This window comes from Parambassis ranga, chromosome 10, assembly GCF_900634625.1.
Source record: "Parambassis ranga chromosome 10, fParRan2.1, whole genome shotgun sequence".
Lineage (NCBI taxonomy): Eukaryota > Metazoa > Chordata > Actinopteri > Ambassidae > Parambassis > Parambassis ranga.
The window spans coordinates 13,156,776-13,300,954 of record NC_041031.1 but is presented as its reverse complement, the minus strand read 5'-3'; the positions used below and the strand labels follow the sequence as shown (position 1 = coordinate 13,300,954).

The window sequence follows — 144,179 nt, the reverse complement described above, 5'->3', positions numbered from 1 at the left end:
AAAATGTGAAACAAGAAATGCAAAGTGTAGTTAAATAATGGAAGGGGAGGGGGGAAAAAATCAATAAGAACGAGCTGCCACTCTGAATGTCTCCTTGAATGTCTTTTTCACTGGCTGTGGGCTTCATTATGAAAAGCAGAGATAATATGTTGTGAAAGCAAACGTGCAAATAATAAATGAACATAGAATCTTTTCTGGCAACTATTTCTGGCACACAGTCTTTTACTTTACTGGCTTGGCAGGTGAGCTGAAAAGTTAATTTTGGAACTTTGACTTGGCACGTTCATCCAGTTCTGTAATCAGTATTCTCACACACATCATTCCAGCTGGTACTGTGTGAGCTTTTAGCTGCATATTATTTGTAGAGATGAGGTAGTGAAGCCTTATGATTGCATCTCAGTCACATGTTTCAGGGTGTTATAAAGGCCTTTTCACAGTACCCAATGAAGTCTAATATAATATTCAATTATGGTAAATGATTACTCATATTACACTCAGGGGAGCATATAACTGTTGCATTCATTGTATCTCTCTCTCTCTCTGTCTTTACTTCCTCAACCTATAGAGTAGGTTTGCACTGCAATTACTGCTTCACAAAAAGATTGGCTGCAGGAGGGTCCATGTAGATAATTGTTAAAGCAGTTACAAACTCTAGATATTGTTTTATACAATATCCTATTTGACTTTATTATTATGTAGTGTCAATAGCAAGCAAAACTTGTCTAAATAAACCTTCCCAATGAAAGACCCTAGGACCAAGCCTTACTGTGATGGTGCAAAGAAAACCTCCCTGACAACAGGAAGTGTGTGTGTGTGTGTTCAAACTAACCATCCACATATCGCCCACATAGGTCTAAAATAAATAACATGAATGGTCTCACAACACAATGTGTAACAGCTATGTTGCTTCACAGTCCACATGTGTGTTATCATAATGATTTCAGCTTATTTGGTAGATGTACTGTTGTAATTATTTGCCTATCAGTTTGTATATTTCCATTTGCTCACAACAGATGCAAAGGCACTTTGAACATCATGGGTTTTTTTTTATACTATGTCTGCAGCATTAACCACCAGCTCCAAATCCTGACCCCTTAAAATAGCCCCGAAAAAAACTGCTAGTAGCTCAATTTTCTGAGCCTTTATTGTGAAAGTGTGCTTCTGTTGATGAGTGTAACCATAACACAGTCTTCTGAGCTCAAATGCGGTTGTACAGCAGATAAGGAAACATATGGGTCAGTGTGTTGTGTTTAAGTGAGGTGCTTTGTGAAGAAATATTTGAGCTTCTAAGTAAAACTTCTGAGTAAAACTGAGTGAACTTTTTAGGCCCTGTCAGTTATGTCAGAATTCAACAATATATGCACACAGTACACATACGACCCCCCTACTTTTTACACAAACAAAGGAGCAGGGAATAAACTCTACAAGTCCAGACACCTTGCTTAAAACTTCTCTATGAATTATGACCTGGATGACTGAGAATCTTGATCAACAGGGATAAGGTTAAATTTCATTCCCTTGTTATGAGAAGAAAAACGTCACGTGTGCATGTGAGCCGCCATAGTAAAATAAATGAGCAATAAATAGATCATGCTCCAGTAATACTTGAGCTCTGTCTGGCTCCTCTGTAGTACAAGACAACACATAATTACCACCAGTCACAGAAACCAAGGCACCCTAAGAGTTGTTATTATTGTTCATGTGAGGCCATGTGTGCATCCAGCCAGATAATGTATCACCAGGACAGAAATGAAAGTGGTGAAACGACTGGAGGTTCACAGTGACGTAATTTCTAATTATGTTGACCCAAAGGAGAACAATAACATAAACACTGACAGTAATTGTAGTCAAGTAAAATATCATTAGAGTAAAGTAAGGCTTGTTTCAGATGAACATATCATTTGAATGAGTTACCAGGCTGAACCAGGCCCAGATCAGAGCCGTCAATCAGTCGAAGGGTGCATGAACTACAGCCATTATTTGATGCCCTCAGGAAGATGTCTGCTTTTATAAAGCACTCACTTTTTTCATTTCAATAGATTCTGACATTGTGTTTTATTATTTCATAACCCTTTTAAAATGTAACTTTATTCAGCTCAAGTTTTAAAATCTTGTGTTTCTTCACTAGTGCATATTAATACAGTATATTACCCTGGTTTTATCCATATCCAGATTAATTAATTAATTAATATACACCTGCACATGTATCACCTGTATCTCCATAATATTTTTTTTTCTTTCCCCCAGTGTGGCTCACATTAATAAAAAGACAGCATGGACCTTCCAATTATGACTTAATCATGAATTTTTCCACAGCCGCATGAGTAAATGAATGTGGCAAGCAATGTGAGACTCAGCCCCCTGCAGAATGTCCTTGTACGGTCTGTCTATACTCGGTGACTTTTTTTTTAACACAAGGAGTACATGGGATGTCAGTAACGCAGTTTTAAAAGAAGGTCAAGAGCAATTACGAAACATTTCTTTCTCCTCTTTGGCGCCCCTCCATTCGGTGATGTCCTTGGTGACCACTTAGGTCACTTATAAGCCAAAAAAGAAGTGCATGTTTGTGGCGGTAAAATACTTGAGAAGACAAATGTACTATATACAGCTTTCCAGATTTTTTTTGTTTAACATATACGCAGAGACCAGGTTACTTTCTGTTTCTAACTAGGACGCCACTGACAAAAACATCAACAATTTGTTCTGTTTTTGTTGTATATGCAGGTTGGTTTATACTTTTTATTTATTATGTGTTTGCGAAGTATGTTTTTTCACTATCTTCCATTCTTTTTTAAGACATTTTCAACTTTTTTTGCAGCATATAAAAAGCAGGAAAACCATGAGCAGATATGGATTCCTCAGCATCAGTGATGCTGAGATCATCTTTCATTGCACTCGTCTTGCCCTGGTTTCCTAACAAAAGCAGATGGTATCAGAATGTGTAAGATACCAGGTGTAAAAAAAGTGGTAGATTCAAGAACATGAAATACAAGAGAGATATATATATAAAAAAAAAGAAAAAAAGAAAAAGGCCTCTGGGCAAATGTCTGTTTTACACAGGCTGAGCCTCTGGGTCGCTGCTGGCAAGATACTCGACAAATGACAGCACTTGGTTGGTTGTTTCGAGGCTTCGAGGCCATTTGCCTTCATGTGACAGGTTGTGTATCTTTCGCCACACTCTCAAGAATTAACTGGCTACAAGCTTGTTTGACAACGATCAGCGGAGGATGGGAGGACACTTCGGCAGATCATATGTATTTTGACATATATTTCCTTAACCTTTGAAATGATAAAAAACTACAAGGCAAACAATAGGTAGATTAATTAATGGAAGTGCTACAGTAGGCTAGCTTATCATTCAAGTACAGGACAGTAAATTTTGCACTGTGAATAAAACACATCAAAAAAGCACATACGGCACCATTTAGTATCACAAATATTACACACGGCTGCCTGCACAAGTAACCAAAGGCTTGAAAGACTCCATAGGACCCTAACAGCAGCCCTTAAATGGAGCAATCTAGTGAGCAACAGTGACTATCAACCATCGAAGAATGGAATCAACAAGCCATTGTTCCTCAGAGAAACTCATTCTACTCCGGTGTTTCTGTATTTCTTGGGTCAGACACTGGGTTTTATGAACTGGCAAATATTCCACAAATGTCTTCCCTCCAGTGGCTCACTCACACCCATGCTATCGGCAGTAAACAGGATAAAAACATCCAGCTGTTGCACTGTAATATTTGCAGCAATGTGCTTCATGGTAGATTTATAAAGAATGTCCATATGTATATAGTAACACTGACTTTGTAGCTTTTTATTAGTCTACCTGTTGTGTAACAACTGTGTGCTGAAGAAAACTGGTCAGGTAGTGACCATCGGTTGGACAACAGCTATGTTATGGTGTAGGTCATAAAAACCACTGTATCAAGCAACATTGTGTCTTGATTGGACATTAGGTTAAGCATATTTTGCAAATTGTAGCTCTGTTTTGTTCCAACTTGATTGTGTAAACACCGTTGCCGACTGGACATTCTCGGTTTCATACAATAGAGGTAGACATCAACTCTACAGACTTGTGGAAATATGCTGACTCCAGCTGATGATCGGTTTGTTTTAAAAGTGAAACATTGAGGTAGTGTCTGAAAGGTCCGAAAATGTGTTTGACATTGTTTCCCAAAGCAGTGTAATGTGTGGGGCTGCTCATTTTTACCCTGACAAGCCAATCAGAGCATGCAAACACCATTTGTATTCTATGCCTGTGCAAGTACAGTATATGTACATAAGTACATGGAAGTGTAATTATTGTTCAGATTCATTACAGGCAGGGGACAGTATGTCAGTGGGTGCACATTTTATACCAAAACGTCGTGGCTCTAAATCGAAAACTAGAGAGTAACTGCAAATTCAAAAAATGAAAAATTGGTTAAAATGACCTACACCATAACATAGATGTTGTATGTGAATATACAGTAAGACTGAATCATCAGTATTAGTGGCAGTATTAGATGTGTGCCTGAAGAGTGATAGATTAGTCAGCTCATTCATTTCTACACTAATGTAGCCGTATATAGCCTGTAGCCAGACAGAACACCACCTATCAGCAGCCAGCTGCTACTCACAGCGTTTGGCACTTCACTCCTCTTCGTTTCTCTCACTCAGATTCAGATTTCTGTCCTCCTACGTGTATATTATATTCATAAAGCTGGGGCACATGCATGAGAGCTCCAGACTGGCTTTTGCACATCTGTATGTAAACGAGCAGGGTAGGGCCGGGATGTGAGGATCAGACAGATGCACTGTAGCCGCTGTCACAGCTGTAGGCTGAGTCCCTGAGGGAGCGCTCCACCAGCCACCCTGTAAAAAAAGTGCCGCTGCACATCTGGGTCCCAGCAGGTGCACTGTAGTCCCATGATAGATTGTCATTTGCTGCTAGCCCTTTGGACTGGTGTCCTTGTACACTACTGTGGAGTTGATATACACTTCCAGCAGTACTGTAACGGGACGGGAGACAGAAGACAAGTGCATGTGCACAAGTAAAGTAATAGCCAGTAAGAGGAGCAGGGTGATATATTATGAAAGAAGGAAGGAAAAACATCTTTGATGATGATGAGACGAGATGTCACAGATGTCACTATATGCTTGCAAGTCAAATAGGACCTCTGCATTTTTTGTATGCTTTGTATTTTTTTTTTTACTCTCAAATGTGGCATTGTGCCTCCTACCAGCGATCAGCGTATGTTCCAATACTGTTGTGTCAGGAGTTTTTAGCCTTTAAGGACAAACTGTAAACATTGTTTATATTTTTATTGAAGTGGGGAAAGGACGAAACAAGGATAGCCAAATGTCATCCCGTGTCTCATCGTGATTCCGTGCTGCCATGTGCCAGTATCATCAGAGATAAGCAACTGCAGAGTAATTACAAAGATAACTTTCATTTCAGCAAGCGCTTATACTTGTGCTTCCTAATTGCAGATGTTCTCTTCAAAAAGTAACCGACCTTCCTGTCCCTTACTTTTTTTCATTTTTTTTTATTTAATCAGGAAAAAACATCAAAATAATCTCGACAATATCTGTGAGGAGCAGTGATAAATAATTGATTTTGGTGTCACCAGGTCTAATTACTTTCCATACATATTGGAACAGGAGCATGTTTTAGGGTTCAAACTAAGAAGCTTTGCTGAAGTGAACAATACACCTCTTCCTAAATGTGTTAATTAGTCCCAGTCTTAAGTTTTATTTTTTAATTATTTTTTGCTTAGTGATAATAACACCTTGAAACTTCAATTAGAATTAATTATATAAGTGTCTTTGATCAGGGTAATTCCACAATAACCGATGATGCTTTTTCACATTTTTAAAACAGCGCCTAATGAGAAGTGCCAACAGGAACTAAATGCTTTTAACATATATAAATATCACTAAACTACACAGAGTGTTTAAGAAATAAAGACAATGAAAAACATAAAGTTATCAGATAGCATAGCAGGATTTGATACCATTTTAAGCACCACACTGAGTGCATTATGGAAATGTAATGTAATGTGCAGCATTACTTTGTGCTGTATTTATTTAGGGGAAAATGCTAAATAGAAATGCTCAAGAAACACAGCAAAATTATTGGAAATAAAATCCATTGAGGTGAATGTGATTCTTCTACCAGTTTTTACATGCACCTACCATCAAATATACACTTTAGATATGATTGCCTCAAATGCACTATGCTAATTAAAGTAAAAAAAAAAAAACATCAAGGAAAGATGCATTCCTGGCAGATGAGTTTTTAAATCATGAAAGAGAAAAGAAGTCAACAACAATACAGCTGTTTAATTTCAATAATTCATGAGTTGTTGGGAAAATCCCACATGAAGAGCAACGGGGCTTAACACTGGCAACAGTGGAATAAAGGTTGGACAAAACAACATGTACTACAATGACAGCATAGATATAAATATGTTTCTCTTAGATGGCACTAGATGCCAAAGGGGCTTTTCAAATGTATGCCTGGAAGTTTGTATTTTTTAATTGCTTTACAAAGTACAAAAGTGTTTTGTTAATCCTGCAAGAGGACATCACTTCAGAAAAACAACACAAGCCCAGATCCTTATCTTAAACATCATTAAATTACAATATGAATGTTCCACTTTCAAAACAAACCGATCATCAGCTGGAGTCAGCATATTTCCAGAGGTCTGTAGAGTTGTTGTCTACCTCTATTGTATGAAACTGAGAACGTCCAGTTGGCAACTGTGTTCACACAATCAAGTTGAAACAAAACAGAGCTACAATTTGGAAAATGTGCTTAAACTGAAGTCTAATCAACACACAATGTTGCTTGATACAGTAGTTTTTTGGAGGAACATAGTGATAGGATTCAAGCTACGCTCAGCCATTTATTTATGCTATTTGGAATGTTTACTATATATAATTGTTACTATGCATGGTTTGCCTAATCGCCTCCCGCTGATCTATATATCAACAAATAGCTAATTAGCATAACAATTAGGAACCTTCTGTCTATAAGCTGTCATTAAGACAATGTGAATATCAGCACTGTCGCAAAAGGTGCTCACTCAACAGAGGTTGTGTCCATTGCAGAAAAAATAACCAGTGCCATTGCTGCATTTACGATTTACTGTATTGCACAAATACAGGTAATTATCACACCACCGTATTCTGTTCAAACCAAAAGAATGATTCTTGTACATTAAAATGTCAAGGGTATCTAAAAAGCCTAAGGCTTGATGGGCATAAACTACTGAGGCTGTGACACTTTTTGCTTTTGTCTTAGGGGGGCCATTTCTGTGTATATGCTGCCTTTAGTTTACACATCACACATTTACATAAAGTGAGTCATTTATTTCAACACAGGGTGAAAAACAGTGAAAGCAAACCCAGGTTTGAAAATAGCTAAGTGGAATTTGATTTGTGCTGTGCTCTCCCCACCTCCAGGTCTGAGAAAAAACACAGTGGATGTTTGTGCATCTGAATCCTCTTCCCTTCAACTTGTCTGGGCTTTGATTTCTTGACATATTCCCTTGCTGCTTTTTTGCTTCAATGCTCCATGCACTGTGTTGTCTCCCATCTTCTTGTATCTGTCTCCTATCTCATCCCACATGTGCTTCCAGGCAACGCAAGGCTCACAGTCCGCTTTCCATAAAGATAACATTGCTGAGTTAAACAGATGGGGTATAAATGTTCTCTCAGTGATAAGCATTGGCTTAGATACACCATCAGATGGAAAATAAAAAAAAGATTATTCATAGTATCTAGAATTTTCAACAAAAATGTGATATCTTGAGTACAGTTAGACATATGCAGAGTGTGTGTAACATGTTCCCTCTGATGAATGCAAGCAGGAAAGATGCAAGCAGTTTTTTTCATCGCAAATGTGCCCTTTTGTAAACCTAATAGCCGTAACAACATAGCTGTCTGCCTGCGATGCTCTAAAAATGCATCTGTAGCTGTGCATCAGACATTAGGAGAAGTGAAATCCACTCTCCATCACACAAACTACTCAAGTAAAAATAACATCTGACGAAGCTGGTTTTAACATATGCACATATGCAGAATGTTAAATAAATGTCTGTTACTGAAAAGAGGACAGAAATATTTAATGTTAGAGTGCGAAACATTTGCCTCCCCCTTCTGGTAGTGAGAGAAATTACACAGTAATTACCGATACTGTCAAAATCAGCTGACTGTCAGTGGTCTGCCGCATTCTTAGGGCTGTCGTTAGAGTTTTGTTTTTGTAATGTGAAAGACTAATTTAGTATTCCTAAAAACAAATAGTGATTGGTAATTTAGATTAATATTGGTGGTGAACTGCCTTTTAGGAGAAAGCAGAAAGAGGTGAGGTGACCAAGTGCAGATTAGCATGTAAAGTATTTCTAAATACAACCCTTGATATCAGTATTATTTTAGCTTTTCACACTGCATTCCCCCACATGATTGCTGAATTTTATTTATTTATTTACTTATTTTGGTATAAGGGAGAGCCAGAAACCTTGTCTGGACATTTAAAATTTGACATTAATACTGTTTCTGGTTGACATACTTTGTTACTGATGATGCAGTGTGGGCATACCGAGGAAAACACTAATTGGCTTAAACAGTGTGAACTAACATAGCAAAATTCTTGAACATAATGAATGCTACTTGCAACGACCCTGACTAAAGCTTAAAAACACAACAGGTATTGATGTAGGTCTCCAGTCCTTCACATATTCACAAGATCTGTGACACTTTGGTTCAGAGTTTGTGTTGAAAACATACAGTATTTAGGCTACTGGTGGGATAAGAGGCCGAGTGACCCAGATGTCCCTTCCTAAATCTGTGCTACAGAGGCATTTTTATTCCGTACTTGTGGTTGCAACTTAATTCTAAATGTTACTGAACTCCCTGTCAAACATTTTGTGTTGATAAATCTCCTAGTTATTCTTCAATCAATACAAGGGCAAGGTGGTGGGTGAAAAACCTTTATAATCCTTGCCCTCAGCAATCCTTTGCACACAGACCAATTTCAGCTTGGTTTTATCATTTGAGCCTGACAGTTTGCCGTATGTTGAGTGGACCCAATCCATATTGTTTGATACTACTCTTGGCTCACACCCATAAAGTATTCCAATCAAAGTTGCAGTGCTGTGATTTCAGTGTCAGAGGAAAACCTTGTTTGTTTATGCACTTACAGGATTTCCACATAGGATATCAATGTGGAAGGTAACAGAGCAATCCATTTCTACTACCATAAAAAAGTCTTGCAGCGCCCTACTTAACCAGAAATATGATTAATTCTTGAAAATGCTACAGTCAAATTAATTATAAGGCATTAAGTAGTCATATAGAAACGTGAATAATTAGAGGAATTATCTACTCGTGATTCAGGAACCTACATCAACATTTCCTTCAGCCAGTTTGAGCCAGTTTAGACCTTTCTTTTAACATTTTAGTATCTGTAGATGTTAATCAACATGTGATCGAATCGCCAAACATCATTCAATCATGGGACCAATACAGTAGGTACATGTAAAGTGGCAGACGTTAACTCAGGAGTCCCCTGACCCTGCAAGCTGTTTTCTTTTCACCCTGTGTAAAGTTTTGCTTTTACCTGTGGTATGTTTTATTTTTAATCATAGCTGGATTTGGCATAAAAAAAAATAGTGGTTAAGTCTACTCATTAAAAACAGGGTTAAGGGTTAAGATTACCTTAAAACACACAAAATTAGAACATTATGAACAACCACCCCCGATAAAAAATTAGAGATGCAGACAGAGACTTTTAATTAATAATAATATGAATAATAATTAATTAATTAATTCCCTGAGACTATAATGCTTCATAAAATACACTTTCAACAAGTCTAATAGTACACGAGATGAAGTTTGAGTAAAACAGTGTACAGTTAACTAGAAGTTACCAAAGTTGTAGGTCAAAGAAACAAGAATCTGTCCATTGCAAAAAGACATGAATGTGTGATAGGACTGGTAGGTGAATGACAACAGTGTGTGTCAGTTTGACACTTGAAATACTAAAATGGGTTTTCTATCGCTCACAAGACAGACAGGACACAGCAGGTTAATCATCAGCAGGAGAAAGGCTGCAGTGGTTGAGCAGAGTGAAAATGTCAAAATGAAAGAAAGCCTTTCATATTAAATGTGCTGATTTAGGGTCAATAAGTCAAGTATATCATGCTGCACTATGTGATCCTTCTAAATTATCTACAGCCACAGGACAACCATTGATTTAAACTCAGTGCTCCTCTAGTCAGAAATAAGCAAGTTCAGGAAACTGTGAGGAGAAAAGGAGAATTTCTTTGGAGATTCAAATCAACATTTACAGCATTTTTTTCTGTGCATATCATATTAAGTGACAAACAAGACAACGCTATCACGCCAGATGTCAAAATGAAGCGATACTCCATCTCTTCTGTCTCACGTAGATTATTTGCAATTTTGCCCGGCAGGTTTGCATGTCTTCAAGACGCTGTATTGAACATCAATGGGACACGTTGTTAGCATTTTTCCAATTGAGGCCCATCTCACAGGTTGCGAGAGACAGAAACAATCTTGAAAAGCTCCTCCTAGGCTGCGAGAAGCAGCGTCAAATGAGTGAAGGGTCAGAACACCAACAGTTAGAGGGAAGCCTCAGGGACATGTATAAAATTGGATCTGCCATTTTCTGAAAAATGTGCTGTTGATTTGATACTTTTCGAGTCCGTGTTTTGTTCCTGAGGATGTCCATAATAGTTGATGAAGACAAATTACAGGGGCTTCCTTCTGAAGGAAAAGAAAGGAAAGGGGGAGGAAGAGAAAACAGATCTCAGGGGAGGTCTCGCTCAGCGTCTTATACATTTAGAGAAGACTGCCCATACTGTACACAGTGAGTGTTAATTTATAACAGGATAAAAAGCCTCATTAAAACATCATATCAGACCGTTTAAGTACTCATAGGTTATTTCGGTGTCCCAGGACAGTTTGGGCGATGTCTGCAAACTTGCATCAGTCTTTCCTAAAGCTAGACAGACATCAGAGGCAGAACCCTTGAATTTGTGATGTCACTGGGGTGTAAAATCGTGGCTGCTGATTTGGGTGGGGTTGTGGGGGGGGGGGGGGGGGGGTAGATATCTGCAGCCATGCTAAGTTCACAGTGAGATGAAATTAAAATTCCAGCTCTGTGAAGCAGAATGTAAACCTCATTTGAAAGTGAAAAAAAATGTGACTGCACAAAGTCCCATTCAAAGCCTCGCTTTTGACACAACTGTCCAAGGGCGAAGGAACAACACAGAGTTTGAGAATTTCTGAAATGTGTTTCATTCCCCCTTTGAAAATCACAAGCATAAAATCAGTTTGTTAGCGGCTGCGTACAGTTGAAAAGCGCTGAGCTTTCTTTAAACTACTCTAGTGAAAGTCAATGGGGGTTAAATTAAAGAGAGATGATGCCCTTATGATACTTTAAGCTAAGACTGAGTTATTCTTCAGAAAATGATACATATACCCAAGCGGGAAAAGCCAGAAAGCTCACAAGCGAACGCGTATTTGTCTACTTGCGCGTGTCTGTGAGTTGTATAATTTTCTGTGCTGATGTGTTGTGAGTGAGAGCCTGTGTTGTGCTGGCTGACAGCCTTATTGGCATTTTCTACAGTGATTTCTATGAGCTTACCCTATTAGAATCACAGAGGGCTTCCATCTAGTCAGCAGCAGCCTGCATGCAAAAGAAGTGTCCCTGGAGCCTCTGTTTACCAACCAAGTCGGATTTGCTGCTCTCTAACGCAGCCAGGCTAAAGCTCAGCTACCCAGCAACCCCCTCCAGTGTCCCTTCCACCAACCCTCCCCCCTTCCACTCCCCCCCACCATGCACACATACACACTCATCCCCACATTTTGCTCCCACCCGCCGGTCCTCGAGGCTTTCATTTTGTCACTCATCCTTAGTCTACTTTTCACCAGAATCAGTTCAAAACTTTCCAGACTGCAGGCTTTTTATGTAAATCTTGTGGCACAAAAATGTGAAGCCATGGTTACAAGCCAAATCCGCATCCTTTAAAATAAAAAAAGGCACTTCAAACAGAATTGTTTAAGTCTCCAAATAACAAAATTGAAGGGGGATTGTACTGTCGCTTTGACAAAAGAAGAGGGAGGGACTTCAAGAGCTTGTTAATAAACATTGAATAGCAGCCTAAGAAAAAAATGACTTCAATCTGTTTCCAAACTGAATAAAAACTGTATTTTTTTTTCTTTTTAATTCATTTGTATATTTGAGGAATTTGTGCGGAAGCTTGCTCATTTCCGTTCCTTTGCACTTTGATATCCTCTTTCTCGGGAGTAAGGAGAAGGAAACAAATTGCTGGCTCTACGAATTGTTTCTTGGTAATAAAGCAGAAACAACCCAGACAGCGTGTGTGTTTGTCTCATCCACGCAGCTCTACGGGGGAAAGAACTTCTCAAAGTTGATAAAGTTAGTTAACAACTTCTGCAGATGGGAGGATGTCGTATGTTAGTTTTTCTTTCCTGTGCCTGTAAAGACATCATAAGATTTGTTTTTCTTCTTCTTTGGAGTGCTCCCTGTAGAGCCACATCACATAATACAGCTGTTTCTTCAGGGATAATATCTTGTTATGGCTAAACTGAACTTTATAAGTAAAAAAAAATAAGGCATGTCCCTTTAAATGTGAGACATAAAGAAAGAAAAAAGCACATTAATCATGTTACAAATAAAACCGAATGCTACGATGGAACAAATTAATTCTACACTTCACAGTACGCTTCATTTATCACTTCTTTTTGGCAGCCAATATTTAGCATTTAACTCTGGAACACAAACTTGGCTTTGTGTCTATGCACCCTGGCCCCTTTCTGTGTGCCCTCATTATAAAGGTTTGACCTGCCAACACACAGGAAACAATAAAAAGTAAATATCAACAGTCAGTAAGCAACAGGGATGGCAGAATCCCAAACATGAAAACAGGACAGAACTGATAGCATCGTTTTCATTATTCTTAGCTGGTTTTTTAGCATTTTCTTGGCATGAAGATTAATTTAAATTTACACAGAGCTGTTGTTGTCTTGGCATCCGCGACTGGCAGACTGCCATAACCCTGGCATAATACTGTCATTTTTCTTATCAAAAATAAGATAGTTACGAGTTCACTGACGCTAAGTTAGCTGCTTGGCACCCGGTGTTTGTATGACATTGTCATAAAAGAAATTATTTTTCTCTCTTTACAATAAACATCTGCTTGATAGCCCCCCCCCCGTACACCTTCAAAGCTGTTTCTCTGTCACCAGAACAGAGCTGAGTCACTGACTGTCACTTCCAGCTGCAGTTTGTAGTCTCTGCAGACATGAAATCAATACAACATTCTCCTTCTGATGGACACATACTGGAGACAGACAGATTCCCCTTACCGAGACTGCACTTGATTGAGCCCCCACTTAGATTGCTAATGTGACTGATGGACTGACGCAGACAGCTCTACAGGAAGTTACAGTTTGATCTACGATGGCAGCCTCTTGCTGACAGCAATGATATGTATTTGAACGATCTTAAATCTTTTGTGTTTGTGCTTCCCACTGTTTCCTTTTCACACCTGTCCCTCACCATGCCACAACAGATGATTCGCTTTGAAATCAAAAGACACGCACAACACTTCGTTTGTGTGTTTTTTTTTTTTTTTTTAACCTTGCTTGTGTTTAACAGACTGTAACCATAAGACAAAAAGACATGAAAGACATAATTCTCTAACAAGGGGGCATTTTAGCTTTGTGTTATAGCTAATGACTCCGGCAATTAAGTGACTGCACTGAACAATACACTGGGATAAAGAATATAAAATGTGGAGAGAAATCCATTGTTTCAGGAACTCATTAACTAAAGCATCTGGCAGCGTGGGATGAGGCCATGATCGTGTCTTTACACTGGCATGAATGCACTTTTAAATGTTTTCAAAAATAATAACATTAACAATTTGCAGTGGGTGTTATCAGTGTATTTATCTGTGGGTTAAAAAAAATGTGCATTAACCAACAACAGAAGAAAATGACTTGAGAGACTTGGTGTTTTTAACCAGTTAATGTGTTCTGTTGTTTATGCAGATGAGAGGGTATTATGGAGCTCAATATGTTGTGTAAAAAACACAGAAATGTGTTTGGGTGTTTACAACACAGTTGCCACGATGTTTTGAAAGAGTTGTTTTTTTTTGTTTTTAAATGTCACGCTTTTGTCAGACAAGAACAAACATTTTTGTTTTTCCAAATTCCTTAAAAATTATACTGTCCTTTTTTGCACTTTCTATTCCTGGAATATGTTTTAGAAACAAAAGAAGCCAAACACAGTGTTTCTGAATTAAAAGACTATTGTTATTACTTTTCCTAATACTGATAATATTTTTTAGTGCACCAGAGAAGACGTTTCTGGTCACATTAATGTGATTGCTTAGGTTTGCAATTGCTGCTAACTGTACCATTATTAAATGTTAAAAATCATGTATTTGAGCCTTTGCTAATATGCTTAGCATACTGCATATATCATATTTTTTGGACTATAAGTCGCACTTTTTTCATTTCAATCCTTTGGCTGTGTATGCGACTTATATATGAAAAAATATATAATATCACATGTTTGTTGTTTTCACACCGACAATTGCTACCTCCGGAGTTGGCGGAGTTGCTCAGAGCGACAAAGAGGAAGAAGAATTCAATGGATTTAGTGATTTGGAGTGAGATCAAGAGTTTGATAAATTAGCTTTTTGTCATGTTTTTTAGGCTATAGTTATCCCAATAGCTGTTAATATGTTACATAAAGCTGTTAGCATACCATACACCTTATGTGCGAATTATACTGCGGTGCGACATATAGACCAAAAAACACGGTACTTTACCTTCAATGGTATTTCGGGTGTTTTTTCTTTTTTTTTTTTGCAGGCTTGAGTTGTCTGAGAGATGAACACACTTTTTTACTACTGTCCATTCTGTTCTTATTTCATACTGATTACGTGACCATAGCCCTACACACACACACAACAAAATAGTGACTGAAAACAGGTAAAAAAAAGGACAAGTCTGACTACCATCATTCCTCCCTGCTGTGCAGATGTCAGTACCTCATCCTTTGGTCCACATCCTTTAACTGCACAGCCGTGAATGTGTTTTCTGTTTGTGGTGTCATGAAAGCAACTGGTCAAATTGCTCCATTACAAGCATTACAAGAATTCATTTTATGAAATGTTCTAATTTGTGCCTACAATGCAGTCATACTTGTTTGGATTAAAAAATAATTATAAAAAGCCTTTACCTTTACCTTTTCAGCCATGACTCTTTTTGTTGCCTGTTGGACTTTAATCGCAGTACATACCACCATAAAGAAAGCAGTACAGATGGCAGCAGTGGCCCTGAAGCTAAATGCTGTCTAGCGCAACAACAAATGTCATTGGTGCAGAAACATTTTATTCATTTGGTCATCATGTCCTGGCTGTGGTATTCAGTCTTCAGAATTGTGTATATTGTTATCTTTCACTCCTCTTGTTATCATTATATAAATGTCATTAATGTAGCATGAGTTAGAAATAAAGCCAAATTCTCTGGTCGGCCTTGGCCATGTACTAAGATTTCTATTAAAAAAAATTCAGACCTGAGAGAGCTCATGGATTTTGCCTGCCCTGGTGAATTAATCCAACAAATTATTTCTTAAATTGCATTAATACAGTGTAGTATGGCCATCCCTGAGATTCTATAATTAAGCATTTCCTTAAGATTTTAAGCATTTAAGATTGCTTCTGAATTTTCACTTTGTTTACTGTTTTCACAACGGGTCCAAAGAAGGAGTTTGAGCGAGGTCAGTGCTTTGTTGAACCACCTTTGGCAGATTCTACAGCTTTAAAATAATGTTTGTAGCCAGCTAAGAATCTTTGGATTTTTGTTCATCCTTCCCTGGAAAATTAATGAGTAACATTCTTAAAGTTGTCTTACTTGGGCTGGCTTGCCTGCACTACTGTTTTGAAGTCTGTCTACATATTGTGTGTCCTATGGCAACAATTTCCATTTTCCACATCATGTCGTCATTTTTGGGGTGAGTTTAGGATCATTGGGTCTCATTCACTAATATGTGTGGAGAAATGTTCCTATTTTGCACACACAAAATATGTGAAAATGTAAAATCACTACGGCTGTCAATTTTGTCCCAGGAAAAGCGCATTTGGGTCAGAAAATATCGATGAGGACTTGGATGACCTATGAATCCCTGATTCCTGCGATTGTACGCAGATTTTAAGCACAGATTTGCGCATACGCACTATTTGTGAATGAGGGTCATTGTCCTGTTATAAATGCCATTTTCTTTTCAAGCCATCTTCAATGTGATGTTTGCTTCCAGAATTTGCTCCTATTTAATTGAGTCCATTCTTGCCTCAACCAGTGAATTTTTTTCCCGTGCCCCTGGCTGCCTCATAAGCCCAAAGCATGATCGATTTACCCTGTGCTTGACAGTTGCAAAAGTGTTATTTTCATGAAATCCTGCACTCTCTCTTCTCCAAACATGCCTCCACTCATTTGAACCAAAAATAACCAATAGTTTCAATCTATAGGACTTCTTTTCAAAGGTCCAAATATCCAAATACACTTTTCATAAAGGTTATACTGGTCCAGGTGTAGCTGTGCAGTAGAACAGTTCACCAGCTCTGCAATATCTGCCAAATCTTCTTGGAGGCCTCCTCCAGTGAAACAGAATTACAAGGCAGGAACTCACACAGTAGCTCCTCTCAGAAAAAAAAGAATATTTAGGAGGAGGAAGCTGAGTGCTCTCCCTTCCTCCTTAAAATAAGCTTCCACCCTTAGATGGCTTGGATGTTTTATTCCATTTCTAATGTATATATTGTCCAGCTGCAGGGTAAAGGAGCTTGCTATATTACACTTCTGCTAGGCAGCCACAAGCATTTAATCCACTGAGGCACAGGTGGTGTTCTCTTCTGAGGAGAATGTTTGGACGGTCTTTCTTACCCCCTTGATTCATGAATTGCTCCTTTTAAAACCTCTTTAAGCTCCACTCTTTTGCACTTCAACTGTCTTCCGCTTGTTTTTTTTCATGAATAGCAACATTTTGTGTCAGCTCATAGTCCCTCACGTGAAACCGTGGCATCAAGATTGCAGGAAACAAATCAGGTTGACTGTCTCTTAATGCTGGGTTGCCAACTTGTAGCTACCATTTAGAGTGGGATTTGAAGGAAGTAGCTGGGAAGAGAGAGGTGGGGTGTAATAATGGATAAAAGGTCCTTTGGGCCAGAAAAGGAGATGCTGGTGAAGGGAGAATGTTAGCTCATGAAGTCCCATAACAAAATTCAGTAAACAGCTGATAATCTGTTGCTAATTTAAGAAAGTATGTCCAATCTACCACTTACAGTATGTTATGATAGAATCTGTTTCATTGTAGGTAGAACCCTTTTTGTTTTTGTTTGTTTCTTATCTGCTCTCTGTGGACTAATACTGGTCAAAATAATAATAATAAAAACACTTTTCTTTATTTATATCCACAATGGAAGGGATTTGAGACCTAGTCTTCCCCCTTTGAGGCATGAGATTTGTCTGGCCAGTGTGAGACAGAGCCTGAAAGCAGGTGTCTTACACTAAAAGCATGGGAATTGGCAATCCTGTCAATGTTATGCACAGGTCTCTAGTGCGTGCCTACAATTTCATAGGTCTGACATAGAAATGGTGCCAGCAAGTGCAGCTTCCAGATGAGGATTTAGCATTGTATTTGTGACTAAGATTCAATAGAGCTGTGGCTGCTGAATAAATGCTAACACAACAGTGGTCAGTGTTTACACTAAGTGGATGCTAGCACAGGTTGTCAAACGGGATGTGCTTGTTCACTAATTGGGCTGTTCAAAAGTGAAAGGGGCTAATGGGATGAAGGTTCTTCTTTAAAGTAGGCATTTTATTTTCCGAGGTGTTTAAACCTTTGAGGCCAGTTTAATATACTGTAGTGAAATATGATTACCGGACAAACAAGAGGACCAGTCTCAAGCACACATGCCAGTGTGACCTCATGTTCATAGATGTTAAACTGTGACATATTTAATCACACTCCCAAGCAGTACATAACTTTTTAATGGCCTGTGGGAGCTAGGTTTTACTCCTGACTATCCCACTCATGTCCAAAATATACCAAACACTTTCCCATTTCTTTACATAAGGGTTTTCCACAGCACTTTATAGTTAGGGCAGCCACCTTGACAACAAATGTCCCGCGCCTTGACTACGTCCCCCTGAAAAACAAAATTCTGCTGCATCCACGCATGCATAGACAGTAAAATAAAGCTGCATCTCAGCATCTGTTGGTTAAACATGTCCTTGCAGGGCTGCAGCTTTATTGTTTTAATCTGTACTGTACATTTATTTCCTGGCACTAACAAACAACTCACCAATAATGGGCACACAACCTCTCTTGTCTCATACACACACTCTCGCGCACTCCTACCCCCTCCCAGGAAGGCTGAAACACACACTCATTGCCCAGTTTCTTAAAGGAGACATGCCACTCTTATAACATCTGTGTGTGTACAGTGATGGATGACGACTGAGACACAGAGTTGATACTTTCTGGTAAAACTTTCCTAGAGGTTTCTTCCTCATTCAAGCAAAGACTTCCCCATATCCATAGTTGGGAATACAAGACACTCTTGTTTTTTGAGTGGTCCACTCCAATAACTATCTCCCCTGTGAATGAAGTCTACCTGCACAACAAGTGAGCTTGCTGACATCTGAGCACCATACTCAAGGCTTCCCCTATTGTAAAGCCTGGGCTCAACACCTGTCAGGATGGCTCTGTTAAAAGCCTTTTCTATAGATACATCTCTCTTCTCAGTGATTTGTTCTGTCTGACTTAACAGTAACAATACTTCAATTTTGCCTCCAAAAGCAGATGAGATTGTTTCTACTGCCAGTTCCAAGCCTGTAGTTGCTACAATAGCTGGGCCAGTTTAAAAAAAAAAAAAAAAAAAATCTGATTGGTCAGAACTGATCGGCCTGTGGGCTAAATGAGGTTAGCCCAAATGGCCAGTAAATGGCGTGGGCGGAACATGATACCCGTCAATCATATACACCCGGAAAACAAGTAAGAGCAGATCACTCGGGCTGTATACAAATTTAGATGTGTCCTGTGGTATTCTGTTAACTATTTGGTTAACATACTCACTCACATGTTGGCCCGCTTCTCAAGATACACACGCGCAGTCTCCTGTAAATCTTCCCATTTGGTAAAAGCATATAATATATATATATATATAATATTATCAGTAACAAACTGTTTCCAGCCTATACTGGAAATGTATAATACAACCTCACATTCATCATAACATTATAACATATTACTAACTTATCCATCTATCCTCTATATAATATGTATCACTACAGAATCATCATGAATTAACATTATAGCACAAACGGCATCGCTAGCATTGCTAATTAACCGAACTGGCATGTTATCGAGGGAGTATAGTATACACAGGACGAAGGTGAACAATGTAACTGAGGCATCTGTCTCATTGAATAACAACACAAACACTGCCGCTTACTCGTGGGTCAGCAACACACTCTACTGAGAACCCTCTCGGTCTCCACCTCCCTAGCAGGTAGGTACGTGTTCATTAAGCCTCAGTGATGCACAGACTGTGCACAGCTTGAAAAGTCTGTGCCCTGAGTAGCAACTCATCAACATATGTAGTAAAGTAGAAGTAGAGGTAGGAGAAAAAAATAATGCTCCAATAAAGTACAGATCTAAGACCTAAGCACAGTAGTGAAGTAGTCCCACTTCGTTACTTTACATCTCTGGTCATTTTAACAGAGGTTGTGTTGGTTCTGCCATGGACAGAGTTCTGAACAGAGTTCTGAACAAACACTACAAACATCTGAACTTTTTTGACTTGTGGTAAAGGTGGACTTGGATGACCTAACCTCAGAGGACCTTGAAATGCACAACACTGTCTGCACAACAGATGAGTAATTGGTCCCTGATTCCAGCTAGCCCCAAGTCCTCAGAGAGCACTTACAGTCTTGTTAATCCCAGTTCAGATGCAGACATCAAGCTACAAGTGTCTTGTGCTTGAAAACCAAAACCTTTACCACGCAACCCGTTTACCCAGTTTAGCCTTGCAGAGATCACTAATCCATGACCCTTGTTTAACCGGTGCATATTTCTTTGGTCTTCAGTGCAGCGTTTCACAAGAAAAGTCCTTTGTAAAGGGAGTCTATAGCCAAGAGTTCGAGTAGATCCGCAGAGAAAAGCATCTTTCTAGGGACAGCCCTCTAAAAGTCCTGGGAGACATGGATTTCTGAGTTGAGCTCAAGCAAACAGAAAAGGAACTCATTATGCTGAAATCATGTTGCAGCCTTGATTGTGAAGCAATCAGACCCACCATCAAGAGTGTCCTTTTCAAGAGAGAGCTGTTTGCATGGCTCGATGGTGGCACAAAAAAGTGTCTTACACACTCAACCACACACACACACCACCCCACAGCCAAGCATTCAAAGAAAATGCCCTGTCTGGTATTGACGACACTGAAAAATAATTTCACACGTGCTGTAGCTTTAGTTTGTTTTTCACCTTGTAGTGTTTATTCACCAAGGTGACAGTAAAAATGTGGACGTCTCTTTCACAATCTGAACGAGTAAATAGATTTTATGTGGTCTTTTATGGCATTTTATGAACAATTTGGACCATTTTACAATCTTCATTCCTATTAAATACAGATTACACATATACTACATCAAAATGCAAGCCACGTACTGTATGCTGACACTACTACAACTTGCTTTGAACTGAAGATTAAGTGCATAATCATTCTGTACATTTAAGCCTAAAAGAGATAGTGGGTTGTAGACAGAAAGACATGCATAGGTGGTATAAATGATGACTGAACACAACGTTTCACCACACGTGCCTGTGAGAACTGGCTCAAACACAGCTTGGTGATTCTTCTAGAGAAGACTTTAAGGGTGCCTATAGCAATGAGTTTACATTTTTGTCATAGCATGACATAGAACATCCTATGCTGCTCTATAAATTGTGCTTTCCATTAGAGACATTTATAGATTAGATCAAATAGGTCTCCACAAACACGTCATTACTGATGCAGATTCACAGAATTCTCCAGGGAATATCTTGTGAAGTGGGAGAGTTAACTCCAAAGGAAACATTAGCTGTAGTGATCTGAAAGTACAGAGAATGTGTTTCACTAACGCTGTGCTGTATGTTCGGCATTAAACATTCCTTTCGGCACTATGTTGGCTTTATGTTTTCTCTCTGTGTAGCAGCTGGCCATGCAAGGTTACTGTACGTAATGCCTGCAATTTCTTCAGAAGTTGTCAGACTCAGCATAGGGATATTCATGGTCAGAATTTAAAGCAGAACTGTATCTTGGTAATGTTTGGATCAATATGTCTGCTTTTTGCAGATGACGCTGCCTTTCTGGCTTCACATGCATTTGCATTAAAGCAGTTTGGGGGCTGAGTGTGATGCATTTAGAGTGTGTTCCACAAGCAGAGTTGCTACAGTGTGGATCCTGAACCCTGAGCTTTGATACATGTAGCTAAAAACAATGTCCACTGCTTTGGCATATTTCTTTGGATTTTTGGAAACTAGCTGCACGGATTTGCTCCTATTCAGCCACCAGAACATTAGCGCTGTGTGGAAGCTGATCCACAGGGTTGGGGTTCTGAACAGAACAGTCTAACTCATGCCTGACTTCTGTGTGACAAAAGGACTGTCTAGAAACAGCCTGATGTAAGAATTGTGAGCTTGTTTCCATATTCAGATATTCTGACTTGTTCACCACCTTCTGTGATTTAGAAGTGGCAGAGGGCTGATTTTCCTTGAGTCAGTCACAACAGACTGTCTGAATTTAACATTTTTTTAATTCAACATTGACATCTTGCCATGCTAACATTACACTAGTTTTGCCATAATGTTTTGTGAGTGAAGTAAGTAAGGACTACATCAGGTGATATTAGAACCACAGACATTGCAGTACACCCTAGAATCGATGTGAGGTCATTTTGTTGTCTCTTTGCCTGGTCTCTTGTTCTCATGAGAAATGAAATATTCATATTCAGAAATATTTACAAAGATGATTATCTAATAAAGGATAAATTAGATTATCTTTGGTCAAAAATATTTGGGTACCACAGGCCTACTCACCTCCAGGTTCTACCACAAAACTTACTCAAGACGAGCACAGAGACTAAAGAAAAACGAGATTCTGACATCCTCACAATGACTGAGATGTCAATCAAGAAAATGTATAAAACGTAGTAGGGTTAGGGGTTAGGGTTCAGTTTAGGTAAGGGGATGATAACCAAGATTGTCAACGTACTATATGAGATAGATGAATGGGGCCTCAGTTGAGGCTCTACATCCCAAAACAGCTGAGTTGCCAACTCCAATTTATGGTTAGGTGAGTTATGCTATCTTATGTAAAATAATTTTGTTATTTCAGGAAATTATTTCACCACTTAAATCTGTTTTATGGTGGTCATTATTAGTGTTGCTGTTTGTGGTTCTAACAGTGTCGGTTGGTCTCCTTGACACCAATAGGCTTGTTTGTCCTCCCACAGCAGAGGCTGGACAAATTACCTCTTTGCTGAAAGGCCACTGTTTCACTTCTTTGAATTAGTCTGCACAACTCTATAGAGTGGACTGATTGAGAGGTCTGCATCCAGGCATTAACAGAAACTGCTGAAAAGTAAATTATTAAGATATGATCTGAAACAGACCAAAAGCATTAAGAAGATAAAATAAAGAGGGAGAAAGAGAGAGAGAGAGAGAGAGAGAGAAATCTAAAAGGTGGCACTGAAAAAAAGGAAAGCCATGACAGATTAGTGATTCTCTGTCAACTGGCAAAACAACTACAATGTAATCTGCAGCTGATGTCATACTCTCCTCATCATGTGGGAGGGAAGACGATAATGAGAAAGATTCTCATCTTTATGACTCAAGATGGCAGCTGCCAGTTTTCCTTTTATGGCTGTTTCTCACACTTCTTCTTGACATGTCAGTTCTTTTACACAATGACCTCTTACAAAATAAAATTACCTTTTCTTCCACAAACACCAAACTACCAAACAAGCAAAATAATATCAATGGTTACCATAGAAATAATATAATTTACATAAAGCACTGTACAATAGCTCCAAATTGTGCCTGTTACTGCAGACTATCAGCATCTACCATGACAGAGACAGGCAGTGTTCTACAGGTAGTAAGGTAGTAATTACATTAATTCCTATGTAAATTTAATGTGGCATGATTTGACCAAAAACAAGCGTATTTTTTTCAAATTGTAGAAGTTTTTCAAGCCTTACAACACATAAAAGTTGTCTTTTTTTCCCTGATAATACATTCTTCTTTTTTTTTCTTATTCTTCTCTTGAGCCTCAAGCTAAGGAGCATGAAGTCTCAAGAGTGCAAAAGAGATGTCTGCACACATTGTCTTTGCAGTGCCATGTCTTTGGCAAGGGGGCATCCACAGTTTACAAGGCTTGCCTTCAATTTTACTCATCAAACAATGGTTGTGTACACAGCCCATTCAAGGCTGGGAAAATGCAACAGAACGTGACAAGAACATCAAGCGTTTAGCCATCTGGGGAGGAAGAGTGCCAAATAATCACTCCTTAGTGATCATGGAAGTGTAATTCTTATTCTCGCCTGTCACACCTCAAAAAATAGTGGATGAAGGAGAAATACGTGCGTGCATTGATCTTAGCACGTGTTCCTGTGACACCGGTCAGAACATGACATGTTTGATGTGGAGTTAAAGAAGCTGCAAATTCAAAGATGAATTTAAAACCTTTTGCAATTTATTTTCCACTTCCCTTTGTTACCATCAGGGCCAGTCTTGTTTGTGACCTCACAAAGGCTCATTGTTAAGATTGAAATCTTCACCACATAAACATTTATTTGAAATCAATTCAGTAACCTTCAGGAAGCAAAGGCAAAGACATTTTAAACCCGTTCTGATTGGAGGCACCGTGTGCAACACATGTTATGTATTTCTTTGTCAATCAGGTATCTGTGAGTGATATTTTTGTTAGATTTTTCCATCTTTTAGACGCTTTTGGTTTGCTTAAAATATTATGAACACAGTCCAGTTGTTGTTGTTGTTGTTGTTATTAGGTTTTTTTGTCACTATCGTGAGAATACATGAATGCACAAACGCTCATGAATACAGGGTGAGACTTCATTCAACCAAATGTACAGTATACAGCCAAACCGCTCCATTCTGACAGTGTTGCCCCAGGCTCTGTTTCACAGAAGACAGATGGAAGGAAACATCACCAGGCCGTGTACAATCGCCTTCATCAAACAACTCACGAAGGGGTGTTTTAACAGTCAGTTACTTTTTTGAGAAAAGCTGCTCACAACACAGAATTAAAATCAGTCTTAAAAAGGAAAACACCTTCACATCTGTTGATACTCTTACATGTATTTAAGAGCACTTGTGTAATATGTGTGTTTATTAAGAGCATTAATTGACAGTTGAAAGTGAGCAAGTAAAGTGTGTGTTCACTAGAAATTGATCTAGCACTGAACCGTTACAGACAGCAGAAGGGAGATGAACTGGAAACGGAGCAGAACAGCAAAACGTGGCTGTTTCATTATTCATTTTACACACAAAGCAGTCACAGCGGTGTATATTGTCATTAACTGACGTTATCTTCCCACCTGTCCTTTATCATACTATAATCACTTTTAGCTTGTACTATTTATGGACATGGAACAAGTCTTAACACACAGACCTTATTATGCCCGTGTTGTAAATAGGTAATTCATAAATGATTAATTAACACTGCTTATTTCCCTGAAAGGCTTACCCTGACCTGAAAAAAATGTCATTACCACGATCTGCATTTAACCCTAAAACAAAAACACAATTCTTACAAACAGCACGGCTTTATTCTAAAAGGAATACTAACAGAAGAAATTAGCACATTAGTGTCTGTCAACACAAGAACCAAGAACCTCTGCAGACACATTAGAATCTTATGTAACAATAACCTGTACTTCTGTCACACACACACACACACAGTACATAATTTGGTGGTGGAACATTAGGTGAGGACATGCGGTATAAACTGACGATAATAGTGGTTCAGAGTAGTGGCTGTGGTCTAATTGGTGCATTGCAAATACACATCAGTCAGTGTTGGAGCCTTCATTATTCCCCAGAGTTTTTGGGCTTTGTGATGAATTCTGTCTCATTCTGCTTTAACCAGGCTTCAGCATTCTCTGACAGCGTATCATTGACAGCGGTCTCCTCAGCAATAGAATTTCATGTCGGCTATAGAGACTAAACACAAGGACATGCTTAATGGTTTGTACACACACACACACACACACACACACACAAATGTGCTCAGGGCCTCTAAAAAACCATGAGCAAAATCGATAAACACAGCAATTAATCTGAGATCTGTGATTTTCTTAGTAAACTTTGTCATGTATTATAGCAGATCAGGCCACTTGTGTTGAGAGATAAATGCAGAACCTTTAAACCTGCACACATTTTACAGTCTTTTTTTCATCTAAGTCTTTAAAGGGGGCAGAAATAGTTCAATATTAAGCATGAACATTATAATCAGGAGCTTGCACAGAGCATTTGACGACAGCCTGCTAAAAGTGCTCATTTCTACCTTCATCACAACAGGCTTCCACTAAAGCCAGGTCAACAAATCGACGTTAGCTAATAACAATAGTCCACCGCCGCTGTGTCTGCAGCAGGTCTCTCTGCTGTCAGAGCAGCGTTTCACAAACACTGAGGTCTTCAAGCCACAGCACATGGGCAGGGGAGCTGTCATTGAATTGCAGCACAGCTGGGAAAGTGATGACAATATTTAGTCATCACAAATTGAACAAAAATGAACAAACAGGAAGTATTCTTTTGAGCTATACAGGCTTACTGAACTTTAACGCTAACATGTTACCCTACTTTTCCTCCAGCTGTTCTCACTGACTCTCACACACAGCTAGTTACACTGCTCAATACTGGAGGAAGTCCAAGCAGATTTGTCCCTATTAACCAAAGCCTCTGTTTGTGAAAACCAGATATTTCCTTCGACTGCCAAAACCATCCAGTTCTTGAGAAAATGAGTCCTAAGTATCAACACTAAGATATAATGTGTAGTCCTGGGGTATAAAAAGGCAACAAAGTGTGCAGTAAGTAAAATATATTACTAAAAATAATGTTTTGTGCACTCAAAGTTAAAATAACTCAAGCTAAAGGCCCTTTTTCTAATGTAACAGGTACCTTTATTCTGGATAATTGATCATAGTCTATATAGCAAACGTCTCATATGAATGCCTTGTGATTAGTATCTCTGTTTTCTGTCATATTGCCCCAGAAATGACAGACATCATCACTGTCTATTGCTCATGCATGCTGCATATTCATGCTGTACCAGAGAGTTCAAATATTATTTCACTCAAGGTTTATTTTTGTCTATCCTGTGTTTCGACACCATTTTTCTGAAATTCTATCTCAGTTGCCAATAACGTAAAAACAAATATTGAATTGTCCTCGCTCTGTCCACTCCATCTTTCTAAAATCTTTTTTTCTTTCTCCAGAGATCCTCGAGAAAGTGGAAGAGAAAGAAACAGATAGAAATAAAAGAAGCTATAGCGAGAGTTTCAACTCATTGTGGCGAATCTCAGAGGTTTGTCAATGTTGCCATGGATACAAACCCAGCCTGTATGGATAAGAAGAAAACAGTTTTGTCAGGATGTCTCCAACTCTTGACAGCTGTATTTCTACAGAACATGCTTTGGACATATTTGCATTGCTCTTTATGAGTGACATGCTGTAGGGCTGCTGAAAAAATACAATATAACAATTTAAGTGCAGATGTAATAAAAAAATATCCATGGCAACTTGCAAAGTGATGAAGAAAAGATGATGGTACAGCAGCTACTGCACTGTGCTCGAATTGTTTAAGGAGAAGGGACAACACAGAACCACAGAATGGCATTAAAGCCAAGATGGATAGCAGAAAATTGATCTTTTAAATGTTAATATACAGTGACCTCGAAACCTCTTCCTTTACTATCCCCTTGTGTAGCTGTACTTGACTGATAAGGCATTAGCACGTGTGCTTTTTAGTTCTTGATTTTTTTTTTGCAAAGGTGTGCATAAGAAGTGTTTCAGTCAGAATCTAAGGCATAATCAAGAGCATCATTGTGTAAACTGTGCTTATGACGGGCTGCACGATGCAGTGGTTAGCCTTCAATCCTGGTTTGCATAGACTCCTCGTGCCTGCGTGGGTTTTCTCCTGGTATTCTGGCTTCCTCCTACATACCAAAGTTGTGTGTGTTAGGTTAATTAGGGACCATAGGTGTGAGTGTGAATGGTTGTCTGTCTCTCTTATGTTAGTCCAGCAATAGATTAGCGACCTGTCTTAGGGTGTATCCCATCTCTGGACCATTTAGAGCTGGCCTCCACCATGACACTGTAGTACAGGACAAGAAGAGAGAAGCCCACCATTCTGCATTAGTGCTGCTGGTCAGAATAGTCAATACAATACAACTAATTATTTTTTACACAAATATTTGATGTTGTATTACAACAGTGTGGTGACCCATCCTATCAATCTAGCACCAATAGAGTAATACATTCTGTTTTAATTCAATGGTGGAAGGCTAAACATTTCTCCTGATAGTTAATCACAACAAACATATGCAGCATACATGAGGATTTATGTGCTCCTGACAGATATGTGTGTGTGTTCACATTCCACAATGTTAAAAATCTTTAAAAACTAAAAAAAAAATCCAAAAGCATACTGTGTAGTATCCTGAAAAAAACTATCTATTATTTAGCTTAAAGAGAAACAATCATCTGCCTTGTTTGTCTTCAGGGATGAGCAGTGTGACATGAAATAATGTGAGGGGAAACAGTGAACTGGTGAAAGAAAGCTTTTTATGAAACCTTGCCAGAGGCCAAACTTGTTAAAATGCAAAACTTACAGCCATTTGCTGTATGATGTGATGTCAAAGGGACAAGGGTAATCAGCTGTAACATGATGGCGGTGGTGACAGTTTGACCTTATATGACCATAACCCTTTGTGACCCGCTCCATAAAAGCACCTGTTAGAATCTACTGTAGGGTATTTGGGAATGGAACGTCCATTCAGTTCACCACAGCAGGAAAGTGACAGCTTTACAATGTGTGGTTAGTGATTTTTGAAGCGATCAATACATTGCATTGACACCTATGTGATGATGAGCTCTGCGGCTGCAAGGAGATTTGTTGATGGAGCGCAGAAAGAGATTCGTTTTCTTTGCAGATACCAAATGATATCAGTATTATTCTAATAAAACACATTAATCCAAATAATTGACTTCATGCAACATCAAACATTTTGCATTTTGTGGCATTATATTCAGCTTCTCATGATTTATAGGCCACAGGAATTAGGATACTCATAAAAATAAGTGATCAAAAATCTCTCTGACACTGTCTGAGTAGATTTTCAGCCTAATCAGAGATGCCACTGTTAGTACACCCCGCTGGAAATAAAGAGCAGAAACATACGCTCGGTATAAAAGAGAACAGTGCCCCCCTCTTGCTTTCAGGCAGATTTCTGGAGCTTACTGTGGCTGTATTGCACACAACAGAGGCATCTGTGGTCCACATATATCCCGACATCCACGTACTGTACTTCTCTGCGCGAGCATCTCTCCAACGCAGTGCGGCTTTAAGAGGACCGGGGCTCTTAAATCTGCTGCTGGCTCCTCCTTCCGCCATGATGTCAGTCGGAGGGAGAGGGAGAGCGAGAGGGAGAGAGGTGGGCAGTATTGAGGAACTGAGTTCATACAATACTACTGAGACATCTACAGCTTAGCAGACAGATACGGTGAACCGCCTATCCCGGCTCCTGTAAGTGATGCTGCACTGAGGCACACTTTGATCCAACTCCACTGGGGGGGCGATGCGCTCTCTGCATCCCTCATTTTAAGAGTTTTTTTTGGGGGGGAAGCGTGCACAGCCTCGAATCAGTTAAAACAAGTGATCATAAAATAAATGAGGTTTAAGCCTCCAGTTCTTCATCAGAAGTCTTTTTTCTCTCGCTCCTCTTGGATTCAACTTTTACGCGCGGGTCTAGAGGCGTTTAACGCACACGTGTAGGTTTGTGCCGGCGATTTCAGCTGGTAAAATAAAGTAGGAAATTGATGGCAAATTAGACCAGGGAGACAAAGTTTATGTAAAAGAAGCGTGGATCGCTGCGTATCTCCGCCTGTGGGATTGCGAGACCAAGACATCAGAAGAGGAATTACAGCGTCCTTTTCAAAGTTGATCGCTGTGCGTGATTTATTTTTTCCCTTGCACCAGAGGACCAGCGTTTTTTTAGCACATGGATAAGTTTTTGTAGTGGATAACATTTTTTTTCTTCTACTTTCTGCCTTTTGCTGCCGATTCTGATGAGGATCCATTCTCCCGGTTTGTCCCTGTACTTCACATTAATTCATGGCACTTCTTTTTTGTAAATCAGTGATGTCTCTGCGCGACGGTACTCACGGCTGATTTTTCATCCTGTTCGAGTGTAAAAGGTAAGCTTTGCTCCTAAATGTGACTTTACTGTTGAGGTGGGGATGTGTTTTACTTTGGCTGAAGGTGCACATTAGTGTTCTGTCTCCTGAGCTCATTTAGTAAAGCTGGAGTGCGCCCAGCAGCCTAATTTATGTGGTCCGTATAAAATCAAATTGATGTCCCAATACCGGCGAGGACCTGCGCTATTTACAGTCACTGACAGCAACATAAGCACTGGGCGAAAAATTAGCCATAGTCTACAAGCTACTTGGATAAATCAGTGTGTTTCGACAGTGGGTCATTTTGATGTTTCGTGGGTTTTCCTAGAGCTGCTCCAAAGACATAACAGGCGTCCCTGCGCACTTAATGTAAACAGAAATTGTGCATTTACACGGTGCACGGTGGAGGACATAAGCCGAGTTGTCGCATTATGAGTGTTTATCGCGTGGTTGGTCACGACTTGGGGCGTAATTTAGTCTTGCTCACCACTGATCGCTACATAGATAGATAGGCCTACTTTCCAAGAGCATCCAAACTGCAGGGACTTTTCAGCACAGGTTTTCTCAGCGGCTTGGCCGCTATAAGGTCGGTGCGTGGGTGCGCGGCAACAGCGCGCTCCTGGTCAAGCGGTTCAGCTGTCACAGACCATAACCTGAGGGACTGCCATCCTGTTCTCCGACTCGAAAGTGAGAGAGAGGAGAGAAAAAAAAACAAGCAAACAAACAAAAAAACATAAAATAGATTGCTACTAGGAATAGTTGTTCAGTTCAGTCTGTAAATCCCCGTTGGCTTCAAGATTAACCGCCACAGTTGGTTGTTTGGGCTCTTAATATGCTTTACCTACTCGGGGCGCGCTGTATTATTATTGGGCTTGTTTTGAAAGGCCCATCGAACCCAATATTTGCCAGAGAATTAAATCAAATGGTAATGCAAGTGAGCTGCATTATTTTCTCTGCAGCTTGAGCGATTTATATGAAAATAAGTCAGTGCATGTAATGGAAGCAGGCCCCTTTATTTGTTTGATTTGAAAAAAAAAATGCAATAAACCCATTTATTACCCGTCCTTATTTGGAATCCACCAGTACAGTGGGTACAGAACAGTAGCAGCACCATTGCAGGCTGACATATTCTAGCATAGTGTGTTAAAACACATCTGCAATTATGGTTTATGCCTCTAATAATACATTCTAGTACATATTGTCTGCTGAGAGATGAGATTGGGAGTCATTATCTCATAGGGAGACAGTGCGTTCTGATGAGTTCATAGAGTAACTAAACTATGGTCTCAGGGGGTTCTTGCAGGTGTCAAAGATGTCTCATTGCTTTTAGTTTTGGTCTTCTGGGGTATGGTGTAGCTTCACTGGCACACATTAAAGCTCCATCCACACTCAGTGAAAACTCAGTTAAGAGTTTGTCCATGATTTGAGTCTATTTTAGACCCTTTTCCTGAACATCTTTATGCTATTCAGCGTATTTTAGCTGTTGAATTGCCCTATTCATTTCCCATAAGGGATCATATATTGAATACGACTGCCTATTGAACTCCTGAATTGATTTCAGAATCCATGATGGTATCCACAGCACAATTTTCACTTGAAATATGAACACTTATATAAAACACTTAAAATATATAAAAACATTCTCCTTAAGTGACTTTCCAGTATTATTAGAACAGAATTATATATCTTAACACTCATTCATCTCATGCATGGTTAACCATTTAAATAGTTTGAGTTAACTGCATGCTTTCTGTGCCAGTTTATTGGATTGGCCGTGAGTTAAGATTTGGTCACATTTATTTATTTAAAACAAGAGTCAAATGAAACATGAGCAATGATGTAAACCTGCACCCGAACGATTCAGCTTTAGGATTCTATGCGCATGTATGGACTGCCCTCTTGAGGTTCATGATCACAGCGTTGAAAATTCGCTTGTCATTTTACTAATGGAGGATGGTAAGAAATGTTACCCAGCAACCATTTAATTACTCAAGTATTATAACTCTCCATGGTCCAAGTCTATCTAAGAATAAAGGAGGCGGATGCAATGTGACCGGACACTGGCTTATTCAGCCAAAGAGCATCGCCAGGCTTTATGTAAACACTGCGCTTTGTGTTAAGCATTGAATCTATGATATATCATTTACTTCCTTTAATCACAGATAACAGATTGTAAAACTTACAAATACCAGTGTTATTTGAGCTTGATGAATATATATTACATCTCTTATAAAATCTAAAGCGAGGCCAGTACAGTGCCGAGAAACATTTCTCTGGTCCTGTCTCTTCCCTGCAGCATGACTTAGGTAACATTTGTGAAGTTTCCCCATGAGAAGACAACTTTTATTCCCCTTTCTTTGTAAAGAGAGTCGTTTCAACCACGTGGATGGAAAAAGAGCTGACTGATCATGACAGGAACCTGGACTGTCAGGCTGTCAAGCCATCCGTAAAGCTTTTAAAGAGAAAAAAAAAACCAAGACAACCAGAAGTATTACAATGCATTCTTTCTAAAACCTCTTTAGATCCAAGAGAAATATTGATAAATACAACAGAACAGCTGCAGAAACCCGGCTTTGACAGTTAAAGGACTCCAAATGTTTTGGTGACCAGCCTCACAGTAACTACACTGAAAGTTTCCAGTGAGGGTACCTTAAGGGTGAAGGCAGAGGCTGACATTATAACTCTATGTCTTGCCTCTCGCTGCTACCTTCAGCAGATGCAAACACTAGGAAGAACTGTCCATCACGTCGCCATGTAAAGGGATCTAGGGCCGGCCCAGTCTTCTGCACTGTGTCTCCCAAGAGGGAGGCTTGAGTTTGCCTACTGGATTCAACCTGCTGTCTGGGGCTCAAAATAGCATTTCAGGAGACTAGTGAAATGTAAGCAAAGGAGACACTCTGACTGACACCTAGGATCCCCCCTCTTCCCTCTCTCACTTTTTTTCCCTCCAGCGCAATACCTTCTCTCACCTAGCTTATCCCTCATGGTTTTTAAAGAGTTGTGACAAGTGAAGAGCACTGCAAATGCTGGAGAATCACGTTTAAGATAAAAGAACCATATTCAAGTTTATAGAATACGAGCTATATGTTTGATATTTCAACATTCATGCCTCACTTATATCATTGTAAGGGTCTGGATTCATCACTTTTCTGTTTTTCTCACGTCACATTAGCATTTCCAGGGTGTCTTTTTTTTTGTTACTACATTTGTACTTTGAGTGAAAAACATACTACACCTCTTCATCCCACAGAACATTATTGTCACTTACAAGGGAGAGGAAATCTAGATCACGCTTTGATCTTTTCTGTTTTTTCACTTCAGCGAATCACATCCCATTTAAGGATGTAATTTAAACTTCATTATGCGTTGTGCGTGCTCAGACTTGGCCTGCCTGGCGATCATCACGGTAAAGCAATTGCTGCTCACTCTCAGAAAGATGCACACTTCAAAGTAAAGTGTGTCACAGTCACTAATAGGATATATCTCATCAATATTTTGACGTGACAGTAAAACACACAGCCTATGCTGCACGTGTAGAATGAATACCCCTCACAATGATCGATGTCAGCCACGTTTTAATGTTTTTTTTCTGTTCTTTAATGAGTCTCATGTGACATGTGCTTTATGAAACGTGTGAAGTCTGTCTTTACACATTTCATGAAGGCATTGCAATTGTTGCGGATTCAAAACCAGCTTAATTAAATTCTTATTTTTAATCAATTCCCCTTTGTCAGAGGCCCGAGAGCCTCAGTGGCTCTGAAGGCTGTTGCCTTGCCAATTTAGAGAACCCCTGTAGTGCAGTTTAGGCAGTCATACCTTTTCTACAGGATTCTGTTTGACTAGTGCAATGGATGGAGATTTCATAAAGTAGGAAATATTATGATTCCCAAAGAGCTACTTGTGGTCCCTTTGTTATTGTAGGTTTGTATGACTTTTACAGCACCGGCTGTAAATGGCTTGTGTGATGGCTGTCGTAGACTTTTGCCATCCTTTCAAGGAAATGGATGTTTGATTTCAAGGCGGCCTCCTTATGAATTCAAACCAATATCTGGAGGAAAATCATATGAGGTTAACAAATATTCAGAGGGTCGGTGGACCTAAACACACAGTGGGATATGAGTAATAAAATGATTAGCTGTTATTGCGCTGGAATACAGATAGGCAGTATTATTATGAGAAGTAAACATACCTGTGCTTTACCCTGATATGTCACTGTGGATTAAAAAACAGGTGAGTAATAGAAGTCTGTTGATCTAAGCCACTGAACATGAATGCACTTTTATAATTACACTGCATTTCAACTAATGTAAGCCCATTAAAGCCTGTGTGGTCAAGCCTTAATGGAGACCAGTATCACTGTGGGGGGAAATTTCAGAATTTCTTATGTTAAAAATGGGTTAAATAAACAAATAAGTCACAAAGTTCACCCAGTGAAACACACTAATCCCCCTAATAACAAACTAAATAACCTACAAATTAACTGGTGGAGAGCAGTCAATATTTCATGCTAGCATATCCTGGCAGGGAAGGCGTTACAGAGTATGACTCCTTCATCATCTTCCAATGACCTACTTGGGTTTTGGCAAATTGGGGTTCTTGCCCCCTGGCAACTTTTTGCACATATACAATAGTTAAATATTTTGTAGAACAACAGCATCAAATGAACTGGCACAAGAAAATGTATCAATGATTAATGCTCAGTTACAGCAAACCCATCTGTACAGCATTTTCTGCTGGGGGGGGTTTTTATCATAGTCATCATTCTGTACAAACAGAAAACTGTTTTGTCAGGATGTAATGAAGTTAACGATTAAAAGTCTCTAATTTGACTGATGGCAGCTTCCATGATAAATAATTTCACACTGTTGTCTCCTTCCACTGCTGTTGCTCTAAACAGTGCTCTTATCATAGCGTGCTAGTTTACACACATGGGCGTTGATGAAATATTTGAGAGCTCAATTGTTTACATTCAGAACAAATGAGGCCCTCCATTAATAGCTGCTGTCAAGCGATTTAACTGCAAGAGTGTCTGTGTGTTTGTGTGTGTTCATGCACGGAAGCACCAATGCTTAAGGCTCTGTTCTGCTTCCTCCAAATGAGCTGAAGTGTGTATGTGTGGTGGACCTCATGAAGCTACCCTACATTGATTCAGATACACTCTGAATTAGATTTCTTTCCTCTATGAAGGTAGTTTGTGAACTAGCTCTCAGAGAAGCACTATTTGATCACCATGGTGAACTCAACTGCTTTCATACTTTTCAATATAATGTGGAATGGTTTATTACAGTGATGAAAAGGATTGATGGAAAGCATGAACTACTAACCTTACGTGTCTGCCTGCTCAGTGGGTGTCATCAAAGGTTAATTGTGTAAAACCACCATTAATTTGCTCTCAAAGACATGGGAAGGATGTTGGCTCATAACTAGTTAGAATGAAGAGGTCAAGCTGAGAACTCTCCATGAGGGAAAGTAGTACTAATTACAGCAGAACTTGAATGCCATGTAATTTCATGCATTGACACTCTGTTCTGTCTCCTCTCCTTCTCCTCTCATCTTTCTCATGACAGAATTGCTGCAGTAGAACTGAAGCGCCCATCTACTCTTGAGTATGGACTTAGCAAGTCAGGTTCATGTACTGGTGGTCTTGCTCACCTGCGTGGTTCTACTATGCCAGGCCCAGGAGAGGGACTACATAGTGAAGGAGGAGCAACCGGAGAACGTTCGCATCGGGAATCTGCGCAAGGACCTGGACCTCAACTTAGACCCAAACATCAGGCTATCCTCGCCGCTGCAGTTCAAGCCTGTGTATAAGACAGGTGACGTGCCTTTGGTGAGGGTAGAGGCAAACACAGGAGAGATCTTTACCACCAATCACAGAATTGACCGGGAGAAGCTGTGCTCGGGGGTCTTCACTGAGAAACGCTGCTATTATGAGATTGAGGTGGCGGTGCTGCCCGATGAGATCTTCAGATTAGTCAAGATCCGTTTCCTGATTGAGGATGTGAATGACAACGCGCCTCTTTTCCAGTCCACTGTAATAAACATCTCCATCCCAGAGAACACAGCCATCAACACCCGATACCCGGTGCCCTCAGCGTTTGACCCTGATGTGGGGATCAATGGAATCCAACATTATGAGCTGGTCAAGGTGAGGATTAATCATGCTACATCTCCTGTAAGAAAAATGTTGAAAGGCACAGGGTAAAAAGTATTTTGTCAGATTCGAAGAAGCCTCATTTATGTTACCTTACTATTACAGCGGGACATTTTCAGTAGACCAGTAGAGTCTAAGTAGAGTCTTGTGAGTTAGCAACCCTTTTAAATGGCCCGTTTAACATAGTGGAAATCATCTGTTGTGATGACTGATACACCAAAAGCTTGTTTAGATTACATAGACAACTACAAAAATAAACACAATTATCAAGTCAAAATGAAAAAATAAAATAGTAAGCAGTAAAGGGATGACTGCTGTCCTTGGTCTTTTGTTGCTGTCAACAGACAGCAATGGTTTAAAGGCATAACAACTTCAGACGAAATCTTTGCTGGACGCCATTGCAACAGTTTATGGCCAGAAATCTGCTGAAAGTATGTCATTAGCTTTTTAGCTAATTAGTAAAACTTCCTTGTTTTTGAGGAGCTTGTGTTGATAAAACACGTCACTGCGGGTGGTTTTGTTAATATGAATCTCATTTCTGCAGAGCCATTTGATGCTTGTGCACGCCAGTCACGACTCCATGTGCTGCATCCTTTCCGTTTTAGTTGAACTGCCAACTGTAATTAAATAATTAATAATGTAAAACATTCAAACATCCTGAAGATGAATTAGAGATTCCTAAAGATCTACTCCACTAAAATTAAAGTTGATCGAGGCTATTACTGCATGCCTGCAGTCTTGCGTCTAAACTAAAAGCCATTTTGTACAAATTAATTAAGTTGAATAGTGAATGAGTGAATGATATTGATAGTGAAAGATTTGGTGTTCAAGTGAGCTGGTGGCTTCAAGGGTGAAATAGAATCAATAGCTTAGAATTGGCTTTTTGGGATTTAAGTAAAGAGCAATTACAGCCTGACATTTGATGGACCACAGCTCAATGTGGAAATATGTTTCTAAATCACTACAAAGAGAAAATAACAGGACAGAATGTATACAACTGCTTTTCATACCCTCAGTGGATGAATGTTTTCAATGCAAGCAGAATATTCAGCATTATCGATCATACTCTGACAGCCAGCCACATGCCACCTTCTGCATCAGGTTCAATATGTTTACTATTTTTTAATTAGTGACTACTTTTTTTATTCGGTGCAATGTGATACATATTGTGCATTAGCTTGTTTTATACTTGCCACAGTGCTGTGTATCTCCAAAGGCTACAGTGTATGCATATAGGAAATTAATTTAGACTGCAACGAAAATATGACCTACTTAGGAAGTGGAGTATGTTGCAATTTTACACCAGTCATTAATATTTCCATATGTTTTATTTCATTATGAGAGAAGAAATAGATTTCACCCTTTACAGTAATATCAGAAGTAGAAAGTGCAGACACAGCATATACTGCATGTCCAATTTCCAGCAACAGGTTACATGTACTGAACATAGTAGATTAAAGGAAGTGCGAAGGAATGAACTGTATTATGCTAATAGGTGCCTTATGCAGAAGTGGAAGAAGCATTTTTTTTCATCATCTAATTGATGCTCTATTAAACTGCAGAGCAATATTCTCGTTTATCTAATGTAGTCAGCCCTAAAAACAGAAATCTAACATTATAGCATGCACTCTTCATTTACAGTCTAGACTACACTTTATGCTTTGTGGATAGATGGATATTAGAGATGACGTGAGCTCGTACAAATGAAGTATAATTAAAGAGGGAGATGCAAGCCCCCTGGAGGAAACCCTAAACATATTAAATACATAGAGGCGGTTGTATCTGAGAGCACGGTGTGAGACCGAAATGACAAGTCCATCTCTGAGACTCAGATGAAGTTAACACTGTGCTCGAATGAACAGAACCATTGCTGTCCGTGTCTGCTTCGAATACCAATTTGCATTTTTAAAGAGTCCCCCACCCCCACCCCCCACTCCACCCACCGCCAAGACCTCTCCAGCGCAATGTCCTGAATTGTTCATGCCTGGAAAATCACCAACCAAATGTTCTGCTCATTATGATGATCATCTGCAATAATTTTCTTTGCCCTTTCACTATTGCTTTCTAAAACCTGTGCCTAGGCTGTGGCGTGCAGCGAATTCTTCTTCTACAGCATTCTTGGCATCACGTTCCTGATTTAGTTCTTCTCATTATATTCTCATTGTACTCGAGATTAATTTTCCTGCGTCTCAGGTTCCATACGAGTAAAACACAGGGACAAGCATTAAAGCAGCTGAAGACATTTTCAGCCTTTGGTATCGTTTATTTCAGAAGTGCAGCAGAAAGCCAGGGGTTTAGTGGGTAAGGAATGTGCAAGCATTTCCTAGAATAGCTCTTGGCCGCTAAGCCACCCTTGGACTATCTTTGTATGGTCCTGTGAGATTTGTCTCAGAAGCTCCCTGAGAATGATAGTTTGCCCAGTTTTCTTGTGTTGTGCAGGGCAAGGTCCTAATATTGTCACCATTGTTTTCACAACAGTGAGCCTTACTCAGTGGTTTGACACTCTACTTGTAATCTGTCTGAGTTGTCAACACAAACAGATGCAAAGAGACACAATTGTCACTTTTTGCACAACTTTGTCTTCTTCTAAAGCTAAGAGTGACAATGGGTAATTGCATCCTTACACAGTGCTCCAGCCACCACACATAATGGTCTGTAATCATGCTTTGAGTGAAACTCTGCCATCAGTGGAGCAGTGTGTTGCATCACCTGAATTACTGAGAAGTTGTCCTAAGAAATGGTCAAGGTCAGAGAAAGCAATCACATGCATGGCTGGAAGAGGGTCTCCCGTGAGAAGAGATTCGATCACTTTACATATTCACAGGATAACTCGTGTCAGCTCAGAAACTCAGGGCTAAAAAAGACTCGACTGCTGGCTTTGCTTAGGGATTTGGATTTTCACAAACATTGGTCGCATTCTCTATTCCAGTGAGTTAGAGCGTCCCATGCTACATTAACCATAGCTGCATTTACGTCATCACATTTAATGTGAGCATCTTGTCATTATGTTTAGATCAACGTCTGCCAGGCCAGGCTATCCTTCACTGATTAGCAGGATGATGAAGTGGACGTCTGTATTTTGGTTGGGCAATCTGAAGGGCTCTTAGACATAACCCCTCCGCCACCTACCTTGGTTTTTTCTGAGGTAATTTCCAGGTGCAATCCACTTAGCTGTTATCTAAAATATACCTAAGATTGTTGAGTGGATTGAGTTGTCTTTTTACTGGTGCTCGAAGTCTGAGCCTGACCAATTGTATTTCCAAAATGATTAGAAGTTGCAAAACTTATTCATCATGATTCATTCCCAAGTAGCACAAAGATCTTGATTAATTCATTGCAGGCTGCCTGCAGGCAGTGGAGTTTTGGGCATAGAGCTCACTGTGAAGCAGTGCTGCTTTTTATAAGCATCCTGGTTTGGCGCAATATCATCTTCTAGGGGTTGACAAGATGAGACAAACAATTCCCAGGTTCTTTTGTCTTAATTATATGCATGGGATTATGTCCAGGGGCATAAGTGGATAAAGGGTAGAGAGACCAAGTGAAAAAAAAGAATAAGAGAGAGTTTTTCTATCAGCATTATAAAGAAGTGCTATAGCTTGTGATGAATACCTCTCCCTATTTAGCTCCATCCATGGGCATCACTGTGACTCAAGTCCTCCTGATATATTCACAGCCCAATCTGAGTGTCCTCTGAGTTTTAATAAGGTCATCAACTTGACTGAAAGATGCATTCACTGATAATCTGAGGCACTGTGTAGTAGAATGGGTTTCAGAGTCATCCTTCCCTCATCACAAGCCACCTCTGCTTCTGTCACTCTCCCTCAATCATTTTCATTTAAATTAGCTATCTCTGATTAGATTTTGTACTGTACACACCCCGCATATCCTTCTTTTCCTCACAGAGACCTCTGGTCTTGCAGAGCGGGTTGAAAAGCGACTCAAAGATCAAGAAGACATGTATATGTGTGATGGTCAGGCATAATGTCCACACATAGCCATTTGGAGAGTTTTGTCCTTCTCGCTCAGCCTTAAGGTTTCCAGCCAGTGATTCATGCTAGTATTTGGCCTTTTCGTAGCCTGCCCTAGATCTTATCACAATCTACCAGACTAATTTTGCATTCAGGAGGATGCACAGCCTGAGAGATAGCTCTCTTCAACTTATTGAAATGCGGTGAGTGCTGTCTTGTCAGTTGTAAAATTGTGTGAAACCAAGACAAAAGCATAGAGGAAATGGTGGCTCATAAATCATCGTGCAGCATTTCCTTTGACACATGCTAACTCAACATCCTACTATTAACATCAGGCTTTGCCAAATATCAGTGCACAGATACCGAGCTACTGTGCCCAATCTGCAAACTGTTCAAACAACTGAGGATTGAGGAGCTCTGTATGGATATGGAGTAGTGCTTAACAACACAACCCCGAGAATGCTGTCCAGGACCTTTCAGTTCTGAGAGAAACAGTTCTGCAGTGTGCATAAAGACTCAGAGCTATCCATAGGACAGTTTCTCTACATTTCCACACAGACTTTTTATATGCCATGTCTGCTTATCCCTATATGACTTTTGCTTGCCAGAAGGATCACAAAATAAGGTCTAAAAGATCATTGCTGCAGTGTTGGCTGTTTTAAGTAGTTCTGTCAATCACCGACATGTTGACAACATTCCCTCTGCAAGCAATTTTTCAGAGTACACAATAATTTACATGCTGCAGCTGCACGGTTCCTTGTGACGGTTTACAACACTACGTTGGCAGAAGGGACCGTTCTAGATTTTGAAACAGACTGAGGACTCTTGTGCTCACAATTTGGTTGAAATGTTTCTCCTGTGAATAAGAAAAAAATGTATATATCTTAATCTCATTTGATAGCTGTGCCTAGACAGAGTAATCTCTTCCAAAATTATGTGCAGCATGAAGCTTATCTCTTTAAAGAGGATGCTTTTTCTTGTTTTACCATGAAACTGCTTCTGACTGAAAGAGCTTCAAAGGGCTTCTTTGTTTCATAATGTGCATGCAGCTCATTCATGGGCTTGATCTTCTTATTTCCTCCCCCTGCTCTCCTTTTCTCCCCTTTTCTGTCACTTATTTCTCTTCTTTTTTTCTCTCACTCTCGTTCTTTATTCCCTTCACTCTCTTTTGAATTGAAGAGGTGTATAGATCCATACTTCTTTTGAAATAGTTAATATGAGTGCTAGGGTTTTTTGGGGGGGATGGAAGGCAGTAGTCAGTGCCAGTTGCTCTGGTTTCTTGTGTGGTTTACGTATTTTCCTCCGGCTTAGCTTTTGTTGAGGAAAAGCTCTTTCTAATATGCAGGGTTTTTTTTTTACTCCTCTTAATCTTATGGCGATCTGGTCTTGCAGTGTATTTAAAAGGCTTATTGGTGTGTCTCCATTTCCAGCTGTCTGCCTCTCCCCTAATGAAGTAGAAATGTTGCAAGGTTGCATGCTCTACTCTGACTTAACACAAGATAGAAGGCAGAGTGAAATCTCATTTTAAGAAAAGCAGAAGAAATCTGATGAGAAGGCTAAAAAGGTAAATGAATCCCTTCAAGCAGTACTTTCCTACAGCAGCGAAGGCGATTTTCTACGATTGGTCACATTTTAAAAGGATTAATTAACTGACATTTGCTATTTTCTCTGGCACGCTTTTATGGGGTGTGTCAGAACTGAATAAAACTTTGAAACGAGCTGATGATTAGCATGTTTGCACATTTGCAGGGACCCAACTGTGATGAGCAGAGCAGTGCCAAGAACCAGCTGCCTTGTTTAAGAATGTCCCAGGCTGTTTAACTTGTTCTCGACAGTCATCAGAATGCATAAAAAATGACTCCAAATGAACCTAAAACAAATCTAAGGAAATACCTCAACAATCTGTTCCTTTGTTCTAAGAGAACTGAATATTTTACACTCTGACAACAAAGCATGCCCAAGGACACTTCAGAGATCCTTACCACATCACTTTCTTTGTTACTTCTTTGTTTAAATGGGATATTCTTAGTCACAGTATTTATACATCTTTCAGCTCTGTGTTTAAAGAGGGCTTTACAACTTGCACAAGACATGGCACCTTTGATCTTTGGGACTTAAAATGTATCAAAAAAGGAAACATTTTTCTTTAAGCATTCAGTCAGTTAGCATTCACACTGATATTTTGAGTGCTAAACACAGCAACACTGACTATACATACTGTCTTGTCTTCACAGAGTGTCAATGAGTTTGGCTTAGACATCATTGAGACTCCTGAAGGTGACAAGTGGCCGCAGCTTATCGTTCAGCAGAACCTGGATCGCGAGCAGAAGGACACCTTTGTCATGAAGATAAAGGTGGAGGATGGTGGCAACCCTCCCAAATCCAGCACTGCCATTCTCCAGGTCACCATCTCTGATGTCAACGACAATCGTCCCATCTTCAAGGACGGTGAGCTGGAGGTCTCTGTGCCCGAGAATGCTCCGATGGGGACATCAGTTGCTCAGCTTCATGCCACGGATGCAGACTTGGGTTCCAATGCGCAGATCCACTTCGCCTTCAGCAACCAAATGTCATCATCAACCAAACGTCACTTTGCCATCAACAGCTCAACAGGACTGATCACTGTGAAGCAGCCACTGGACAGGGAGGTAACTCCTGTTCATAAACTCATTGTCCTAGCCAGCGATGGCAGCTCTACCCCATCCAGAGCCACAGTGACTGTTAATGTAACAGACGTTAATGACAATGTTCCCTCCATAGACACCCGTTACATTATCAACCTGGTTAATGGGACTGTCTTGCTGTCTGAGAACGCACCACTAAACACCAAAATAGCTCTAATTACCGTCACTGACAAGGATGCCGATCTTTACGGCAAAGTAGCTTGCTACACTGACCATGATGTTCCTTTCCGCTTGAAACCTGTCTTTAATGATCAGTTCTTGCTAGAGACAGCTGCCCCACTAGACTATGAAACAACTCGAGAATATGCAATTAAGATAGTGGCCTCGGATAGGGGGACGCCCCCTTTGAACACTTCAGCTATGGTCTTAATTAAAATCAAGGATGAAAACGACAACGCACCCATCTTTCCCCAGCCGGAAATCCAACTTTCCATACCGGAGAACAATGACCCCTCTACACAGTTAATAAAAATCAGTGCCACTGATGCAGATAGCGGACATAATGCTGAGATTATTTATACTCTCGGCCCTGACGCACCTGATGGTTTTAACATAGACAGACGGTCAGGAATTCTCTCTGTTGGCAAACGATTGGACCGAGAGAAGCAGGAGAGGTACTCATTCACTGTCATAGCGAGGGACAATGGCTCCACGTCCCTGCAGAGCAATGTCACTGTCAGGCTAATCGTCCAGGACCTTAATGACAACAGCCCAGCTTTCACACACCCCGAGTACAACTTCTATGTGCCTGAGAACCTGCCTCTCTATGGAACTGTGGGTTTAATCACAGTGACGGACGCAGACGCTGGAGATAATGCTGTTATAACCCTGTCCATTTTGAATGGGAAAGACAATTTCATCATTGACCCTCAAACTGGCGTGATCAAACCCAATATCACCTTTGACAGGGAGCAGCAAAGCTCCTACACTTTTATGGTCAAAGCAGTTGATGGAGGACAACCTCCAAGCTCCTCCTACGCCAAGGTCACTATTAATGTTGTCGATGTGAATGACAATCGGCCTGTGTTCGTCATCCCGTCCTCCAATTACTCGTATGACCTAGTGCGAACCACCACCACCCCCGGTGCTGTGGTCACCAGAGTGTTTGCCATTGACAATGACACAGGTATGAATGCTGAGCTGCAGTACAGTATTATCAGCAGCATCATCATCACATCTAGGGTCTCCCCTCGAGGTCTCTTTTCCATCGACAAAACAACGGGTAACATAACACTGCAAGAGAAAATAGTGGCAGCTGATCAAGGGCTGCATAGGCTGGTTGTCAAGGTCAAAGATTTAGGCCAGCCTGAGTCATTACATGCCATCGCACTTATTCACTTGTTTGTCAATGACACTGTGTCAAATGCCACCTTTATCCAAGAGCAGCTGCGAAAAAGTATGGAGACACCCTTGGACCGTAACATAGGGGACAGCGAGGTAACGCCTCAAGCTAATGGATATGTGATTGTTGTCATAGCTATCATAGCAGGGACCATGACTGTCATACTGGTGATATTTGTGACTGCCTTGGTGCGCTGCCGGCAGACGCCCAGGCACAAAGTAGTACAGAAGAGCAAGCAGAGCGGAGAGTGGGTGTCACCCAACCAAGAGAGCCGTCAGATCAAGAAGAAGAAGAAGAGAAAGAAGCGATCCCCCAAGAGCCTCCTCTTGAACTTTGTGACCATAGATGAATCCAAGCCTGACGACCCCACCCATGAGCATGTTAATGGCACGCTAGATCTCCCAGTGGAGCTAGAAGAGCAAACCATGGGGAAGTACAATTGGGCAACCACGCCCACCACCTTCAAACCTGACAGCCCAGATTTAGCCAAGCATTACAAGTCCGCATCCCCTCAGCCTACTTTTCAAATCAAACCGGAAACCCCAGTGGCCCCAAAGAAACACCATGTCATCCAGGAGCTCCCCTTGGACAACACATTCGTGGTGGGCTGTGACTCTCTCTCCAAGTGCTCATCGACTAGCTCCGACCCATACAGTGTCTCAGAGTGCAGCTGTCAGGGGGGATTCAAGACTGCGGGGCAAATCACCACCCGACAGGTAATTCATGACTTCCTTTTTAAACCCACCCACACTAGTTCCCACTCACACTCCCCTTGCTGCCCCCTTGTAGGTGATGTGAAAGGGGGAGGGTGGGAGCATGAAGCCAAGGGATTTTCTCACACAGACCATGACCGTGTCTACATGAATGTCATTTGCACTTAAAAAATGGGAATATTCGGGAAACAAAAGAGTAGAACATGATTTGCCACAATTACAACAGAAAATTGCTCATTGTACCATCAGTTCTTCTTGCAACTATAAAACTGCAGAACCATTTATCAAAATACACATGCAGAATAATTTCTTATTCAAAAGCTTGGGTAATGGCAGCAGTGCAATTATGATCGCTAGCTATTTTTTGACTGTGTATAGTTGGTGGCAATGCAGCCTCATTTAATAAGTCGGGAGTGATTGAACTGATGCATTTGAGGTCAAGGGCGAATGAAGCTGGCGTGTTTAAAAAGTGTCAAACTCAATTCATCAGGTATTCATTGAGGCAAAAAGTGAAAAGGTAATAGCAAGAAAAAAATTGTTCTTATGATTAATAAGCCCACTTTCCCCTCTTCTTTTTCTTGTCCTCAAAATATTAAGTGATGTCTTAACTGTGCCAGTGAGGCTTTGTAGGAGTGAAACTCATTTGAATGCCAAGGTACAGCAAAGGGCTTATGATTCCCTAAGAGATATGTGCCAAATGCGAAGTGCCCCAATAAATAAAAACTGGCAAGGGAAATAAATGTAAATCAGAGGTAAGGAGAGGTGGCCTTGCTCAGTGCTGACAGCCAGAGCGGAGAGCTGTGGGGAAGACTTAGCACTGCCTGAGGCTCAGGGAGGGGGTCACAGGGATCAAGGTGACGCAGAGCCTGGAGACCAATATACTTAAACACCAAGGGAGCAGTAGTCCATAAAAACCCTGCCAGCCCATGGTTGCATTCAGCCCATAAATGCTCTACTTTAATGACCCCAATTATTGCTATAAATTGCACGTGTTGATACGTTCTTTACATTCTTTAGAATAGCTCTTAAGATATGTATTTGTCACATTGACATATTGTAGGACATGCTATCATTGTATTCCTAAAACATGACTAAGTATGTACATGTTGATATTTGACCTGCAGTGTTAACACAATGTGAATTTATCAAGCCTGATTGGTATGTGCGCGGTGTGGCAATTTATTCATAGCGTTATGTGCGTTGCCTTAGTTCTCTTCAGTGTCAAACACCCAGCTGATTGTGTTGCCTTTTTTTCCCCTCCACCATTTTCTCGTGTTTCTTTTTTATTTCTTTGTAAGACTTTTGAAGATTTTGTTGTTGCTTGGTTGCACTGGCTTTCATTTTCCGTTATTGTTTTGATCATGATTATCCCAACTGCCATTCATCCAATTCTGGGTCAATGTCATGATATTGCGTCAATAATTGATTCGGTTTGATGAGGTGCTTGTTTTTGTTTGTGTCTCGCCGCATGTTGCTCACAGTTTCTAGATTTTTTGCTTTCTTTTTCTTTCCTTCCTGCGTGACATCTAGTGAGATTTAAAATTTCTCATAGCATAGTTGTGGTAAATGACTGTTGATCCTGTGAGGTATTGTACTTAGGCTAATTTATAAAGACACCCACACAGAGTTGATAGTCATTCCCTTCATCCACCTTTTATTTGAAACCCTAGTTAAAAGCTATGCTCTGCCATGGTACATTATACATAAGCCTACTACATGCCCCCGGTGCCAAAGATTTAATCCATAATGTGTTTATACGACACACTGACGAGGTGTCAGAATGATTTTCCCCTCTTGCTGGTAGCGACTGCCCTGAAAAAAAAATGCAGAAATATTCAATCTGTGTTCAACAATTCAGAATTATTATTTGCTATCATTTGCTATGCCTCAAGGGTTTTAAATTTATTTTCACTTATGTTGCTGATCAGAGTGTGGAGTATTTTAGGACAAATAGTTTAAAGTCAATGAATGTATGATTAGTAAATATTTTCACAAATGGGCAGGTTATGTTGACACCTGATCATTTCAAAGGTATAATTACTCAGACATCTGATACAGAACGAGTGTATAATATGCTCATATTTTGGTGCCAGGATTTGAAGCTTATCACAAAAAACATCTTTTTCCTTTTGGTCCTACACCCATCTTCATGATGTTAATCTGACAGTATATCTCTTTTTTTTTCTCTGTCCCCTTGAGCAATTGACAAGTGATTCCTCCCACTTTAAGACATTAGATTTCCCTCCAGTTTAAAGTGTGCTTATTTAAAGCCTGTGTCATGGAAAAAAAATAGCATGAAGGTTCGCCTGATGAGAATCAGTGTCTTCAAAGGTTAATTAAATGCACTAAAGGGTTAATCACTCATAATACCGTATGATTAAAATCACTGTAATTGGTTTGTGAATGAGGACGATAAGAAGGAGGAAGAAGACAGCCGTCCTTTTAGATTATCAGGGATGCCATAAACTATCATTAGGTCAGTCAGGTTCTCGGGACGACAAAAGATGACCGGCAGTCTTGTTTGTTGACGCCCCGTCCCAGATTTATCTTTGATGTATTATTTGCACTTCTTTAAAGAAATTCAGCAGTCTAAAGGAGAACATTCTTGAGCTCTCAAAAATTTGTAGAGATGATTTCTAAGTGTGGTTCATAAAAACAAAAGCTGCATTTGGTGTGTTAACGCACAGCTCTTCTACCAACATAATTCCAAAAGCAAAGATCACCAGCTGAATGTTGAGTGTGACAGGGACAGGCTTTTATAGTTATCTCCCATTACCACAAGCTAAAAAGCATGTTAAATAAAAATGCAGCCCACCCATGGAACAACAATGGGGAGGGAACACAGGAGGAGATAATTATGGTTGAAGGTCACCAAAATGTTTTCGGGACTTTACAGATGTAGCTGATACACAGTAAAGCTTGTAAAAATACTTCAGAGACCACAGATTTGTGCCACCATATGGCTTCATTATACAGCAAGAGCTGTATTTGCAAATGCAAAACCTCCTTTCTCTTCTCAGTTTTTTTTATGCATCTCATCATTTTCTTTTAACCCCTACCCCCTTGATATTAGAGGTCAATCTGCCTCCAGTGATGAGGCGCACTTGTGAGAGTGTGTGTGTGTTAGAGGAGGCAGATCAAATGACTACCACCCTGCTTGAGTGATCGCAGACATTGCAGAGGAAAAAAAAAATTATGTTTTTTTTCTGTTTGGTCCATAATTCAGGAGCTGTAGAGCTGCAAGGGCCGCTCTTTAATGAATCTAACCTACCGTGACATATTATAGGAGGAAGTTTTGGTTTGTAGTTCCACATGCGTACATTCATTACAGGTTGGTTAAACACTCCTTAGACAGTATGTGCTGTTGTTCGGCCTTTTTTGGAATGAAATTTATGCTGTTACAGGTTTTGTACAATTTGTAAGAAAGAAGATAATACTAATGCGTCGGGCAGCAGAAACTAGACTTTTGTGCATAATCATTTATTTCTGTGGGTGAAGGTCGGCGCCTTTTACACTAGCCACCCATTAGGCTTGATGATGTTTGTGCTTGCCGGTAGTGGGTAAAGGCCACAATTTTAAAAGCCTAACTATGCTTTTTAATCAAATTTGATGCCATGATTAAATCCTAACGACTGATTAGGGTTTTGTGTTTATATCTTGTTATCATCCTTTTTTTAATTTTTTATTTATTTCTGTTGAGTCATTGCATCTGTAATCACCGTGCCTCGCTAATGTAAGCACCATCAGGACTGATTCTTCCTGATTCAGACACTCACAGCTGTGTTGCTAACGTTCTGAGGAAGAGTTAAATGTCATATTCTGTACATATCAGAGGACCCACTGGCAAGGGTCCGAAAGAAAGAAAGAGTGGGCCTAAATTGAACCAAATGTTTTTTTGAGGGGGAAAATAAAGAGTGCTGCACTAGTGTGGTGGGAGAGAAAGAAAAAGACAAATCGGGAGTGATAATTGGATGAGATTGCATGCTCTGATAAGTACAGGAAAATGCACAAACTTGTGACTTTTGTAGCATTCTTCAAGGAAACCTGACAAGATAATGACTTGATTGCCAGCCGTACCTTGAAGAATGCTTTTTTTTTTTAAAGATTTTATTTTTTTTATTCAGTGTTCAACATAGCCTCACACTGATAAGGCTACAGCTTAGGCTGCTCAGAGCTCAATGATATTGTAACTACAATCTCCCTATATCTGTCTGTCTCTCTATATTTCAGGAGATGGCACTGAAACCACCACACTATGGCACACTCTGTGGCACAGGTACAGCTCGCTCCCACAGGATTAAAATCAATCTCTAGCTCCCACTACCTAAAAAAAAGAGAGAAAAGAGAGGAGAGAGGAGGGAAAGAGAGGGCAGAGAGAGGAAAGAATGAAGGCAAGAACTGAAGAGGTGAAACAAGTACTTTACTGTGTCTACAGCCTCAAACCCCACCTCTTCATACAATCGAGTGATGCGATGAATTTGGAGGAGGAAAGGGAGGGAAAGGGAGGGGAGGGTGGGGTGATGTCTCGGAAAAAAGAGACATGCTTCATGTTGCTGCCTGATACTTGACAAAGCTGCTCCTGTGAATTGGGTTGGGAATCTGAAATGCTTTATTGAGTCTTATGCTATCATTACCTGTGTCAGTGAGGATGATATTGTACGCCCTGAACACCTCCTCGAAAAATGTCCCACTGCAGAACCCACTCTGTAAAATAGGTGTCAAATACAGTCAGTAGATCTGTAAAGTATGTTTATATGTATGTATGTATATCGATCACAGAGTTGATGGTGTTTATATTTATTGATTGCATTTCTTTGCCTTGTTTTCCAAACTGCCTGGTGGCCATTTTATTTTCGTACTTTTTTTGTATCATTTGACTTGCTCTATTCGGGCTTGCTCATGGAACTAATGTATTTATGCTGCAAGGCCTACAGCCCCATAGGCTTACTTTTAGTGTTGAGCCCACTCACAGTGTATCATGTCACCCCCCTTCGCCTTCTTTCTGTTCCACCATAGACGCCACCGTTAGTGACGAATGTGGCTAATGTCGCAGAAACACGCATGGTCCCCACAATACAAACACTTTTTGTAATGCTCAAGATCGCCTTGCTGTTATTACACTGGAAGGAATGGTAGGACAAGTTTAATACTTTGAGCTAAGCCACAATCACAAGGGACTAACTGCTGGGGTTATAATCAAAAGCTGTTTATGTAGGGCAGATTTGAAGAGCACTAAGCCTAACCTTTTGTGTGTCGCTTTCAATTCCTAAGTCGGAAGTGATTTAACCTGTGACATCCATATTAAATGGCTCCAGATGGTGAAAAAAAATGAATAAGAATAATCCTCAGGCAGTCGTTAATATGAGTTGGTGGGTTTAAGCAAAATGACTTGACTTTTTTGCATTAACTTATATAGACAAAAGACATTTTCTATTGACAAGAACACAGAGATGAAGAGGTAATCCAGGAATCAGTTTAAAAACAGCAATAACATTTGACAAAAAAAATTAAAAAATATTATAAAAAAATGAAGAATAATTATCATCCACTATGGTGCAATTAATACTTCCTCCACCTTTTTGTTTGGAGCATCTTTTTCTCATATAGAATCATCACAACCACAGTATGTCCCGACTAGAGTAGAAGCATTTTGACAGTATACACCAGTAAAGTGGCTTGATGGGTTAGCAGCATATTGTTCAGTAGTCCTGTTAATTGGTAAGCTAATGACTTCTATGATAGGTAATGCCATAGCGGCACCTTCAGTACATACATATAACCATAGAATTAAGAGTCTTTAAAACTGGACATAGCCTGTGTGGTCAATTGGAAATGTACAGATGGTCTGGACCAGAGGCTGTTTTCACTATATATAGTTCAATGCTATTATTGCACAGACCAGAAGCCTTTCTGATTTTTGTCCCAGCCTTCAATATGTCATCACTGTACAGACTATGTCCACTTTCAGACGTTTAATTTTATGTGTGTCACCTCTCTGTGAGGCAGGTTGTTATTATTTAAGAAGGTATGTTCATGTAATTATGGTATCAAATGTATTCACTACTGCGTAGGAGCCACAGTATGAAATATACATAGCATCCTAGCACTGTGTAATAATTAGATTTGCCTGATCTTTGGGGAAAAGAACAAAAAAAAAGAAAAAAAGGAAAAAAAAATCATACATGCGGAGAGCTTTTGTCCTTGTAAGGGAGACAGAAAACCTCACTTTTATTCAATGTGAAGTACAGTATGCACCTTACATGATCTTTGTAATTGACTTTGATTTGCCAGTGTGGAGAAAACTGTAAATGTTTTGTTTATGTATGTGTGCGCTTCTGAAATTTATTAAAGTCTTTTGCATTGTATTGCATATTTTGATGACTCTTTTTATTCATTGTTTTCGAGCGTTCAATATTAGTTTCCATCACTCACATCAGTTTTATGCACACTATACTGTATCTGCCTGATTAGATTACACGAGACAAACACATGCTGTAGAATAATGCGCTGTTTTTCCTCATATACAGCCGCTGTTCAGCTGTGGTCAAGGAAAGTCACCGGCACCGCTGGTCTGCACACCCTTAACAGGCTCATTATAGCCATGCGGTAATGCAACTACTGTCTTCTGCATTTTGCAATAGTATAGATCTTAAAGTGTAGGAAATAGAGAAATGATTTGGATATACATCACTAATTAGGAACACATTACAGATTAAAAAATGGAAATTTGGTGAGAACGCATCCTTTGAAGTGTACAGACAGAAACGGCAGCTTTTTTTTTTTTTGTTTTTTTGGACCGACACATATTTTTTGTTATTGTTATTTTTTTTGGCTCCCCTGCAGGAGAGCTGATAATGATCATTTGATAATGATAACTCTGCTATTATGATGTACAGTAGTGCACAAACAGGGTTTTACACACCTCAGAGAGAGAGAGAGAGAGAGACTGATGCTGGAAGGTACAATAACCTTTGCTCAAACATTGTGTTATGCAGTGTTTATGTGGATTTGATCCAAAAATACAGACTTGAAAGGCACGAAAAACAAAGCCAGGGTAGAGACAACAGAAAATGTTTAATTGCTTATCAAAGTTACTTCATATTTTGAAACTGAGAAGGAGCTAATCAGTTCCCTCGGGGGAAGTGTCCTTGGTGATTTGAGAAAAAAATGGTGCTCACTCCAGAAGTGCTAGCATAGAGAGAGCATAAATGTCAGCCTTCTATTAATAGATGAACGTAAACCTGCTAAATGCACCACGTCCTCAGTTAAACACAAAGAACTCAGATCATAAGGTAAGATGTATCTCTTTGAGCTAGATAAATTATGGTTTGATTTTTTTCATATTATGCATAATTAGGTAATAGAATGTTTTTCAAATGAGCCATAGATAAATAAATAAATAACACTCCCAACAAAGCCACAGCATTAATGAGTCTTAACATTTGTGCATGAAGATAGAGTAGGCGATAAATGGATTTTTCTTCTGCTTCAGAGTGCAAAGTCAAAGATGAGATAGAAGCCAAGAAAGAAAGAAAGAAAAAAGGAGAGAGAGAGAGAGAGAGAGAGAGAGATGGATTTAGTGGAATCAGGAGTTGCTGGTCTGGTTTATAACAGAAAATGTCTTTGGTATGTCTTTGGGCTACTTCATTGTTGCTCCACAGAAAAAAAAAATGTGCAATTTTAGTACGCTCACATTAAGTGCATTTTTTTTTATCATCTATTAAATGACTTTTAAAGGTTGTCCCGTGGATTTACTGCAGTGTGTCACTGTGGAAAGTGTTTCCAGATTTTCTTTGTTGACATACTGATTCATGATTTATGAGGACGCAGTGTTCGATTTCATCTAACAGGCCAGGAAGCTGGTTATATGTAAGAAGTTTGATTACATATAATGCAATGATATGTCTTCAGCTGGAGAGCGTGCAGAGTTTAAAGCGTAGACAGACATGCATTCATTCTTTGTGTGACGGTGGTTAGGCTATCCATATGGTCTTCATTAATCGTAGTTTTTTTTCTTTATCCAGTTTTTGTTTTTCACCATTCACATATGGCTGTAGAGTTTTTTCATAAACCTATTTTTTATGTAGTGGTTTGTTGAAATGGTAAATATTTACACTGTAATAATCAAGAATGCATGTTTATTATTTGTTTTAAGAATACCAAATCCAACGTTAATCGGTAAAGCACATGAGACGTTTATCATTATTCCAGACAAAGTTATTCCAGACAAAGTGTGCACGCCTGGTGCAGTGACTTTCTCCAACCTTGGGAATGCAATCAGTGCAATCAGTACCTCTACCCTGTTATCAATTCTTTGCTTCTTATAAATGTAACATAAAACTAGAACATGTCCGTTATTTATGTGGATAACATTGCAAAGGAGCTATCAAGATGGAAAAACCTTTTTTTTCTCCTTCACATTACATTGATTTTACAAGTCACTCATGTTCTCCGCTGAGATCGCTGTCATTTGCTGCAGACAGTATAAAATGTCAATTCAAGATTACAGATTGTTTGAATAAAATGCTCGCCACAGCTGCTGTCTCAGCCAGCTTTTAAAAAAGGATTCAATAATCTGAGGAGCACTGTGAATAGTTTATGATGTCTACAAACCTGTATGAAAGCAGTGGTGGTACACATGTGTTAATCCTACTCTTTATAGTACACTTTAAGACCTCAATACTCAACCTTACTGCACTCTCTTTGGGAATATGTGTATGTAAATCTCTGTTTAGGGCTGGGTCTTGTTACTACGTATGCCAAGAAAATTGTGGAGAAGCTTGGATGGTTGATCAGAAATCGTATTGCTTCTCATTCTGGTCACCGTACACCATTGCCCCACTCAAAGCTGGCATATAGCTGCTGATTTTCCTGGCATGCTATGTCCTTTCCACTATCAATACCTGGGTGCACCAAGAGCTCAGCTCATCTGCCTCTTACGGTAAGAACCTAACCCCAGTGTCCTGGAAGAAAGTCTGGAGTTGATTAAAGTTATCCACTCAAGGACAGAAGTTGTATTTTGGGAATTATGTACTTCTACTGAACACCATCCCTCCCTTTCATATGTATATATTAATATTGCTTTAAATCTTAGGCATTTAATGTCATGGGTCTCAGTGGAGAGGTGTAGGTCAATTTGCCAAGCAGCAAGCAAGTTCGGGGTTTGATGTAAAGTATTACTGACTGTCTGAGCCGAGGCTATTTATGCATGTGCTGTGCAGTCGTGCAGGAAACAAGAAGATGCTGTTTTTCCGTTGCACTCAACTCAAGGCAACACTCCACACAATTGCTGCCAAATCTCTGCCAAACTGAATAATTCAATCATCCCCCATAGCTGCAGTGGTCTATCTACCTTTGTGTGTGCAACAATCAAATCAGTGTGGAAGCCCGCCGAGTGGTTCTTTCTGAGACACTGAGTAGCTCTACAGCCCGGAGATTGTTTTCATTGAAAACAATTCTGTTGATTAAACGAGGTGTGACTGTGGAGCAGGGATCTGAAGAACATCGATTGCTTGTACAATTGTTTGTTCCTTGTTAAAAGTGTGATCTAAAACAGTCATTGCTGATAGTGTGCAAGAAGCATATGGCTGGCTAGTGTGACTGCAAGACAGTCGGTGTGCTTCTGCCCTCTCTGAAGTGGGTAGAGTTATCCATCGTGATCATTTGTGATCTTGATTACCAAACAGCACAGAATGGTTAGAGATGTAGTTGCCGGTTCTTTAGCATGGCTTTGATTATTTTGTTATTATTCCAGTTGTCATCGTGGGGATAAGCAAGTTTTACAAGTGTTCTTTGGGAAATACCGTCATCTATTTTTAAAGCAATCACATGTGTTTGACCTTTGTTTTGCCCCTCTAAAGCTCCCTGAACATGAACACAAACACTGTAGAAATAAGGTAAAATAGGGTACGTGTGAGTGTGTGTGTGTGTATTATTTTAGTCTTCAGTTCACTGGTGGTGCACCTGCCGTCTGTAGACATCTGCAGTGAGAGCACAGTTGCATCGAGGTTGTTTTCATTGAAATTCTTTCCTCATTTTTACCTCCTCTTTTCAGTATACAGTGGAAAACCTGTCCAGCAATCTATCATACTGTTGGAGCTAATGAATGCACTTTTCATAGCCATGTCCCACTGTGGGTCATTGTGCAACTCTATGTGATGCTGTCAAAGTTGTTTAAAGCAGAGACCCTTTTCTGAAGTGTTACTGAGCTGTATGACTTGATGCATAAATCCATTTTCAACAGTCAAAAGTGAATGCATCTGACTGCCGTGGTGCTTAACTAAATGCGTTGTGCCGCAATGTGTTAATTACATGTCATATAGCCCCCCAGGAAAAAAGACCTTCCTAGAAATCATAATTCAGCTCTAGGGAATTATATACTGTTGAGGACAAAGTCATGCAGGTTCATGTTTGCAAGCTAAAGGTAGCCAGACTAAAAGGCAACAACTTAAAACCATTGTCCAAGGAGGGCCATGTCTGTGTCCTCCTTAATCCTGGTAATCCTCGTACAGAATTCTAGATTTGCTTTTGTAAAAGAGATTGGGAGATGATAAGATGCTCGTCTGCCTCCTTAGAATAGCTGATAATCTGGTTTGAACAGAGGACTCAGGGGGTATTTAGCTTGCCTTAACATTTGCCCAAGCAGATGGCGTTGACGGGGGAAGGCGCAACCTTAGCTTCCAACCCCCTTCCCTCTCTGCATGGTCCACTTTGGGAAAAAAAAGAACAGTGGGATGATAATCAATGTTGTTTATTTTGCTGCTTGACTCTTTAAGTACTTTCAGCCAGATTATAGGCTTTTCCAGGGGATAATCAGAGACCGCAGACAATTGCCTTTTTTTCCATCCTGACAGTATCCCCCCACGAATGCGTAAAGAAGGCGATTTAAAGTAGATGCCAACTCCTAATTCCTGATTAGTCCCATTGCAAACCCTGCTAAAATTAACTGGACGCTGCGCTAATCGCTGCATTTCAAACACTCACTGTTCTGGTGCAGTGGACATATCCAGCTGTAAGAAGACATCCCAAGAGTGATATCTCCATTAATACGTGTGTTTGAAGCTGCCTCTTTCTCAATGCGATGACACACATATACACACACACACTATGAAACCAGAAATCTACTCCAGGGTAATTGTAACACTTCAGGATTGAACAAGGGGTGTGCTGACCTCTTCTGACAACAGAGACAAGCCCATCCATGTAGTAAAAATAAAAAAAAGAACAGTGCCTATTTCAGCTGCATTGTCTGTCAAGTCACTTTCATCTGGTAAACGCACATCATTTCACTGCAACACCTACAAGATGCAGTATCATGATTGGTTTAGAAACAGTGGCAATGGAATTGGTCCGACAAATGCATTTAAGCTGTAAGCATGACTGCATGTAAGCCATTAAGTCATTTATATTGCTTTCCTAAGCCCACCTCTGTAACCTAATGCCTCTGGCAATCTTCTCAGTTTGGACTGGACACCTGCAACAAAAGCATTTGAACAAATGAGATCAGCCCGTTGACTAATTAGAGCTGCGCATGGCAGAAGTGGGCCGACTGGAAAAGATCTGCATGTGTACAGCAGGGCTGTTTAACGAAAGCATTTGATGCATTCATTCCTGCTTTGTCTATGCAGTTGTGTTCTCTAACAGGATATTGTGCATAGCTGTCAGCTTCCGTCTGGGGGTAGAAACACAAAAGAAAAGCAGAGGCCCCAAATGCATCCTACTCAAACATACAGACAGGGCAATGTTAATCCACACACACAATGACATGCGGATTTTCTTCCAGCAAAACGGTCAAGCGAAAAAATCTCTGAAACAAGTAGGAGAATGATGAGACTCACACACAGGCATACAAACATTAAACGCTGTAACTGCAACCACTTCCACACCTTTGATACCTTTGTGTCACACTCGCTATGAGAAATGCAGGTATTGCTTTTTTTTCTTGTCGGGCGTGCTGTGCTGTTTAAATGCTACCTCGTAATAGAAATGTGAGACATGTCATCAGCTTGAAAACTGATGTCAGCAAGGAGGCTCATGTATCAAGCAATTAACAGAGAATATTAGATGGTGAACATCATAAAGCTAACGCCAGTCAGTGGTAACACACGCGGTGCAGCAGCTCATTCTAATGGCTTGGACACTGTACCGGTGTTAGAACTGCGCTGGCTCTTTGAGTCCAAACCACAGCATTAACTTGTACAGCAAACAAAAGCAAACATCTCTGAGCCTTTAACAAGGTTTTGACCTAATTGCCTTTCCCCATCAGAAGCAACTCCATTGGTTTTTAATACCATTATGTTGTCTGAGTACACACTAGTAATGTAAAATTTAGCTATCATGCCTGGGAACATACTCCGCAATAAATTGGAACGATAGTTAGAGCTTGAAACATGAAAGGATAATCGAGTCAGGGATATTTTGAAGAGTCTTCTTAAATAATGCGTGTGATGTTCACCAATGGTCATAAAGAATTTATGTGCATGCAGTCTTCAAAAAGAGCAGCAACTCATTCCCAAGATCAGTCATATATACTTTTAGACTTTTGTGGCAAAGGTCTGTGTTGCCGGAATGGTCAGAGCGTCGTTATGACCTGCTCGATGCCTTTCACTCTCTCTTACTCCTTTTTAGGACCGTCTTATTAACTAGCGGTCTTACAGCTGGATGCTGGACATGGTACCCCATCACATTGTAACAGGCGGTGGTCACATGTAGGGTTGTCCATTAGACTTCAACAGAAGCTTGAAGAAGGCAGTAACAGAACTGGTGGGTTTGCCACTGCGGTTTCTGCTTTAGAGCAACAAATCAGTATTTAGATGGTGACAAGTGTCATAACCTTTGGTGCAGTGATGTGATTGATGGATGTTGTGCACTCTTTATAGCTTAACTAAAAATCCAAACTGGCCATTCTGTGTTTAGTCAACCTACCAATTCAATAATTTGACAGCTTCTAGCATCACCTGCCTGATAAACAACAATATTCTCTGATAATAAATAATCCAATCTAATGTCATCAGAGAATGGAACATCTCAATCCTGCTGTTTCCTATTTTTCCTCTGCTTCTATTCACTTCCATTTATTATAGCATATGTATAGTGTACTTGACTATCTAATGGAATTTCTACAATGTTATTTCCATATCATTTTTATCTGCTTTAGAGTGATTGAGGTCACAAAATGTGTTTTCGTCAATACAATAAGAGAGTATGTATTCAGGAGAATTGCACATACATTACGTGCAAATTCTCTATGATGGAGCACACATGTTCACACCCAGAGGTAATGGACAACACTTGAGTGACTTCAGTGAATTGTGCCGACCTTATTGTATTGTGTGGATGATTGTGTTATGCTCCCTCAGATAATGACTGTGCCCTACTTTGACTTTGAGGCAGTGACCTGAAATAAGGCACACAAGTGAAATCTGAGTCTGGATGAACCTGGAAGTGATTAAGGTCACCCCAACACACCACATTTGTTTGACCCCACCCCCACCCCACCCCGGTGACTCACATCATCCAATGTCTGCAAATCCTTCGGGAGTCTTTTGTGGGAATCCTCCATGCAAACATTGACCATTGATAACATGTTTAGGAAGAGTGTCAGGATGATTAAATACACCTACTGTAAACACCTACAAACCGGAGCCCTAGTGATTTAGTACCCTATTGTCCTGGCGTACAAGAAAACATCTTGTTACCACCTTACATGACATAAGGTCTTTAGATTCCTGGTAACCAATCAACGTTCACCCTGAAGTGGTTATTTTTTTTTTTTCACCTGTAAACACATAATTTCCTGAATGAAACCAGCTCTTGCAGATTGTTTTTTTTTCTTTCTTTCACACTCATTTGTTTTGGACTGGACAACAACGTGATATGGAGTGCAATCAAAGAATGGTGCACTGCATGCCCCTACTCATGTATCCAATATTGCTGAGCGCACAGAAAGAGAGGTCACATGTATAGTTTTAAAGCCAACTGTCAGTGAAGGTATTACAGGGCTGCAGTGCAATGTCAGTGAGTCAGTGGAATATGATGAACTGAGAAATATACAAAGTTTCTCAGGGAATATGAAAATACATCCACTTATGTATGCATCACATGTGAGAAAAGTATAACATCAAGTGAATGAAGATGAATGCTTCAGAAAAAAGATGATGCAACAGTGAATCCTGGATTCATCTCAAATTAAACTCCATTCAGGTCCTTGATGCATTATTTAAACATGGTGACTGAAAAGGCTGAGTTTCCAAGTCCACGTCTCACAGACATGATGCATGCGTGCCTTAATGCTTCGGGGGAAACATGGATAACATGAGATCACGTCTGTCTCTTGGGGGCTAGGATGCACTGAGTGGATCTCTGGCTTGTTTTGTGTCTTGCTGTTCTACTGGGGCTCAGTATACAGCTCCTCGCCACAGCCATGGTGCTCAGATAAAAATTACTCTTCCTCTAGTGTGTATGTAAATCAGTGAGGGGGGGATATAATGAAATAATGAAGTGTGCCTCTGCTTTTTTTCCAAGAGAGACCACTGGGACCTACTATTTTTAGACACAACAAAGAGATTGCCAGGGGTGTCCAGTATCTCTGGCTACGTTATGGAGTTTCATCCACTTGTCAATGTACAACTGCTTGTCTAAGGGCTTTAACGCATGCTGGGAAGAAATGGAAGTCAGTGTCTCCCTCCAGACAATGTCAATTAAGCCTCAGTGGGATTCAGTGGATGGATGTGTCTATAGATGGTTATTTTTTCCCCCTACCCTAATAGATGATGGACATCATCAATAAGATCGAGGGACCTGATTGTGAGTTATGTACAGAGCCTATCTATTGGCCACATGCATAGTATCCCTGTAAGATGACCCTCCCTGCCAGCAGGAAATGCTTTGTCACTCAGACAAACACGGCAGATGAATGCTCAGCATGATCCTAGGGTGTTTGTCATCTGCTGTTCTCTTTCTAATGGGTTTACTGTTGATGATCCAGGTCAGTGAAGGACAAAGTGCTCCACACCATAAGTTAAGAACAGATTCTATAAAGGGATCATAACACTACCTCTCAACCATGTAGATTCCAATATGTAAAGTTTAAATCTTGTTGTTTGTTTTGTAATCTTGAACGGTTTCCATTTCTAAGGTTTCTAATATTATCTATGCTATTAGATGTGCATCCCTATTTTTAACTCTGACGGATGTTGATCCATGAATTTATTTGACTTAAGCTGCCTATGCCCATAATTTACTGTAACGCCATCATCTCCCATATTCTCCATTCAACATTTGACCTTGAAAATGTGATGTTGTAGATGCAGCAAGACTGAATCTTTGCAAACTCAGATATTTTCTGGCATCCTTGGGAGGAAGGGATGTGGGGGGGGCATAATGCTGCCATGTTTGCCTTTTGGAGATAAAAACCTCAGAGGTCATTTGAATGGCTTGGTGTAATGTGGGTCACCTCAAACGTACGGAGCAACTAATTCCTGACGTGAGATTTTTCCTTCCTAGCATTTTTTTAAAAAAATATTATTATTATATTATATGGCTGTGACTGCTTGCTTATATGGATGATCTGTAGACTATTCCTATTTCCAGAGTGCAGGGCCAAACATATGGGGCTGGGTGATAACACAAGGGCCTACCTGTACACATCGGTTTGGGTTAGTGTGAAAGTTATATATCCTTATGTAAGATTTCTGTTGGAAATACTTTATATTAGAGGAAATGGAAACCCATAAATGCATTCCTAATATTCAAGCTTAGAATGCCTCCAAAACTAACTGTCCTTGACGAGTTTAAAAGGAAAACATAAAAGGCAGTGCATGTCAAGACACACTTTCCCCAGCAAAGTGAAGATTCCTGCCTCTTATCTGTTTGATTTTGCACTTAGGGATTTTTTTTCTTCATCTTTTTTCTTCAAACATCAAGTGCCAAAGTCATTTACATGTGCTAGGGGCAACCAGAGTTAAAACACAGACATACAACTTACTGCTGTCTAGAGGCAGTCTATGAACAAAATATGGAAGTTGTTAGGGATGGGTAAAATAAGGCAAATGAAAGGAAGGAGAAAGGAAAGGAATGAAGAGGAGAGCAAAAGAAATGAAGACAGTAGGGGGTGAAACACACAGAGGGTAATTCAATTTGACTAAAACTCTCTGTCGCTTCATACAACAGGGGGATTGGCCTAGCCACCAAAAATGAATTAAAATTCATGAACTATTGAAGAGTGAGCTGCCAGTAGATGTGGAGAGGACAATGCACTTTTAAAGCAGGATATTATTTTTTTTTCTAATTACAAATAAATGAAGCTATTAGTTTACCTTAAATTAAAAGCAGACAGGTTCCCACAGAGATATCTGATCCCATGTGTAACTCATTTAAGACTGATTTGGGCCCCTATTGAGCTGACAGGCAAACTGAAATTAGGGTAGAATAGCACAAGTGGGTAGCTCAACTGCTTAGTATTGGCTGACTCCTGCTGGCTCAGTGCCCTGTCATTAGCTAGGATCCAGTTGACGTACTGTGTTTGAAAACCCCATCTGAACCACATCTAAGTACCTTTAGGTTCAGAAAACGCCAAACCTTTGACTCACTAACAGTCCTGTACTCTAATTTGTAATCTTATACAGATTCTTAAACATCTACGTAGTGGAATTTGGCAAGGAAGGAACACACAGTGCAGATTATTTGTAATGCTTCCCAAAAGCAGACGAATCAAAAGAAAATCCAGTGTTTGACTTTGATCCATCCACAATATAAATAACTAATTTATCAATTGTGCTTAAAGAGGCATACAATGGGCAGAACAGAGAACATTGTGTAGCTGGGATAATCCCTTAGAAGATTTATCCTGACGTTGCCTTGAGGGGAATAGTGGGAGCAAGAAACAGATCCCATTCCCTCCTTCTCTGTTTCTCTATCTCCGTTTCTCTGGATACAAAGTCACTATCTCAGCTCCTGATCAGCCCTATTTGGTTATATTGCATCGTGTTCTTTGATATTCTAGTTAATCCGCCAAGTGAAGAGATTTAGCCATAGATTACAGTGATTCAATGAACTTTTGATTACTTGTGTCTGTAGCCTTGTGGCATTTTCCTGCAGTGTGGGGAGGGTTCTTTCAAAATTACTTGTATGGTACTTTTACTGTATTCTACTTAGTCATTACTCCAAGAGAGAAATAAATGTGCCTCATTACCACATTAATGTACCATTGAGTAAATGTGGCATTCATAGTTTCTTTAAAGTGGTGGGATGCAGAAATCTACAATCTACAAATGATCTACACTTATATGGATAAACAGCACAGGAAAAAATAGAACTTTAAATCAAGGGTTTATGGTAAATTTGTGATGCCTTTTGCATTTCAAAAATATGAATGGAATTTTTTTAATAATGTTACTGTATTAATATTAATATTTTGTAGCCTTTTACAGGAACACTATGGAGTTCAAAACTTTATTTCCAAAATCACTCTGTTGATGCATCAACTCAATAGACAATAGATTGCGTGGCACCTCCATCTTTCCTTAAGAGCGCCTGTATCGCCTGCACTGGCACTAGGAAACATTGGGGTTCGTGTAGGAACACGTACCTGCAAAATGTTCCAACTTTATGGCATACGTCACATCCACAAACAGAGTTGGCAGCTGAAGCAGTGGAATAATCAAAGAAAATGTTGAATTGTGTCATTTGTTTTGGAACTTGTGGCAACCTTGAGTTAGACAACACAGAACACAACACAATCAAGGTGATGTCTGAGGAGACGAAGAAAAGAAAAAGGGTGCACTAACAATAAAGGAGGAGCTCAAACAAGAATTAATAACGGCCCGGCTTTTATTCGCTTGCAAGAGCTGAAAAGATGCCCGACTGCTGGTGACCTGGCGCCGTTAGTGTTGGACCAGTAAGTATTAAGTTGATAGCTAGCTGGAAGCTAACGTGCTAGGTAATTGACGATTGTTCTGACGACATGTTTGAGCACACAACTCCAACTCTTGGCTGCTAGTAAACAAATATGTGTGTAGAAACATTTTTCTGACAGTTGTAGCAGACAATAGTGTTCATCAGACCCCACGAGCAAATCATCCAAATCCTCCATAACGTCGCTTTAAATACATACAAACCACAACATGCATTTCATTTGCCCCTAAACACACGACTGTATCTGCATTTTAAATCTGTGTGTTTGTGTGTGTTTACTGAGGTGCCTGTCTTCATCTTCCTGTGTGGGCGACTTTGACTGTTCCAAGATATAGTAGCAAGAACGTTGCCCTTGATGTTCTGACAGCCCCACTGCCTCCCTCGGCCTACTCATTGGCAACTGGAGGTGGTTCTAAATGTGAATGACAAGAACAGACATAATCTCATAATCATTTACTTTTATGTTGTTTTAAGTTAAAAGTGATGATGAGTATCTCAGCAGTGGGAGAAACTTCCTGACACCTAATCTTCCGTTTAGATTGCATGGAACTGTGTCGGCAGGCTCAGCCCTGGGACACAAAGCAACCATGAAGTTATGAGTGGATCTGTTCAGTCTGTTTGGTGATATCTGGTAAACTTGAGCTATAGGTGGGACTCCAATAAACAGACCTCAGTCAACTATGCATATTTTAACCCAGGGTGATGTGTGTTGCTTGGCAACAACACAAACACACCACCACAGATTTGGATAACATCTGTTTTCAGTTCATGATTTCTATCAGTCGGAGCATTCTGTATGTGCAATTACTTGAACCAATCACATGCAAAAGCTTTTTCAATCTGGCTCCTTGAGTGCTGTCACTAGTTATTACAGTGTGTGCTATTTAGCAAAAGTGCTTTTGCAGTTTGAAGAGCATCCCAAGATATTAGTGGCATCTAATTGCATTACCTGGAGGAGACTGATGGCGCCAGTTAAAATGGCTGGGCCCTGCTTCAGGCTGTGTTGAGGGCAAGTGCTTCTTTACAGGTTATACGTCATGTTTCTGACTGGAATCTTTTGTCGACTAAGTGATTTTCTGACAGCTTTAAGCTTCCACTCGCCTCACCAAATACCCCCAATTCCCTAAGCAATCATACATCTTAGTATTAATCCACTTTCATCCATGTGAAACTAAAACAGTGACAGAATGATAATGGCAGTTAATGCAGCCAAATTTTGATTGCACGAGTCAAACTCATTCTCATTAACTTGTTCTGAATTGATTCATGCGTTCATGCTTGTTTACCTTGAAATAGTGTGAAATGTCCCAGCAGTGAAATCCATATTCAAGCAGACCAGCTGTGAGGCTTGCTGCAGCGCTGGTCCATTTAAGCCCTGGAAAAAAAAAAAAAAAAAAAAGCCAGATTGAATTTTCGGTTTTTCATCACTCAATTGCCTCTAAATAACCACTGATCAAATCTTTACATCTTTTCAAAAATCCATTACACTGCAGAGATATTTTTATGCAGAATCTGCATAATAGGAATCTCTATGTTAGCCGCTCTTTGGCAGAGTGACAGAAATACCTCTTTAAAATGTACAGTTTCTATAAGAATATATAAAATGTCATCTTGTGGGCTCTCCACATCATTTTCCATAAGGCTACAGGCAAACGTTGATGACTGAAAAGACAATAAGGTGAAAACTGCCAAGTGACCCTCATAGGATATGTCTCCAGCACATCCTGTCTTCCTCGTCTAGATTTAGTAAGGACTGGAGGTTTTTTTTTTCTACCTCACAGTCCTCACATAGTCCAGTGGGACTCTCATCTCTGGGAATAACACGGCAGTTTTATTGAGCAGGGAGTGGCGGTGGAGAGAGACAAGGGTCCTCAGAGACGCCTGAATGTTTTCCATATTAAACTGAGGAGAACAAGACTTAAGATTTCACTGGTGAAATGATTCATTTTCAATATCAAAATGCCAGTTAAAGCAGCATAATTATAGAAAGTGTGACATATTCTTTGTCTGAGATGTTTGTCCCGCTTGTACTCTCCCACTGCCTCTCGTCTTCTCATTTCACTTCTAACCCACCTACACATCCCTCTAATCATTTCCCACCCTCACCCCCCACCCCCATCCCTTGCACCAGTATACACCGTTCTGACTAATTCCCCAACCTCTAACTCCTCCTTTCTTTCTGCATGACTTCCTACGGAGAGTAAAATGTTTATGGGCATTTATAATCACATTAATATGGGCAAAGGATGTGGAGGTAATAAATCGCTTCTTCCTCTCAATGAGCCATAAGAAGTGGTGATAAAAACAACTTTTCTGTTGTTGTGCGCTTTTGCCTTGTGAAGTGAAAGAAGAAGAAGAAAAAAAGGGGGGGCTGTGTTTGAAGTTCAGATTAGTCTTCAGGGAGTCCCACCTATTGGGACTGTTAACCTTTAGCCATTCAGCCATAAAGCAAGTGAGTTCCATTAAAATACATAATGCATGAAGTGCAGAGATTGCATGCCATTGATCAGCACTTGAATAAATTGAGTTGAAATCCTATTAACATAACCAGTTACACATAAAGTGAGATGGATAAAGTGCAGTATAACACCTGCAAAAAAAAAAAAAAAATAGCTGCCATCAGCTGCAGTTTTTGTGAAGGCTGAAGTGGTCGGGCTAACTGAAGGCAATTTAAAAATTAACTGTAATGAACTATAATTCTAGCTATTTGTGCAATGAGTTGCTCACTGCTTACACCTTTGGTGTCTTTCCACTGGCATTTTAGTCTCACCATAACAAATATTAGTCTGGCACTGAAATGTTTTATACATTTGTTCTGTCAAACACCCTCCAGCCTTTTTCTGAGCCTTAGCCTCAGACAGGCAGGTTATGACCCATTTCTTCGATTTAATGCTGGACATGGGGTATTTTTTCCAGTGTCAGTCAAAATTTATCACAACAGGAAAAGTTTCCTGCAACCGAGGTACACTTTTGTATTCTTTTCACCTTTAACTTTTAGCATAAATTCGTAACTTTATTTTCTTGTGTCAATTTTGTTTGTCCTTTTGGCTGAATATGAAAAGTTGCCTTGAGATACACATGACAGCTGTGTAGCTTGGTGCAGTATGGCCTTCAGGGCTTGCATTGACTCATGGCTGCTTAAGAGGTGGTAACTGCTTTTTACCCCAACCCCCACCCCCACTACTCCCCGAACATCCACTCTTCAAAGTGTGTACATGGTCCCCCTTTTAACGCAATTAAGGTCTGCCCTGTCAACTTGACAGGTAGCCTCCATCTCCTTAAATGTTGGCATGCCACAGCAAAAAGACTAGCACGCCATATCATGTTTTATTTTTTCAACATTTTTTGTTTTTCCTTTCTCAAACTCCCCCTTCTCCGTTGTATCAAGAATAATTAGGCCAATTAATTCAGGTGGATACCCATTACAACATATGTGTTTTCAGATTAGGTGCAGTGGAAGCTCTGTCACCCGACCTCGTGCAGACTGGGAGATGACCCAAATTAAAGCACGTTTCCTCCTGCCTCCTGCCCCTCCGCCCTTCTTCCTCCTTAGATCCTCCCCACACACACACACGCACACACCCTAACCCCCCACCCCGCCTTCCGGTGCCGTGCCAGCCTCCCCACAACAATGCCAGTAGAACGGCTGCCAATGGTAGCAGCTCCTTAATGAAATAGTAATTGTGACTGTGACTTGCATGCATCAGTTGCTTTCCTGTCCTGTTCTGTTTCATTGCACAATACAGACAGAAGTCAACTGAGTTCCAGCTCGGTAATTTCATTAATGCTCAGTGTTGCACCTCTGCGCATAGTTTGTTTTCATTACTGCTTAACATTAGTCGTGATTGCTTTGCTAAGTCTTCTGCCTTATTACTGAATGTCTTAATCTTTGAAGAAATGCTGTCTACAACATGTGCCTGTATACAATTGTTTTTTCTGATGTGACAACCAATGAGGGATATAGAGTGGGATGGATATTGCTTAGAAATAAGATGCATAGCAGGGGTTTTTGTGTGTGTTGGCAGTAACAGCTGCTCAGAGAGAAACAAGAGCATAGAATATTTAAGATCAATATATCATTTATTTTCACTGGGAGTCTATAATGGGCTTGCAATCGTATGCTCCATTACTGGACACAAGGGCCTAGACTGCTGACCAATCCCATCTAATGAAAACAAATGTACTGGCAGGCTGAAGAAAAGAAATACACTACACTGCAGTTAACGTTCCACTGTCATTTTGTATGAGGAGTGTGGCTCTGGTCTATCCAACACGGCAGGCTTAACAACTCAAGTGTGTCATTATGTGTGGGCAGAGAGAAGGAAAGCCAAAAAGTGTCCTAATAGCAGACTTGTGCTGTGAGTAAAAAGTAAATGGCTGTTATTTAATAGACATGTAACTGTAGTATAAACATATTGTATGACAATTAACATATCTATCTGTTTACATATTTATCATCTCATTGTGTGTCAGCATTAAAAATACTGGATAAAGCAGACACTGTCTTTATAGCTCTTTTATCAGTGAACAAATAAGATCAGGTCTATTATTTCCAAAGTGCCCTTGCTGATCTAACATCAGTTTTAAGCTTCAGATCATGTTGAAAATGGAAGAAAAACAAGGACGTTTTTAGTGATCCCAGATCAGCGCACCTCCTCTGAGGAGTTTGATGAGTGCAGCTCCAGATTAGATTAGAGTCCTCGCGCTGATGAATGTAATCCATCATCTTGTAAGCAGCAGAAATTTATGACAATTTAGTTCCAGTAACACTGTCATAAGCTCTTAGCTTTTAGTTTTCAGAGTTGCATAACTACAAACAGAATAAAGAAGTACAAATGAAGGCTCATGGGGGCTACGTGTTTTGTGAAACTTGAGGGATTTTGATTTGTGACCATGACAGAGATTGAAAATACATCAGTCTCCATTGAAAGTGTCTTTTTTTCCTTCCCTATTTCCTGCTTTTTTGTTTCTTGCTATCACCTTTTGCCTTTCCACTGCAGGCAAAACAAAATGTGTGGCGGTTCCATTTCATCAACTAAACTCGGAGATAAAACGCAGATGTTTTGTGGATGTTTCACCACTTTATTCCAGTTTGTGAGACGACAACTTCTTTGAGCTTGATCTTCCCCCCGTGGTGCAGCTACTGCGTAGCCCATGAAGTAAATCTTCTTACTGGGCACCGAGGGAACGGAGCCGATCAGCCTCTCAACACAAACTCTTTTGTTTTTTTTGTTATCCATGTCATATTTCTGTCAGGTGTGGCAACTCATCAAGCTGAAATAATGAGGCCACATTCCACGATTAGTGACAAACCTCTTTAGATATTTATGTGACAGTAAACTGTGCCTTTTGTCATTTACTTAGTTCTTGTGATTATTCCAAAGATCTAACTCTTCTTTGTATTGTATACATTTGGAATGCACAGTAATGATGGCATTTCCCTCTACCCTACTCTATTTATTTTGGTACTAATAACTAACTAACAGGCTCAAAACACTAAATTAAATATGACAAATAACCTGAAATAATCAGTGAAATATATGTACACCTAAGGCTGAACCCATGAATTCAACTAAACCAGAAACCATTTCTTTTTTAAGTGGGTGTATTAATTTAATTGAGGCAAAATCTGTTGTGTGACATGACAGATGAATGTGGGTGGAGGGGTTTTTGCAGCTAAAGAGTTTAAATATGTATGCCTGTTTGGTTTTATAATTCCTAATCCCCATTTAGTGGCATCAAATAATATAATCTGAATAAGACTTTCAGTATTCCAATATCAAGTTATCCCTCTCTCTGTGACTGTTGACCGTCGATATTGCTCCAATAACAATAGAGCTGTGATAACGCTCCATATTTGTGGCTCTCATATTATCATCAACATTGATGGGAGATGATTTGTGTTGTCTTAAACATACCAAGAACAGTGTTGAAAAATCTTAGCCACACACACTCATTCAAGTGCATCAGAAGAATATAGTGCAGGTTTTTTGGATGAACTCTTTGTATGCTGCCTGCACAGACAACAGCTTGACAGTTGGTTTCAAAGAATGTCTCAGTACCTGAAGGGAGGTGTGCGAAGAAGAAGAGAATCACAAAAGTGGTTCAGTCATGCACATCACATTGTTCTTGTTTTTATTAATCCCCACTGTACATCTCTGCAGCACTTAAAACAGACTTTAGCTAGCACCCTCCAACTCACATGAAAGTCTGCACTTGTTTGTTGTGTCATCTTTTAGAAATAGACATTTGCCCAAACAAATGACAGTAACACTTCTCATGCAAATAGGAGAGAAGGAGCTCTCGGTGCAGAGTAAAAGTAGTGCTGCTTTTACATCAGGTTACAGGTGGAGGAAATGATGCACTGCGTCAATGTGACAAGGATTTTGTTTTAACTGCTGAAACGTGACTTCACTTCAGGTTCAGTGCTATACTGAAGTAAAAAACCTAAAACTGTGATTCCATAAGACTGACACCAGATGTCATTCACATGTTTGTTTGGATATAATAATTCTGTTGCCTCGCCTTCTATTTCAGTAATAGGTAATTTGAATCAGATCCTGTCACTCCGGTGCTCATGTCACATTAAAACTTAATTAACTCTCCATCCAACATTATGAGGATTGTGATGTGAGCGGAATGCCGTTAACACACAGCGGGAAGGGCTTTGCGGAGCATGGTGTGCTAAAATCGCACTAATTTAAATAATTGACATTATACATGCTGTGTTGAATAAATAATTAAATAAATAAATAACACCTCTGGATCATAGCTCGGGCTTCTCATTAGAAGGCAAACTGTGCAACTACGTGCTCAGGAATGAAAGTCAAGTGAAGCAATTGCAATAATTACAGCAGCAAGAAAAAGTGTGTGTGTGAGAGAGAGAGAGTGTGTGCATGTGCATGTGCGGGGAAGGATATAGCGGCTTCATGGAAGTCAATGAGGAGGGAGGCGCCGACTATCTACAGGTGCCTCTGATTAAGGGTAATCTGGGTAGCCCTCCCCTTTTTTATCTCTGCAACGAGCCCTGCTGCTTCTGGGTTCCTTGAGCTCTGTGGCTGCCAGGCGTAATGAGCTCCGCAGCCACACAGTAGATGCCCTGCAGGACAGTCCCTACAGAGCCATAATGAGCACTCCAGTGTACCAATTCATGCTCCCCACCAAGGGGCCCCCCAAGCCAGCCTCTCTCTCAAACATTGGTGGGCACATCTTGTTCGCCAAAACCTTCCATAACCACACTCTACTTCAACTCCCTTTCTGAGGTAATGGCATCCCCTCTGGGTTCAGTGTGATGTCCCAGTGTGCATGCATGCGTGCGCATGTGTGTGTGTGTATGTGCGGTAGGAGGGATGGCCCAGAGCCTAAGCTTGGCATCAATCACTCTACATCAAGAGCGAGGTGTGAGGCAGAGGCGGCGATAGGGATTGAGTTGCAGCAAAAATAGAGAGGAGGCACAGGACACTGGGATGAAGTGCCGGGCGAAGAGCGCAGACAGCTGAAGTAGCTGGGGATGGAAAAAGGTAAATGATGGCAGAGAGGGATGGAGAGAGTGAAGTAACTGACAGATGGAGTATGTGTGAGAGAAGGAATGAAAGATAAATTGTACAATGAGGGAGCTGCACAGTTAGATGGGAGAGAGAAAGAGAGGGGGGGTAGAGAGAAAGAGAAAGGAGTATGTGGGTATAATGAGGTCTATGGAGGAGGAGGAGGAGAGTGGGTAAAGAGAGGGGGAGAGTGTCAGAGTCCAAGGTGAGGAGAGATAGCGAGTGAGCGAGCGAGAGAGAGAGAGAGGCTCTTTTGCCAAACAGCGGTCCCTCTGTTGGTGTGCTGAGGTGGATCTGTGTGTTTAAGAAACTGCACTGCTGTGCTTTTGCTCTCTTAAACAACCAGGAGGTGGGTGAGAGGATCGACGGACCTGACCACAGAGCAGGGCTTTGAAGCTGCCTCATGCTGAGAGAAACTGTATTGGATTTAGAGAGACTGCCTTTTAAAAAGAATGAGTGGAGAATAAAAGACAAAAAGAAAAAAAGAAACACAGAAGAAAAATCAAAGACAGAAATATGCAGTATACATGAGACTGGTCTGACTCATACATGCACATTTTTTTCATCTATAGTTCAGTTTGAAAGATTACCATAACAATTAACATTTTCCACTGATAGCAAGATTCAAGATGACAATCGTGACCACGGTGAAGTATTCATTAGGATTATTCACCATCGTTAATTGTGGTCATGAACAATTTCCATGGCTTGGGGTGATTTCATCTATTTTTGTATGTTTTTGCATTGGTTGTTGTTTGCATTATAAAGTCTGACGTTTGCCAGCATTTTGTATGTGTGGATGCATTTTTTTTTCTCTGTGTGTGAACGCCTGCTCACGTGTGTGTGTGCTCTCAGACGCTTGTGAAGTCCAGGAGTAACAAGACATTCATCATCTTTCATCTGTGCTGCATTTATTCTTCAGTAATACTGCAGCAGCTGTTGCAGGCACCCCCCCCCCCAAATTTTGTAAACTTGGTATTTTGAAACTAAAATCTTCATCTGAAATCATCTATACAGCCACAGATAGATCACTACTCGTACCTACTGGCATCTGAAAAGAATACATTATCATTTTCTGAAGAAATACACTTAGGGATAGAGTAACATTATAAACAGATACACAATAGATACAGAAACTTTTTTTAGCACTACAATAGCTACATCTGTATCAGAGAGGGATTAGCGTAGTGGGTCGGGTTGTACAGCATGTCTTATTTTAATTTTTTTCCTGTATTTTAAATAACTTCCCATTGCATTGTCTTCTTGAATAGAACCTCTGTGGGGGCCAAAACTGTCTTTTCACAAAATGGTTCCATCTGGGAATAAGGATTACATTATTATTATTATCTTGTGAGGGATTAAGGACTCGTCTCATTTTGTCCCAGTGAATATAGTGTTGCCCTGCAAAAATGCGAGTAAATTACAACACAGTGTAACAATATACAATGGATATGCTGTTTTAATGACAACAAGCTATATAAGTTAGTGTTAAAATGATGTTTTAAACACATAATTAAAAATTGCATTAGAGCACTTTTTTAATGTTCTTGTGTGTGTCCATCTATCATTGATGACAGATGAATGAAGTTGCCAGTAATCAATAAGCTGCATGAGACTGACTGACTGACTGAAAAAAAGGACTACATATTGAAAATATATATATATATATATATATATATATATATGATAACACCTTGTAGATTAGGATCCAGACCGATGTAAGATTGAGGACTTTATCCGTGTAAAATGTATACAAAATTGGTATCATTACTTGTTTCCACATGTGCCACTTGGCTCCAGAGTAGTACAAACACAGAGGACACCATAACAAAGCACTGCCCACAGCCACAATTGACCTTTGGGGTTCTGATCTCTTAATGTGTTTCTCTGTGTTGGTGCTGATAAAGCCTTTCTTCGCCTCTGTCCAAATCTATAAAGCTTTTTTTCCCAAAGATGCTGGTAATGCGGAGGGGGAGACACAAATATCCTCTCCATTCCATGGTCATAACCTCTGCCTCTGCTATCGATAGCTCTAATAGATGTTTAGAAGGCCTTGTATGTGTCCCCATTTGATGAGCCTGTTGATGGTGTAGACATGCCATTCAGAGAAAATAGTATATATTGTGGGGGTGGGGTGAAAACTGACCAGACTCTTTAGTAAAATCCCCCTGCGGAGATCTGGGCTGTACAAGAACAAGAACATCCAATCTAGGCCAAACTCTTGTGTGTTTGTAACAAGTGTAGATTTACATAATTAATCTACATCCACCTCAACAGACGTTTGGTTATAAAAACACCTTCACTTCTTGAGTCACATAGACCTCTGACATAACAGCCACCGAAGAGTTACAGATTGATTGAACAACACAGGTTACCGACCACATCTCTAAGCCAGTATTTCACTCACAAATGACTGAAGTGATTGCTTTTTTTCAACCCCGCACACTGCATTCACTGAAATTTCTAAACTTGAATTTGTTATACAACCAAACACTCCAGTTACACAATGCTGAAGTCAAGAAGAAAGTCTCTTTAAAGGTGCAATTTGTAGTCCAGTCTCTCTAAAATGGGGGCACTGTTGTTTCTCTTAAATAGCTTTGAGAAAGTGAAGCATCGTGATTTGCTGTAATCACACATATATTTGTAATAAGAAACGGTCAGTAAAGGATTGTGAAGTACTGACAATAAGAAACAAATATGTATGTTTTTTTTTTAAAATTACACACTACATAAATATCTGAGGCACAGGGGCAAAGCTTTCTTTACATGCTCTGGATAACACAAGATCTGAACTTTTGTTAAACTAGTTTTATTACAACGTGCATCTTTAATAGTATGACAGTAAAAATAAACTACAAAAAGCAGCAATTTGTGTTGCTACCAGGTTTAGTAGCTTTTAATCAGTGCAGCGCTGCAGAGCATAATATGATATTTGTTAAATAATTATGATATAAATAAACCTGTTTGTATATATTATTGTATACGTACGTGTGTGTGTGTGTAAGAACAGGAGAAACAAGGAGTTGGTGGTCTGTTCATGTGCTTCATTGCACATAATGCCAGGATGTATATACCAACCCTATATGGTTACTTTTCATATCATAGCATAATTGCATTCTTCCACACAGAAAGAACTGGGAATCATAATAGTTACCTTAACCCTCTCTTTTTTTTACCAGGCTTCGGCAGCCTCCTGCTGCTTGGCCAGAAAATCTCTCCACTGAGGTTTAATGCAACCAATGAGATTATTTCTGCTTGCATAGCAGCTCTGTCTCTGAGAAATGTTTGTATAGCTAAAACCCCAATCTGCCTACATGTCCTGGTTCATGTGTGGCCCTAACTCCCCAGACTGGGGGGTTTGGTTGAGGCCTTTCTGTCTGCTGCTTGCAGTGTGGAACACATGCCTGGCACGACCAGTGCCATTGGGGGGAATGGCATACAGCTGGTTTGATTGGACTCTGGCCTTAATCGCCCATGTCTCTGCCATCAGCGCTCAAGGAGCAGTCACACACATGTTAAATCTGCTCATACAAGGGAAACTGATTGGAGTCCTGTAGATTTATTCCCAATCAAATACTGAATCACGCCCAGACAGATAAAAGGCTGGTGTGTTGCTTTGTGAGATGGGTATCAATGTCTAAGGAAAAAGCTTGGGCTAGGCATTCAGTAAGCTACTAAAGGGTCTTAAATTCTCAGACACGAAACGAAGGGATCTATTTTCAGAGAGCTGATTGTTGGGTGCAAAATGGTGGGTGACAGTCTATGTGCCAAGATAAATACATCTACTCCTGTGGAAATGCCATTAGCCACGCAAAGTTTAATCCTAAATACTGTTGAAACAGGCTCCGACATGAAAACACAGGGGTCTGACAGATTAATGCTGAGTCCTCTGGTCACGACAGGACACACCAGTGAATAGTTAGATTTTTTTTGCCTGTTTGTGATTCTGATGTTGTGTTTAATACATAAGAATGATTAGCAAGCATGCATAGAAATGTAACTTGGTACTGTATATCCGTGTATCAAAAAAAGTCTTGACTGACCATGAGAAGCAGTCGCTAACAATGCAGCTAATGTCATTTTGAACACACTTAATGCTTCGCTCACCTGAATGAAGAGAGAACCGCAGTAATAAATTGGTTGGCGGTTGTTGATAAGCTTAACAGCAAAAGCGGCACCAAAGCATTTGAATGAGGGCATTAATGGTTGTCTAAAACAGGAGTAATGAAGTGACAACGGCAGTGTTGTGTTGTCTCTCTGCTCTTGAGAGGAATGTCTGCCAGTGGAGGGGAATAGAGACTACTCTGACTTCTAAAGGACACCAGCAGAGACGTAGTACTGTAGGTCATCACAACTTAGCAGATACTATAATTGCGAACCAGAAAAAGAAAGCCTTACCCTGTTTTCTGCATAATTGCGCACTCACACAGGCCGCTCTTAATCTTTCTGACACGCACGCACACATGCACATTTGCTTCCAAAACTACACAAACACGCACATATGCATCGCACAAACACAAAGCAAATGTCCCCTCTCATAGTAGATGAGCTTCAGTCTGTGTCGAATGGAAAGCATCTGCAAAAGCCAGTTCCTCTCGGCCGCGGAGGCGTGCATCAGCCGGCGAAAGCGCCTGCTTGGTGTCCCAGGGTGGCTCGCATAACACTTGGCCTGCTCCCTGGCCACTGCCTGGATCAGAAAGGCCCACTGCTATCAACCCAGGCGCTGGCAACAGTGAGGCTGGGCTTAGAATGACAAATTGGTTAGAGGGAGTGAGTGACGAGAGCAGGCCAAGAAATATACTTTGAAGAGAGGATTGCATTCCAGGTTTCGACAAGCATGCCATATTATATGGTCAAGTGTACAAGTCTGACTCTCGCAGTGGATTGATCCAGATCCCAAAGACACTTAAATGATGCAAGGCTCTCTATCGTCAAGACAATGCCAAAGTATTTATCTTAGAAAGTCACCCAAAATATGACTGGATTAGAGAGCTTTTCAGCATGCAGTCTCTTGTCTCGTGGCCTCAATTTGTATCAGACGGCCCCTTCTCTCCGAGCAACAATAATGTTGTTATATTTTTTTATGTTTATGACACTGACAGTGTCGGGATATTCACAAATTTCCATATGTAATTATATCCAACTTGACCTAAAGAGACCTTTCCCTTTACTGAAAATATACATAACTCATTTTAGATAATTACTGAAATAATCAGCCAAAAAAATGATATTGTTTTTATAATACTGTGCTGCCCTCACTGATGAATCATTAATTCAGAATGTAATACTCAAATCACTATTTCAACAAACTCCTGCTCATTTCCCCATAAGTATGTGTAATCACGGTAACAAGGGTCCACAATTTTACAAAAGCTGTATTTGCATAAGTGATGTTTTCTGATTTTTTATTTATTTATTGTTTATTATTGAGGCTTGAACTTAAACAAAATGGCAGCCAAAGTGTAAAATGTAGAACAAGAACTCAACTCTGCTTCAAAATATAAATATGATGACATAATCGTGACCTGTTTCTTATTTTCAAATAAAATCACAGTCATAAAAACAACTCATAAAGCTTTTCTGAACCACTAAATGTGGCATGTCTAACATGTAGGAGCATTTTACTCCTGAGTTTTCCTCTCAGGTGTCAGGTTTCTGAAAACAGAACCTCCTAATGCAAACCACTCTGCAGACAATAAAAACAATATTAAGCTTCCACGGCATATTTTAGATTATCAAAAAACCCAGACAGAATGAATTCTTTCTCGACTTAATCCACAGCAATATTGCATTTGTAAAAACAATCCATGGTACCAAAGCTGTACAAAATCACAGAGACAGGAAGAGAGTCTCCAGTGAATCAGGGGGAACATGAATGGGGGAATAGTGACTGGCTGTTTCATGTTGGAGCTGTGTACCTGAAACGTTTTGCATAAAACGATATAAATATCCTCTGTGGTTCAAATTTGGTTTGAATGTATAAATAATAAGACACATTTTCACATTTTGCTGCCTTGTCCATTGGTAAGACAGACTTATCTACTGGTGTGAGACCTGGCTGTATTAAGCCAGAGTTGTGTTTTAAACACAGCAGCTTTGTAGGTTGTAATTACATTGTTTTTCTGCAGGCTTGTTGGCACCTTGGTCAAAGGCAAGCTCCTGTGTGCCTCTAGGACTCCCCCTCATGTAAATTAGGCCCCCTTTCCTTGCCAAAGCAATCATGACATTGCACTGGTGCAGTGCTAGGTCTGCAAATAAGCCATGTCAGAAACACACTCACACACACAGAGAGAAGACACCGGATGTAACCCTCTGGAATCCCCTCTCTCAGCACACTGCAGAGCCGTACCAGTTGGCATCTCGAGAATTTGGTTTGAGGTTGAGGAGTATTTTACTTTTGTTGTCAAATTGCTTTGCAAATGAGGCCCACCCTGGCACAATTTCAAAGAGCTTGTGCTATATGTGCAGCTTCCTTCAGGCACTCGTTTCTGAACCTTCATCATTCTGTATGCATATGCACAGTACTGCACTAAGCTCACATGGAAGACTAGATAAACATGCCAAGCTGGGAGGAAGATGGAAGGCAGTATGCTTATGTCTTGTCAGCCTGTCTGTATGTTGATTTTGTGTTTCCTCCGCTTGACTGACATGGTCTATCTAATAACATGGCAGGTAGACAGTATGAAAGCCTTGTAGCTTTCTACCCATTAAAATGATATTCAAACATTTTTGATGGGCTTTTTTAGCCTGAAACCACGCCTTATAATGATTCAAGGTTCGAGTGCCATTCACGTTGAAATGTTGCGTTGCTTGAAGCCACATCAAAATAATTGTTTTGATATGTTCCATTTCTGCCTTGGCAATGACATTAACAGGAGGTGATTGTGCAATGAGGATAAAGCACATTTTTTGAGGTATGTTGACTAAATTCAACCCACGGATCCCCTGGCTCACAATTATACGTTCCTAGTCTGGGCATTGTGGAACAGGCATTGCTTTGCGGTACAAGTGTTGCACATATTGCGTGTCCCTTTTGATTGCATGTCCAAGTCAGCCACTAAATAATAATAATGCAAGGATTGAAATGTTGCAAAATAGCCTAAGGCTCAGAAATTGCTAATGAACAGCAGCAGGGTGCAGTTGGGGTTGGGGGGGGGCATCTGAAACAATCTACTACATGTTTCAAAGTCTAATAATGTATGGTCATTCTCTGTATTCTCCAAACATCTGTGTCTCTGCCTCAAAAGGTGAAAGACGTTAAACACGTAATGACAATTTTTTGGGGATAATGCTCAACTACTTAAGCTATATGTCTGTACAATTAAGCACCAGGCATCTTTATCTTGCAAAGCACTTGCCTTGTGCGGATCGTAAGCACGGATCTCAGTCATCACATTATTACAAATATATGTGTTTTACGCTTGTTATGTTCTCTGCTTTCACTGCCTGTCAAGAACTATCTCACACTGCAGAGAGCCAGCAAGCAAAGGGGAAATCCATGGAGAGGGTTAGAGACAGAAGGCAAGAGAAAGAGAATATATTTGGCGCTATGTGCTGCAGATCAAAAACATGGCAGTCACATGATCAAAGGCATTTGATAATCCTTGAACTACATTGCTCCTTTAATCCTAGTGAGAGAACTATATTTTATTGGGGGAGATGGTGAGGGGGGGGGGGTGGGGGGGACACAACGTCGGGGTGGCAAACAGAGCTAGAAAAACAGTAACTAGCTGGTATGAATGCTAAATGTAGCATAGCACTTTGAGGGATCTGGGAAAGACGACAGTATAAAGCTTCCTTGTGTGTGTGGAAAAATGGAGGCTGAGCTGATGGAGCTAGAAACACAAATGTGCCACAAGTCCCTGTCCACTCAGCACTGAATAGCACTCTTGTTTTTTTCATGGAGCTTCTCGGGTACGTTAGCCTGTAGAGTGTGACTAGACTGCTACATCTGGTACATAAAACGCAATGCTTTACATCTTTCAAGCACGTTGGCATCCTGGTCCTACATTAAGCTGCAGATTTATCTAATATATGTATTTACAGATTACATAATTAAGACTTAGACAATTTGTGTTGAGTGAAAATTATGCTGCAAAATAAAGGCGAAGCAAGAAATGTTTTTTTTTTTCAGTCAATCAGCATGTCTCCAAGAAATTAGACGAACAAACATCATGTTTCAGTTATCTTTCCGTTTCCTCAGAAATGAATTTTTCTGTTGAGATATCATAGCATTGTGCTCTCTGGGCCTTTCTCAAATTACCATAACCACCCCCAAGCACTCTGAAAAGACAAAAACATCAATATGTGGTGTAATCCAAAGCCTTCTGTTGCAAGCCTTGTCAATAGTGTTTCTTTATCAGATGCAAAATGTCCCGTACCAAAGGTGAGTTAAAAACAATGACAGCTGTGTCTCCTGGCGAGTTTTTCCTCTTGTTAATTCACTCCTGATTACATCACATTCTGTGTCTCCTGTAATAATCTGGAGCTGCATGGCTTCTAGACTTGATGAAACGCTAATGATTAATAATTACCTTTTTTTTACGTGAGCGTGTACGCCGGAGCTGTGTGACAAAAGGGACGAGGCACAAATGAACTGATGCTGTTTTGCTCTAAGATTGCACTGAATAAAAAATAAAATAAAACAGTGATGCCAGCCTGAGAAGACTGTTTCTGTTTCTGTGTGTGCAAGAAAAGAAGGAAATGTGCATTATCTCTTGTTGGAATCCAGCTGGAACAGGCGCCTTTATTTAAATGAACCAAAGCAGAAAGTCCGAGCGCAGTTTTCATGTTTGTTCATACTTCTTGCACAATGTTTGCACTTTCAAATGAAAGTAGTTTTTCAGTGTGAAATGCACACTCTGTTGTTTACTTGCAATTTCAAACTGACTTTAAATAAATGTCTGCTGGAACACATTTTCCGCTCGATAATTTTCGTAGATTCAATGTTTGATTTTATACTCTGATTACACAGATGAACATTTCTTTCTTATTATTGTATTTTCCTCTCAGTATGTCTTGTGTGAGTTCCTTTAAGCCTCCCATTTTCAGCACCATTACGTCTTGATTAACCTTCAGAGCAGAATAGACTCTATTGTCAAAGCTGTGGTTATAATTAATTAAGCATAGTTTCTTTTTTTTCTTCTGTTTTGGATTAAATCAACAGTGCACCCTACAATCACAACATTGGGAGCGGCGTTTGGAGTCAAGGTCATTTAGTTTTTCCTCGCTGGAAACACACAGAAGCCACTTCCCTTTCCTGCTCCTTTCCCCAAAGAAAATATTTCATGTTTATTTGTCACATCAATTAAGATATCATGGTTATATTGCCTACTCAATCTGTAGGGAAAAATTTGTCTACTAATTCCATCGTCCCAGCAAGACCCATTTATTCATTTATATTTCATGACTTGGTGTTTACGCTACAGTGAAAGCCTGCCTGTTTTTCTCTCCCCCCCTCTCTCTCTAAGTCGCTTTGGCCAGTGAGGTGTTCTCCTTCTACGTTGCAATGAAATATAGATGTTAAGAGTCTGGAGAGTTGAGTGCCTCATCTGTCCTGGTGATACCATAAGGCAGCCATTAATAGTGTCACAGGGAATCAGACATACCACAGGCACATAATTGGATATGAGGACATAACTGAAAGCACCTGCTTGAATATCAACAGGGCCTTCCCAGGAGGCTGGCCCTTGGTAGATTCCCAAAGAAGTTTACAGAGCCCATTCACTTCCCCGCTGGGTCTGCCTCACCCCTCTTGCTCTTTTAATTTCTCACTGAGGTCAGCTCAAGATAGCTTCTTGTTTTCTTTTTTTTTCTTTTGTCGTGATGGCATTGTGAGTATGCTAATGCTTTGGATCTTTGCATAATCACAAGCAGCAGGACCATCTGTTGTTGGCTTGTTGACTTACCTTGTGTCTGCTTTTTAATGGTGTTTTCTTGTATGTGAGTGATGTATTGGTGTATTAACAATGTGATAATCATTTAACCTCCGAAAACGCAATCGGGCGTGTACGCAAAAGTCTGAACATATGTTCAGTGGAATCTTCTGACAAAGAAGGATTCATAATCTGTGTGGAGGGATGGAAAGGGAACTTGGAAAAAAAATAAAATAAAAACAAAAACAAAGTGAAAACACATCACTGTTCTCACTGCCATGATTTACATTAAGATGATGCTGTCAAGATAAAGATTTAAAACGTGGCTGTCAACAAAAGCTGTTGTCTTGGATTAGTGGGCGGAAAGAGTGGGAGTTGAAAGTCGCTTAACCCCTCTAAAATGTATTGCAAAAAATGCTAATAGCAAGGACGAGGAATAAGCTACACCTATTACTGAAGATTTGCTGGGATGTGGCCTCCCGTGAAAACATGTCCCTGATAATGTGTTTTTCTTGTAGAATCTGAGCCAGACACCGGAGAAGTCTTTTAACTCACCGCCCCCCATTTGTCCTCATAAGGTAAGCTCAAGCTTGCTTTCAGCCGAGGGATAAATATTATTATGTGAAATAACTGCAGATATTTTAAGAATCTAATGTTCTTGTTAGATTGTGTTTCTGCATCTATTTGCATTTTTTGGATTTGTAAATTAGCTCTATATCATGTCAAGATCCCATCTTATCGTTTCACATCTACTCACCATATCATTGCAAGATTCTTTGCCAAATGATGTGCAAATTAATTTCCCAAAGAAATATTTTCATTTCAAAAAATATGTATTTCAACCCTGTTCTGTTCTTCCTGTCTTGCTGTGTTAATTATTCAAGATTAAGTTGACATGAGGCGAGAAGGGCAGATTTATTCAATGCTAATTAGCCCTGTACATGCACAGTCAAAGTCATCACTTGACTCAGATGTTTTCAAGTCTCCACACACACCGACTGAAGTAACTCTTCCCCTCCAACCCTACTCCTGATGCACGCCTCTTGCAAATGCGATAATGTGCTATGTGGTGAAATTCACACAATTTCAGTTCACTTAGCACCAAACGTGTCAAAAATGCCTGTGTCCTTTTCTGGATGAATTGCTGTTATATGGTGGAGAGCGGCTTATTGCTAGGGTGGACCTTGGTAAAAGGTGCCCAATGGATGGAAACTGTCTGACAGCCTGTCATCAACCGTTCAAGCCAAACACCACTCTACATCCCTAATGTACAGCTAGCTGTCTGAAATGACTTTGGTGGCATTAAAATCTGCCGACAGTGGTAGGACAGTAAATAATGACAGAATATGATCCCCTTTTCCCCCGGACTGTCAATGGGACATCATGAGGAAGACAATCAACTTGTGTTTATGTCTGTCAGAACAGAATAACACTGCATGCCCTTCACACAGGACCTGAACTTTTCACGTCAAGTTGCCCTTGATGATGAATAAATATTGCAGAAGTTAGAACGTTTCTCTCTCTATACACCAAAATGTCTGTCTGTCTGTGTACTGTTTCTTGTGGACCTCAGTCTTCCGCCTCGTTATCTCTTCTTCTCCTTCCATTTTAGTGCTGCTGATCGGGGCTGATGTAATGAGGGAACACCGTGGGTTTGCGGATGTAGTGTTACTTCACGTTTTAGCTGTTAGCAGCGGAACATAATCTCCCTCTAGTCAGCTCACATTAGTCTCCATGATCCGCACCAGCCCAATATGTGCAACGAATGCAATGGGCCAGCTGGGGTAATTTGGTATGTCAGTCAGCTCGGGAGGCTGGTAAAATGAGTAAACGGCTGGATATGATTTATATGTAAAGAATATTCTGATTATAATGGCTCTCAGAATAGAATATCCTCAGTCTTTTGAAACTTCTCTTCATCTGCATTGTGTGCATCCCCCAGATAGATAGTGAAATGAACAGAGGGCTTTTAAACTGACTACTCTGTGATTATATTAAGAGTGTGAGAATGAGAGAGCGAGGAAAAGGGAGAGGGGAGGGAGGAGATCGGGGTGCCCGAGCACTAAGTATATATAATTGCTTCTTGACACATTGGCCAAATTCTGCAGTGCCAGGATCTGAGCGAAGATGATTAACGGCTGTCCAAGTGGGTGGGCACTGCAGGTCGTTCAGGGCCTTTGGTTTCCATAGCGATCCCAGTCTAAAGGCCATATATTGCATAGTGAATATCCCAGAGGTCCACACATTGTTAAACTACAATTATAACTCATATCAAGAGCATTGTCTGACCACTGCAAACTCTCTTAGTCATTCGCCGAGTGTCTTGCTGCTTTTTTCCTTTTATTTTCACCTCTTTTCCTTTTTTTCCCCTGAAATGGTCCGCTTTAGCTGGTGAGAAGATAAAGAGTGAAAATCTTGCATTATGTGAATAATTGATGAGTAGGCTCACCTCAGAGCATCATTACAGTACGGCAGTGAGGGTAAAAGGTGAGGGTAAGATCATATTTCTGACACTGAGCTTCAGGCGGTAGAAAATTGTGTCAGTTTTTCAAAAGGTTTTTTTTTTTTCCTGAATCTACAGCGTGAATAACATCTTCTCATCTACAGCACTACGGGATAAGAATGAAATATGAACAGGGATGGTCACATACATGTGGAGTCACATATGCATAAGTACATATATGTCTGTGTGGACAGCACATTATAAATAGGTGACAGATGGAGAGGGCAGGGGATGGGGGTGGGGATCAAGCACCTCTGACAATATGGGGCCTGCACTGTACCCTGTTCCTGCCAACGATGAAATTGCAATGGTAAACTAAAGCTGTGCAACGCCAGGATGCCTTTTCACAATTAAATTTTCCACAAATTTCACTGATATATTATCCACAAAAGAGAATCTCTGTAGTACATAATGCCGCGAAAACTGAAACTGAAGTGAAGGGTCCTGGTGAACAGTTTGCACACCAATATGGTCCCAGAAAGCGTCACTTAATCTACACCTGATATTTTAAGAGATGAATAACTGAGAATTGGCACCTGCAAATATAACTCTTAAGTGTTGTCAGCTGACAAGATCAGCTCATAAATTAAACAGTCTAAATTCATAGAAGTATAGTCTCTGCATGTATATAGAACAGAAATAAGTGAAATGTTTAAAAATATATATACAAAATTCAGTGAAATATTGATAATATTCAGCTTGGATGTCACACGCGATAACAAGAGGGTATAGCAGAGCGTGAACATTTTTAAAAGTCTATAAGATATATTACAGGTCAAGTAAAGGAAGATTTGATGACAAGTTGTCATGATTGGATCACCCTAGAAGCTTTGTGGATGTCAGGTGTGAACATGGGCATGGAGAAAAAAAAAAAGTAAACATACTTGATGGCTGCAGTTAAAATGCTCCAGTGTGAAGGTGGATTTTTGTAAGCCAAGGGAAGGCCATTGAATAAGCACATCTTAATGATGATTCATTCTGTATAATAAAAGAAAATCCCTCCGGCATCCCAACAAGAGGCTAGTCATGCAGCAATTAAGTTCAGTTATAGGCATCAGGCAGACGAGGGCTGGTTAGTGAGGCATCTTCTTGAACATTTAGGTCCGCATCCACGTCCTTGTTGTGCACAGACAATCACATTCACTCATTCAACCTCTTTCCCTCACACATATACAAGCACACACACACACAGGATTCATTTGAGGTAAATGTGATCTCAGAAGACAAGCAGCAACCACCCACGGCTCCATCACTGTGCCTGGGGTTGCATTGGTGGCCATCGTCAAACAAATAATGCTTTGTGACTGAAAAAAGACAATCCAAAAGGTCATTTGTGACCTCTGGGACCAGCACTGTGCAGCATCTGTCACTAGCAAGCACCACATGTCCATGTCAAATGGCAAAAAGGTATGCGGTGCAGCCAGCCTGCCATGTAATAAAGGCAATGGGCCTATATATATACAGTACATAGCATCACTGTCACAGCTGCATTAGCAGGGCTCTGTAGTACCTTATTAAATTATGTGCAGAACATCCATAGTGTATTCATGAATGGATGGATAACTCGAAGCTGGTCACAGTATGGCTAACGTCCTGCAAGCTCTTTTAATATGCAGACATTTTTAGGCCACACATGGAATCCTGTCTGAGGAAATATGACTTCATTTACATCCTGTGGTAATTCCACTGAAACACTTGACTTGCTTCATTTGTACTGACATTAATGAAATACGCCAAACAAGGGTGTCACAGACAGCAAGCGTGGTCAGTACAAAAAATGGGCACGATCAAGTTTGTCCTATCTGGCAGGAGCCAAATTGTGATAGCTGGATGGCAGTTCAAACCAGCAGGCCTCGTGTGGTGTTCTGTGTATGCAGAGGTTAGAACATATTATCAGTGCCAGGCAGGGTCACAGACACCCAAAGCTCACTGATGCTTATGTGGTCCAATCCAACAGAAGCAACACAGCTGAAAACCTAGACTGGTGGCCTGGTCTGATAAAGGTATGTTTTTTTTTTTTTTACATGGGTACCTGACTGCAAGTGTGCCATTTATGTCAGTAAGAGATGGCAGCAGGATACTGTTGGAGAAAGGCAGTCCTCCAGAGACAGTGTGCCATACTTGGCCATGTTCTGCTGGGGAAACTTTGGGTTCTGGCATTCATGTGGTTGTTACTTCAACTTGGGAAACATTACAAGTCCCATTACAAGGGGTGTGAATTCGGCCTCCAACTTAATTTAATTGAGCAGAAAAACTTACATGAGTTTGAGCATCTGCATTGGACACTATATACATGCCATGAACGGTCAAAGCTGTTTTAGGACCCTTCATATAATAAGCAAGTGTTTTTTAAGTTGTAGCTAATCTTTGAAACAATGCTTTCAGAGGAGGAAACCATTACAACATATAGATATTTAGTTTTAGTTAAATATCAATTTATATGTGCAGTGTCATGCCACGGTATTCCTTTAATGATTTATGAGGTTTCGATAATCTTCAGGGATTGATTAAGAATGCCTAGCCCCCATGTTTGACGTTATCTCTCTTGTCACGCAATTTCCACAACAAGGGTTAAAGACATCAAAAATTCAGGAGAATTGATAAAAGAATATATAATCTGTGCTTCCCTCTGAGCCCGGTTGCGATGATCATATATCTGCATCAGACCACACCTCCATGTGGAACAAATCAATAATATTCCATTTCTAACCAAATTCTTCTTTTTGAATGGTGAAATCCAATCTTCAGGGACACGCTAACAAATTGGATATCCTGACAGCTGTATTAGAGACAGAAACAGAAAACACAGAAATGACATAGGTTGCTATGTAAAAAAAAACAGTAAAGTATATCATGCATATTGTATGGAAAAATATCTCACAAATTTTATTCTGAATTCTCTCAAAGTGCAAATGAGGCAGAGTTTTATAGTATATTTCCCAGATCTCCTGCACTGTACTCCCTCTCTCTTTCCTCTCTCATGCTGGCTGTCCTTTCCTCTCACTTGCCACAGCACACCCCCCCCTACCCCACATCCAGCTAAACCAATCAGGGATTTGAGGGCCTCGCTTCCAATCAATTACCACCCAAATCAGTGCAGAGGCCTTTGATACAGAATCATTTGTCAAATCAGTGCAGATGGCTGGGGGCAGGTACCCCTGTGCCATAGGCCATATCCATGTGGAAATCTCTGCTCAGGGTGGGCTCTCCTGATGCTCCCCAACCTATTAAAGGGAAGTCATTGTGTGCTCCAGGACTGCAGTCCAGCTGCCTGGCCCGCCTAGATTGCTAATGTATAAGCATCTTAGCCTGACCAGCGGATAATACCAAACCCCAGAGTCGACCGTGATTTGGACTATTTTTAAGCTAGGCCAAAAGTGATTTTCTCAGAATCTACTTGAGGTGCTCATACGGTCTGCACAAAGCATGCAGGAAGTGTAAAATTAATATTTGACCTGCTGCGGTCAAATATGCCCTATTCAGGAAGAAGTAACAATAATACAAAAAAGTCAGATGTCAATCATGCATCTGCATTGTTCTCACACTTGTCTCATTCCATCAAACACTTTGGTATCATTGTCACATTAGAGCATTCAATTTATAAACGTCATTTACTCGGCACCTTTCACTCCTCCACGTTGGTTTTATATCTGGCCAAAGATATCTGCTGCCAGCGCTCATCAGGAATCTTTTCACGTTTCCAAGTTTAATTTTGCATTTCTTTGCCAATTTGTAAGTAATGGTTTTCTTCTTGGACACCATCCATAGAGGTTGACTTTATGCAATGTCCTGAGCTGAGTTTCCTCAGAGAATCCTTGTGCCAAGTCAAAAGTACTTACGCATCTGTTTTCCAATGCATGGGTGCATCAACAGTGAATTGTGTGTCTGACAAGATCATTTGAGGTCAGCCACACTGCACCCTGTGTTATTGAGAGTATAAGCATTTCCTATTTACCTCTGCCGTGCACATGTAGCCTGACCAGCTTAAAACTCGATGCAATTAACAAACATTTTACATTTCACTGATGCACAGAGGTGGTCTCAGTTTTATTTATCGTGGCAACAGTACTGAAACAGCAAGCTGTCCGGGACATTGTCACGTAATTGTTTGCTATTAGATGAAAGCCGCGCAGATAGATTTACATGTTTAATGACTTAAACAAAGCCGTTGAAGCTTCATTAGTTTGAACATTGCTGTAATCTAGACTGTCTAGGTAATAGATTTGAAAAGTTAAAGCAAAGAGAAGTTGTGTCCTCAGGTGATCTGGCTTGACAGAACTGAAATAAAAAAAAATAAATAAAAAAAATAAAATAAAATGTTAACGTAAATGAATGTATAAATCAAAACGCCTCCAAATCTAGAATGTCTAATTTATAGATAAAGCATTAATCATAAAACGCTCAGCATTCATGGTTATGGCCTAAGCTTCTTTTAATGATTTTATTCATGAGCAAAGTATTATTCAATGCCTTCATGTTTCAGTGATGTATCCTGGCCTCTTATTTTTCCCTCCTTACTATTATAAATCAGTGCAGCTCTGAGGGGTGACATGGTGGCCAGCCTTCAGTTCTTTGTGCTGGAATAAGACAAGTTTTTTTTGTAGCGTCTGATGTAGATTGTGTTAGGATTTGTCCTCAGATCACCACTGCACAAACTGTGTCTCTGGTAAATGGAACAAAGATTGTCTAATTTAGAAATAGAAAATAAAATCTTAAGAAAGCCATGACTAAGCGGAAACAACCTCCGTGGCTGATTCTGCAAAGAGATTCTATCCTAAGCTGTATTTTAGCTCAGCACACTGAGTGGGCAGATAGCTTGGTGGGTGTGTGTCTGTCTGTCATCCAGTTTCACAATATACAGCAGTGATTTGATTGTACTGTAGGTGCTAATCAAGCTGCATTTCTAATTCATTAAATGTCAGGTGTTTGCTAAGTTTTTAAATATAATCAGTACAAACAGTCACATGTGAGGTAATTAGCACATCTTGTCAGGAATACGACAGATGTGCTTTGATAAATACACTGTAGTTTGTGCATCATTGTTGAAACAACAGTGAGTGTCAACTCTTATTTTTTATATTATGACATTGATTTCATGATCTTAACAACATCCTATATTATCTCAGACAGACAATACAAAAAAGCAAATGGCAAATAATAAGAGGAAATTGCAGTTCGGAAATGATTACAAGCATGTAAGCTCTCTAGGCAAGAACAAGCCGCATTGTTTAGGATTTTTTTTCTCACCCTCTGCCTTTGCATATTTCACACTGGCATAGTCTTTGGAGATGTAAGTCATACTGAGAGAATTTGACTCTGCATGCTAAAAAGGCATTAATACAAGAGGGAAAAAATATATAACCAGCAGATGACCTTATTACACTCAGTATGTACCATGCAATAGCAATATTGCCTTTATTTGTCATTATTACCACCTGCTATTACTGTGAGTGGGAGGAATATCAATTTGACAAAGAGAGTCTCTGACTACATGTTAAGGAGCCAGCAACCCCAACCTCCACCTCCCCGCACCCCCGCCCCCACCCCCGTCATGTGAGACACATCCCCACTGTTCTGAGTGGGCAGATATGGCTGTTTTACTACTTATGGATATTCAATGGAAAGAGAACAGAGCAGGCCTTGCTGTAATAAGGCATTTACCAATGCAGAGTAGCACTGTGCACTGTGAGAACATATGTTAATGCACTTGGCTGTGGCCAGAAAAACAGCAAGAGGTTTGGAAAAAAACAGCACATGGGACTGGCCTCCTGGAGCACACATTTGCCTTCTACAAAGATATTAATATGACTGGTGCTCAGTAGTGGAAGAGGAGGAAAAATTACCCTGGCAGTGAGGAAAAGTTTGTTTTGGTGATAGTGATGGACCCCAATTGAGCTGGGCAGGCTGGGGGAGAGAGAGAGAGAGAGAGAGAGAGAGAGAGAGAGAGAGAGAGAGAGAGAGGGAGAGAGAAGCTCTGTGCAAGGGTAGCTTTGAATTACACCAGTGGCATGCCTCTAACTGACTGCTCTCTGCCAGAGAAACTGACATCTACATATTTGAGGAAGATATGCATGTAGCAAAACTAGGAGCATTGTCTCTATTTTTGTGCAACTGTCTTTGTATAAAGGATTGTCTGTGTTGTTTCTCTATAATTGACAGTAATACCATTAGGATACACAGAAAAAAAGACAAACCCAGCCCAGTATTTCATTTCGCAACTGCAAACAATACAGCACATGGCATGGCGTAGAGCCCATCCTCGCCAGGAAACACATCAGCGGCTGCTTAAAACAGTCGTCTATACTCGTGCTATATTTTGTCATACAGTATTGTTTCTGCGGACAGTTGTACAGTCGACTTGTTTTCTCATTTATGTATGAGGACCTGTTGATGCATGTTGATATAGAGAGAGCTTATATTCAAGAATTTACTGCAACAAAAAAATGGCAAAGTAATCGTCTTGCTTGCCTTTCTCATTCATATGGATTACCTGGAAAAAAAATAAAATAAAAAATATTCATGAACTTGGCATCGGTCTCACCAGAGACTGAGGAAGAGGCTGTGTCTCTTCCTGAATATTGAGCATGTTGACGGTTAATATTTTAACAGAAGTGGTCAAACTTGTGTTCTGCATGGAGCAGATATTACCAGAATGAAGCAGGAACTTATGATTTTCCTGTCTGTTTTTCAGCCTTTATTGGCAACTGAACACACGTGTTGTAGCAGCAGCTATGGTTCTCTATAGTAGAGTGAGCTATGAAAATGTAGCTTCTGTTAATCAGAGAAGGTGCTTTGTGTCATCACATAAATGTCGTAGGGACTTTGTTTTCCTTTATTCTGGGATGCAATAACATATTTAGAAGGTAATGTTTCAATCCAACAGCAATTTTTCTTTAGTTACAACACAGAATAAAATCAAATTTGGCCTCTTTTGCTATAATATTATTTCTGTGTAGTGATTCGGTTACATATTACTGTAATAGCAACAAATGAGGTCGCTCTGAAATGAAACCTGTCAACAATTTCAGCAGAGAGACGGCTATTATTCTTAGAGACATTAATAAAGTATTATCACTTCTTGTTGTGGGCTTCTCATGGAGATTTATAACAAGGCCACAGTCATTTGGATTGTTAATGTTTCACAAGCTTCTTTGTGAAATCATTATGCCTACGGTAATATGCGAAGAATGACAGTGAATACATTTTGAAAGCCAGATGACATTCGCTGAATGACATTAACCATTTGGCCATCAACTACGTATTTAAATTTAAGACAGAAGCAACTCCCACTTTTCAGGAGATCAGTCCCACACATGTTTTGTGAATCATTAATCAGTATCATCACCGTGCTCTGTGTTTGTCAGGGGATGACAATGATTCTGGCGCTTTGAGCTTTGTGATTCAGTACGTCTTTGTACATCACAATCTATGGACAATGCCTCCGCCAGTCTAAATGAAGAAAACTGTCAGGCATCTGAATAGAAGCCAGATCAAACAAACGAACAAGTCGCATTATGAGGGAATCTCGATAAACGGAAGGTTTGACACATCGGCGGGGCTTTTCCATGTTTCCTCCATGACTGACCGTTTTATTACATGCACCACCCTATTGATGCGGTGTCCTCCTCCAGACTGTGAGTCAAGGCTTTGTGACTCACAATGCAGGCAGAGAGGACATGCGGGCAGGGTGGGGCTTTGAGTTGGCTGAACATGTAGTGTTTCTCCAGCATCCTCATCACTGTTATAAGTACAAAGCTGGTGTAGGAGCTTCACTTTGGCACTTTTCACACTGAACAAAACACCCACTATCTATCTGTTAGGCATATATATATGCACATAGAAGGACAAAATCTATATTCTAAAAGCCTCAGTAGCCATGTGATCAATACAACTGTGATAGAAATGTAGTGAAACTCTTAGATCTTTGTATCAACGACATCAAGAGCTGATGTTTGGCGCTGTACCATTAAATGGGAATGTTTTCCAGGCACAATTAGGTCTGTAAATATCACATATTCTACAGGCCACTGAACACCTAACGTGGACATTTAAAACTATATCTGTATGCCACTGGCCACCACTGTTGGTACTAACATGACAGCTTACGTTATGTTTTATTTTCAGCGACAATATTGTGGATAATGTTTTAGCCTGCTGGGATCAAGTGACCTGTATTTCCAAAGCAGTCGTCAATCCTTTCAATTTAGCCAGCAACAACAGCTTTGCTAGGAGGCACATCTTCATTTGGCAAATAATAATGTTTGATGATGCAAAGACTGTCACTTGTAAAGGTCTGGATGTTGTCATGCATTTGTAAGATCATCCACTGTGACAGCTACAGCTGACATGTTATCACGGAACAAGAGTATAATGAAGTCAAAGTACAGTAGGTGGGATGTGTTAATCAGAGTGAATCAGAGCTGGAAGAAAGCACGGTAACATCTCTCACATACCACTCAGCGGTTGTCAACTTGTCACTCTGCTTGATTTTTGTACAAAGACAACAGTAAGCATTACTGTTGCGAAACATGTAGCCAGCATTGCACATTATCCACTAACAATAGAGCTTTAACAACATGCTGGGACCTGTTTAAACTCCACCTGAGAGGACTTTGTCAGTTATTAAAAAAGTAATAATTTTTTGCAAAATTCTGTGTTTTACAGTCACACCACAGACTTTTGCTGTGATGATGAGCTCTAGAAGCAGACTGCATGAAGAAGGAAAGGTGTTTTTCACTTAAATGTACTACCCACATTGTAATGATACAGAGCTGGTTCAAAAAACTCAAAGATTTCCTCTAAGTGGATAAATAGTGTTTGTTTCCAAATAACAGGGGTAACACCAATTTTTGCCACTGCGGCTGATTTAGCTGTTAGCGACAACAACATGAGGTTGCTCATTATTCCAGATAACCTCAGTAGCTGAAGCTACTTCTGTGTACAGATAGAAATAAAATTAAATTAAATTAAAACAAAGCAAAAAGAGCATGTCTGCCTGCTCAAACATTAGCCAAGGTGAACATATTGATGTAAACTGAGAGTTGGCGATAAGAAAGTGCAAGGTGTTTATCTGCAGTGAATACAGATTGTAGAAAACAAACGGAAGCTTGACAGAAAGCAGAAAAAAAGCCTCACATCTGCTGCTGTATTGGTATATTTATGATAGTCTTGCCTCGACACGCACCGCTAACATTATTGCTGACCAGGTGCAAGCCTTCATTCGGCTTTTTTTTTTTCTTTTTTTGTTTAGAAGGGAGTTTTCAAGCAAGATAATGTGTCATTGTCTCAGATGTTTTCAGGAAATTACTTTACTTTACTCCAGTGTCTGCACAGTCCCCAGATCACAGCCTAATAAAACACTTTTTGCAGCGAGGTGAAGTGGGATGTTCACAGTAAAACCTGCAAAAACTCCGCTGTCAAGTCAGTATAGATCAAAATACCAATGTAACATCACTGGCACCTTGTTGAATCAATGCCTCAAAAAAAGCACTTTTGAGGGTCGACTGTGGGCCTTACATGGTATTACTTAGGTGTACCTAATAAAATTGTGGATGAATGTATTTACAATACTGGTAAAGGACTACACACTTCAGTCAGAGACCTCCGGCTGAAATACTCATTCCCTTCCTTGGCTTCTTAGCATAGGCACCATGACATCCTGAATTTGCATAGTAGTAAAGATCAATGTAGCTCTTGGAGGCTGGTGTGACACTTATTCAAAACAGCTCCCCCTTTTTCCCCAGTGTAGTCTAAAGCAAAAAGGGGGTGAGCAGGCGGTGAGTGATGTGTGTAAAGAAAGCTAGACACACTTCCTCAGTCGTAGTCAGGCTCAAAGAGCATTTTGTCATGTATCTTCTCTTGGTTAAAGTACCTGCACCCCTCTCCACATCACTACTGAATCAAGGTCTGTTTCACACTATTTGATGCTGTTTGATGTCTGTCGAGATGTGGGGGAAAAAAAAAGTAATGGCAGCATGGAAAAAAAGCATCTTCTCTAAAACTGGCATGGCATTTTTTTCCCTTCTTTTTTTTAAGCACATGAGTGATTTTTGCTAAGTGATAATTATTAAGTTAGATGTCACTACATTATGAAGGATGTCCTTCAAGCAGCATTTGATTTCAAGGGACAACTTGACAAAGCTCACTTTGAATTTGGTTGAAAGCATGTCTAATTGAATTTTGATACGTAATTAAATCAAGCAATAAATCAGCCCAGATCCCACTGCAACCGACAATTCAACACTCCTGAGCACCACAAGCTAATTATGATGAAGTTATTATCTCAGCCAAAGGGAGTTCTCTGAATGGCTCCTTCTGCATCATGTCGAATGTTTTCAACTCCAACGTACTCAACCTTGAAGAAAGGGCATCGCTCATATTATGGATCCAAAAAGATCCCATGAATGTCATTTGCTCAGTTAGTAATGTATCCATGTCAGAACAGAGGCCCACTTCAAAGGAGAGCAATGCTTTTGACTCACTTCAACACAAACATAAACCCTTTACTGTTCCATGTCTGAAATTATCAAATTATGAAATGATCTAAGTAAGAAATTACAGCTGGTAGTAATTTCTGTCAATAATCCCCCCGATGTGTAGGACGTGGCTATATTGATTTAACATGGATTTAGAGCATCATCCTCATCATCTGGTTCCCAGTCTCATATGGTTAATCAATTACACCCCCTGCGATTTAAGTGCGCTTTAGATGCCATGCACTGCGCATGTAATCTCATGACATAAGGTATTAAATGAAGTCTAATTATAACTTTGCGGCTATGTGTCATATCATACTCTCTTAATACCTTCCCTGAGAAGACAAATTGGTGTGTCAGGGAAGCAGGGAGCTTCATTTTGATTCAGTGTAAAACAAATTTTAGAAGTTCGTTAAGACTGTCACATGATCCTTGTAAATAAACATGAATAAATGAATAAAATGTTTTTTAATGATCCGTCTGTTTAAATCTGAAACCTCTTACAAATACATGAAAAAAAAAACGGGTGGTAATTTTTCAACTCCCCAGACAACCATGCTAGATCTTGCCGGTATAGTTTTCATAAATGAATCCTCTGCGACAATTACTGGAGTAGCCTCCTTCTGCATAATTTGATGAGCAAAGAGAACATTGATGATTTTTTTTTTTTTAATTATTATGCCGCTTGGGATTCTGACACAAACTGCAGAGAAGGGGAGGGGGATTCTACCACTACTGTTGCTGCTACTTTCTCTGTCTCTCTCTCTCTCTCTCTCTCTCTCTCTCTCTCTCTCTCTCTCTCTCTCTCTCTCTCTCTCTCTCTCTCCCCCCACCCCCTTTTTTAATTCACCCAATTTGTTGGTCCAAATGAAACAGCAAAAGGTTAGAGTGTGGAGTAATTAACAGCAGCTAGTCTAATGAAATCAGGAGGGGCTGGTACACTGGGAGGATCAATACCTCACTAAGAGCGAAGCGAGAAAGGGGGGATTGTCCAGGGGAAACACACGCACACCGACCACTTAATAATAATAAGCTGATGAAAAGGCAACATGGTGTCCACTTGTAAATCAAAATTGGTTCGAACACATGGTGACATTATTGCTGTCTAGTAATTGCGTTAAAGGAAAGTTGCTCCATGTGCACACTCAAGAAGTTTACAGGATTTACACCATCCTGTGTGGTTTGCTGAGAGGGTTTCCCTTTATTGAATGTCAATAAGTACATCAATACACCTCGGACAACTGAACACCAATGCAGAGGTAAATGGGTATTCTATTTATCTAAGACTACACTTAAGTATATTGAAGACTTTATTAGCTCCTTTTGATGAGGAGGTGTTTTGTTTTGCAACAGTTTTATCACACAGTCAAAGGCATGCTGCGTTTGCCAGAAATATAAGGGATGTAAACCTGAACTCTGCTCACTGTTTCTTGGCTGAGACATCCATGTCTCTTGTGTCGGCACACACGAGCAGATGGCGTGCACATCCAAGTTTTCCTCAGTGCATATTTCTATTCTGCGTGCATATGTCTGCATGTGATTGTGTTGAGGCCACCTGACACCTGTCATTTTGTTCCCTTTGATAAATTCATACATGTCCATCTCATCCGCAGGGGAAGAAACACACTTGATAGCAGGCCGCACGCTTTTCTCCCACTCTCTCTCTCTCTCTGAACAGCTTAAGTAGTGCATTGTGGCACTGCCCTGACATTTTTTGGAATAGCACAGTCCTGGCAAGTCTTTACCATTATATTCAAAGACTTCATGCAGGGAGACGAGCTGAACTGAAGCAGGCTGAGTCAAAACAAATGTGTAACATACAAGGACCAGCTACAGCAAGTGGAAAAGTCTGTGACCCACGAGCATGGTCTCTGTCTCTTTGCCGTGCTCTGTGCTTCTTCCCACCTTCAGAGGTATTAATACTATGATATAAACTGTTATGTGGGAGGCTGTAGAGATGAGAGCAGCAGATCTCATTAGTGTTAAACTATTAGGAGCATGAGGACCCCAGGGATGAGGGTTTTTAAGGCTTTCAGTGTAGCTTGAAGTTATCACATCATACGCTCTTAAAAATATTTTCACAAACAGCACTAGGGCAGTTTGATGCACCACTTTTTTTATTACTTTGAAGTTCTTGCTAATGGAATGTATTCAGCAAAGCTTTGTGTGGGAATACAGATTTCAGAGGTCATAATTGAGCCAGGACCTCTCTGCCATCGGGCTCACAGATGTCAGGAGAAGGTCCCATCAAAGAATTTGGAATATGAGCGCATTGGGAATGCAGAGACAGAGGTTTGCTTCTGCTTGACTTGGTGTGTGGAAACAGAAACTAAACAAAGGAGCTCTCTCAATATGAATTTATTTGAAATGTGGTCATTAACTGTGTTTGTGAGCTTGGATTTGTCCAGTGTTTAACACCTGGTAAAAATTGATACATAGGTTGAGGCTATTAAGAGAAACCACACTGCAAATGTCTGAAACACTTTTACCAATGAATACCAAAAAAAGAAGAGAAAGCAGCCAAAATAGCAGCAGAGGTTGTATATATATTGTTTTTCTTTACCATGAGTAAGTTTCTATTATTATGCATGTTCCCTGTCTGGTAGTACTTCTTTTATCAATATAATCATGATTACTGCACAATAATATGACAATACAAAGTCTTTGTAGCTTCTTGGTAATAAAAACAGTTCTGAGGCAGAGTTATTGTGTACAATCTGCTGACAGATTGGTTTACTACTGCAGAGAGTGTGAAAGTGAATCAGGTGGAGCTCTATTATCACATGCACCTGCAGGGGGAAGGAATTACAATGAATACATTAAGTCATTTTTAGCAGTTTACGCTAACAGAGAGTTGCCTGAATAACAGTTTTTTTGTTTTACTTTTGTATCATATTATTATTATTATCATTGCAGTGCTTGTACGCCTCTCATAATTTCTTCCCAAATAACTTTGGAAACATGATACATGGTACTTAAAGAAGATTCCTGTATAATGACACTTGAAAAGCTAACGTGTCAGCATTATGTGTCTTATGCTCAAGGTGTAATGAAAACAATAGATGGGTAAAACATGTAAAAAGTGGAGGTCTCATAGAGTAGTTAGAATACTGTAAAAGTTATAACTACTACAAATGTACATGTTTGCACATGTTGATTTAGCTGCTCATACAAATGGATTTATTAAATGGATAAGTGGGCCCAGTGAGACTCATGATATGCATGGGGCCCAGTTTCTTGCGCTCTGCCACCGGCCTTGTGTTTTAAAGTGGAACAGGAATAAATTTTGATTAATTTAGATTCCTTTTATAGTCTAAATGGAAATGTATATGTACTGAGGGAGATGGATTTACTATCTCATATACAAGCCAAGGTGAGCGAAAATAGTCTTTTTAATATCCCTGATATGCACACAGCGGGTTCATTGTCTTTCCCTTATACACTGCAGGCCTATTTTCCACTGAAGATGTAATATTAGGTACCCTCCAGTCACCTACACACACAGCTGGAATGCACTCTTTCCTACCTTCTGTCTATTTCTTTTGATTATTTCCCAGTCCCCTCTACCTTCGTGGCAACCTGTCATGCCATAATTCAGACCTTTACTGGTGAGGAAGTGTTGCTGTAGCACTTCAGCCAGTCTCCACTTCATACTGGAACTCAGTTCTAGTGAACTTTTTACAGTTCACTTACCACCTTACAGCACATTTTAAAACAATTATTTGTGTGCATTGTTTCAAAACACAACACAAGTGTGTGTCTTTTTCAGTCCTACCTACCTACATTCAGGGTTTTTTAGTCATTGTGCATCCACTGTATCTTAATATTGGGTTACATTTGGATACAGAAACAGAGAACAGTAAGGTCTGGTGTTTTTAATCAATTATTTATCCAATATTTTAATGATCAGAGTGCCTGGGGTGATCAAAGGCTAGGTTCGAGCTCCACTGCCTTTGCTCACTAAGACATCCCTCTGTACTACTTTGATGTGGTTCACCAACAAATGCACTTATCTTAAGCACAACTCTCTCCCAGCCTCACATGTGAGTGCTTTGAAACTGCTAGTTTGAGAGGCGTGCATACAGAGAGAAGGTCACTGACCAATCCATACTGAGGAGGGGGGAATAGAGAGAGCTCACACATTTATGGACTCTAACGATCAGATGTACAACTACTATTTTGAATGTCATCTAAATATGAAACAAGCAGAGGTCACCTTCTCAGATCTCCCATGTACATTATCATATATTTAATTGGTTGGTGAGGTCTCTAACTTGAAGTAAGTGTCACGAGATGTTGAATAAAACATTACTTGAAGAGAAAAAAAAACACAACTGCCTGATGGCAGCCTCAAGTAAAATTCAGCCTTAAATGACCAGTCTTGAGATGCAAATGAGTAAGTTGTCACACAGACCTGACAAATGTGTGCTCAAATATTCAGATAGATAGATCGATGCTGTGTGCTTCTACCCTTGTTATTCTGTCTCTTTTGATTGGGGTTATGTGTTGTATATCAGAGGCATTTCTTTTCCTCTGTAAATACAGCTGTCCCACTGTTCCTGGCAAAGGGGGTAACAAGAGAGGTGAGACTCCAAACAGTCGATATGTGGGCTGTAAAACTATAACAATGATCCCAAAGACACTGAAACCCTTTACAGAGCCCAGGTGAACTACAGGGTCTGATGATAATTGTTGGTCACTGCAAGTGACCTGTTTCACAATGACAACTATGTTCAGTGCAGCTTTCACTGAAAAGCAGAGACTAATAACACTAGTGATGGAATTATGGGATGGCTAATCACCAGAATAGTATTTTCATTTATCATTAGTACTGGTCCTTTAATATAAAGTCTCATCACATATTGTAAAGTTTTGTTTGCAGTGGGGCATGACAGAGGCAGAGAGCATAGTAGTGCAAAAATTGAGCACTATATTACAAATATCTGATATTGATTAACTTTTGCTGACACATTGACACTAAATGTCAATACACTGAGGTCATTGTTAACCCACAAATCCATGTATTATGTAGAAACACAGACACACTTGCTGTGCAGGAACGTGTTAAAATTGTGTGTAGTTTTATTGTGCATTATGAAGAAGCATGTTGTGTTTTTGGTGAATAATATTGGGTGTGCTGCTCTACTGCTCAGTCAGTGGTAGCATCCCTTGGTGAACAATTATGGCAGGATAATCTGTTGACATGAACTTGTTTCCTGTTCATTGTTTTACCGTTCCACCCCAGCAGTCCTCTCTATACTTCTCCCCTGTCTAAGTGGCTCCTTACTGCCGGATTTCTTCTATTTTCTTTGCAAATAAAGTCACGTACTCAGATTATTATACACAGTACAAAGAAAACAAAATTGGTGATTAAAAATTAAATACTCTTATCTCTCTGTGAGTTATCTCAGTCCCCAGAGAGAGGATGCTATTTTGCAGGCTTACGGGTGTCTTTTGTTCCCAATTTAGAAGCTTGTCGCTGTTTATTGTTAATTTTTGATGCTTCATTTGATATTCTGTTCACTTTCCTCCCTGACACACAGAGAAAACATCTTTATCAAAGTGTCAGTTGTATGGCTTGTGTTGTCAGGATGTCAGGTTTGCCCTGTTCTTTACATTTCTGCCGAGGGGGCGTGTGTGTGTGTGTACTCTGCAGCCTGGTTTGATGGTGAGCCAGCTGAGCATAGAAGTGTGCTGTACAAACTCTTCATCTGAGTGAGAAATCAATATGTATCCTAATTCCTAATTCCAACTTTAAAAAAAACAAAAAAGACTTTAAACTCCCAGATCTATGGGGATGTCAATTATGAACTCTGACTGACTCTAAAAAGACTGAGAAGTTCCCAGAGCAGTTTTTCTTTGTTGGATTCAAACAATCTATTTCCACGGTAAATCCTCTGCAGAGTTAACAGTCAAACAGTGATTGAAATGAAATTGAAATCTTCTTCTGTCCTTGCAGGAGGCCTGTCAGCTTGGCAAGATAACATCTGTGAATGTAAGTCTTACACACTTCCTTCTCTGACCCTTCACGCATGTGCAAGCATGAAACTGCCTTAGTTTGAAAATCTGCAGCGTCAATGCAAAGTTTTGTGTGAGGTGTTGCATTGTCACCAGTGTAATAATCGCCTCTTTGTGTAGACATTAACACAGTTCATGGGCGCTTTCTTTCTCAAACTCTGCTCTAAACACTGTCACACAGAAAAAATATCAAAAATCATCTAAATCATCTAAAGAGTTGTTTGTATATCCAGTTTTGTTTAATGTTCAAAGTTCAGAGTTCAGTATGATATCTGGGTTTGCCTGTATGCGAACATCTCCCCCTGGCTTATGTTGCACTGTGATTGTGATCACAGCAGATGACTCAATAACAGATGAAAATGATAAAAATGCAGTCACTTGTCAAAAACTCGCCCAGCAGTCTCTCATCCTACTTGCTAGCATCACCTCCTTCTTCCATGTTCCTGCTAACTTGCCATCTCACAAGCAGAGGCGCATCATCTCACAAATCAGAGATTACAATGGAACAACATGCACTGAAAAAAAGCCAATAATAATACAAGAAAAATACCCACAAAGCAGGGTTTTAGATGCTGCTCCATCTTGACATTAAGCAGAACAGGGGCATGTGCTTTTTTGTATCTTTCCATTGCTTTATTTTTTTTCTCTTAGCCCACACTCTCTACATAAGACATGTGCAACATGACAAATCACCATCTCCTCTGAACAGATTTATGCAGGTCTAGGTGTGCCCGCAAGCTGATCCTTATCTGAAATGGCAGAGCCAATCTTCCCTGATTCACTCCTAAGTGGTCCCTGTTTATCACTCAAAGTGAGGTGGTTGTCAGCCAAGTCCTTCTCCGCGCAGCACCGACTTCGTTTCTATTTTGAGAGAACGGTGCTTGGTGGGGAGGAAATATATAATAATAAAAATAAAAGAGCTACCAAAGGACAAGGTGGCAGCCATTGGCCTCCCTTCCTCTATATCTAAATATAATGGACTTCTAATCCACTAACCCGTGAATCCAGCCCCGTCTGGGTGGTGGTTACCACAGGGAGGGTTTTTGGATTTTCTGGCTTGTTATGTGGTAGTACTTGGCATGCATCTCTCCCGTTCATTTTATCTCTGTGTACATACTTCTCAAGGCAGTGTTTTATCTGGCTAAACGGGCTTTGTTTGGTCTTGATATCTCTTACCGCAGCTTGTCTTTGCTTTATGGATTTCTGGCAGCATCTTTAAATAAGTGATAATGCTTAGCAAAACACTCACCTTGACTCCTGTGTTTGTTTTTGTTTGTCACGTTTGTCTTTCAACATTAATGTTTTATACGTTACCACAGAGAGGAAAAAAAACTTTCATTTATTTAAGACCCATTAATTCTATTTAATTGTAATTAAATATTGTAGCGCAGTGTGTAGTAAAGTATATCAAATTAAATTAGGCTTTTCTTTACATCTGGCATCAACTTGAATAAACAAGCTGTCCAAAAACTGAAGACACTCCCTGATGCAAAATGATTACGTCCTAATTGTCACAGGCAGCTGTTTGTTCTAATAGATTCTGGATGCCATTGTTGGAGCAAGTTTCCAATAATTAGAATCATGTGGTGAGGAAGCGTGCTTTTTGTAGAGCTGCCAGCCTTCCGTAAGTGGGCTCTTTCTTTTGCTGGAACCTGGACATTGCTTTTTTTTTTTTTTTTTCATGCATCCCCCCAGTAATTTGAGAAACAGCTGCCAAACGCTGTTTGAGAACAAGTAGATATTTAGACTACTTGAAAGCGTGGGCAAACATGGCACACAGAAGGATTATCTTTTTGCCAACAAGGTACCTGTCTCTCTCCTCCATCTTAAAAGGAGGAGCGCAGGGAAACATTCTATGTAGAACTTTAAATCTTGTCATCATTTGCCAGCAGAAACATGCCACAGCACAGGCAGTAAAAATGGGATTCATTTTAGATTTCTACATTATATTTATTTTTTTGTACTGTGGCTTACAAATAAATGCACTTATTTTTATAAAAGAAACAACAGCAACAAAAGGTTTTTATGTTGTGAGTTGTTATCTCATGCAAGAGTTGAAGGCTGTGTGTTTTTCTGTTTCTTTGACTGCGTGCCCTTTTTTCCTTCTCTTTTTCTCCGTTATTTCTCATCGGTCTTACACACTAGCACACACACACACACACAACACAGATTTGTGGCCTCAGGATCTAGATGAATCAAGTAAATAGAATATTTAGTTGGCTGTTTCAACATCACAGCATCGAAAACCACTCAGTTGTGTTTTCAGGGTGCTAATTGTGTAGATTTAGGTTAGTCAACCCACTCTGATAGTTTTTAAATGAAGCCTTTTGTGCACTTGGTTTTTGGCAGTTTGTCCTTCATTACAGCCAGACTTTATTTGACTCTCTCTCTCTCTCTCTCTCCCCCTTTACTTTACTGGCTGTATTTTGTCTTATCAAAGAACAATGAGTCCTTTATCTATGCGCTGTAGTGACTAAGGAAAAATATGTTCACTCAGAGACATCACCTCCTCCTGAGCTTAAAGGAGCATGTGTTAATGATGTTTTTAATTCAGGACTTGCATATTGCTTTTGTTGCTATAGCGATGAAAATCAAGATAGTCATTTGGGCACCAGTTGTATTTGCTGCTGGGGAAAAAAAAGAAAAAAAGAATATCTTATCAGATGAATAATGGGATGAATAAAATTCATCGCAATAACCAAAGCTGAGGGCGTAATTATATTTTACGCGTTTTATGCCTCTATACAGTGTGATGCAGTATGATGTTACTCGGGGAATCATGTGAAGACATAAATTCAAGCTACAGTCTGTATTACCAGCATTACCTCAAAGCCGTCAGATCTCCACACTCCTCATTTCTCTATTTGGTTGGTGCTTTCTGTAGGAATACAGCTAGCATGTTAGCAGACATGGAGGATGCGCCTTCTTTTTTAGCTCTAAAAAGAAAAGGTCGCAACATGAACTTCTATAAACCTCCAGAGAAATCAAAGAGGCCTGCACTGTTCAGAAAAAAAATGCCCACACTCCTCTGATCCGCAAGACTTTACAAATCAAAGTCTGACTCTCTGCACACATTTTCTCTTCTTTTGTGTCTAAATTGGGTGAGAAAGAAAACTAGGACATAGTTCAACCTGTTAATACATATCCCATCTATTATCAGGAATTGTATCAGGGAAGTCTCAATTATAAATCCTGCAGTTATCCGAAAACTAATCCACTAGACTCGACAGAGCAGAAACAGGTTTTTTTGGGTCATGAGGTCACTGACTCAATTAGTCCCTGTAAGGCCATGATGGAATTTGGGCATGTTTTCCTATTAAAAGCAGGTAAAGATGGATGCAGCAACTGGCACGCAACAGTTGATACATTTAGGCATGGAGTCTCCTTGTAAATGCCATCTGTACTAGTGTACTCAGTCATCCATGAACAAGCAATGCTGTCACCACTCATGATGTTAATAATCTTTGTTTGTCAGTGGTGCTGAGCCAAGAAGGAGAATAGAGTTCATGCTTCTTTGTTAATGCTACAAAGACTGACTTTGTAGCATTAACTGGGGTCAAAGGTTACATGATAAACTGATGATTAAAAGTCAGTTCACTGCCTCACCAGGCTTTTTATTATAATGTTGGTCAGTTTATCCAAAAAATAAAAATCAGACTTTGCTGATATAACCATTAAGATACTGTAGCTTTGGTGTTATCACAGCTTTGAACCATCTATCTCAGAGACATCTGGAGGTGGAAGGAATTTTTATTGTGTTGTTCAAAGCTTTCATATGTTACATTTTGAAGGGTTCAAAAACATTTTTTTTCTAGAAGAAATGTCCTTTTTTCCCCTAGACTTGTCTCGATGTGTCTTCACTGGAGTCCAAACTACTCTGTGTGTTCTTTCAACTCTTTTTAGGATAAAACTTGGCATGTTTATATCAGATTACTGTATTACTGCATCTGTTTTCTGATCTGAGTGGACCATAAATGAGATTCCATCCATTTATTCCCATTAAGATGGAAGCCAACACTTTGACCACAGAGTAGAGATGAGACTAAATACCACAGATTATCTCATAACAAGGAGCCATTTAGCAGTGCTCTCATATTTAACATGTGGGGTGTGGGAGAAATGAGCAGCTGTACATTTCTGGCTATGTTAAACACAAGAGTTTCTCATAACACGTTTTTTGCCTGTTTGTGTGCTGCAGACCCAGCGCCGTGTGACATTCCATCTTCCAGATGGCTCCCAGGAGAGTTGCAGTGACAGCGGGCTGGGAGACCCAGAGCCTAGCAGCACGGCCAGTACCACCCAGCCTCTTCCCCTTAGCTTCCCCCAGGAGGAGTACTATGAGCAAACATCACCTAACAGCCGCACCGAGGGAGACGGAAACTCAGATCCAGAATCTAGTGAGTACTGTACTGAATTTCTCTCTGTACAGACAGCAGCAGGGACTTTTTTTAATTTGATGTAGTTTTTTTCCAACTTATTTGTGAACTATGAGTCTGCAAACATATATAACACATTTAGAAGTGGCCATCTGCGTTTTTAGACAGTAAAATAATTTACTGAGATTCCAGATGCGATAGAACAAACTTGCACACTTAACAAGCAGACACTGTCTTTCAAGAAACAAGCTAGTTAAATAGTGTGGGTCGTACTGCTGAAACAGAAATTAACGGTCAGACGTTTACAGTTTTTCACGTTGAGATTAATCCAAAAACCACCTTAGTCATCATTTATGTAAATAAATTGGTGTGTGGACAAAATCCACATCTCCAAAATAATATTAAAGGTGTCATTTTACACAATTTCGCATTAATAACTGAACATTAATTTAGTAAATTTGTAAATATTGTCACACTCTGGGGGACCAAACTCTTTTCTAAAACATACAGACAACTTTTTTTGGTAATAACTGCTCAAACAACTTGCTTTAGTGGGAGGAGAAGACGCTGGTCTTCAGACAGAGTGATACCACTGAAAGGAATTTGCTTCACTATAACATGAATATGTCTATTCTCAATGCGTCCTTGCCCCTACCACCACCTTACTATTCTAGTCCCGGTGAATCAGGTTTTATTTTTCCAGAAGAAAACTCTGTCTGCTTCCTATAATTCAGACAGGACGGAGGCTTAGATCAGCGCAGACCATCACTCCTTCTGCAGCCTGTGTGCATCCTTCCTAGGATTGCCTTAGCCACATTGAGTTACCTGTCAAAAACAGGCCTTTTCTATACAGCAGAGAAAATATACAGAACAGGGAAAAATAGATTGCTTTGCATACACCTACATGGCGCATTGCCATTGTGCCTTTGCTGTAAGTGAGACAACAGTCCGTGGTGCGTCTGACAGGTTTGGGTGTCACAGTGTGATTACTTGTGTTACACAATAAAAAAACAGAGTGACATTTTTGGGATGGCGTTCTGCCCCAATTATAGATCTTATTTATATTTTTTGGTGTTACATTTTACATTTCAAGATCATCTCCATATCCCCCTCACAAGCACACACACACACACACACACACTGCTGATCAAACCACAGCTGGTGACAGCAGTAAATCATATATGTAATTCATTCATATACAGCTGGAACTGCTAAGCATTTCATTAATATTCAGAGACATAAACATCTCATACTTCATCAACTTACTCAAATACTGCACTTATTACCCACTTTCCCTCTGGGGTAATATTTGTTGAAGTACATTAGTTTTAGATAGAAGGCCATGCTAATGTAATAAATGTATGTGTACTTTTATAAATTGCTGCATTAAACAGAGCGAGTGCAATAACAGAGTCTAATATTACTTGTTTGATATTAGAAGAGCCATTTTCAGTTATTTGACCACAAAGCTGCTCGTAATCTGATCCCTCTGTTGTCACCTTATAATGCCGAAATGTATTTAAGTCAATACATTTCTGATAAATTGTGAAAGCTGGCTAAAACAGAGCTGATCATATTCAAGGGTAGTGTATGGATAAAATAAGAAATTATTACATGAATATGTATTCGCACATGCTCCTGAATGACAGTTTTTAAATGTATTGCCTTTTCAGGCTGCAGGGAAAAAAAGCTGAAAAACTACGGTTTGCATTTACATCATCATTCATAGACCTGAAGCTAAAAAAAAAAGTTCTTTCATTTGCTTTTAGATTGTAGAGATTTAACACATGCTTCCATGCACACATTCGCACATCGTTTCAAGACCGAGTGAAACTCATCTGACTCATCGAGCTCTATTTTCTTCTTCCAGAAGTTAAGTCAGATAAACTCTGACTCTCTGCTGCTCAGTTCAAAAAAAGAGAGATGGATCCTGTGCACATTGACGGTCTCAGAGATGAGTGTGTTGGTGACAGAGGGGGGCCTAAGATGGATTAGATATGGTTTTATCAATGAGCACCAGGCTGGCATGGCGGTGGCAATCTCTTATCATGTCGTCTCAATTTGTAAAGCAGAAAGAACAAGGAAAAGTGGAAAAAAAGGGGGGGGAGGAGGAGATGGACTGACTCCAAGTGAGGAGGAAGAGGAGGAGGAGGAGGAGGAGGAGGAGGAGGAGGAGGAAAAAATAGAGCTGAGAGATAGAAAGACCAGGGCAGAAACTGAGAATTTCAGGAGTCAAAAGCGGTATTGTTTCATAAAGGTGCTTCAGCTAGGACCTGAATGTCAACTTGCACTGAATAATTGTCTGAGCCAAAGGCAAGCCATGTGGCCTTCTTATGACAATGAATTTCTCAACTCCTCTTTAAACCTGCATCTTTATTAGACCACCCTCTCTTGAAATAAAGTTCATATGACATTTTATGTTTCTATTATTTATGAGTTAGGCGGCTGTTCATTTTATGGGCTCTTGCCTCCCCCTCCAGGCTTACTTCACCACCCAAGCCATCAGTCTTATGCTGTCGCCTCCCTTGTCACACATTGTTCCAAAGGTTTTGATAGTTCCTCCTCTGTCTTGACGAATAGATAGAAGCGGCAAATTAATGTCATTAGCATATGTATTTTTACACGAGCTACATCTGACAGCTGGCTATCAAAAAAAAAAAAAACTACACATCCACAACAATTTAGTATGATGAATAGTAGCCTGGCTGTCATTTTGGCCAAACTGCAACAGTTCATCAAAAGTGGCGTTGCGTAATACTTTGCTGTGCACCTCTTCCCTTTCAGTTGGCATTCTCTCTTATAGTGACTCAGTCTGTGGAGTCCTTGGTTTGCAGCTCAGCTTCACAGCTTCACCTCCTGGGCATCAGCTGCGACTGACTTTTTTCCTAGAATCAGTAAGAGTACAGTTGTTTTATAAGGTCTACTATCCAGTTGATGAAAATGTCATCCCTGACCCATCTTGGCTCAGAGATTGTGGATTTGTTGATGTTTATTTTCATGGTAATGACCATTGGCATAGTTCTGGCTGCCATGACATCACTTGTGATGAGTTAAGCTTTAACATTGAAGAATTAAATCCTGTGTATTTTCATGTTTCTTAAATTTTTTGCCCATCCTATACGCCGTTCAGTTGATGTCGTCCCTATGATGTCCCCGGAAGGCTTTTGTAGAACGATGGGAATCATCGTGTAGCGATCAGTGCTAAGCCCTCAGATAAAGTGCAGCAAAGTGGGGGCAAATCCCTGAGTCTAAATCCTTCACATTTTTCAAACAATACACAATTTTGTTCTCTGGACGATTTGTAATATACTTATTTCTTTCTCCTGTTGTTGGGAGTTGAAGGATTTAGGAGCTTGTGCTTTTGTCCACTTACAAACAGCTCACTGAAGGCAGTTTGGATGTACTGCATTATAGACTCTGCAAAGAAACATGGAAAAAAGCTGCACGGTGTAGTGCCGCATCTTAATCTGTGGCATATGGCTTTTCAAATGACCAGCTTACACCTTGTCTGTCTAAGATCTAAATCTGCTATTAAAATAAGCCAATCCTTTTTAAATACTGCGAGCGTACCTAATGAGATTATAGTTTTAAAATGTGCTGCACGTATGTACACATGTTTTTTTAAAGAATAGCTTCATCAAGTAACAGATTTTTTTCTTTATTTGATTTTTTTATTTTATGTTTTCACTTTGGGTTCTTTTGTATGTTTTATAGCACATTATATATATATATAAATCCCAATGCCAGCAGACAAATAATCAGATTAAAGGCTTGCTGAGTTCATACTTTCTGGGGGTTACACTCTCAACTCTTTGATTTCTGTAGGTCCAGAATTTTCATAATGGCTTTCAGACTGAATTTCCAGTTGGCTGATTTACAACTGCCCTTTTCTTGTCTTTGGAAAAGGCCACTTGACTTGATCTAGTGTGCCAAACACGTTGGTACCACTTGAATTTTTAATACTTCTCTAACCTCCGACTCTAACCCAGTACGTCTGGCCACCAATTCAAAGCTTGCGCTGAGATTGGAATTCAACTGTCTAGACACAATCTGCCAAAGGGATTTCATGAAAAAAAAAGTTTGTGACACGCACACACACACACACTGACACACACACTGACATCTTACTACTAGTTTAGCACATCATTATGTGACAGCAACACCGGTACAGTGTTCAGTACAGTTAGCTGCATTAATTATTCATATGAATCCAATCTCAGTTTCACTTTGAGGGTTCTCATATGCAATTAGAAGTAATGAATGTGCTTCTTAATTACATTCATTTGTGCAAATTTTCATTCCCCATTGAATTTTTCTGTGGAAACATTGTGACACTGACCAATGGCATATCATTTGCAATGTGACTAAATCCATTCAGCATAGAACAATTAGCTGTAATTAGTGTTACAATGTCATCAGCGACCAGGGGGAAAGACTAAGCTGACAACCGAGGGAGAAGAGGACCCTTGTTCAGAGAGTTAAAAGTCCAATATTGTAGCAAGATCCATATAATTGGCTGACCACAGGTTAGAAGGATGATGAACTGTTGTAAAGCTTTTTTTCCCCCTTTAATTTTTTTTTTTTAATGCAAGGTTGGCTGAGCAGGCATTCTCTTTGATTGGAATGTCTTTCTTCACATTTACACCCTTTAGTATCTGCCAGTGCAACCTTTCCCCGTTTGCCGGCCCATCTCATCATCTGCTTCTGACAAATGAGCAGCTTCACTGGAGTAATTAGGAATGAAGTGCCTTGCTTAAGGGTACAGCTGGTAGTTGAAAGATGGGAAGGGGAAGGAGGGGCAGTATTTTTTATTCATTTCACATCAGGACCTTACATATTGTCATGTTATCAGAGCAGCGGTGTGTATATTTAATTCATGCAGTGCATAAAATGATAATGCGGCCTATTCCTTTCCTTGCTGTTATCCCACAATCTACAAGATAACTTCTTCAACTACTTTTTCCCCCTCTACATCATTTGCACCAGTTTGCCTCCTGCTATATATTCTCCCTCATATAAATAAATAAAAGCCTTTGTGCCTGCTGGCTCCCAGAACTTTTTACAGCTGCCCCAGTGGGCCTGCAACAGAGCTAAATGAAGCAACAGTGAATATTAACCTACATAGACCGGACCTTTTCTTTTAAGATGCTAGCTTTTTTTTCTCCTCCTTTTTTGACCACCGGGGGTCTAGAGTTGAGTTAGAAAGGGGATTTAAATGGACTCATCTGTATCCTTCTCAACCGATTGGGATTTGGTAGTAGTGCTCAGTTCTCAGAGGTGAGGAGGAGGGAAACCCTTGTTTTATCTGGTTCAAATGCCACACCAGTTGTCTTGAGAGAAAGAGAGAGAGACGAGCTATTGATCTGGGGGAGTCAACTCAGCTCGTAGAAATCTCTCTCTCAGCCCTCCTTCAAACAACGGGAAAGTGTCATGTTAGAAACCTCCTTCTTCAGAGTATTAGGGCCCTTTCTTTTGTTGCCGTGCCAGACTCTTCTGTGAAGTTGAGACGGGAGCTTTCGGGTGCAATCATCCAGATCTTAATGGGACAAGACAGACGAGATATGAAAAGATTTTGGGACAATCGGTGCATGGCAGCTATAGTTTTTATACCACTGGAAATGCTTCAATATAAAAAAGAAAATAAGTTTTGAGTTTTGAAGCACACTATTACATTTTTGAGAGCTTACAAACCAACTATTTAAAAAATTAATTAAAAAAAAAAACCTCAGCTATTTCAAAACTACGTAAAAATGGCAGTCCATCTTCACCTGGGAAACGTAACTTGAAGTAAATACTTAAATTCTCGACAACTGAACATGTGAGGGTATTTCACCAACCGCATTCCATGTTGCAAAATAAAATCAAAAGTGAAAAAATAAAAGCTGTGACGCCTGTGTATTTTACCCTATGACAGGATAGTCTGCCAACAGTCCAGTATGAGAGGAAGAAGTGTCCACAGAGCTATTTTTCTCTAACAAAGTCTCTACTGATATACTCTTGTCAATCAACAGTCAACATGATAGCTAAACATTAAAGAGCTGGTTTAACAGAAGAGTAGACTGACTAGGGTTTTTTCATGGTATGGCCCAGTGGAGGAAAACACTCACACTCAAGGCTGGTGCCTGCAGGAAGCCAAGATGCATGGCTCACCCAGCAGATCATCATGTCATCAGAGATCTGCAGGGAAACAACAGGACTGCTCACTGTAAGAGAGATACTGACTTAGTGTTGATGCAAAAGCAGATCTAAGTTGAGTCAGCCAGGTAAAAAAGAACAATGTTTGCACCTCTTTTATATTTGTATCATTTGTTAATGATTTAGTGTGTTCAGACAATATGGTTTCAAAACTCAGAGAGCTGAGCTAATATACCATGTTTGACTGTTCAAACGCTGCTGCTTCACATTCACTCAGCAGCTCTGTGACTCGAGCGGGCTTCACAAAGACCTGTACAATTAAAATACTCATTCCGAAGTTGTTAACATGTTCAGTAAGTCTTGTGTCTGGTTTGGGAAGGGATCAATAGCTGCCAAGTTTGATCGTAGATCTGGACAATGTATTCTGAACTCAGCAGGGCGAGAGAGAGAGAGAGAGAAAGAGAGAGGAGACTTCAAACAAGGATAGAGGCTCAAAGGCCCCAGCCTGCAATTCACTTTGTTCCATTTCACTGACTCTGATTCCTAAACTGGAATATGGCTCATACTGCATATTAAACCTGTGAAATGTTAGGTTTGCGAGAGGTGAGCGCTTTGTGTCCTTGATACCATCAAGCTGATTTGATTTCAGAAACATCAAACAAGCAAACATAAAATAACACACGGAAAATAAAAACAAAGCAGAAAATATATATATGCTAATGCTGTCTTTGGTATGTGATGTGTGATGTAATCATTTTTGGCTAATTTTACTCTTATCTGGATGATACCAAACTGCCAGTAAACACAGTTTTGACCCTCTGGTTAGAGCTTCTCTGATAAGGAGAAATTTGAACTTTTAAACTGTTGATACCACAAACCCCCGCCCGACATTTCACAGTGTGACAATTTAAGGTGGCACTCTGCTAGAAGTGCAGAAACTTTCACACCTTTCAGAAGCAGAAGAAAAACAGGGGAAGCTGTGAAATATAGATGTGCTAATGTTTTATTCAAGGTCATTTGTTAAGGATACTGTGGCTTTCTCCAAAAAAAAAAAAAAGTCCAATCCTTTTCATTCTTTTAGTTTCAGAGCTTGCGTTATAATTAACATATCTGCATGCAGTTGAGCTGTTTCTTTCCTTTTCCATGTACTGACTGTACAGGCTGCATTATGGATATGTCTCAGTTCATTTCCAGTGCCTTGGCAACACACATTAGCAACACGTGTATTTCTTTGAAATGGGCATGGGGCGTTTCTCTGGGGCTGAAACAGAGAGATGCGGGAAACATCGGTGAATATGAAAATATATGAATACACTTCCTCATTTTAGATTTTATGTTTGTCTGTAAATTCTGATCACAGAGGCCGGGCTGTGTCGTATTTCAATAAAGCCATTATGCTTTGGCTTGGAGGTGTTGTATTTCAATGCTATGGTTTATTGTTAACAACTGCATTAGTGAGGCTGAAATGGGGTTAGAGGAAGTGCATCTCTCTCTCTCCTTTTTCCCCCCCTTCTTCCTTCCTTTAACATATCGTGCCACAGACACATTAGAATGCATCGTCTCATCCCTTTCTCATTTTTCACATACAGTTGGTCTCAAGGATAAGGATGGCCTCTGCTCAGAAGGACTTATTGACCAAAATAACTGTGCATCAATATGTCTCCTGAAGGCTGAGGCAGACCACAGCATCACAGGGGTTGTATTTTCACCAACTCTCTCAGCCTTTAATGTTATTGACCTGCATTGTCCTGATATGCTGCAGCACAGTACAGCCAGCTGGAAACATATGGCAAAGCTGTTTTAAAGCTTCATGGTTTAAAATAATAAAAAAAGAGCACAATTATTGATGCATCAGGGCAAATTGAATATTACAAGTATGTCGACAGATGAGTAAGAAGAACATAAACAAAGAGAAACTTGCTCGGAGAGAGCGGCGTGCTGTGACCAATGTAAAATTATATTGCTGCTCCTCTCAGCCTTATTTTGCTGTAAGAAAACACTTCGAGATAAACTGCAGTTTTGATGAGATTCAATTTACAGTGATCGCTGCAGTATTGCTGCAATGACATCAATGATATGATGACAGACGGCTACAACTATGATGCCATCTGTCTATATTTCACGTATTAGCATATTTCAGCAAAAATGTGTCATTCACAGGAAATGCAATATTTTCCCGTGAAATCATTAATTTCACGAGCGCAGGCATAAAATCGTAATAAATCTCCTGCATAACAGTTCACACACATACATTTGCACAGGGAATTCTGATGAAGTTGCTGGCAGTTAATTCAATTGGTTGGAATATAATAAAGCATGCAGGTTACAGTACGTTTTAATCTGCATCCTGAGATACAGCTATCATTTAATCCCGGTGTTGAATGTGTGAGCATGAACAGGATTACTCCCCGGCTGTATGGAATCCTATCTACACTCGATCAATGTATACACTGACTGGTTGATAAATTGGTATTCGTGGACAAATGGATCACTTCAGAAACCACTCATGGGTTGGTAATGCTGACAAATGGAGTGAGAGTGTGTGAAAAAAGGAAGAAGGAGTCATGCTGAATGAGTCTAACAAGAAGGAGAGAAGGAAGGGTTTAGAGATGGGACACACCGAGGGAAGTACATCTTCCGGTATAGCCCCTTCAGGACATGTTTGTCCTAACAGAAAATGACAGGGGGGGAGTTTCGAGGGGGCTCAGCACTGAGCACACAAAACCGTTTGTTGTGTACTCTCCTCAGCAAGAAAGCCGAGCCATTCATCACATTCGCCGTGGTCAAGTTTGTGCTGCACTTCTGCCCGAGCTCTTTGTGAGGCGTCTGTAGGGACCTCAAGGCAATGTAAGCGCTCGTGAGGTCAGTCAGCTGTCTGCCATTCCATGCATGCAGAAGCAAAGACCTGGTGTTCAAAATCCTCGCCAGAAGCTCCCGCGAGCAGGCGGGCAGGCAGACTGTGTCCCTTTGTCCCCATTTCCCCCAGACACCTGCGTGATTGCATTGATTTGTCCTGATTCCATTCAGCCAGGGGTCCCGCTGGATTTCAAGTGTCAAACATCTGTCATACCGAGGCTCCCTCACGCTGACTAATTCAGAACACTCATAAGAGTGACATTTTTCACAGAATTGATTATGAAGAAGCAACACGAAAAAGAAGAACAAGAAGTGGCACATTTCCCAGATTTGTGGAAAAAAGATGCCTTATTTTTAATGTATTCATACCAACTTAAAGCATGTTTGAGAAAATATACTTTTACTTAGAGAGCTCATCTCTCTTCAGAGTATCTGAAAACTATTATTGTCTTCTTTTTTTGGTAACAGCTGCAGCTCACGTCTTTACAGACATAAATCTGTGTTCTTTGGATGTATCCCTCGGTGTTCATTTTAGAAAAAAAATGGAAAGAGAGGGAAAAGAAATAGTGAGTGAAAGAAAGACTGTGCTAGACAGAGCGAGTTCATAGTGCCAGCAGAAAATAGACTAAAACATCTCCCAAAGCCGGTTACAGGCACTTGCAGCAGCAATGCCTTTGTTATGATAAAATCTGGGACCTCTGCGAGTATGCCCTTGATTCTGCAGTTGGCTTAACTCGGCAGGTCACCAAAGGGGAGGCAGATGTTGTCTCGAGGCATGTCCCACTACCTCCGCGAGGGCTCCGGCTGGTGTCGCAGAGCTTACAGGTGCAGAGGGGATGGTGGACGGGGGGGGAGGTGGGGAGGGGGAGGGTTGGAGGTGCACTAAGCCGTAGCTCAGCCGCCACAGGCCAGCACTGGGGATGTTGGAATGAGCCGATATGCTCATTTTGATCCACTGAGGTATAATAATTGATGATCAGCCCTGCTGTCGCATCTAGGAGTCACTGGTCCATGCCGTAATACACCCTTAATACAACACATGGTGGTGTGGACAGAGGTGCCATGGGGTTTCATGCTGACTTCTATTTCACGTGGTATAAAGGATAAATTGAAGGAATACAAGTCCATATAACACGCCACAGAAAACCTTCTCTTACTCCTTAACTTCTTATTAATGCCGAAATGCGTCGCTAAATTCATCCCCGAAGGAACTCAATTAATTTGAACACTAAGAGCTGTATTTTAAAATGTTGTTTCCTTGAAGTTTTGTTAGACCTCTTATTGTTATTATGCTTGTCTAACCATATAATGGAGTGAAAAAGCACAAACAATAACTGTTTGAGATGAAGGGAAGTAGAGATAAGGAGTAAAAAGCAAAAGGCAGCAGCTAAAAAAAATGTCAATTTAGGATCATTTTAGTCTTGCAGTAAACAAAAGTGCAGGAGGTATATCGTAACACAATATCCCCGAGACCACCACATGCACTGCATTTATGTTCCTTTAAAAAGAGACAGTAAAGGTTTAATGAATCTGCAGAGAATAAAAAATGAAAGCGCGAGGAAGGCACTCCTTTTTTAAAGTCCATCTCTAGCTTACTATGAGCCTAAACCCGACTTCATGTTACTTTTTCTATTGTTCTATTAAAAAAATAAATAAATCTCACTTAGTATTTTGGTTACTTAATTAATTACTCACAGAGGCACAGAGCACGGAGGCACCGGATTTACAAAGAAAACATGCGTACACAAGCACATACATACAAAATACACCTTGATCTGCATCTAGCTGAACAAACCCTCCCACGTTGTGCAGCCACAGTTAAGAACAGAGAGGTCAAACACAAAGCACTACCACCAACAACCTCGGGGTCTTTGAAAAGCCTCCCTTACAGATCTTTCTTCAGCATGGTTCTCTTGCTGCAAGAGATCAAACATGAAAACACAGCAACCCACTGTAGGAACATTCCCAGTTTGTGTGTGTGTGTGTGTTTTTTTTTTCTTGTTTTATAAATCCAGGTAACGTCACTTCCTCTAACCATGAAGCAATTAGAAAGTTACGGTTTCAGTATGGATTCCAAAAAGATCAATAGGTTGCCATTATCCTGGCCACGCTGAACAAAATTCAAACCGCTGAGTGGCTTTTGTCTGTGTCAAAAAAACAAGAAGAAGAAGAAGAAGAAAAACGGGGAGCTCTGTTCCATGTTTGTTGTCATTGTTGGTTGTCAGTGATCCGATCACATTTTAATCACAGTATTCAGCCTCATTGATTTCAGTTTACCACAGATTGTGTTGAATGAAATATTGTTCTTTTTTTCTCCATCAGTGGCAATTACCCAACAATGGAAGCTTGATATCACAGTGTATTAGAAGGCATGGTGTTTGTGAAATACTGGGTTTTGGGCTAGCTTGTCTGCAGCTGCCAGGATTTGAATAGAACAGGCATACTTTGCACAGGCACATGCCTGCATGCACTCATGCAAGTATTCATTTACTTTAATATTTATACACCCACATGTCCACTGTAGACAGATGCAGACAGAGCAGTGAATGGATGCTTTTTCTTATGTGGATTAACTGACTGCTCGGAGCAATATCTTTTTTTTTCCTTCTTCTTCTTCTTTCCTTGCTGTGCTTTGGGTACAAACATCTCTGTTTGCTGCAGTTTTCTGGACTGTCTTCAGAGTTGAAGAGCAAGTTTAGGCTATGAAGGTTGAGACGGTCAGGCAGTGTAGTTATTTGAAAGATTGGTGCTCTTCTATGATGACTTATATATAGCCTGGATGAGTAACAGTTCCATTTGTAAAGATATAACTCGCAAATTTTGTTCTTCATCATTTCCAGCTTAACGTTGCAAATATTATTGTTGTGTTGTACATGATTAATATTAATTAGTCCAAAGAGAAAAATGTGCATACTTTAACAGGGCCCAGGCAAAATCCATCTGTCTTACCTTCGGAGCATCTGCCATTGCTTACAGGGCTGTCCACCTCACGAGTCACAGGGACTTAGCGACATCTGTCCCAACAGATAGGAAATCAGGATAGGGCCATCCATTCTGTTAACGCTCCACTGAACTCTGTGTTATGTTCACCATAATTTGCTTTTGGTTGCAGCAGCATCCCGGAATATTGCTTTGCAGCGGCTCAGACAAAGTCGGCTGGTTGTAATGTGTCCCTTTTCGGCCATTCTGCAAGCAGATAATTTGATAAACCTCCAGACGTAATGGCTATGCTGCATCCTGATAAATGTGGCTAATATGACAGGGGACAGAGGATTTCCCTAACAATTTCTGAATAGAAGTTTGGCTATTAGGTTGATTTGATATTTTCCGGAGATAGTATATTTGATCTGAAGGGAATGTATTTTGTTGGCATACAGTATGGCTTTTTTTTTCGGTTATGGGAATTGATGCATATATTGTCTGTTTTGTTTCTAAGCTCGTTTGTGAATGTGGATGTGAATGCTGAATTTGTTCCAACAATATTTCCTTTCGTAGGAGTTTTTGTAGTTCCAGATACCCAAAGAAAGACAGAAAGTCTTACTCAATTTCCTATTTCCTGTCACAGCACCATATGCTCTCTCATTTTCACCAACAACACTCTTCACTGCACGCGTATTATTCATTCAATACTCCCTCCTTATATATTCTTCAAAACACAAATCAGAATAAAGTTAGTGAAACTGACCATGAAGTGACCCAAAAGCTCAGTCAGCTAGTCCTTCCTCTCACATGCTTTCTCTCAATCTTCTGAGGGTAAACGCGTCAGCTACTTCTCGTATGGTAAAATATGCAATCTGTGCCTGCCAGTCTATGAGCGAGTTTTGGGTTAATCCTCATGAATACGTGACTTTGTCTGCATGAATAAATAAAAACCTGCTCACTGGGTAATTGAGGTGCAGTGCCACTAACAAACGAGGACACAATTTGTAAATGGATTTTTCCTCCCCCCCGAACTGAACCCATGGTGATTTATATCACATGAAAGCGTCTACCGAAATCATATTGATTCACTATATAAAGACAATGTGACACTGAAATGTTGACTTTTTCCCTGAGGACTCCGGGAAAAAAAAGTTCTATTATATTTCAGTTTTCTTATTATTTCTGTCAAGCTCAAGGGTAAAAAAAAAATGTCATGTTGAGTGTTGCTGGCTAATTTTGCACCTGGTGGAGGAATAAGTCATTACTTAGAATTATTTATGTCTATATGAACAATTGTCAGAAACTGAAACTCTAAATATTGTAGCAATAAAAAGAAAAGCTTATGCAGAAGACCCCTGAAATTCGCTGGTTCCTCCTCAGAAAGTGTTCCATTTTGTATTTAAAGTGACCTCAATTATGTTCAATTTTGTGTCTCATGTGTGTAAGAGATTCCATATGTTTACAACCCTCTAGAAAAAAAAGGATGTTTTGTGAGCAGCACTTGTGTAATTTACCAGAGCAGCACTCCTGGTAATTGAAGCAATAGCCCCAAAAGATTTCAACATGTCGGTTATGTCAACATTTATAGAAAAGTGTAGCATTTAAAGCAATCATTAGACCCTCATGGTATTTTAGAGTATGCATTACCACGTGTGCACCATCAAATTGTATGTTTAAAGGTAAACAGTCCATCTTAATGTGTGTGTTAGCCTACTTTATTCTCATGTGTTCCCAATTCACATCCTCTAACTGATGATGTGGTCTCTTTGACCAAAAATAAAAAGCACATGGGCTTTATTTTCAGAGGTTACTTAAAGTGTATGCATCCCCTAAGATTAATGTCAGTGCATTAAAAACATTTAGCACTGCAGGTATCTTAATTTGGTGGAGTCCATATCCATAAAACTTAGCAGCACTGTTTTACAATGTTGATTTTAGCCACGTTGTAATGTCTGCCGTCTAAAAAAAAAAAAAAAAAAGAAAACGTTTACAGCATTCTCTGTCCTGCTGTTATTACAGATATGACTCAACTAGCTGCAACCCCTTCACTCGCTCAGGGACTCATCTCATCTGTGGAGACTTAGTGTTCAGCCTGCAAATGTGTAGGCCTATATATTGCTGAAGGGTGCTTATTAACCATCGATATACAACTTTTTATAACTTTTGTAAGTTCCTTTCCCATACAGCTAAAAAAAGGGGGCTCTGAACAAAAAGTGGATTTTTGCCTCTTTCTTCTACTTGTGTTGTTGTGCACGCAACACAAATCATGTGTCTTTAAATGTGGATGTAATTGCTAAAAAAAACATTTAAAAAAACAACTTAGGACTTATTATCTGTAATATACAGATTTCAAACTATCAAGGCCAATAGAAACTGTCAGTTTCTTTTTCACACAGCAATAACAATAAAACATTGGGTTATGTATCAAGTAAAGTTAGACATCAGTTCAGAATGTTACTCACATAATTGTATTGTCTATAGTAGTAGCTGAAAAGGCCGTGTTATGTTTGCTTAAAGAGTGACAGAAACAATTAGCTTCTTTAACACCAGACCACCGGCGATGTATCACTGCTTCTATCTTGGGAGACGAGCGTCATAATGGCCGACAATTTTGGTAGCATTTACTGTAACAGCAAAAATACACAACTATTATGATACTTATCTTGCAAGATTTGAGGATGAAGAATGCCCTGGGAATGAGATAATCAAACTCAGATAGGGTACCTCCAGCTTTTAGCCCGTCATTTACCACCACAATACACTTTCCTGTTGTTCGATATCCCACCAAAGCAAGCCTTGAGAAGTGCATTGATTTCAGTGGGGTCCTCTTTGCCAGTCCTGCCCCTCACGCCTGGTGCTTGACCCACTTATTTTCTCATCTTTCCCTGTTTTCTCCTGAGAGTTATGCTTGCACGCTGCTTTTCCCATTACAGCGTGAGTGGATGCAGGCCAAGTATCATTGCATTGCATAGTCCGTCTCTCTCTTTCATTCTCTCCCTCTATGACTCACACAAACACATATGCACACACTGTCTACCTGAATGAGTTAGGTGATACCAGCTCAGTCAGCCAACAATAAATCACCAGACAAATTGACATATATGCCACAAGAGAGACCATCTTTAAAGGAGTTGTTGAACGCTGCATGTACAATAATAATTTCAGCCATGATGGGTATTGACAAAGCACTGTGTTTAAACCAAACCAAGGGTCTGTATACTGACCGAGTAATTCCACAAAATATTACGCACCGTATGGGGCCGGACAGCACCTTCTCCCCTCCTCGCTGCTTTGGGAGCTCTCGCTGTACATCACAATTTTAATGCATCAGCTCACATTTTGAAATCCACATAACAAGCCTTCAGGTAGCAGAGGAGCTTGCATAACTGAAGTGTGAACTCTGAGTTTCTCCTGCCTATACCCTCGCCCTCACAGAGACAGTCAGAGGGAAGCATGCTGGGTAAACAAGACCACCTGATGGGCCGTGATGGTATATTGTGATGTCTATTTATTAGCTAATTAATAACTACACCATTTATTATTTATACTCCATATCTGGCCGTGATTATAAAGCACTGCGGTTAGAATGAAAATGTATGAATATCAACACTATAGCAGGTGCTTGAATGCAGCAATAGATTTTGCCTATAGCTACAGTTCAGTGTTGCCAAATCCAGTGTAATTTCCCCTAACACTGCAGTATAAGCCCTAAGTCATAAACCAAAGAGAGGAACTTATAGCCAGCGTACTTCCATCAATCTTATCAAGGCACGCTAAGAGCATGCATGCTTCTGAAAAACACAAAACACAACAAAATAAAGCCTATATCCGCAATCCTTTCTGACCTAGTATGAAGCTGCATGTATTTAGCAGAGTCCCACCGTTTGCCAGAGGCAGCCTCACGTACATAGCTGGGAGCCAGGCACACAGCACTCCTCTATGCACCACTGTTTGGGGATTTGAGAGAAACCTGAGAGCTGTAGTATCTTTTGGAGGTAAATCTATGACTAGACAAAACTGGTGGAAAAAAAATGTTGATCAAAATTGAAAAATGCTCTGCATTACAGTGCCTATTATAAGGCAACCTCAAACAAAAGAATGTTTATTATCATTTATTTATCAGCTGATTGTTATTCCACTACTTGCTAGCCAGATAGGATAAAGGGAAAAAGGGGAAGGTATGCAAGAGGCACAGTTAAAGGCTGGAGTTTAGGTTTCTTTGGAAAGCTGCATAATATTTCTTAATAGGGTTGAGAGCAGGCTTGAGGCAGGTCTGTGGAGATTCTCCCTTCCTCCCCCGGATTATCATTTTTAAGCAGCTTCCTTGGGAGCATCCAGAATGAGTGTTATCAAAGCGAGGGTTGGGGGAAAAAAGACCTTACCAATTTAGTTATTTCACCAATTTACTTCCTTTCATATGATTTGCAAAATTTACTGCTCACACTCATCCAAGCAAGTTTAACTCATTTAGCCCAAAAGCAAAAACATTGTGAGCTTTACTTTGTTGGACCAACTACTGCTGTAACTTGAAGTCATTCTGTTTGTACGCAGCTGACACATTCAATCTCAGCACACTGCTGTCACATTTCAGGCGGAGGAAAAGCTGTCATCAGAGCAGTGCTGAGAGAATCTTTGATTTGTTATATTAATAATGAGGGGATACCGTAGAGATCCCAGTGGCAATGCAAGTATATATTCATTATATTAAAGAATTCATGTAAACCATAGTTTGTAACCCCCCCCCCCCCAAAAAAAAAATAAATAAATTTCTTCATGGCCCTCACTCCAAATCTCAGAAAAGCGTCCCACTTTATAGTTCTATGGAGTTGACGTCCATTGAGTACTACACACACACACAGTATGGCAAATCCTTGAGCGCTAGTTGCAAATGCGTATTGAAACAGATGGTAAAATCACAGTTCTGTATCACCATTGATCTTCAGTGGAAGCTGAATAACAAAGGATCCATCAGGTGGATTGCTTGCACTTTCAAGCCCCTGTGTCCAGATTCTGCATGTAAGACAAAGCCTAGGTGCAAAATCTAAACTTCTTCCGGCACCTACGCTGTCTGATTTTCCTTTCTCAGCAATAGGCATTTGCATTTTTCAACAGAGGCAGGATTTGAGCAAAGACTGTGATTGCTCTCTTTTCTAGTTAAATGTTTAAAGAAGACATGCAATTTGAATTGCTGCAGAGCTCATCAATATGAAATTGGACTAGTGGAGGGAAACAAAATGTAAGTAGGCAGCCTAGCTGCTGGTATATGCCCAGCTCCACACTCCCATTCTCCATTTTCCACCACAGAAAACAGTGGTAGGCTTTCGGGGAAAAAGAATCCTGAGGCTACTCTACCTTCTGAGGGTTTTCCTTGATATCAACAGCACATATTCTTACAATACGTATCAGAGCATCTGCAGTTAAATCTGGGACAAGAACTGCACGCCTTTTAAGGGACAGAATGAATGATTAATACATCATACAAATTTAAAATGCTATGCAAAGATCAGCTATTGTTTCAGGAAAACCATTGAAAAAAGGTTGTATGTTTAATGAATATGTCAGTCAATCTTATTTCCACATTTACAGTGAGGCTAATGTTTTTAATGACGAGAATAAACAGGTCTGTTAACTAGCATACAGCACTCTATATCCATTCTGGGAAAACTTTGCCTCTGAGCTTGTTATCTGTCACTCAAACAATGATCCAATAGCATGCATAATGCGTCTAAAGCCCACCCGTTGTCTTCAGCCCTCAAATCCTGCTGTGCTTGAAGATGTGTCGGCAGCGGCAAATTATTGAATTGTATTTTTCATTCTCAAGGGTTGTCAGCAGCCTTGCAACAAATAGAATTTCCCAATATAATTATGATTACTAGGGGGAAGGTGAAAAAAAGAAGAGCTTTTGCTAGTAAACAGGGCGCCGCTGACGAACAATGGGACTGAGGCTTTTTACACACGTTCATCTTAACATCATGCCAGGCCAGAAATTTGACTGATAATCAGGCCTAGCTCTAACACAAATGTTGCTCAACAGAAAGAAACTATTTGTATGGGGAGACAGTCAGAGTTCAATAGACTTTCTGTCATCGACTCCTCCAGCTGATAAAATGCACAAGGCAGCAGGGCGAACGGGAGCCATTTGCGGAGTTGACAGATTCCATCATGGATGACTTTAGCATACCTGAGAGCTGCTCTTTCCCTGCCTTCTGCATGCCCTCTGCAAGCGATGGGGGTGATGAATCAGGCTTTATGGGCCTTCAGAATGCCTGCGAGGCCAATCTGTGGGAATGGCTGTTAAAATCTGACATAACTTGACCAGGCCCTTTTAACAAGCTCGAAGCCATACTACACCCACAGTCCAGGCACATTTGTATCACACTCTAATATCCTTTGCCCTCATAAGCAGCTTGCTAAGCTCCCGAACAACAAACTTGCCTGCTACTCTAAGTTATAATGGGAAACAAATATTTCTCCTTTGCAATACAGTTCATGATCTGCCTTGACTTGTTCCCTGACTTTTCACTGCCGCTTGCAGTGGTGGAGGAAGAATAGTCTCCGATCTTAGGCTCTGTTTTTTTTTTTTACTTAAACCACAGTTTATTTCAGCAACTGATAGCCAGCATGCCTCCTTTGACATGAATAATATATGCAATATATATTGTGCTAAGTGGTTTTTCATTATTGTCTGAGGCTGTTGAGTAACCAGGTGAGCAAAATAGGAAAAAAAAACAATACTTAATAACAGGAATTAATTTGACAACCCCAGCTGAGTGTGTGTGTAGTTAGTCAGGATAACAAATGAAAAATGGTTTGCAGTTAGACTTCTTTCCAGCGGAAATCATAAATGATTGTTGACATTTTACTTGTTGTGTTCTAATAAATGTAGCTCTGTCTGTCCTTTTATCTACGAACACAAATCATTCTAGTATGCAGAGTATGATCGAGGAATATTACTTTGGTTGGTTTGCTCTCTCAGTGGACTGGATGAAACCCCTTTCTTCAGATGATGACCTATCTTAAAATCTTTTTTACAGTACGCTATCTATTATGTCAAAATTCTGCAGCTGTGCTCTATCTATCTTATGCCACTGCACTCTGAAATCTCTATTCTGCCTCCTTCCTCCTCACATTGCTTTGCTTTGCTTTAAAGTGAATTTATATTGAGAACTTCTTGTAGCAGTAAAAGCCTCTTAATTTATGTTTTCATATATCCCTAATTGTGCCTCAGCAAAAGAATCGGCTCATCCGCAGTGCAAAGGGCAGAGCGGGAAAAAAAAGGGCAGATTGATGCAGAGAAACGGTAGCATCACCTGAACTGAGGTGTCTGATGTCTTCTCACTCTGATCTTCCCTCCAAATATTTTGTTGATGTTGTGAAGTCACATTTTCACACAGCCATCCCACGTGCATGTGTGTGGTTTTGTGTGTGTGTGTATTTTGCCAGTGGTCTGGCAATCACAGGGAATAGCACAGCTCCATGATTGCGCACTGCCCTTGAAAAAAATTATATTCCCAGTTGAACCCAAAACAGCCCGAAGCCTTTCTCACCAAACTCAATATTTTACCTGTATACTGTACATTCTGCTATAGGTGGACAAATAACATAAACGCAGGCAAAGCAACAGTAGTATTTGTGGTTCCGAATTACAGCAGGACACCCACAGTATAAACCAACAATCCGCCCAGCCACAAAAAAATTACACAATCTTTGGTGATTTGAAGAGTAATTAGTAGATTGGAGTATAATATATATATATATATATATATATATATATATATATATATATTATGACAGCAGAATTAAGCTCTGTGTGTTTGAAGACATACATACCAGGTTAAGTGCTGTTTTCATCCACATGTCAGCTGGTTTGGTTTTTTTTTTTTTCTTCCTGTGGAAGCATTTTAGGTCTGACGTGCTTTTTCTTCTTGTTAAATGTCACTGACAGGTTTTGACATGAAAAGTTAAGTTAGCACTATCCAACCTGTCATACTGTATTTGTAAACAGCTTACGTTTCCTTCTCCAAGCTTAGAGGGAAGGAGGCGAAGCCTGACAGCAGACAAGGGTTTTTAACAAACATCCCCACATGCATACATAATGCCCCATTTCAGAAAAGAGAAAGTTTGCCGCTCCATTTCATACGTAGCATTTCTCAGAGCGCCCAGGGGATACCTTCTGTCCACAGCTTCTATGGGCTGCATGCACTATACTTAGCAACCCTGAACTGTACTGTATAGCAACACAGTTTACTACTCCCTCTATCTGCGCATCAAGGGAATGAGTAATTTAGTGTAATGAGATTATGCCTCCTGAGGAATCCACCTGTCCATTCAAAGAGTCAAAGAGTCCAGGAATAATCCATCACATGATGAATTACTTTGAGTTTTTGCAAGATGAACTTTGGTACGCCGGACCAACTTTGGACACTGTGCATTGGTTACATCAGCAGCTACATGCTGTGCACATGTTATGTGGATATTGATTGATGTAGCCCAGCAGTGCGATTGCTGTCCTACACAGCAGCAGACAAGGCCAATAGAAATCCTGTGGATTTCTATGGCTCAAGCAGGTTTAACTCATCAGCAGAATAGGAATCTCTCGGGTCCTTGGGGACTCAGGCTGGGGATACATCAAGGGTAGGTGTGAGGAGACAGGTGACCCATGACCTTTGCCACCTACTACCTGACCTTGGAACGAGATTTCTGTCTCTGAGCCGAGGCTTAAATCTTCTTCACTAGATCAATTTGATGATGTATGGAGTGTTATGCAGGAAGCTTGGAAGAAGAGTTCAATATCTAAGTATAAAGAGACCCAAGGGAGACAGGACATCTGTGGAGTCACCTCTGTTTTATACATATTCTAGTTCAGGCTAAGCTGCTTGAGTGGATACAAAAATAACACAGACCACAAAGATTCCTTTACTCTAATATGGATAGCAAATTACATAGAATTGTTTGGGCCATGTGAGATTCCAATAGTAATCCTCTCTACTGTATTACATTTCTTTACAAATAGTTATATATAAGAGAGTTTCAGGCTACTAAAAACCAGCTTCCTCTAGACAGACCAGATAATAATATTGTGTGTAAACCCAGCTGCCCACCTCACACAAAAACGTACACAAAAAAGAAGAAAAAAGAAATGTGGTCACATTCACTGGGCAACTGGATTTGGATTAAGGATGGCTTGCTTGTCAAAACGCAATCTCTGAACACAGTGATGACTCATAAGCAACAAGACATCCGTTCCAGGCCTGAAAAATTTCTTTTCCCTCTGCGAGCAAGTCTGCGTCCACAGAGGAAGAGCAGAACAAGAATGACAGGACACATTATAAATAAGTATGAGTGAGCAAGTTTTACACGGCCACTTGTTTAATTTAAGTCCTGCTCCGCTCATGCAAACATAATCCTTTTGTTCAGCACCTTCAAAACATTATAGAGTGGTACGAAGTCTGGTAAACAAACATGTTAGGAAAGGTTTAGAGGCAGTATAAATAAATGTTTGTGTCTGTATGCATGTATTTATTGTCCACAAATAAGTAATTAAAAATAATCATCAGAATAATTTAAGAAAAACGAATAAATTCACTTAATATGAAAATATTGTTTCTCTCTCTACGACCACTGTAGCACCGGGAGGGTAGATAATTACCTTTTAGCTCAACTTTATTTAGTCAAATAGAAATGTTTTTTCTTTTCACATTGAAATTTGCTACAGGGAGGGAAAAAAAGATGATTTTTATTTATTTATTTAGTTTTACAATGACTCACTCTTAATTTGCACCTTTTCAAAGGCTGATAGCTCAGCTAATCACATTTTACATTTTCAGATTCACCTGATTGTGTATGTGTATTGTATTTTTTTTTTTGCACAAGGGGCGTAAATTGGCACTGGTGACTATAGGTGGCATGCACGGCTAAAACGGCCAGATCAAATCAACCAGGTGGGGGGGTCTGGAATTTCTCACCTTTGGAAGGAGCAAGAGTATAAGCAGATGGCAGGCCTTTAGGGTCCATAGCACATTGTCGACAACGAATTACAGTCCAGAGGGGAATGGGAAGGCTGATAACTTCCATCCCATGGTTCCATCTGCTGAATCCTAAGCAAGGACAGTGCATGCAGACATGCAAACCCAGACAATGACATCTAGCAAGTGTGATGTAGAACTATACAAAAGATAAGTGGAGATAAATAATTAATTGTTTTCCTGCCTTCTTGGAATATATGTATGTATCTGTTTGTTTGTCAGTGCAGCTGACCCACAGAACATTAAGAATACACTGAATAAGCGTTTTGAATAGCGGTACTCAGAATAACTGAATAAAAGCTGATGATAAAAGAGCGACGGTGATGTAATAAAACTAAATTAGATGGTGATTCAAATGAATTCAACCTGGCATTTGTACCTTCAATACAAAGCAATCTCCAAACTGTTTTTCATCTATTTAAAACCCTGTCTGCATGGCTCTTTGGAGTGATCTAGAAAGAAAGGACTTAGAAACAGCAAGCAGACAGTGTCAGAAAGCACACGCCAAGCCCAAGCCAAGCTTTTTGTCCTGCTCAAACAAAGTGGTTCGTCATGTTCTATACATTCACCAGGTTCAAAATAGGCTTTCATCACAATGGGACTATCTAAATCCTATTGTGCAGAACAAGGCAGTGTTCTCCGAATCAAACAGAAAGGGAATAATGTTGTATCTAATTGCGGTTCCTTCACTATATTCTCCAACTGGGTTTAATCTAGCTCCATTCATGCCAATGCTAATCACAACAACTCTGAGCAGCAGAATTATCGCCAAACATAATTCGGACTGTTATAATTGCACAACAGGCATTGGCAGGTTCCTCCAAAGCCATTAATATAAGCTACATTGATACAGGTAGTGAACACGAGGACGTTTCTTTGTCCCTTTCTGTAGTAGTTGCATCCAGTACTCCAGCCACCCACTTGCTTTCTGCGAAAACCTGCTGCCTCCACAATATTGTTCAGCCTGTTTGTATGTGACAGGGGTTCCCCCCTCTCTCTCTCTCCTGCCATGCTTCTACGAGGACCAGCTACAGCAAGAAATCAAAGCCTCGGCCGAAACAACAGCTGTTTCTACTTATGTAATGGCTGCAGGATGACTGTTCACATCCTGGCTCGTTGAAGCTGTCACAAGTCATTAATCTCAGGCCTGTCTGTGGGGCCATGCTGTCAAGTTGCCTTTGGACATATGTGGCTAGATGGATGCAGGACATATCATTTAAGCAGGTGCTTCACACCTTCTTAATCTTACCAAATATCTTATCCTAGCTCACTTGCAGCACTTCTGATATATGGACGTGTTTGTTAGGTCTGTAAGGCTGCCTGCTTATATGCCTGCTAAAGTGTACTGTCATCTGTTCTCTTCCCTTTTGTGATTATTTGTGAGCTCTTCAAGGAGTACTACAAAAAGCCAAATACTGAAAGAGAAGTGAGGCACAAGAACCAGCCATGGCACATTTCTTGACGGTCTGTTGCTTCCCCCTTTTTTTGCAGTGCTGCATATACTCAAGGGTGGAAGCATTTAGGGTATCACTGCACGACACAGAGCCCTGTAGTAGAGTACCTCAGCCCATACAGCACATCAGTGGGATTTAGCAGCAGCATTGGAGAGGTCTTAAGTAACTTTTTAATGCAGCAAGACATTGAAATGAGACACTGAGGGAGACGATGTGCCCTCTACTGGTGGATAGGAGTAAAGAACATCAGGCAGCTGGCAGTTTGACTGAGAGTTACTTGCGTGTCCCTACAACACCCTGGCTTGATGTAAAAAGATTAGATTAAGGTAAGTAGTAGTAATATATATATATATATATATATATATATATATATATATATATATATATATATATATATATATATATATATATATATATATACAACATTTTTTTAGTGTACTTGTGCAAATAAATTAAACTGCAATGAAGCATTTAAGTGAGATGTACAGTTTGGCCCAGCTCATAATTGCTTTTTCAAAGACTAGCCTTTGAAGTAATTAGAGGTCGGTGTAAAAACACTAACCATTCAGATAATCAGGCTGCCATTAACACCTTAGGGGCTGTATTCTGTTATCAGCTTGACCCTGCTTGAAAAACACACTCCCCTCTGCCTGATTTGCAGACCTATACTCTATAGACGCAAAGTGTTAGTAGATTGATTAGGGCAAAGGTCATCATGTAATACTCCCAGCATATTTGTGCCCTAGTAAGTATTGACTAAACAAAATGGATTGTATCATACATTTTCAGCAAAGCTGCTGTTTAGAAGCCCCACATGGAACAGTCTAAGCTGATTAGATAATCTCTTTTTTTCCCCCAAAACAAAAATCTGCTTTTATTGTTTGACCTTTCCACTGACAAACTTGTGATTTGTGGTTTTCTTTTGATGAGCATAATCACAATCATTGGGCTCCAAACCACCATGTCAACTCAGTGACCTCTCATTTTTTACCAGCTTTCTCCTCCACGTACAAGCATTGGAAATGTTTGACGTACATCAATGACTACATGTGCAGCTGTAAGCTGGCTTACTACCTACATTTAACAGTCACATAACTACAAGAAGACATATTGTTGTCATCTGATTATACAGTAGGATCCATACACAGTCCGGACTATTACCCTTCTGCACTGCACCGCACTGCATAGGGAACGTGAACCGCAGATCCCCAAGACAGCTTCCCTTTCTGCAAATAATGACCTAATGCCTTTTTCTTATATATCTTTTCTGCATATTCACTTTATCGTCATGCCAAGACAAGACAAAGTCGATTCTGATGATTGTTTGACAACAAAATGTGAATAATGTGAATATGCGCCAGTGTCTTGACAGCTTTAAAGAAAACAATACTTTGCTTTCAGTGGAAAGTCATGCAATTTTATTTATGTTTTATTTACAGTATTTCAGCTTAAATAATTGATGCTGCATCCATGGATCGTTTCTTTTCACAGGGAGAGAAGACAGCATCCTATTTAATTTCATATTTTCCCATTAAAACCTGAGAAAACATCAAAGGCAGAATGATTTAATTAACAATGTGGAGAGTCTGTGTACAGCCGTCTGCATTTTGCAAATTACTCTTTGCTGAGAATAAGAGACTTATCAGGTCCATACAGACATCGCTGCACACCTCAAAAGAAGTTGTGTTGACACAAGGAAGGGGAAAATACATGTCTCCCCCAGACAGAATTATCCACTTCACAGGTACTTTCAGTTTACAGTTTTCAGGTTGAAAAATTAATACCCTTTCTTCTTCTGCCAGTAGAGTTTACAATTCTTTGTTGTGTTTACTGTGAAGTGCGGGCTGGATGAGGAGCAGAATAAGTCGAGTTTACACTAGGTGTCATAAATAGAATATGATTTGTTCCTTATAGCATTTCAGTGTGTGTTTCGATGAAGTGTCTTCTAATGATTGTTCCCCTCTTGCCACTTGGGGTTTGGTAGCTTTCAGTCATGTTTTATCACTACTTCAGGCTAAGATTCCAGGTTGCTCTCAGTGTGTCTTATAATGTCAATAATAATATGTCCAACTTTTTAAAGGCCTATATGAATCAACAAGTAACTGAAATGAATGAAAATGGAGGGTTTGCTTGAGCAGTGCAGATGGGTTCTTGTAATCATCACTAACAATAGCAAACAGTGTGTGTTTTTACGATAAGGTGGGGCATGAACACTGATTACATTTCCATAATGAGGAATGCATAGAAGTGGCTTGGGTCACATGCTTGCTAATGAGTAAATTAGGTTATTACAGTAGACAAACAGATGGATAGTTAACACCAAGCTTCCCTGAATCCTGACTTCAATATGTTGACAGGAGTCGAAAGGAGTGAAAGCAAGAGATGCAAAAATTCTCCTGATACCAGATGATGTCCAACATATGGTTTATTTTTTTATGCTGTTGTTCAGACAACCAGCAGAGGAAGCTCTCTATCTCAGTGCATGCTTTAATATAGCGGGATACCTGAAACTGCCACAGTATGAAAAATAAAGACCTAAACACAAAGCTAAGGAGAGAGACAGAGAGGGGGGGAGACAAAGACCGAAGGAAGGAGACAGAATTATTTTCTGTCTTATGATGACACCTCTATAGCCAATTCAAAATCATACCTGTGTTTTGTTACGATGTTCTTCCTCCTGCTTGACATTTCTGGGTTAGAAAGTGCCTGTTATGGGTTACCATTGTCATGTCTCACATAAATTCACATTAAGATATTTCCACAGAAATGTCTTTTTTTTTCCCTCAGAGAAGGAGTGAACTTGTTCTATTATTCTGTTCGTGAAGAAGTCACCACAGGTGAAGAGAAGGAAAGAGCGAGGCAGGAGCTCCGTGATGATGGAAATGTCACATTTGATAGAATTACTTTAATCACATGCACGTTCTAAGTTGTTTTTTCAGTGCGTTGGCTAATGCCGATCTTTGAATGACATGCTAATACACATGGGACAATGAAGAGAAAGCATGGCGTGCTTCATCACTTATTTTAATAATCATTTTAATTATAGCCTAAATCAATCATGGGTGACCTTTTGCAGCATTTGATGAGCAACTAGTTTCTACCAAAGAAAGACAATAAAGCCATCAAAACATGGTGACAGAGGCGTAAAAGCTAGTTTAGAACAACAGACTCATACTACTACTATAATAATAATAATAATAATAATAATAATAATAATAATAATAATAATAATAATAACAGCATATTTCCTAGGAGTTCCCTCCTGATTTTCGCATGTACTCTGTTTATTGTAGATGAAGGCATTGTGGCAAGCCTGCTGTGGTGGGGTGAGGTGGGGGATTGAATGTCATCAATCAGCATTAACCATCAGCTCTGAGCTATTGACTGATGATTCACTACGGCAGAATCTCCTCTGACTCTAAAATGAAAGGCAGCAGCAGCCGCAGCATCACGAGGCAGAGACACTCAGTTGATTGGCACCTCATTGAGTCTGGCAGGGGAGCCTTTGATTGCACTAGCTGTCAATATCCTGTAATTGTTTTTCTTACATACATGGTGCCCTCTGTTTGGTATTTCTTTCTCTCTTTTTTGTGAGAGGGTCGAGAATTACATTCTACAGCTACTTTGTTCAAGTTTTTTTTCTATTTATCATCATGATGCAGCAACTAAGACTGTTCTCTTGTTGATATTGTGTGCAAAAAAAAACTGAGTCTGTACTATCACCTAATACGTCTTCGTAACACTGCTACATTAAGATTCATAACCCATACTAGACAGCTAGATTAGCAGCATATGGTTGTAAATCTGTCCTTCCTTGCTACCCTAGGGTGTGTTGGAGTAGCCAGTGATGCCTTGAAGCTTTAATTGGGCCTCTTTCAATTATCACATTAAGTGTGTTACTGGAATACATATACTGACGACACACTTCTGTCTGGGCATGCATTCACTGAAGTCAGCCTCAAATTGAGTTTAAATCTTAAATGGCACCCATAACTGCCGCAGGAACTGTCCAGGGCTAAGAGAGCAACGCTGTTTTCTACTCCAAGGTCAGCAGAGAAGATGAGATTTAATTGAAAATGAAACTGTCTACCTGATAGTTTGAAATAATTACTAATGTCAGAGTGGAGAGAGGAAGAGTCTGGGATGAAGAAAAATAATAAGGACATCAGCCCTTAATAAAAAAAAAAGGAAAGTCATCAATTCAAGTGAATTGAATGTCACGTTGATTGACTGGACTTGACTCTGGATGTCATACATGAACATCAAAAATCAAACCGTACAAATGATTCAGAAACTTTGCCAAAGGTCCATCAAGAGGGCTGGACTATATTATTTTTCAAAAATACAGATGCTGTGATCAGGCGAGTCCCTAAATATCGACGGCATATTTGTGTCAGACAAATACACTATTATGGATGCATGGCTCCCAAAATCACCTCCCCTGTACTAGTAGTTTTCTCCTCCCACCCGTAAAACAAACTCTACCACCCGTCGGCCCAGAAAGACTTCACAAGTCACTTCTGCCGGCCCAACATTTCCGCACCAGTTAATAAAGAGGAAATGAATTGTATCAGTGTTGCTGTCTTTGCTCACGGTGAATAGGAAATTATCATAGAGATGGGTATTGGTGCCTTCACACACTGAATTACATAGAAAAAGAGAGAGAGAGAGAGTCTGAGGATATTTCACTCTCACACATGCACAGCAACGTGCACACCACACAGTCACTTAAAATAAAGTGCAGGGATGAAATTGGCTATAGTGATGTCACTGTAGCAGCGGTGGTGGTGGTGGTGGTGGTAGTGATGAGCCAGGAAGCTCTGGCAATTTTCTCCTACAATTCTAACAAACACCCGGACATGCAGGACTTCCAGGCTCTCTATGAAATCCCCCAGCTCTGCTAAGACATGTCAACAAGCACATTCTAAATGCCAGGCAGAACAAATGTGACATACATACACCACCCCTGCCTCTTTGTGGGTGTTTGTCGTGTTAGAGAAGGACGAAACGTCTGACACAAAGAGGGTGGCACCGCAGGACAGAATATATGTACAAGAGTCCCCAGGATATCACAGACTCACAGCTTCATAGACGCTGGGTGATAATATCTGATAGTTAGCGCTCCGGGCTACATAGAATGAAAGACATTGAGGTCAATGTGTTGCCGACAGTCTCTAAAGAGCAAAGTAGTTGCATAGCTCTTCTCACTGAAGCCTCCTGTGTAGACAGACACTACCACGGGTGCATTCTTCTAATCATCACAAACTACACAATGACCAAAAATACTTTCTGCTTTCAGCCTTTTATTTTATTAGGATTATTTCTGAAGAGGAACTAAACTAAAAAATGCCTTTAAATAAAAAACAAAAACAAATATTAAATGATGACAACAACACAAATATCCAATTATCAAGGGTAACATTATTTAGGAAGTCAACACATTGATGCACTTTCTCAGTGTAGAAGTCATAAATAAAGGTTTGCAATTCAAAACATCAGTAACTCTGCAGCTACAATACATTCTTAGTAGCTTTACTTTATTTGAACATTAGCTGGTGGCTGGTGAACTATTTAGCTGAGTGTGGTATATAACACCATATATCTGTATCCATTCATTTATAACATATACCTGCATTGATGGCTGGAAACTTTTAAACCACCAGTTAGATGAGATACGAATAGATACTGGTGCAAGTTGTTTAGTCGTTGACACAGTTTATGTACTCATATGATCCATGGGTAGCTGTTACAGTTCTGAGGATGTGGTTTAAGGACCTGAGAGAAATGCAAAGATGCCTTTGCACCCTTTTAGATGAGTGTGTTTCGTTTTACCTTTCATTTTTATTTTAATGTAATTTATATTCATTATTTTAATATTGTTTTTTATTATGCTTATTCTTTATTTTTATAGCCAGCACTGGGAGTTTAGATTGAATGGATGACTTGTGTTTATATAAATGAAGTGAATATAGTCCCAGTTATAACTGTACATTTAAAAAAGAAGGCTACAGCATCACACTGCTAAATCAAACCCTCACTGTTTCACTATGTGGTGCATTTTGATACACACTGTCAGCAGTGTCAATTAATAGTGCTTATGTGAGATTTTTTTTTTTTTTTTTTTTTTAAATCATGAGCCTGATGGTCTGACAGTGAAGCTGTAAATACTGGTTTGCAATGCTGATACAAACAGCAGGAAAATCTGGCATGTTTTACCCAGAGGTAATGGAGTTCCTACAGCAATAGATATTTTAAGTATCAAAGTATTTTAAGTATCAAAAATGTTTGTCACCTCTAGCAGATTTTTTTCCCCCTGATTTTGAAGTATGTTCTAGTTTTTATTGCATTATTTATGGCTTAACTTTAAAGCTTTTTTTGCTTGTGTTTCAGCATCTGCCATTTTCCACAGTCTTTCAATGACTCTCCCTCTGTTTGTCTATCTGTGTCTGTCGCTCTTCCTGTTGCGAACGTTAGTTGACAATGTCTGCACTCAGCGCACCCCAAATAAAGTGCGTAGTGACAGAAACATTAACACAAGCCACTGAGTACCTCTGTGATTTTAGTGAGAGCATATCTGTCAGCCGGGGCCTGGAGGAGTAAAAAGCATATAGCTGAACTTTCAGCAGCTGGTGTTTGGGTGGAGGATTGTGACAGTCAACATCAAAACAGAAAAAGTAAAGCTGTGATTTATTGAGTATGCCGCTTGTGTCTGCTTTCATGTTTGTCAGTGATACATTATATGACTTTTCTTCTGCTTTCAAGAACATGGCGATGCGGATGAATTAAACATGTTAAGCAGGGACAGGTCTTTCTCTGAAAGCCTTACCCTTTTCACGATAACCCCTTTTTAGACATTCAGTGGACTTATCACAGCGTATAAATAGGACAGAATTCATTATTCAGGGGAGGTTTCAGTGAAAAATTAATAGTTGTCCCCGGAGGAGGGTGTGTGGCGCCTTGGAAAAGGAAAACCTTTAAAGTGTACATGCTCAGGGGGATCTGGAGAGTGTCTGCCCCTCATATTAAAACCTTTACCATGCTACGCTACACATTGATATTGCAAATGTAAGTTTGCTCATCACTAATGACTGTGACTAATACCGTATACAGTCTGCATTCATGCCTAAGCTGTCTAGAAAATATTTTGAAGGCAGACAAAGAAAAGGGAAGGAGAAAGGAGAAGGCACGACTGTCTGCTGTCTGATACTGACTTCTTATACAGATTACACATTTTCAGGATTGCCTAGTTGGACAAAACAGCAGGACTTAAGCTGTTGACATCTGAGGACAGCCGCCATATTAAATGATTTCCACTCAGAGGTACCTCACTGTACAATAAACCAACATCCTAGAAAAACACAACAGCGACCGTACATCAGGTCCTTCTGTCGGCACCGTCACATAAGAGATTACAGTTTTCACCATGCCCGGATTACTCATCCACTGAAATCATGCTGCAGCCGGTGCTGAGTGGTTTTTCGGGCTTGCCACTTATCAGCTGAAAGATGGGCTTCATGATGCCTTTGTATCTGTCCGGCCATAGAGGCAATAACTGTAATGTATGGCTAAGGGAAAACAGAGCTAATCATCAATGACTGCAAGATATATAGCATATACAGTGGCACCTTGTTTATTACCCTCGCTTCTCCCCATGCTGCATCGGCTACACACAGACAGGCCGCCGGATCCGAGAGCTTCTTCAATGTTAATTTGATTCATTCTTGTTTTCCATAATAATTGGGGGCAATGGGTCAGTGTGATGAATTTGCTTGTTACAAGACAGAGGATGTTGCACGTCGGTGGCTGCTGCTGTACATTTCGTCTCTCTAGTCTCTTTTTCACGTCACGTAAAATGGAAGGGACTCATTTTTTATTACCTATTTTCTGAAAATATTCAGTTGTTACTGGCTCCATAAGACAACACGTTTACTTCTCTGAGGACCCGCTGATGCTTCAAATCAGCTTTCTAATTTGATTTTAAAAGAGAAGCTAAGAGTGTTGTAAATGACATTTACATTTTTAGATCAAAGTCCTCTCCTAAAAATCATGATTGTTTAGACAGTATTCCTTCTGGAACAATCCAATCTTTGTGCAAATATCAGACCGCTTTGTCAGGTCTCGCTTAATCAGCCTATTTTCCTTTCTTTCTTAATCCTTCTTAAATATTTTCACTTCCCTTTTTTTATTCTGTGCTCTTTATTTTCATTTTCTCACACCTCACATTATCTGTATAATATGGAAATGTTCAGACATTCATCCATGTGCAATGAATTTTAAGCTGGAATCATTTTTTTATGGTCGTATAAATATACATTTATGTATTGCTTCTTTGCTGGTAACAGCACACCTATACAGTATATCTGCAGTTTCATATAGCACCTGCATAAGTACAGTTTTACAAATAAAAAAAGGAGGGGGGGGGGTGAATGGCTTTCTTTGTAGGAGATTTTAAACTGAAAATGTTATGCATGTGTGGGCCTGTGTGTGTGCACCTCTGTGAGCATGTGTTGTGTTTCTACCCCCCATAGAAAGTCTGTGCCTCCTCCTCTGTGTGTCATTGTGGTGATGAGCGCTGATTGCAGATTGTTATGGTGTTTGCACCTCTCATCTATCTGGCCCATGCTGGGTATTTGGCCAGGCCTGATTGTGTTGATGGTGACACCAGCTTCTTGTCCTCGGGTGGGGAGGCCCAATAGTAGTCTACACATAATGAAGGAGATGTAATCAACCAATGTCACACACAAAAAGTCAAGTGTAAGAAAACTGTTTCTGTGTTCTACCTTCCCAACTGTGTTCTCTGTTGATGGAAATCACACAATTGTGGTTGTTGATGTCGGGGCGGCTCTCTTTCTCTTTTTTTTGTAAACATTTTAAGCTGCAGAGAAATTTGATGTGTTGTTTTCTATACTCCTGACAACAAAGGTGACTCAGACATAGGGGAATTTACATTAAATTAATTCAGTACATTCTTTTGCTGTTGTACATAGTCGGGGGAGAAATGGGTGCTTCAACTTACAACATACTTTTAATCAATGGCAACAAAAAGAAAGAAGCAAGTGTTTGGCACTTGGTTGTTCAAGAGATCCTTTCTCTCTTTGTGCACTTTGTCCTTTCCCTGTGCTTTGTTATTTGTTTTGGTGTTCTAATCTCTGCCAAGTCAATAATATTCTTTGTTGTCTGAAATTGTGTGTCGGGAACAAAAAGGCCTCCTCCTTTTGTTGAAAGTACCTGTCTGTGACTTTTCACTCTCTCTCAGACTCCAGATAAAGTAATCATTAGATGTTGTTTTCTGCCTGCAATTACTTTCAGTTACAATGGGTCAAACACTGGGAAAGCAAAAGGGGTCGAGAGAAGACAAGGCTAGATGGATTACAGGCGAGGAACTGTATAGGTCCCACAAGTGCTGATAAATACGTATGTGGCTGGGAGACTCACCGTTGTCAGCGGCGTCTCAGTAAATGCATCAAAAGTAATTAGTCTAGAGTATATATGGACAACCTTGCTCCCTTCTTATCTGCGTCACATTGTCTCCTTTTTAAAAAAGGCCATTCATTACATCTGGCACTATTTGTTTTAGGAAGAAAAAAAAAGCAGTGCAATGGCTCTGCTATTTCTGATATCTCACTTTGTATCGCTGCTATAGAGAATTGCTCTGAAATTTATGTTCCTATTGAAAAAAAAAAAAAAACACCCCCACACCATAATGGACGGTAACTCATTACCATTAATTAACTGCAGTACTTAACCTTCATGACCTTCAATGAGACCAGCCAGCAGATGAACAGAGGATATACAGGAGATATTTCTGCCATTTTGTTGCACAAAATTCTTTTATAAAATCTTGTAAAGATCTTGTAAAGACAGCCTTGGTAAACTGTTTACCTCAGCACATCTTCCTATAATCTTAATACATGTCATCCTCCTACATGACACCGGTGACCTCTGTGTCATAGCTGATCTGCCTTCGAAAGCACACGCCAACTTTTTTTTATTGCTACAATAGAATATTTACTTCCTCCTCTGTGCCCTTGGCTGCAGTGACAGTGACAGCTCTTATTGCCTTCACCAGGGATTATACCGTACCAACTCCTGATAAAAGTAAAGAAAACCAAATAGCATTTGAGTCTGACATGCAGTGAAAACTCCATTTTTCACACCGATTGCCACAGATACAGAGCAGTCACAGACCTTGCCTCAGAGCTTGCATATTCTTATTTCATTATTGAGCCGCTGTATATGCGGGACATATATATTATTTTCATTCAGAAGCATCTCTCTCCTCAGTTTGCTGAATCCTCAATAAGTTTATATAAGAGTAAAGTACTCATCAACACTATGAATCAGTCACAAGTGTGCATCATAAATACGATGCGCAGAAAAAGCAGGGAGGCTGCTGAGATGGTGTAGCACCTCTGTATTTGTGATTCTGTGAAAGCGAGACATTCGCGTCCTCCTTCAAATGATGATCGGCGAAGCTGTGATGAAAGTAATGGCATCTCTCTTTTCAGGGCAACACCAAGAGGTTTTAATAGCGCTATTATTATTAATGACCATCCATTTGCTTATCCAGATTGTACGTTTGGAGTGGGCATAAGGCCGAATGAAGTGATAAAGTCTCAGTAATTACAAACCCAATTATTTCTACTGAGATTCTATTTGTAGGAAGGAATCCTACGTTCTTGTATTTCTGTCTTCTAGTCTCCCACCAGACACACAAAGCATGCAGCTTGCAGTCCCCCTTCTTCCTTCACACTCTAATCTCCTTCCTATCACATATAATATGATGATAATAATAATAATAATTTTGCATTCTGAATAGCTGAATTACTTAACCACAACCCTTCATAACCCTTGGTGAGAGAGGAGGGCTCCCTGTTATGAAGGGTCCTGCTTTTTTCTGACACTGTTAAACCTGACGATCTCAAATTAACTGACACTGAGAAGTGCAGAGAACTGCTGATGTAGCTTTTATTGATAAAATATTCATTTACTTAAAAAAATATTGTGTATCTAGTAGGGGTGGAACAGTTAACAGAATCCATGCTTCAGTTTGCATCACGCTTCTGAGGCCACGGTTTTCGGTTCAGTTCGGTCTACTTTGTTGAGGTTTTTTTCTACTTTTAACAACAGCATAAAATATATGTCCTAATTAGCTAACATTTACCATTTCCCCTACCATTATATTAGGTCAAGTCATACCAGAAGTCATTTAAGGTTTCCTTTCCTATAGAACAGGTCTATACTTTGTTCTTTTATTAAACAAACAAACTCATGTTAGCCTCATGGGTTTATAATTCACTGCTGCAACTGGATTTAAACTAACTTTCTGTTAATACTGAGGTCTTTAAGGGTTAAACAAAACTTTATTCTAAGCTGATATTTACAGTATATCTTGATGCATATTATATATACATATATGTACATGGAAGATATGTGCAGAAAGTTTTCATTTAACTTTAACGTGATGTATAGATGATTATTTTTTTTTCTTAAAAAAAGCCACTCCAATTAACACTGTAGGATGAGTCAGGAGCCTAGTCCACCTTCCTGATGGCTGTTGGAAGGATTTAATGTCCTAGATGCATGCAATTATCCTTTTAATTAGCAATAATGAGTTTGTGCATGCTGAAATAATGAGTTGAATCGTGATATGTGTGCAGACCTTAATGTGAAGCTCATCAAGATATAACAAGCTCTGTCAGTAAATATCATCAACTGTCATGTTAAATATCTCATACCATTGTACTGAAAAGCCCCAATCAGTTGGCTAATATGCATCCTGGCTTCTGTGTGTGCATGTGTGTGTGTGTGTCAGCCTATTAGTATGTGTATTTTCATTAGAGAATTTCATCTTCGTAGCATAAAAAATGAGACTGGAACCATATGGTTCGCAAAGACAAAGGGCAGGGAAGAGAAATGCAATACTGAGACACAATATGAGAACAATCCACATGTGTAGCTGGTAAGTCACTTGAACAACCTTATGATGCCATGCTTCATTTAAGATGGATAAATAAATCATTAATACATTACTTTGATGCTAAAATGTAGCCAATTATCTTTATATGACAGACTGTGCACATTAACCTTTCCTCTACCACGCAGCAGGATAGGCTTAAAAATTGAATTATTGAATTACTGTTTATTATTTCAGTGTTGGAAGCTAATATCAAAACAGGACTGGTCCTATAAAGTGCAACAGTGAGGGCTTAACCCTATAGTGTTGTATGAATTGTTTATGTTGCATCTGTTTTGTGTAGCGGTGCGTATTTGTTTACGCATTCCATAAGAACACACAGCTCCTCCTCCTAAAAAGCTTTGTCTACTCTGATTGGTCAACTCCAGTAGCCTGAGCATGATGATGGAGAGACATAAGAGGACATAAAGAACTTTAGCGACAGTTTCATTGGTCACAAAATTCATATACGCCCCGGAGTGCAAGATGAGTCATCAACATTTATTTTAAACATTTTGTCACTGGTTGGACAGATACTAGTGTAGGTGAAGACATGCCATATAAAACCCACTTCAATATTGAATTTCTTTTAATGGGAACCTAAAACTGATCAGTTCCCTAAAGCTATTCCTAAAATTAACATCAGTGTATCAAAGCCACACCAAGTGAGTGGAAATCAGATGTGCTATAATGTAAAACAGAACAGTAATTTGCTTCTACAGCTTTGAATTGCTCAAGCCCATGACTGGAGGCTATGGTAGACTTTAAGATACTTTGGGGATATTATTTTTTTTTGTTTTTGTTGCTTGCTCAAAAATACAAAATATCTCAAAGGTGTAAAGTGGTTTATTGTACACCCCACAAACCCCATTATATTTTAGAATTAAAATACTTCAAGTAGCTTCACCTATTAGCACTTAATCAGCTGCACCAAGATGTAATTTGTCCTGTATTTTCGTTTACTTAAAAAACATGTTTGTCTTGGGCATGCTTTGCACGTCATTCTGTCTCCTCGTACCTCTCTACACATGTTTGTACAAGCCGTAATGCTTGACCGCAGCAGTGGAAGGTCAGCTGAAGGTGGCTGCAGCGATGTTCGATCTGCGGCTGGCCAAAGGATGTGTTGATGTTGCAGAACAAGATTGCTGTTGGCTACCGCTGGTATTGACCTTGCGTATAACCATAAGATCGGCTCCAAACTGACAACTGTGGCACGGTGCCTGGCAGACAGAAGATGATGTGAATACTTTTTTTCATTTGCGCAGTCAGCAGCAGACAGTCACACAGTGTTTGATTGCAGCTGAACTCGTATTAGATGTTCGGTTGACTCTGCAGAGTAACTAAACAGGTATCTGAAATCTTTTTCAAGTACATCACCACTCGGTAAAGATGAATCATCTGAAATGAGAACAGTAGGTCTGATCTGAGTCGTGCCGTCTATTACACTCCATTGTTTGCCATTATCCCCACTTGTCTGCCATTCAAATTTCCTTGAAGGGAATGTAGAAAAGAACATTCAGAGCACCAGGGGATCTGTGGCATCAGTGATGTGTGATTTCTCCCGAAAGCTCCGTGGGGTACAGTTGTTTCCCCTGAATACAAAAGACAGCAGCATCACAAGCGGGCTGCAGCATACCTCTAGCTGACGAAAGCAGTGAGAGCTGTCAGCGACATCACTCACGCCGTGCTCCCACCCTCCCAAACCCACAGCCGCCTTTCCAAACTATCCCACTGGAATAGAAAGAAGTACAGCCCCATGTCTTTTAGAGAGGGATCCTTCTGAAATGTTCCATAGAAAAATCTGTATTCACTCAAGGCTGTTGACAGAGAACTGCTACGAGTTCAAGCTGTGAAAAAGTAACAGAGCCACAGATTATCTTTCATTCGTGAAGCAGCTTTGGCTTTGATTGTGCAGATCAATTAAATCTGAGAGGGAAGGAATAAATCCAACAAAGGAAAACACAAGAAACATTTATATGTCTGTCTGAGTGCAGCCATAAGACATTTATGCTAAAAGCATTACCTTATCAAAAACATCAGCAAACTCGAAAAGGCTCCACAAACAGCAGAAAACACTTGGAGAAAGATTGAGTCAGGGCACGGCCGAGACTTGGCTCGGCCCTATTGTGCTAGCTCAGAGAATGAGAAAGCAGCATCCATTTTTGTCTTAATGAAGTTAGTGACCCTCTGAAAGGTGACACATTTACCGCCCAGGGGATTTATACACTCCTGCTTCACGGCTCCAGTTCAATATGGAGAGGACAGATTCAACTCCACGTGGGCTCTCTCCAAATATATCCTCACAATTTATACCGGGCGATTCATTTTCAGACACTCCTCTCATAATTAAAGTTGAGGCTGGGGTATTCAATCTATGGTAGCACAAGAATACAAAAAAAAGTTTGTTCAGTGGGCCATTAGGCACCAATCTAGGTAGTAGGTATCACTAACCTTGCATAATCTAAATATTTATTTCCATTTCATAAAATGCCGCAACACTATAAACGAGCTGGTGGGAAGATTTTGCAGATGCCTATTGGAGAACATGCAGAGCTGTGTGAGGAGGAAATAGTCCTTCCAGTGTACTAGGGTCTGAGACTGCTTAATTATTTATAGCATTCTTACTTATGCAAATACACTAAATAATTTCTACATGACAGCTTGAAGCTGAGGCCTAGAGGAGTGATGTGATGTTTGAATGAGGACCTCTCTCTTTCCTTTGTATGGCCTAGGAAACATAATACCGCAGGCTCTGGGTTGCCTTGGTGCACACTGTTTTACATTCTAATTATCTGGCATGACAGGCTTTATTGCTAAGGCTCAATGCTGAGGCCTCATCCCAGACTCATTCCACATGTCAGTGCCGGGATAATGAGATAAGATAGTTTGAGTGCCTAGCCTTGCCCGCTCGCCTCTTTATTCAGTTTTTCCCTTCCTTTCAGTGCATGCAGCCTAAATACTGGCACAATGTCTATTAATTGTACCTGAATTTAATTTACTTATTTACTTATTTTAAAAAAAAAAGCTATTTGGAATTTTTTCCATTTGATCTGATTTATATTGGATTCTCAAAGATGAAAAGGTTTCAAGGTGTGGCACATTGACAGTGATTAAAATAAACAAGGCTTTGTTAAGATGTTCATTAAATATTTAATACACTGAAGCCAATCTGAGACACAAGCAGCAAGACATATTTTTTCTAACCCTAATTAAGCTACAGGGAATTCATTGCATATTGTAGGTAAACAGACAGAGTCGTGGGAATACCAATGAAAATTAAATGCTCTGCTGGTGTTTTTCTCATTACAAGATGAAATGAAACATTTATCACTGACTTTCATTTTGCTAAAAGGCTGACATTTTGTGGGTCACCCACTGATAAGACGACAACTTTATTCTGTTTACATTAGTCCATTCAGTTTACATCAACCCCAGAAAAATCATTGCAATGCAGCTGCACTGTAGGTTCTGACCTGTTGTATTAACTGTGTTGGGTTTTTTCTTTTCTCCTTTTTTACAGCCATTGAGGTGAACCTGCAGAAAGCCTTGGCTGAGGCCTCTGAGACCTGCACCCAAGAGTGTCTAATATTGGGCCACTCTGACAGCTGCTGGATGCCCCCAGCCCTGGCCCAGTTCCAGGGTCCCGGCAGCAACAGCCCCACCTCCACCCCTGCCACCGCCACCATCACCGCTACGCTCCCCTCTTTCGGCTTCCAGCAGAGCTGTGCTCGGGGAGTAAAAGCTAACATGGGCAGCATGGGGATCCTGGATGGCCGCCATACCCTGGGCAGGTCTGTGCCCAGAAAGGATGAACTGGACAAAGGGATCAATCAGCCGCAGTTCTACAACACCCTGGACAGACACTGCAGTAGCAAGAAGGAGGACCCCGTCAAAGTCATCCCCCTTGCTAGCTTCTCCTCTCCAGGGCAGCAGACAACCACTGGCGGGGGCAGTAGCTCTTTCTTAAATGAGCACCAGTTGTAAAAGACAAATCTTTGGCCTGACTCTGTCCATAGATGACTTTATGATCAGTATGTATGCGTACGAGTGGAGGTATGCATAATTTGAATAACTTGGACCAGCTCAAGCTCAGACATCAGAAAATGGATTAAACTGTGTTATTAAGACAAAACCTGACACTTGAAGTCTTGACTCAGCAGATCCATGTATAGTAAAGGTGGTTCTATACTAAAGTAGAAAAAAAACACTTTTCCTTTCAGTTTAGTGAGGTTTGCTTAGTGATTAAAAAAAAAGGGCAGCGTACACTTTAAGCTCCACGGACCCAGCTTAGTGGAACTGTGTCAGAAGAGACTAATTCCTGCACAGAAACAAATGCAAACGCAGTAGTTTGTGTTGATTGAGCTAAATTGGGCTAAATGTTAATTATGAGCTCTGGATGGATGGTGTTTCTGTTTAAGTAGTAGTGAAGTATTGCTCTGTATAACATGTGGCACAAACTCCTTTGGTGGTGGAAGATGTTTCTTTTGTCTTGCTTGAGCGTGTTTCAGAAGTCTATTTTGGTCAGGGGACTGCAGAAGGATTAAAAAAAAAAGTCTACACAGCATAACTAGGCCAGTGGTAGACAACACTACATTCTCTGCATTCTGCATTTTCACCATGGACCAGGACACAAAACACACACAAAAAAATAAAAAATAAATAAAAAAAATCTTGCACATACACATGTGCTGCTTTCCATATGGTGACTGCTCTATCTCTGCCAACCTTATTAAGAAAATATTCTTAACATTATCTCAGTAGCAGACAGATGTGCTTTGGAAATGTAGCCTTTGTTACCTCCTTTTGTTTCTGTTTCTCACAATTTGCTGCTCAGAAACGTTTACATAATAACAACTATGGAGCTAATTATGAAATTCTCAGCCTAATTACTTTGACGTGTGATCCCAGTAGCGACCTTTATTGTGGATAGAAGGTTTGGAATGATCAGATTGGCTATATCCACACATATTCTGCATGTACAGAGGTGGTGAAAAAAAAAGAGCTCGGTAACAGCAGCTTTGTATGTTTTCTCTATTTCATCATATTATTAACACTTATGTTCTTGCCATTAATTACCTCGTTGGTGTTTTAATACAGCTAAAGCTGTGAAGTTTTCAGTATATGTTGACAATGGAACATTAGACGGGGGTGCGAAGATTTCTTAAGGGCCTGGAGTCTAGCTGAATTATTGATGTTAATGTTATTTTCTGCACTTATTGTAAGAATAGACACTATTTGAAAGGCCACCCCTGCAGGCTGCCCCTCACATGGTTCCATAAACACATTGCATCACTGCCTTGGTGTGCAAATTGCACTGATGATAATAACTACTTCAGACCCAACTCGCTGCTGTAACAGATCGGGTGCAGCATAATCTATTGCTACAGCAATAAGTGACTTTGCTGATATCCATTTTTCTTTCCAGTAACATCCAAGCCAGGTGTCTACATCATCAGGTATATGATTCATGCGATTCATTTTCTTGTACCATCTTGCAAATTGGGAGGAGGCCTAAATCTATAATGTGAAGTAGTACTGTCAAGGGGAAGATGCAAGGCGAATGGTGTTTGTATGCTCTTAGCTACCACACCTATTCTCTCAGATCAGAACTCCTATCATTATAAAGAAGATTTATCTGAGACTCAGTGAAATGATCACTTAAAGGTGTGTCAAGGACAAGGAAAAGGGATGATGAAAATGAAT

At 40.0% G+C, this 144,179-nt stretch overlaps 1 protein-coding gene across 2 annotated transcripts; it reads left to right on the top strand.

Annotated features, from left to right (window-relative positions):
* Window positions 1-29,012: 29,012 nt before the first annotated feature.
* pcdh11 (protocadherin 11) lies at window positions 29,013-142,460 on the top strand. Of its 2 annotated transcripts, XM_028416994.1 has the most exons (7): window positions 29,013-29,584; window positions 35,131-35,711; window positions 41,920-44,427; window positions 80,275-80,334; window positions 98,694-98,729; window positions 102,951-103,149; window positions 141,997-142,460. In XM_028416994.1, exons 2-7 carry the CDS (start codon window positions 35,172-35,174, stop codon window positions 142,458-142,460), a joined length of 3,807 nt encoding a protein of 1,268 aa, XP_028272795.1. In that variant the 5' UTR covers window positions 29,013-29,584; window positions 35,131-35,171. The 2 variants fall into 2 exon arrangements, with proteins under 2 accessions (XP_028272795.1, XP_028272796.1); XM_028416995.1 differs by lacking the exons at window positions 80,275-80,334; window positions 98,694-98,729; window positions 102,951-103,149; window positions 141,997-142,460 and adding an exon at window positions 48,655-48,857.
* Window positions 142,461-144,179: the final 1,719 nt, after the last annotated feature.

Excerpts from the sequence above, each read along its gene's own strand:
- pcdh11 (XM_028416994.1), top strand. The coding sequence starts at position 35,172 with ATGGACTTAGCAAGTCAGGTTCATGTACTGGTGGTCTTGCTCACCTGC. Across the intron at positions 44,428-80,274 it reads GGCAAATCACCACCCGACAG|AATCTGAGCCAGACACCGGA; the intron begins GTAATTCATGAC and ends TTTTTCTTGTAG. Across the intron at positions 103,150-141,996 it reads AAACTCAGATCCAGAATCTA|CCATTGAGGTGAACCTGCAG; the intron begins GTGAGTACTGTA and ends CCTTTTTTACAG.